This window comes from Pistacia vera, unplaced genomic scaffold, assembly GCF_008641045.1.
Source record: "Pistacia vera cultivar Batoury unplaced genomic scaffold, PisVer_v2 Contig2, whole genome shotgun sequence".
Lineage (NCBI taxonomy): Eukaryota > Viridiplantae > Streptophyta > Magnoliopsida > Sapindales > Anacardiaceae > Pistacia > Pistacia vera.
This window is the reverse complement of record NW_022196001.1, coordinates 43,589-187,767: the sequence shown is the minus strand read 5'-3', so window position 1 is coordinate 187,767 and position 144,179 is coordinate 43,589. Positions and strand designations below refer to the sequence as shown.

At 36.4% G+C, this 144,179-nt stretch overlaps 8 protein-coding genes, 1 long non-coding RNA gene and 1 pseudogene across 10 annotated transcripts; 5 read left to right on the top strand and 5 right to left on the bottom strand.

The window, feature by feature from the left end:
- Positions 1-30,817: 30,817 nt before the first annotated feature.
- LOC116128352 (BURP domain-containing protein BNM2C-like) lies at positions 30,818-31,352 on the bottom strand. The gene is made up of 2 exons (XM_031414065.1): positions 31,279-31,352; positions 30,818-31,135 (listed from the first exon to the last, which is right to left on the bottom strand). Exons 1-2 carry the CDS (start codon positions 31,336-31,338, stop codon positions 30,818-30,820), a joined length of 378 nt encoding a protein of 125 aa, XP_031269925.1. The 5' UTR covers positions 31,339-31,352.
- A 10,774-nt stretch (positions 31,353-42,126) lies between these two features.
- Positions 42,127-43,644, top strand: LOC116128377 (organ-specific protein P4-like). The gene is made up of 3 exons (XM_031414085.1): positions 42,127-42,230; positions 42,414-42,480; positions 42,568-43,644. Exons 1-3 carry the CDS (start codon positions 42,177-42,179, stop codon positions 42,762-42,764), a joined length of 318 nt encoding a protein of 105 aa, XP_031269945.1. The 5' UTR covers positions 42,127-42,176; the 3' UTR covers positions 42,765-43,644.
- A 15,150-nt stretch (positions 43,645-58,794) lies between these two features.
- Positions 58,795-61,338, top strand: LOC116128335. Its single transcript, XR_004127742.1, has 3 exons — positions 58,795-58,942; positions 61,045-61,120; positions 61,215-61,338. It is a non-coding gene; the product is annotated as an uncharacterized LOC116128335 (long non-coding RNA).
- Positions 61,339-63,456: 2,118 nt separating this feature from the next.
- Positions 63,457-71,178, top strand: LOC116128351 (NADH dehydrogenase [ubiquinone] flavoprotein 2, mitochondrial). Its single transcript, XM_031414064.1, has 11 exons — positions 63,457-63,547; positions 66,442-66,588; positions 66,675-66,697; positions 66,783-66,848; positions 68,700-68,816; positions 69,419-69,496; positions 69,601-69,706; positions 69,820-69,866; positions 70,151-70,228; positions 70,335-70,400; positions 70,509-71,178. The coding sequence occupies exons 1-11, from the start codon at positions 63,457-63,459 to the stop codon at positions 70,614-70,616; spliced, it is 927 nt and encodes a 308-aa protein (XP_031269924.1). The 3' UTR covers positions 70,617-71,178.
- Positions 71,179-71,793: 615 nt separating this feature from the next.
- On the bottom strand, positions 71,794-77,173 carry LOC116128378 (transcription factor UNE12). Its single transcript, XM_031414086.1, has 6 exons — positions 76,699-77,173; positions 75,040-75,159; positions 74,707-74,772; positions 73,487-73,552; positions 72,665-72,742; positions 71,794-72,576 (listed from the first exon to the last, which is right to left on the bottom strand). The coding sequence occupies exons 1-6, from the start codon at positions 77,044-77,046 to the stop codon at positions 72,346-72,348; spliced, it is 909 nt and encodes a 302-aa protein (XP_031269946.1). The 5' UTR covers positions 77,047-77,173; the 3' UTR covers positions 71,794-72,345.
- Positions 77,174-81,531: 4,358 nt separating this feature from the next.
- Positions 81,532-85,528, top strand: LOC116128384 (tryptophan synthase alpha chain-like). The gene is made up of 9 exons (XM_031414091.1): positions 81,532-81,777; positions 82,660-82,806; positions 82,886-82,951; positions 83,299-83,407; positions 83,985-84,061; positions 84,501-84,578; positions 84,719-84,796; positions 85,121-85,180; positions 85,271-85,528. The coding sequence occupies exons 1-9, from the start codon at positions 81,589-81,591 to the stop codon at positions 85,403-85,405; spliced, it is 939 nt and encodes a 312-aa protein (XP_031269951.1). The 5' UTR covers positions 81,532-81,588; the 3' UTR covers positions 85,406-85,528.
- A 2,349-nt stretch (positions 85,529-87,877) lies between these two features.
- On the bottom strand, positions 87,878-90,673 carry LOC116128350 (annotated as a pseudogene).
- Positions 90,674-115,270: 24,597 nt separating this feature from the next.
- LOC116128347 (V-type proton ATPase subunit F-like) lies at positions 115,271-117,072 on the bottom strand. Its single transcript, XM_031414061.1, has 3 exons — positions 116,955-117,072; positions 115,554-115,636; positions 115,271-115,435 (listed from the first exon to the last, which is right to left on the bottom strand). The coding sequence occupies exons 1-3, from the start codon at positions 117,070-117,072 to the stop codon at positions 115,271-115,273; spliced, it is 366 nt and encodes a 121-aa protein (XP_031269921.1).
- A 4,145-nt stretch (positions 117,073-121,217) lies between these two features.
- Positions 121,218-125,272, top strand: LOC116128337 (basic leucine zipper 25). Of its 2 annotated transcripts, none has more exons than XM_031414043.1 (6): positions 121,218-121,814; positions 121,910-121,994; positions 122,745-122,925; positions 123,156-123,231; positions 123,321-123,446; positions 124,655-125,272. In XM_031414043.1, the coding sequence occupies exons 1-6, from the start codon at positions 121,302-121,304 to the stop codon at positions 125,084-125,086; spliced, it is 1,413 nt and encodes a 470-aa protein (XP_031269903.1). In that variant the 5' UTR covers positions 121,218-121,301; the 3' UTR covers positions 125,087-125,272. The 2 variants fall into 2 exon arrangements, with proteins under 2 accessions (XP_031269903.1, XP_031269904.1); XM_031414044.1 differs by having other exon boundaries at positions 124,590-124,796.
- Positions 125,273-125,328: 56 nt separating this feature from the next.
- LOC116128336 (histone acetyltransferase GCN5) lies at positions 125,329-132,160 on the bottom strand. Its single transcript, XM_031414042.1, has 13 exons — positions 131,359-132,160; positions 131,183-131,247; positions 130,968-131,048; positions 130,168-130,239; positions 129,574-129,742; positions 128,739-128,782; positions 128,335-128,434; positions 127,928-127,996; positions 127,707-127,761; positions 126,802-126,920; positions 126,031-126,124; positions 125,701-125,842; positions 125,329-125,613 (listed from the first exon to the last, which is right to left on the bottom strand). Exons 1-13 carry the CDS (start codon positions 131,959-131,961, stop codon positions 125,550-125,552), a joined length of 1,677 nt encoding a protein of 558 aa, XP_031269902.1. The 5' UTR covers positions 131,962-132,160; the 3' UTR covers positions 125,329-125,549.
- Positions 132,161-144,179: the final 12,019 nt, after the last annotated feature.

Here is a 144,179-nt window from a genome sequence, read left to right as displayed (position 1 = left end):
TGGACTTTTATTTTTATTTCATTTCGGACTTTTATTTGTATCAATTTTTAATTTATTGTTAGTAGTGGTCAATGGATATGTATAAATGTTTAATTTTTATTTGGATATGTATTGTCTATATTTACTTATTTACAATTTAATTTAGGATAAAATTAAAAAAAAAAAGTTTTATAAAAAAATGGAAAACCGGTTCACAAACGGTTAACCGCTTTTTTTTAAAACGGTTAACCAGTTCGGTTTCGGTTCAGAAATTTTTCTGAACCGAAAATCTGGTTCGATTCAGAAATGCGGTTAACCGCTTTTGAACACCCCTAGCTGGTTGTTGAGGAAGAAACTCGAGAAGAATGTAGACGCGAAGAACATACGAGAATGATGAAACAGAAGGCATCAATAGGTATAAAATGAAGTTTTTTCTTTTGCTTGAAGAATTTTGGCACTTGTTTTTGGAGAAGCTGTATTGGAGAAGCTAATGTTTTTTGCAGATAAAAAAAAAGTAAATTAAAAAAACATTTTATTATATTATGGACGATCGTACCATCCTTTCTATATGGACTCCCGTCCACAACATATGGACGGGCATCCACACATAATGGACGGGTGTCCATTATATGTGGACGCTAGTCCACACGTTAGGGACGCCCGTCCAGAATTTTGTTTTATTTTTTTTACATTTACATTATGGACGGTCGTCCCTTATTTGTGGACGCTCGTCCAGAATTCTGTATATTTACATTAACATATGAACACTGATCCATTAATTTTGTTTATAAAAATTTTATTATTTAAAGATTGGACGGGTGTCCATTATATGTGGACGCCCGTCCTTTATTTAGGGACGACCGTCCTTTATTTAGGGACGACCGTCCATAACCTATGAACAGACATCCATTGTTTTTGTTTATATTGTTTTTTCCATTTACTGATGAACATGCGTCATTTAAATGTGGACTCTTGTTTATATAATATGGATGGGGGTCCATCGTAAGTGAACGACCGTCCATAGTTGATGAATGGTTGTTCACTAGCAAAATATTTATGAATGTGAAACGTGGTTAGTGTGGACGCTATATATATAGGCACATAATGGACCGGCGTCCATTATATGTGGACGCTAGTCCACATGTTAGGGACGCCCGTCCAGAATTTTGTTTTATTTTTTTTACATTTACATTATGGACGGTCACCCCTTATTTGAGAACACCCGTCCAGAATTCTGTATATTTACATTAACATATGAACGCCCGTCCATTAATTTTGTTTATAAAAATTTTATTATTTAAAGATTAGACGGGTCTCCATTATATATGGAGCCCGTCCTTTGTTTAGGGACGACTGTCCATAACCTATGAACAGACATCCATTATTTTTGTTTATATTGTTTTTTCTATTTACTGATGAACATGCGTCATTTAAATGTGGACTCATGTCTATATAATATGGATGAGGGTCCATCGTAAGTGAACGACCGTCCATAGTTGATGAATGGTTGTTCACTAGTAAAATATTTATGAATGTGAAACATGACTGGTGTGAGTCACGGGACACGTAATTCGGTGTAGAGTCCCGTAGCATTAACCCCACCNAAAAAAATGGAAAACCGGTTCACAAACGGTTAACCGTTTTTTTTAAAACGGTTAACCGGTTTTGTGGTTAACCGAAAAACCGGTTTTCTTTAAAACCGGTTCGGTTTCGGTTTGGAAATTTTTCCGAACCGAAAATTCAGTTCGGTTCAGCAAAGCGGTTAACCGGTTCGGTTAACCGCTTTTGAACACCCCTACTGCAAACTTCACAAAGCCCTATATGGGCTAAAGCAAGCACCCCGGGCATGGTTTGACAAGCTTAAGTCAGCCTTGATTAGTCACGGTTTTATTAATTCTACATCAGACTCCAGCCTGTTCAACTATCATCAAGATACTACAGTTGTCTACATACTTGTTTATGTAGATGACATCTTGTTAACTGGTAATAATGCTTCTCATATTCAACATGTTGTCACCTATTTGGATGAAACCTTTGGCCTTCAGATTCTTGGTCTTGTCCACTACTTCCTTGGCATTTCTGTCATTCATACACCTTATGGTCTTCAACTAAATCAGTAAAAGTATGCTGAAGAAGTTCTCCAGCGTTTTGGTATGCAACATTGCAACCCGTGTTCTACTCCGATGGTGCTTGGTTCCAAGTTGCAGTTTGATGATGGACCTCTTTTTTATCAGCCCTCCTTGTATCATAGTCTTATTGGTGCTCTCCAATATCTTACAATGACTAGACCAGACATATCCTTTGTTGTTAATAAGCTGAGCCAATTCCTAAAAGCTCCAACAACTAATCATTGGCAAGCTTGTAAGCATGTTCTTCGTTATCTTTAGGGCACTCTGAGTCATGGCCTTACATTTCAAAAAAGTTCCACCTTGCACCTTGAAGGATATACGGATGTCGACTGGGCAAGTAATTTGTTTGATTGAAAATCTACCAGCGACTATTGTCTCTTTCTTGGGTCCAACTTAATCCAATGGAGTTCCAAAAAACAGCATGTGGTAGCTTTTCTTCCACTGAAGCTGAGTATCGTGCCTTGGCTCAAGCCTCAACTGAAGTGGCCTGGCTCCAAAATCTTTTTCGTGAGCTTCATATTACCATCCCCGGTGTTCCTGTTCTCTAGTGTGATAACACTAGTGCAGGTGCTCTTGCCGTCAATCCTGTGTTCCACGCACGCACCAAATACATTGAAATCGACGTTCACTTTGTTCGTGAGATGGTTCAGTCTAAACGTTTGATGGTTCAATATGTTGCTTCTCAGTTTCAGGTTGCTGACATCTTGACCAAGCCGTTGTCTGGTTCTCAGTTTAAAACTCTTCGTGATGATTTGCGTCTTGGTGCTGCCTCCTTCCCATTTGAGCTTGAGGGATGATCCTTTGCATGTCAAGCCTCAAATTCTGAGGATTCAGCAGCAGAAATAAACAATCCCTGAAAAATAAAATCAGTCCAGTTTTTTTCTCAACCTCTCCCTACAGTTTCAATTTTTTTTTTTTTTACTTAAGTTCAGCTTGAGCGACGATGTTAACCAAAAGATCAAGCTTCACTGAAGCAAAAGATCCAAACCGTAGAAAACATATGCAGTGTCAAAATTGTGCCAACTTCAGTTCACACTTATCATCTACTAACGGCATGCAACTGGGAAAACAACTTGCACTACAAGTTGCAAAACAGATACAAGTTGGCCTTATCATCTACTAACGGCAAGCAAGTGGGAAATACAAGTTGCAAAACAGATACAAGTTGGCCTGCAAGTGGAGACGCAAGTTGCAGATCAAACGAACCGTATTTCTTGTATTTAATCAGTTTGTTAGTGATCAAATGGTGGAGAAGAATGATCTGCATGTATAAATTTTGTAATAGTTTACTGTTCACGTAATGAAATATGAAACTCTGTTTTTCCTTTCTTCATCCTCTCGCATTTTCCTTTACAGTCATCTTTCTCTGTCTACTGTGTTGAAATGAAACAAGAAAAAAGTTAATAAAAGATCGACCAAGATTATAAAGTAAAGACCCATAATTAATGAATCGATCTTTCATTAAGGACATGGTAAGAATGAAATTAATATGTTTAGTCGAGTCCTGACGTTAAACCAACATGTAGTGTGTTGTTTGTGGAAGCTAGCAGGGGCTCAGCGTGTATAAATTAGCTATATAAGAATAATTGGGCTCACTTTACTGTATTCTGTATGAACTGCAGGAAGTTACCATGTGAGCATTCTAAGACATCATCATGAAATAAAGTCTTGCCAAGTTAATTCTTCTTTCAGTTCCAATCAAATTATTATTATTATTTTGTTTTTTGGTTTCATCAATAAATATGGCTAACGCAGTACTGCTGGTATGTCATTAAGTTTTGTTAATTTTTTTTCTTGTGCGAAGTAAATTATTTATGTACATTAGTATAACAACAGCATAAATTTTAGGAATATCTAGAATCCAATTTTGTATTTGATTAACTTTGCCTCTGGTAATCAAAATGAATTTTTAAGGAAATTTCTCTTCTTCTTCTCAACTTTTATGTGTTTTCCTTTTTTGAATTTGAAGATTTCTAAACCATTTTCAAAACGCAGAGACCTTTCTGTCATGATGTTGGCCATAGTTATTCCATGTGTTGTATTACTCTAATGTGATTGGTCAATAAAGTTAGATACAAGGTCATTAGCATAAATTTTTTTATAAGGCGTTTGTGGTCATTTCACCACAACATAATGATTAGCACTCATTAATGCCATTGACTTCTTAAACAACCTTAAACAATTAAGCAATCTCATTAGGTAAATGACTTAATTTACCCTTGGTTGTACTTTGTGGATACTTATTTCATATGGATTTGTATGAAAGACCATTATACCCTTGGTTACCGTTTATGCCATTAACCATATCAATCAAACTTTATGACCATTCTACCCTTATTCTCTCAATGAAATCACCCTTACACTTTATAATGGCCACATCTCGAACTTACATGTAAATTGACCATTTTACCCTTACATTCAAAAAAAGAAATTACTGAAAAGTGTAAATTTCATAAACTTAGGACATCGGAATAATAACGCGGGCGGTTTACAAGGTAGCTCAATCTAAGGGATATTTGTGTCTTACACTTCTCCCCACCACCCACAATACTGTCCGCAACCTTGGAAACTTCTAGTTGATTTTTTCTTCTCTAAAACAATATGTGCCAGATTCTCTGATTACACATCCGCCGCTACATCTATTGCTCCTAATTATGTTACCTCCACAACACTGTCATCAGCACCCCCGCACCCCCCTCCTTTTAGCTGAGTGGTTACCTTCGGGGTTATCATACTACAGCACCTCACCTCATTTTCTTCATCTCATCATCCCACTCAAATGTCGCATCCATGATAACTAGACATAAAGCAAAGCCCTCATGTTCATCCCCAAAAAATCATACAGAACCTCCTTGTTGCAAAAGCGCTTTAGCGTCCTCTTGGCTCAAAGCCATGAAAGCCAGTTAATGCACTACAAGCCAGTCATACTGGACTTTAGTCCCATATAAGACAAGATGACCTAGTTGGGAGTAAATGGTCTTTAAGGTCAAGGTAAATGCTGATGGAAGTCTTCAATGGTATTAAGTGCGGCTTGTCGTGAAAGATTTCATCAGGCTCCTGGCATTGATTATTTTGAGACATTTCTCTTTTTATTAAGCTTCCACTATTCGAGTTATACTCTCCCTGTTGTCTATAATGGATGGGAAGTGCAACAGGTGATGTTAACAATGCCTTCCTTAATGGGCGACCCTCACCAGTTTGTATATGTCTCAACCAGAGGGGTTTGTGATTCTTCCAAACACCTTCGCTAAAACTAGGGGTGTCAAAAAAATGCAAAACCAAACCGAACCGAAAAAACCGGTTAGTTAACCGACGAAACATACAAAAACGTCGTTCTTAGTTCTCGGTTCATCCCAAAATTAAAAAAAACCGGAATTTTCGGTTCGGTTACCGGTTCGGGAAAAAAACTAAAAACGGTTTAAACCGGTTTATAAACCGTTTTAAATTTATATATATAATATATTGATATTATATATATTATATATAAATAATTAAAAATCTATCCCTAATTCACATTCACTTTCACTCAAATCTAACCCACCAATTTTTTTCGTACGCTCATGGTCTCTCCATTCTCATCCACAACTTGCCGCGTCGTTCTCCTTCTTCCAGCTCCAGCAAACTTGCGGCGTTGTTCCCTTCTCCAGCTCCAGCAAGCACCGAGGCCCTCTCAGTTCACATACCAGATTTTCTTTTCTTCATTTTCTTCCAGATCCAACAACTGCGTCATTCTTCTCCTTCTTCCACTCCAGCAAAGCCTGCTCATCCTTCTCTTCTTGCAGCTCCTTCTTCCAGCAACAGCAAGCACCCACGTTACTTCACAGTTTATTAAAAAGCTTTCTACTCATCCATTCTCAGAAACAAAGGGCAGCAACAATTCAACGGTAACAACTTTCCTTTTATCATTTATTAAATAATATTTATATTGCACCTTATCTTAAAGAGAAAAGAGTGAGAGATAACTAATATCATTTATGAAATTTTGTTTTATGTCTGCCACCTGAAACTCCTGCATTATTTGAAACAAGTAATATAAGAGTTGTTATTGCAGCATTCATATTTACTGCTGCTAGTTGCTTGCTAATCTTGGAACAAACTTTCTTGCAATGGTTATTTAACTTAATTTGATTTTGCCTTTTTCAAACAATATCAGAGACAATTAATTCTTAATCTAAACCTGTTCGAATTCATTCAGCCTTTGTTGTCCATTCGTGACAGCTCTTTGAGAAGTGGTGCCCATGAAACTGCATTAATTAACTTTAGTTGTAAGCAATTTTTATGAAATCAAGTCATTTTTAGAGGAGAAATATTTGGCACACTAAATTTTCAATCATTGAACCACTACACAAAAATCGTCAGGAAAATCGCTAATCACCCAAAGCAACTCCTGCTTATTTGAACACAAATGTAATTAAATAATTCTGTTATGTGTTAAATAAAAGAATATGTCCAAGTTTGATAAAATGTTAAGGTATATTACTTGGGAAGATCGAAAAATCAAAAGAAAAAAAGCATTAGATTGTTATAGTCTTGGTTGCGAGTCAAGTATGTAACCATTCAATGAAATTCTTCTTAGGCAAAATGCATCTGATTGCTTGTTATGAATTTGGTTCTTTTTTTAGTTGTAGGACTGCTAGCAAGGTCCTTTTACTTCATTAAGATCTTCGTGTTGATGTTGCAGATGTCCAATCTAACCCATGCTGTTGACCATTCTATACTGAGAAGTCTGGAGACACCAACTATGAGAATCCAACTCCAACTCATTGTACTCCCCACAGCCTTCTACGGATCCTGATCCACGACCACGACCACCACGTCCCCAAACGTGTAAGTTCTAATACTCGAAAAATACTTCTAACATGTGGGACTTTTACTGTAAATCCTTGTGAGAATATGGATGATAGGACACAACATGTGATTATTGTGGAATGTGCTTGCATGTCCAAGTAATGTATAGTTTCTACGGAATCACTTAAGTCATGTAAAAAGTACCATTTGAATGTGATGATAAGAAACAAAAGATCTTAGTTTTCAACATACACAATCAAGGACCAATCAAGTGGTACTGCTGCCACTCCACACAATCTTTACAACTTGGAAATTCAATCAGATAGCTTAGAGACGTTCCCTAGCTAGAATGATAACTGTGATGAGTTGCCCTTTAGGCATGTAGAACCGTGAGGGTTCCGCGATATATGAGGATGCAACCTTATTTCAAGTTCCCTCTCGTATAGCTGTGCTAGAGATTGTTTTAATATTTATGTTGAGGAGAGAAATAAGTTGAAGGCCTTTTTTAGTAATTTAGTAAGAGAGTAAGTCTTACCACGGATACATGGACATCTTGCCAAAACCTTAACTATATGTTGTGAGGCTCACTTCATTTGATGATGATTGAAATTACACAAAAAGATCTTATTTTTGTCCATGCAGTCACAAAGGTTATTTTGATTGGTAAGGCCATTGAGAGGTGTTTGCTTGATTGGGTATTTCTAAGGTTTTCCCCTTACGTGACAATGCAAGTTCTAATGATGTTGGAATAAAATATCTCCAGAACCGGTTAGAAAGTTGGAAGGGTAGTGTTTTGAGTGGTGATTTTCTGCACATGGGTGTTGTGCACATATATTGAGTCTCACTGTAAAAAGGGGTTTAAAGACAGAGGACTCCATTTTTAGAATCGCTCCGCAGTAGATAGTGAGGTCTTCTCCGCGAGATACAAAGGTTTAAGGAGTGTGTAGAGCAAGAAAAGATTGAACAAAAAATCTTTTGGTTCTTGATGTAGAAACAGGTGAACTCTACGTACTTAATGTTGGATGTGGCTTTAAAATTCAGAAAGCATTTGAGTTGTAGCATCCGAAGCGTTAGATAAAGATGACTTACTAGAGGGGAAAGTCAAGGGGGTTGTCTGCCTGTGATTGGGAGTATGCCGTTTACGTGTTACCTTTTTTGAAAGTTTTTATTAGCTACTCTACGTGTGTCAGGCTCACTTTTGTACCGTAATGCATCCATGCGCGAGATCTTTGCATTGGAATGCAGATTTCAACATGGTCTAGAATGTAATGATGGTTGGCTTAAGTACTATGCTAGGAGAATGAAGGAAAACACGAAAATTGGTCAAATATTGATATATCAACTTAAGTTATTCATTGCAGTGGTGTTGGATCTAGAGTCAAGTTAGGATATGTGAATTGGATTATTAGTAAATCTTATGATGATGCTAATGCTGACTTTTGAAGATAAAAGTACATACAACTTTGTATTCTTTTTGACCAATACAGCTCATTATAGTTCTCCAAGTGGGCAACTCTGTCAACAGTCTCACACAACAAGTCAGTTAATGTGGAAGATTTAAATGTTATCCCAAGAATTGATGTATTGTGATTACGTAGGCAATGGCTGGACCAGAGGTTTAGTAACCAATCGGAGATGGATAAATATTTAGAGGTAAATGTGAGCAGCGTCATAGGACGACATTTTTGATTCTGAGTTGTGTGAAAGTCAATTCAAATAATATCCGTCTCTCTTCTAAGACAGAGGTCTTAGCTATTGCCGGTTTCTACTGTTGCATCTGAGTCAGCATTTAGCACTGGGGTCATGTATTAGATCCTTTCGTAGCTCCCTCACTCTAAGACAGTGAGGCTCTTATTTGCACACAAGATTGGATTCGGGTTACACGTGAACCATTCATATTGAGGAGAGCTTGGAAGAGATAGCAGAGCTTGAGTCAGGTAAATTTTTTGCTTTAGTTTTCAATTATTGTTATTATGTTGTCTTTATTGATTTATTGACTGAATTTTAAATTTAACCATTATTATATGTACCTATTTTTTATAGATTGTGTCTTCGGCAATGGGAATACTACTCGCATTCATCTGATGTGAAGGTTTTGCAGCATTTAATGAGGTTTGATTTCTTTAATAGATTTTTTATCGTAGGCAATGAAAAATGATTTTAATTTTTTATAAACTTCTAACATTTAATTTTTATTTGGCAGATATTGGAGATCTCATTGTATTACTTAATGTTGGTTTCCCGCTTTCTACTTATGGAGTTGTATTTGCCCAATTTCTTTTGTTGTTTTCTATTGGGACTTATTTATTTATTTTGTTGTTTTATTTGACCTTTTATTTTATTACTTCGGACTTTTATTTGTATCAATTTTTAATTATTGTTAGGATGGTCAATGGATGTGTATATGTTTAATTTTTATTTGGATATGTATTTTCTATATTTAGTTATTACAATTTAATTTAGGATAAAATTAAAAAAATTTATAAAAAATGGAAAACCGTTCACAAACGTTTAACCGTTTTTTTTAAACGGTTAACCAGCTTTGTTGATTAAACTAAATAAGCTATATGCATTACCATTATGAATGCAAACATATGGACTAACATCTCCCATGCTCAATCATACTATATTCTCCTCCTAAACTTCTTAACTTAGTTCATTCAATTTCTCATACAATACAAGGAATTTCAGTGGTAGGATTATTCAGGGGTTTATTAGAATTAGAAACAAATGGGAATTTCCATTAAGAATGTGGATGCCATATAGTTCATCACTTTTCAAACAATTTTTCTCTTATCTTCCAATTCGAATTGATTTTTAGCTAAAACATAAAAGTTTTAGGTATGTTTCTCAAATTTTTAAAACTTCAAGAATCAACACAATCAGACTTCTATAACTTCAGTTATGACTGATTCAGTGAAGCATGTACACTATAAGTCTCAAAAAGCCAAATCCGAATTCTATTCATTTTAACCATGTCACCATCATTTGCACATTCATATCATTTGCCATGTCATTCTAAGTATAAAATGCCATAAAAACCTCCTTTTTACAGAACCAAAAAGTGCCAAAACATCGTCCAACTACAAATCTCTTAATTGGCATAATCATCCTCCATATGCACACATACACCAATCAATACACCCATTTAAACAGTCTATAACCAAAACATAGCCTCACACTCATATTAACATAAATAAATGTAAGTGTCATAAACCCTAGGTGTTATCAATTGTAGTCATAACGGAGATTTTTTCCTTACCTTAGTATTCAAAGCACAAGGACACTCCCCCTTAGCTCCAAAAGTTTACCCTTTCTACCTTACACACATAATCACTTATGAATTTCTCTTTTAACTAAAAGATCAGAAAAAATAGGGTTTTGAAACTCACCTTAAACCCTGAAATTGAAGTTCTTTAAGTGTGGATGGTGATCTCCTTTGAAAAACAACTTGAAATCCTGAGAAAATTTGAGAATAAAATGCTTGGATTAGTGGCTTTTATGGTGGATTTGAGAGATGAAGAAGAAGATAATATATTTGGGGTGTACAAGGCCGACTACTCTCTCTTAAAACCATGCAAAAACACATGCTTAATTATTTTACAGCCGAATCACCTGCATGAAACAGAACTGGAATGTTTCATGCAGTCAAGAAAAATTAAGTTACCTCACGCTAATATCCATATATATTAGGTTGGTGTCGGCATTAATTTCACTATATTAACCAAAGACAAATTAAAAAAGAAATATGTGCAAATGGTAATTAATGTAGAGACAGAGAAGAAGGGGTGAATGAGTTTAATATACGCTAGAATATTTTATTTTCCAAATCTTTAAATTATTTATATATTAGAAATGGTAGCTGCATGGTTTGGTGTTCTTTATGATCTTTAATTTGCATTATTGATGTCTGCCACTAACAGTTTTTTTCAGCCTCAATAATGAAGAGATCACCAATCAAACTGTTTTTATCATGCATGTTTCAATTAATGTTTACATGTTTTATTGACATATAGTATTTGAATCCATTTGGTATTTGAGATGAGAAAACTTTCATGCAAATTCTGAAGGTAAAATCTCTACTTTCTTAATTCATTCATGGTTAGCTAGATGAGAGACAGAGAGAGAGACCATTAAGTTCATCACACAGTTGATCCAAAGTTCTTTAACTGTAGCAATTTATTTATTATTATTGTTTTGGGGCTTAGAAAGTTGAATGGGGTTTAAAACCACACTCATAATTAAAAGACAAGTTTTGATGATTATCACAACCTTCTAGTTGGGTTTGATAATACTAGGATTGATCTTTTTTTTTTTTTTTTGTTAATAATTAAAGTGTCTGGGTAGTTTGCGTGCAACTCAACTATCCTCACGGTTCATTGAATACCCTACAAGATAAAAGACTAGGTAAGCTACAATGTGATGACACCAAGTTTTAACTTTAAACCCAGAAACCCAAGGAAGGGAGCAAACCTCTTTGACCGCCAGACCACTCCCTTGGGGTTAGGATCCGTAGTTCTAGTGCCCAATGCTATCCTTACATGAGAGAGTGTACGACATCTTAATTTGTTCTGCATTTTAAGTTTGTGGAAGGCCAAAATACTGTAACGACGTACATGATACAAAGAGTACTATCCTATAACTAAACATGAAGATATTTCATCAACACCACATATTATATTTTACATCGACATCAGAAGGGGTGGATGAACACACTTAAAATGAAACTTCATCTAAGGATCTTAAGAATCTTCATAAAATATTTATATACCTAAAGTGGAAATGGTAGAGAATCTTTTTTTTAATATGAATTTATCTAGTAGCTTGCTTCAACGTGCCCTGATTTCTGTGACCTTAAGGAATAGATAGGCTCAAATGTGGGTATGAATATCTTATATACCTAAAAAACAAAATGTGCCCCTTGACAATTGTTAAGCAGAGGTACTGTGAGAAATTAGTGAAAAACAGAGGAGTTTAAAGAAGCCTGGGTCTTGTTTGTAATGATTGTATAAGCTGCATGTACTAAGTGTAATTTCAGAATCTAAAGCATGCCGTTTCAATTGGCTATAAGTGCTAATGTACTGTAACAGAAATTAATTAATAAAAATTCTGATTCAGTCTTTCTTCGTTCTCCAGTAGCTTCCTCTGCACTTTTTCTTCTGCATTTTTTGTTTCTTAGTTTTCTTGACCTCTTCAAATCTTTCATGGTATCAGAGCCCTAGACCAACATCCAAGGGAAAAATCATCCTCGATCTTGAATAATCTTGGCAATTTTAAACATGGAGGCTCATAGCTCCAGTTCAAATCTCACTCCTTCAGGAGGTACCACTACCCTACCTGTGTCTTGTAAAACTGCTAGAGAAGAACTATTGTTCTAGAGATCACAGATTCTGCCGGCCCTGATTCATGGTTCGAAGGCTTTGTTACTGGTGAAAAAAGGTGTCCACCGATGATCTGTTGAGAAATCTAGACTCAGGACAGACAGAGAAGAAACAAAAAAACCTAGCTACCCACTGGGAAAGAGATGACCAATTCTTGGTAAGCTGGCTTTACTTCAATCTCTAAATCCATGTTTAGGCATGTAGCAAAATGCACTACTTCATATGAAATATGGAGTTTTAGAGCTTATTTCCCATCGATATCCAAAGCTAGGACCTTACATCTGAGAAAACTATACAAATTACTAAAAAAGAGGTTGTAATGTGAGTGATATGTGTTGAAAATGAAAGAAAGTGGAATGATATCACAGATGAAGAACTTTTGCTGTATATATTAGACGGTTAGGGCTAGAGTATGAGCTGTTGTGGCAAATCTGACAGCTTGTAGTAGTCAAACGACACTACAAGAAGTCCAATTCTTACTTCACAAACATGAGATTAGGTTGGAGAGACAACAAAGTTCTTTGTCAAATTTTCATGAACACATGGCTTCAGTTTTGGTTCCAAACAGTCTCAGATAAAGTCCTCTTTAGGTTCTCAGAATGTTTCTGGTGAGTAATGGGAATTTTCGTGCTCATAATTTCACTACTCCCAGTTTCAATCAATGCCCAATTTTCAACCTCAGATCAGAATTTCCTTCAACACCAATGCCTAGTAACAACCATCTAGAGGAAACAGTTTAAACAGTGCAGTTCACTCGGATTTTATCCCTCACATCCTCCCAATACTCACAGACTGGATATGGTTTTAACCTTGGAAACTAGTCTACATGTTCATCTTGGAATGATGAGAAGTAGAGGCCGAGGAAAAGGATATTTTAGGCTAAACTAATCTGTCAAGTATGTGGTAAGGGAGGACACACAGCACTGCAGTGTATCGAGTTGATCATGAATATCTAAGTTTCTCAGTCCCTGGATCAGTACTGGATCTACTAGTTTTAATGGTTTCTTGTACCTGGATCTACTGGTTTAATGGAACTACTAGTTTAATGGTTCACAAAGTTCTACTCCAGTTAACTCTACTGAGTCAGCATAAGCTCTTCTTACTACAGTCAGCCAAGACATTATTCCAGGACTGCTGCTGGAAATCCTAACCTGGAAATTTTATTTCATCCATAACAATGCTCCTACTACACAGAATATACACCACAGAACTACCTTGGTTATCCTGTACAACATTCTGTTCCTCAGCTATCTCAGAATTCTGTTTATCAGTAGCTGTCAGCATATACCAGTGCTCTCCTCAACTGTGCAAGACCAAACGTGGTATGTGGACTCTGGTGCACAAACCACATGATAGCTGATGTCAACAATCTGATCATTAAAGACAAACTATCAAGGTGGCTCAAATGTGCAGGTTGGAAATGGCTAGACAGTACTGTCTCACACACAGGTGAGTCTTTTCTAACTTCTGGCTCTGCTTCTAGATTGTTGCATCTTAGAAATATGCTATGTGTACCATATAGCAAAGAATTTACTAAGTATTTCACAGATTACAAAGGATAATGGTGTAATAGTTGAATTTCATGTTGATCGTTGTCTTATTAAGGATAAGAACACCAGAGATGTACTCCTTCAAGGTGTCCTAAAGGATGGCTTATATCAACTGGAAACCTCTCTTCCTGTGTGTGTTTAATCTTCTGGTGTATCTGCTCCAATGCTTCCTGTAATGTGGATCCTCTACTACTCTCATAATAGGTGTAGTCATAATAATAATACTACTGATGTATTACAGGGGCAATCTGATGTAATTGATAATTCGATGTAGTGATAAGTCAATAATGGTGTGGCATGCTAGATTGGGACATCCCCAGAAAGAAACTTTAAGCATGTATTAAATAAATTGCGTTACCTGGATTGTCTACCTATAATAAAAGTTTTTGTGAAGCCTGCCAATTTGGCAAATTGGCTCGACTTCTTTTCCTTTGTCAAATTCTAAGACTTTAGGCCACTTGAACTGGTTTATTCATATTTATGGGGCCCTACACCAGATGCTCTACAGAAGGTTTCAAATATTATATGTTGTTGTTGATGATTACAGTAGATACATGTGGATATACCCTTTGAAAACTCAAGTTTGAAGCCTTTAAGGTGTTTACTAGTTTTCAGTGTTTGTTGAAAAACAATTAGATGCTACACTGAAGAATCTTCAAACTGATTGGGGAGGGGAGTTCAGGTCTTTTACTCTTTATCTGGAAATCATGGCATAGGTTTTAGACACCCCTACCCTATTTACAACAACAGAGGGAAGGTGGAAAGAAGACACATAACAATTACAGAGTTTGGTTTAACTTGTAGCACATGCAGGAATGCCTTTATGTTTTGGTGGCAATCCTTTAGCACAGCAGTGTTCATTGTTAACAAACTGCCCTCTGTTGCTCTTGAAGAGTCTCACCATATCAGAAACTGTTTGGTAAAGAACCCACATATACTGATATTAGGGTCTTCGGCTGTTGTTGCTACCCATACATACGACCTATCAAAAACAAAGTTTTCTTATCACACTGAGCAATGTGTGTTTATTGGGTATAGTCCAGCTCATAAGGGGTTTAAATGCTTGTCTTCCATAGGAAAGATTTATATTGTAAACAAGCCAAGTTCAATGAGACATGTTTCCTTTTAAACATGATTTCAAGTGTATGCAACTGAAAAATCTGGATCTTATAGGGGTATCTACAAACACTAGTTCTGAAGAGTTTTGTTCATCCTGGAACCTTGCTCATTGTTTAGATCAAATTATGTTTTTGTCACTAATAACAATGTGTCTTCTACTACAGAAGTAAATACAACTTCACTGGCTGCTGATGCTACTAATTCACAATTGCCTACTGAAAAACCAGGTGGAGATTCATTATATGGAAAGGGTCTCTCAGCACAAGACTTAACAGAAGTTATAAACCTACCTGCTACAACAACATCAAGGGGTTCAGGAGACCTGTTACTGATACTATCCCAGTTTCAGAATGAGTTTTCTAATTTTTTAGGACTCTTTCTTAAATACAGCAGGCACTTACATGCTTCTGATCAACCTTCAGCTCCCGATACACCTGGAGGTTGTCTTACCCATCTCTCAGAAAAATGCATCAATGCAGTACCTCTAGCACACACCAATGCTACTACAATGTCATACAATGACACAGATCAAAAACCAAGAATAACCAGATTATAAGTCAAGTTTTTCTGGCCACAACCTCCATCCTATTTGAACCAAAAAGTGTGTCTGAAGCCTTAAGCATTTCAAAATGGAAACAAGCTATGAATGAAGAATTTGAAGCATTAAAAAGGAACAACACATGGGAGTTAGTTCCTCCCACCTCGATATGAATATAGTAGGTTGCAAGTGGGTTTTCAAGACTAAATTAAAAGCAGATGCACCACTTCAAAAATACAAAGCTCGGTTGGTGGCAAAAGGATTTCAACAAACCAAGAGTTGATTACTTTGACACATTTTCTCCTGTGATCAAACCAGCTACCATCAGGATTATGTTCTCCTTGGCAGTCCATAACAGTTGGTAGATACAGCAAATCGACATTAACAATGCGTTCTTGAATGGAGACCTGTCGGAGAATGTTTTCATGATGCAACCTGAGGGTTTTGGTGATAAGACTCATCCCAAACATGTGTGCAAACTCAACAAAGCTCTGTGGATTAAAACAGGCACCTTGGGCCTGGTTTGATAAGTGAAATCTGCCCTTTTAACTGGGGTTTTCAGTGTTCCACTTCAGATACAAGTCTATTCTTTTTCAAGAAAGATACTCAGGTAATATACTTACTTGTGTATGTTGACGATATTTTAATACTGGAAATGATTCAGAGTTGATTGATCAGATTGTTACTGATTTGAATGGCTATTTTGCACTCAAAACTTTAGGAGAGATAAGCTATTTTCTTGGGTTTGAAGTGTGTAGAAATGAGACAGGTTTACTCCTTACCCAAACCAAATATGCACAAGAATTACTGAGCAAAGCTGGTTTAGCTGAGTGTAAGCCAGTAATACCCCAATGGTACAGGTACGAAATTGCGAAAAGAGGATAGTTTCCTCTTTGATCAACCTAGCTGTATAGAAGTTTAGTGGGGAGCCTTCAGTACTTAACCTCTCATGACCTAACTTGGCTTTTGCAGTCAAAAGGTTAAGTCAGTTTCTTCAGTACCCACAATCAATCAATGGAGCATGCAAGAGAGTGCTCCGGTATATTAAGGGAGTTCAACATGGACTATTTTTCCAGAAAAATGAAAAATTTCTGCTAGAAGGGATGCTGATGCAGTTGGGCCAGCGATGTAAGTGATAGAAGATCCACCTCTGGTACAGTATTTTTCTTGGAGGGAATCTAGTTCAATGGGGTTCTAGGAAGCAAAAAGTGGTTTCTCTTCTTCAACAGAGGCTGAATATAGAGCCTTGAGTCAAGCTTCCACAGAATTAGTCTGGATTCAACATCTGTTTCAAGAGCTTGGAATCCAGATAAATGTGTCCCTTACTGTGGTGTGATAATATGAGTGCGGGTACATTGTCATCAAATCTAGTTTTTCCACGCCAGGACTAAACACATTGAGATCGAGTTTCACTATGTAAGAGAGTTGGCATGGATAAGAAGTTAGCTGTGCAATATGTTGCATCAGAATATCAACTTGCTGATATTCTCACTAAAGCTCTCCCTGCACAAAGATTCTCATGCTAAAGATAAACTGAATGTTGTTGCTTACTTCCAAATCCGGACTCAATATACCTCAACTGTATAATCATTTTTCTGTTACTAAAGATCTTCTTTTGTCTGCTAAACTGACTGATAATCAGTTTGAAGATTTCTTGTTTGATGATATAAGAAGTGGTCTGCCTAGACTGGTGTTATGATGTAGTTTGATAGACAAATGTTTTTGGTTTGATATGGGGTTATGACTGGGTTATTTGATATAGTTGAGCTTTTGAATTTTCTGTGATGGTTTGAGCAGCAGTGGTATAAGAAGTGGTCTGTCTAGACTGGTGTTATGATATGGTTTGATAGGAAAATGTTTTTTTTTTAGTTTAAGGGGAATTGTTTGGCCAAAGCACTGAGAATAGAATGAATTTTTAGTTTAAGGGGAAATATTAAGCAAAGGCGCTGAGAGGAATTAGTGGAAACTAGAGCAGTTATTTAGAAGAAACTGGATGTTTAGTTTAAGGGGAAATGTTAAGCAGAGGTACTGTGAGAAATTAGTAAAAACAGAGGAGTTTAAAGAAGCCGGGGTCTTGTTTGTAATGATTGTATAAGCTGCATGTACTAAGGGTAATTTCAGAATCTAAAAGCATGTCGTTCAATTGGCTATATAAGTGCTAATGTACTGTAACAGAAATTAATAATAAAATTCTGATTCAGTCTTTCTCGTTCTCCAATAGCTTCCTCTGAACTTTTTCTTCTGCATTTTTGTTTCTTAGTTTTCTTGACCTCTTCAAATTTCAATGAACCAAGATTAAAGATGTGAAAGTTAATACAAGATCGACCAATAAGATATAAAACAAAGACCCATAATTAATGAACAATCTTTCATTATGGACAGGGGCAGATCAGCTCTTTCGGCCCCACCTCAAATTTTGTTTTTTAAATGCTAATATGTAAATTTTAGATTTGACCCACCTAATAAAAATATTAATGGACAAAAATATCAATTATAATTAATTTTTATTTTGCCCCCCCTAACAAAAATTCTGGATTATAGACATGGTAAGAATGAAATTAATATGCTAGAAACAGAGATACCCCATTAAACATAAAACAAAGTCTAATATAATATTGAATAACAAAATATATAATAATATCAAGATAAAATAAGTGGCATCATGAGTTTCTATGCCTTCACAGCCCGACCCTATTGCAGTAAGTAGGGGTGTTCGGTTCCGGGTACCCTGCACTTTTTGAAGGAACTGGAACGGAACCAGGGGTCCTGAAATTTGGAACCAGAACCGGAACGACGGTTCGGTTCCTAGGTACCCAAAACCAGAACCTGTAACAATGGTTCCGGTTCGGTTCCGGTTTTGGGTACCTGTAAAATTTATGACCCCCAAAAGTTTTTAAAATAGCAAAAAAATCTTAAAAACTTACAAAACCCCCCACTGCACTGTTAACAAAAATAAAATACAAATTATAAATTCAAATTACAACTCCATTATTTTGAAAGGTAGATTCTTAAAAGTCAACCAACTTACTTTAATGTTATGAAATATAAATATAAAGTATTAACATTACTTTTTCTACAAAGTTTTTTTAACCCCATATATTTAATTATATTTATATAGTCTCGGTTCTGGTTCCTGGTTTCGGTTTCGGTTTCTAACTAAGGAACCGAAACCGGAACCGCATAGTAATTGTTCAAAATTTGGAATCGGAACCACCCATTGATAATTGGTTTTGGGTAGGAACAGGAACCAAACCTAGGGTACCCATGGTTCGATTCCAACAGGTTCTTTTGAAAACCCCTAGCAGTAAGGTATCCAGAGAAAAGTAGAAATGAACAAATAATTCACTCTTCATATAGGGTAAGTTGTCTCAGTCGATGTTCTTTTTTAAAAGATCAATATGGTCCACTGCGTTGAAATTATTGGATTTCAAATTGAATTATAACAATGCTTTCATATCATCTTTAACACGTGCTTAATTTTTTACAGCTCTAATCACCTGCAAGAGATTCGAGAATTTTTTCTTTATAAATAGCGAGAAAAATAAGGCTTCCGCAAAATCATACAAGTTTATATAGACACTTGGTTTAATGAGAAACATGAAAGCTTCATATGCTCTCTGCATACTCTCCTTATCTCTTGGTAAGCATTCTTTTACGAAGAGCAAGATTAACACAGGGTTCAATACGATCCTTTTTTCATATATATTATTGAAGCTTACATATAGCTTAAGTAGAACATTTTTATTTTGGAAATAAATTAAGAATTTTCAATCAATAATTTCAGTTTTTTATGGGAATAATTTTCTTTTCTTGTGCAGTTTGCCAGCTCTATTGATGGAAGGAAAGATATGGGAGATACTGGAGAGATGTCATGAAAGATCAAGGTAAGCCAGAATCAATCGAGATTAATCTGTCCGTGCAGATACTTCCAACTCATCTCTAATGACAAAGTTGATTATCTATATCAGGAAAATCAGCAGAAGGGAGAGAAGTCTTTTGTCAGTGACTTCGAGCCACCGAAGATGTTACAATTTACCACAAAGATATCAAACTAACGGGGAGAAATCCTTTGTAAGGACTTGAACAAGACTGATGTCACAATTTATCACAACGATATCAAACCAGCAGAAGAAGAATCCTTTTTAAGGATTTTGAGCCGAGTGGATGTCACAATTTATGTCAACGATGTCAAATCAACCCAAGACAAATCCTTTTCTAAGGATTTTGAGCCGAGACCCGATGTCACCATTTACCAACATTATCAAACCAACCCAAGAAAAATCCTTTTCCAAGGATTTTGAACCGAGACCCGAGTCACCATTTACCCCAACGATATCAAGCCAACCCAGGGAAACCCCTTTTTAAGGATTTTGAGCCAAGACCTGATATCACAATTTACCACAACGATATTAACCAACCCACGACAAGTCCTTTTTAAAATATTTCGAGTCGAGACCCGATGTCACCATTTACCGCAATGATATCAAGCCAACCGAGACAAATCCTTTTTTGAGGATTTTGAGCCGAGCCCTGATGTCACCATTTATCACAATGATATCAAACCTACTGAACAGAAATCTCTTTTGAAGGATTTCGAACCTAGACCCGATGTTACAATTTATCATAATGATGTTAAACCAAAACAAAAAACTCTTTGGCAAGGACTTCGAACCAAGACCTGATGTTACAATTTACCTTGATGACGTTAAACCAAACGGAAAGAAATCCTTGGCTATGGATGTTTAGTCTAGTCCTGACGTTAAACCAACCAGGTCGACCCCCTTACCATATCTAATGCTCAGAATTCTAGAAGACCAGATCAGTTACGTTTTCTGGCGTTTGGATAATCGAGCATGTAGTGTGTTGTTGTGGGAGCTAGCAGGGGCTCAGGTGTATAAATTAGCTATGTAAGAATAATGTGGCTCACTTTGCTGTATTCTAAAGAAATGCAGGAAGTACCATGTGAGCATTGTAAGATATGATCATGAAATAAAGTCCTGCCAAGTTAATTCTTCTTTGAATTCGAATCAAATTTATTAATTTCTAACCAGTTTTTTTTTTTTCTTTTTCATATATAAATATGGCTAACGCAATTACTGCTGGTAATTAAGTTTTGTTAAAAAAAATCTTTGTGCGAAGGAAATTATGTATGTACATTAGTATAACCACAGCATAAATTTTAGGAATATCTAGAATCCAATTTTGTATTTGATTAATTTTGCCTTTGGTAATCAAAATGGGTTTTAAGGAATTATTCTACTAGTATCACGTTTGTAACATTGTCTTTGTAAACCATCATGGTAATCGATAGTGGTCAACTAAGACTCTTAAGTATATTATTGGTCTTGAGTTCGATTCATCTTGTCTACTAAGAGGGTGGCCTAGCCACTGGGGCTTTTGCCCGGCTGATAGTTCCAAGGTCCACTAAGATTGTGTCAGTGGCTGGTAGTTTCAGGGTCCTGAGGATTAGTGTCCGTGTACATAAGTTGGCCCAGCCCACCCGGTCATAGAAAAAAAAAAACAGTGAAAATAAAAATAACACCCTCATCTAACCCCTTATGACCAACAAATCCATTAAATACAAAAATGCCCGTGTCTGTAACCTCCCAACGTTTAAACAATAACACACCGTTAAATACAGTGTATAATTCCAGTTACGCTGTACATGAAATTAAACGTAAAAATTTTGTTTCTCTTCTTCTTCTCAACTCTTATGTGTTTCTTTTTTTGAATTGAAGCTTCTTAAGCCATTTTCAAAACGCAAAGACCTTTCTGTCATGATGTTGGTGGTATCAGACCGATTATGTTCTCTGTCATTAAAAGGAGTTCACCGTTAAAGGACATAGCCCAATTTCAGTACAGAATATAAAAATCATGCAATAGTATTTTGATGATTGCTGAGCATGATCTGTGATAAGATTAATTACTGTTAAATAGAAATCAAAGAAATTAAAATAGAAAAGCATACATAATTCTGCCGCTTCGTTATGAAATTGAACAGGGTTCTTAACAGTAAGTACTATTTATTAGATTTCAAGGTCGACCCATAGACAGCGACATTATTCCATTCCACACGGAGAAACACAACAGTATATCATTTTCAGAAATCTATTTAAAATATTTAATATTAGATAGTGGTAGCTAGCATGGTTTGGTGTTCTTTATGATCTTTAATTTGCGTTATTGATGTCTGCCACTTAGCTTTTTTCAGCCTCAATAATGAAGAGATCACCAGTCAAATTCGTTTTATCAGCGTAAGTTACTTAGGTGCACGTTTCAATTAATGTTTACATGTCTTTTATTGACCATATGGTATTTGAATCCATTTGGTATTGAGCTGAGAAAACTTTCACGCAAATTCTGAAGGTAAAATCTCTACGTTCTTTGATTCATTCATGGCTAGCTAGAGAGAGACAGAGAGAGAAACCATTAGGGTCATCACACAGTATGATCCAAAGTTCTTAACTGTAGCAATTTATTTATTTAATTGAATTGGGGCGTAGAAAGTTTGAATGGGGTTTAAATAACACCACTCATAATTAAAACAACAAGTTTTGATGATTATCACAACCTTCCAATTAGGGTTTGAATACTAGGATCCTTTTTTTTTTTTTTTTTTTTGTAATTAGGGTGTCCAAATCAGCTTGCGTGCACTCAACTAACTCCCACGGTCCATTGAACACCCATAAGTACAAAGGACCAGGTAAGCTAGTGATGACACCAAGGTTTTAACTTTAACCTAGAAACTAAGGAATTGAGCAAATCTCCTTGATGGTCAGACCACTCCCTTGGGGTTAGGATCCGTAGTTCTATGTGCCCAATTGCTACCCTACATGAGAGAGCATGCGACATCTTAATTTTTTTTGCATATTTAAGTTTTTAAAGCAAAAGTTTACTGCAATGAGTACATGAGATACAAAGAGTACTATCTGATAACTAACCATGAGATTTTCATTAACATACATGATTATTTTACATCGCCATCATCATGAGGTGGATAAACACTCGTTTAAAATGAAACTTGTCTAAGGATCTTAAGAATCTTTGTAAAACTATTCACTTAAAGTCGAAATGGTAGAAGAATTCTTTTTGTTTTAATATGAATTTAGTCTCGTTGCTTGCTTTCAACGTGTCCCTTGGTTTCCAGACCTTGAGGAATAGGCAAACTCCAACGTGGTGTTGGATATCTTAGATACCTAAAAAAAGAAAGAAAGAAAATAAAAAAAGGTGCCCTTGACTTTTAACCAAAAGATCAATCTTCACTTAGCAAAAGATCCAAACCATAGAAAACACATGCAGGGTCAAAATGTGCCAACTTCAGTTCACACTTCTTATCATACAACAGCATGCAAGGAGGAAAACAACTTGCACTACAAGTTGCAAAGCAGATACAAGTTGGATTATGATCTACTAACGGCATGCAAGTGGGAAATACAAGTTGCAAAACAATACAAGTTGGCGTGCAAGTGGAGATGCAAGTTACAGATCAAATGAACCATATTTCTTGTATTATTAGTTTGTTAGTAATCAAACAGTGGGAGAAGATGTCTGCATGTATAAATTTGAATAGTTACTATTCACGTAATGAAATATGAAAAGAGTTTAGTGCTCTGTTTTCCTTTCTTCATCCTCGCATTTTCTTTACAGTCATCTTTTCTCTCTACTATGTTGAAAGTTTTCACATGGTATTAGAGCTATACTTGACACACATCAATGGCATATCCAAGAACGCCTTCACCTTCTGGTGTTTCTTCGATTGAGAAGATGACAAACTCCTTCCATCCACAACTCTGAACAACACTTTGCCCATTACACTGAGCTAGGAGAGAGGAACTACGCATATGGAAGTCCCAAGTCTTCCAATCTTTGAAAGCTTATGAGTTGGGAAGTTTTGTCACAGGTGAGAAACCATGTCCCTCTGCTTTTATTCTGTCCTCAACCGATGAATCTAAGAAAGTAATCAACTCTGATCATATCATGTGGAGGAAAATAGATTGATTTCTATTTAGTTGGTTAATCTCATCCATATCCGAAACTATGTTTAGGCACGTAGCAAATTGTGAGACAGTTATGATTAGGCACACCTTATAGATGTATTTCTTGACTGTTCGTGAGCTAGACGTTGCACTTAAGAAATCAGTTACAAACCACTAGAAAGAAAACTCTAGCATAAACGAATGGTACAAAGATGAAGGAGATTGCTGGTTTCTTATGCTAGTGGAGTAACCATAAATGATGAATAAAATGTTATTATATATCCTTGATGGCTTGGCTTGAATATGATGCCATGGTAGTAACCTAATGTCAAGGAGTAGTGAAGATCTCTATAGGAAGCACAATTCCTACTGCATAAACATGAGATGAGGTTGGAAAAACAACATGCAGCTTTATAGGTTTTCATGAAGCTGCTGCATTCCTAGCAACTAAACAGTCCATTTCTTTAGCTCAAAACATGCCACTGAAAATAGTTTGGAACAACCAACACAACATCTCACTAATCTCTACCTCAAACCAAAATGAAAACAGAAACTTCTATAAGCCAAGATTATTTTGTCAATTGTGTGAGAAAAGTGGTCAAATGGCCCCTCAATGTTACCATGGTTTGACACTAACTTCAAGGGAATCAAAATCTAAACTCACTTTGAAATGGACTATAATATGACACAAACACTGCACAAATGACAACTCCTGCTAAGCCTAGTTGTAAGCACATAGCAACCAAACTTCTGCCATGGTCCAAATCAGTTTCCTTCTATCTCCTCACCATAAAGTAACAATCTAGTACAGCTTCAAAACTTAGCACTAGCAAATTAGTCTCAGTACACCTATTCAACCTTTCATGCAGATCAAACACTGTCATCTTGAGCCTTCAGGAGAAATGCAGATGAAAAACCACTCAGTTGGAAAATGGTCCACATCTCAACAGCCACTCCACTCACTGTAGCAAATCCCACTTGGTAATTGATTCAAGAGCGACTCACTATCACTCCAAATTTAAAGAATCTTTCCTTCACAATCAATACAAGGTTCAGAGTCTCTTCAAGTGGGCAATGGTCAATCTCTTGACATTTCTACACAGGTTTGACTCTATTCCTTTTTGCATAAACAAGTCCTTACAACTTAAAAATATTCTCTAATACCTCAAGTAACAAAAAATCTTCCAAGTAATCAAAGATTACACGTGACACAATGTGGTTGTTGAATTTTCTGCGGATGAATGGTGTGTTAAGGACAAGACATCACAGGTGATTCTACTTAAAGGCTATGTACATAATGGACTTTATCAGCTTGACATTCCAACTGTTCACAATCAACAGGCGAGTCTCTACAGGAATATCTCCATAACTGCAGGTTCCTCAAGTGTTTCTTAATATGAGACCCTCCATTATTTCCTCCATCAATTCAAAGCCTGCTGCATCTGTCACTACAAATTTGAATAACTCGTCTGTCTTGGTCTTTCCTGTCAGTTATTACTATAGAAATAAAGAATCTTTACTTTCAACTATTGATAAGTGGGGACGTTATGGCATGAAGACTGGTCATCCTCATTCCTTCTGTACACACTCTTGTTACAAATTGAATATAAAAGTCATAGCTTAAATAGAATTTGTTTTGTGAAGCATGTCAGTATGGGAAACTTTCAAAGTCATTTTCCTTCTTCCAATTCACAAACATATACGCATTTGAGCTTGTTTTTGCAGATGTTTGGGGACCTGCCCCTGTTAGTCAGCTACTAGTTATAGATATTATCTACTATTGGTTGATGACTACACTTAGTACTCCTGGATCTATCAACGAAGCTCAAATAGATTAACAATATAATGCAACAGTTTGTAAACTGGTTACTCAGCAGTTGATAAGAAACTAAAGACCTTCAATCGGATTGGGGTGGAGAGTTTCGCCCTTTAGCTGTATATTTTGCTCAACAAGGAATACATTTTTGGCATTCATGCCCCACACCACCAACAAAATGGTAAATGGACGCAAACATCGGCATGTGACTGAGACAGGATTAAAATTTTGGCCCAAGCTTCCATGCCACTTGAATATTGGTGGTTGCATTCCACACAGTTGTACCTAATTAACAGGTTACTACAATGGTTTTACTTAATCAAGCTCCTTTAAAAGCTCCTCCACAAGTCGTGACTATGATGCTCTTTGGATCTTGGGTGCCAATGCTTTCTTTCATCAGACCCTGCCAGAAACATAAGTTTTCCATTTCGAGCAATGTGTCTCTTAGGGTATGTTAAACCCCTCTCAGCTGGGTATTTCCTAAGTACCTTTGGCCATTGAGAATCTAGAAAACGCACGCCTAGGAAAGAAGTTTATTTTAAAATCCTATTTAAAGAATAAACTTGTGTTTATATATATATATATATATATATAAATATATATATAATATATATATATAATTAATAGAGGGAGAATGTCACACCAATTCAACTTGTGATCAAAACAACATGCGTAACATATCCTCCAATATTGATTCGTCTTTTCTGTTGTCATCCATCTGAGGATGATAGGCTGTGCTGAAATTAAGCCTAGTACCCAATGCCTTTGCATGCTACTCCAGAATACTGACATAAATTTCACATCCCTGTCTGAGACATACTATTAGGTACTCCATGTAATCTTCTATTTTCTTACATATAATCGACCTAGCTGATCAAAGGAGATCTTGTCTGTAATGGGAATGCAATAACCAGATTTAGTCAATCTATCTACACACTCAAATGGCATTATACCCCCTGCACTCTAGGAAGACCTAGAATAAAATCCATAGAAATACTTCCCATTTCATAAAGGAATACTAAGGGCTGCAACAATCCTTAAGGGCGCTGAGTTCTGCTTTAAACCTGCTGGCACACCAAGCATCTCGTAACATACTCAGTTACATCTTTCTTTAACCCTGGCCACCAATAGCCTCCTCAAATCGATTAATCTTACACTCCCTGGATGAGCAGTGTAAAGAGTTCTATGTGCTTCCTCTAAAATCTTCTTTCTTAACCAATATCCTGAGGAACATACACTCTATCTTAAATTTCAGGATTCCATTCACCCATTTGAATCTGATTCTCTGCCATCTTCATGCTGCTCAATTCCTTACTAAACCCATCATTCGCGTTGTTTCTCTAATTTCCTCCAAAACTTAGACTGAACTTCAATTTTGGACCATTTCCTAATCTCCAACTCTATCCCCTCTTCATTATCTCTGTGTACAGGTGCTTTTGAAAAATTAATTGAGTAAGGAGACTTCCTATTGAGGGCATCTGCAACTACATTAGTTCCTGGCTGATACATAATATCACATTCATAGTCCTTCACCAGCTCAAGCCTATTCTCTGCCTCATATTCAATCTTTCTGGGTGAAAAAGTATTTTAGAATTTTGTGATCTGTGTAAATTACATTTCACCCCAAAGAGAATGTCTCCAAATCTTCAAAGCAAAAACGACAACGCTAATTCAAGATCATGAGGGGATACCTCTTTTCATAGTCTTTCAGCTGACGAGAGGCATAAGCATCACCTTGCCTTTTTGCATCAATGTGCCCCCAAACCATTATGAGAGGCATCAGTGTAATATCATAAGCTACTCCATCCTCTAGAAGGGTTAAAACAGGAGCAGTAGATATCTTCTTTTCAATTCTTGGAAACTCTTCACAGGCTTTAGTCCACTAAACGAGGCTTTTTTTTGTCAGAGCTGTGAGTGGAGAAGCTAATTTAGCAAAGCCTTCCACAAATTTCCTATAATATCCTGCTAAACCAAGAAAACTCTAACTTTTTATAGTATTTGGTCTTGGCCATTCAATCATGCTTCAATCTTACTGGGGTCCACGAAATACCCTTTTGTGAAACAATATGTCCCGAAGTTACTTGATCCAACCAAAACTCACATTTGGAGAACTTAGCATATAACTTTTTCTCTTAGTCTTTGTAACACAATCTCAAATGCTCTCATCTTCCTTTGTTTGGAATAGACCAGGATATGATCTATAAAAAAATACTAGAAATTATCCAAAAAATCATGGAAAATCCTATCATAAAATCCATGAACACGCTGGGGCATTAGTCAATCCAAATGGCATCACTATAAGTATTAATGCCATATCTGGTTCGAAATGCAGTCTTGGGAATAACCTTGTCAGCGCTCTCACTTGATGGTAGCTGACCGAAGATCAATCTGGAAAACATCGAAGCTCACTTTAACTGATTAAACAAGTCATCAATCTTGGCAATAGATACTCGTTTTTCACCGTCACCTTATTGAACTCCCTATAATCAATACACATTCTCATCGAACCATCTTTTTTTGACAAATAAAATAGGAGCTCCCATGGAGAATGACTGGGTCGAATGAAACCTTTATCTAACAACTCCTGAAGCTGTTCTTAAATCTTGTAACTCTGCTGGAGTCATTATATACGGGGCTTTAGATATTGGTGCTATATTAAGAGCTAATTCTATACAAAACTCAATTCCCTTTCTGGAGGAAGTCTGGCAAATCTTCTGGAAATACATCTTGAATTCGTACTATGGGTACATCCCAAACACTAAAGTCTGGAAACTTTTCTTATTCACCACATAGTATAGTACCCTGTACAAACCTTCCTATTCATCTTCATTGCCTCTTCATACACTTATCATCAGGCTGTGCAGATGACCTTCCAAAGGTGAAACTATCTCCAGCATCTAAGTTAAACCGGCCTTCTTTTTCCGACATCTATCAATACTCCATATTTGCTCAGGAAGTCCATTCCCAAAATCATATCAAAATTAGGCATATCAAAAACAATCAAATCAACATTCAACTCATGCCCACAATCACTATAGTTTCCCCTATTAACAAACTTATCAGCAAAATAATTCTCCTCATTAGGCATCTCAATTTTAACAAAGCATGTTTACTTACTAGGCGCTCAACCTAATCTTTTATAAATACCATATGAGATAAAAGAATGGGTAGCCCAGAATCAATCAGTACATATAAAGAGGTAGAGTGGAATTGTAACTGACCAGTAATGCAGAGGATTGGCTTCGGCTTCTTTCTAAGCCACTGAGTAAACTCTGGCAATCGAACCTCCAACAGTGTGAAGGGAAGTAGTGCTTGAGTAACTTACAGTCCTTTGCCATGTGTCCCAATTGTTTACATTTGAAACCCAAATTGGTCCCTAATAGACAATTCCCTTTATGCTGCCTACACATTTTTATAAGGGGAAGATTACTTTTTTGTGTTGTTGTGGAGTCCTTTATTCTTGCCACCCCTCTTTGAAATCCTTGTTGAAACTTTCTTTACCTTTGTCTCTGGGGGCTTGAGTGGAATCCCCACTTCAACTTTCTAAATGCTATATGGCCTGAACTAGAACAACCAATCACCAACTTGAGGTTCTCCATCCGCCTCTCCTTGTTCACATAAATCTCTGCTCTAATGCCCGTTCCAGGGCCTCAAGTCTGGGGAGGCTGACCACTCGCTATAACAATTTGGGCAATTTTTGGGTGTAGTCCATTAATAAATCTCTCTAATCGGCACCATTGATACTCACCATAGTAGGAGCAAAAGGGCTAAGGAGTTGAACATTGTAGCATTCTCTAATAGTATGTTACCTTACTTCAATTCGTGAACTCTTGAATCTTACGGATAAAATGTCGCCGACTGGTATTTGCTTCAAATAGCCTTTTAAATTCATTCCAAGAAAGAGCACTCGTCACATAGGTATGCTCCCATTAGCTTCCACCAAACCCGGGCATCTCTCTCAACAAATAGAAACCATGGCGGAATTTTTCCTAGTCACTCATGGGAAACAAGGCCATTGCCCGTTCGACAGTCTCAACCACTCTTCTGTCACCGCCGGATCATTTGAACCAATGAACTCTGGAGGGTGGTGCTTTTGAGAATGATTATAGATTGGTTCTACTTGTCTAGAAGTTGTAGCACCCATCAGCAAACTGATGATATAGAGGTGGAACTGGTATTTGGAACTAAGGCTGAACTATGGAGCTGAGAGATTAGCATTCACTTGGTTACTTATACTCGCCGGGATAACCCTCCTAAAGGCTCAGTAATGGCTGCCTGAATCATCTTGTTGATGTAGCCTCATCCAAAATAGAAGCATTTGGGTAGACGTAGTGGTCCACTATTAAGGGGCGCGCTGGTAGTTGGTGCTACTGGTCACTAGTGCCTACTCATTAACATTCTCTTGCCCCTCTATTAACTTTTCGTGGACGCCTGTAGCCATACCCTTTACTCACACAAATTTCAATCAACATTAGTAATTCTATTCACTAAACAAGTAAAGAAAAATATACAGCAATCGGTGGTGAGAGTATTTGGGGACGCATGAGGATGACACTTCATTACTTACAAACACCCCTTTCCATCATCAGTTAAATAAAAATAACATAAAAATTCAATCAAAAACTCATTTCAAATGCCAAAACCGTGTCTGATACCCACTGTAAAAACCTCCCTAGTCGGGTATTTCCTAAGTATCCCTGGCCATTGAGAACGTAGAAAATGCAGCCTAGGAAAGAAGTTATTTTAAATCCTATTTAAAGAAAAAACTTGTAGTTTTTATATATATTATTATAATATATATATATATATATATATAATATATATAAATTTAATTCTAAACTATAATAAGTTCATGTATAAGTCAAAAAATATAGTTTCCTTCTGGAGTAAATTATGAAATCCATAGAATACTACTAGAACATACACACTTTACAAAATTACATAGCAATTTGATTCTTTATTAATACAACAATTTACTCTATTATAGAACATGGACATATTTACTGCATTCTGAAATATGAACATAATTACTACACTAAATATTAGCAAAACATTCAAAGTCATCATTAAAACACTCTCTGCTCAAGCATCCCTCGAATCCTCCCCCAACTTCATGTTAATCCTTACCTGCGCAAACATTTTAAAACATTTCGTGGGGTGAGCGCCAATCACCAGTAAGGAATATGACCATTTATAAACTATAAGGTTCATTATACAAGTATATTACTTAGGACCTTACCTACTACAAACATGACTTCATTCTTTGACATAACAAGTTCATAAAACATATCATACACTTTGGGCTTTTCTCATAACATAAGTCATAACATAACCATACATAATATAACTATGAAAATATATACTATGAAATATCATGTACATGGCATGCTTATTTCTTTGTCTTATACTTGATGGTTTCATTAGTCTTGTTATCCGACGGATTCATTTGAACCATTACCTTGTCTTGTCGTCACCTCAGGACTCATGGTTTCCATAAGAATTCATTTCTCTGATATTGGTTTATACTCAAGAGTTAACATTTCATAAATTTTCATAATGAGTTGAGTCTTTTGAAAAGGAGAAGTGTTTTAGAAGGAATGGAAGCTGTTCCAGTGAAAATGGAATTGAATCAGCTTCTTCTCTAGGCAACAAATGAGGGAAAACATTTGAAAGCTCATTCACGCGGAAATAGATGGGCATAGTGATCCCTTTTTTGAGATCTTTCATGGTGAAGAACACCATAGATGAAGGATCCATGTGGGATGACTGATGAGCATGAACATGATGAAGGGCATCATGGTTATGGCCTATTTGCGAGAGTATATCAGTCATCTCCTTGGCACCACTTCTGTAAGCACTCTGTGAAACAGTTTTCCCATTCTTAGCATAAACTTGGATGAATGATCAATAAAACAATTTCTAATATTTAAAAAAAAAAATCAAGATTTTGAGTTTCATGTCTTAATAACAAGCCAATTCCATGCAGTTTGAAGATTAATTACCATAAAAAGAAGAAGACACAGGAAGACGTTCCAAGCTGCAAATCCTAAACCCATCTTCATCGTATTCCTTGCTTTAGTTAACAAGTAAATCAGAAATAGATGAGATTGTATATATATGGAGCAAAGAACTGAAGTGTTTTATGCAGTCAAGAAAAAGTTACCTTCACGCTAATATCCATATATTTTAGGTTGTTGTCGGCATTAATTTCACTATTATTAACCAAAGACAAATTAGAAAAGAAAAATGTGCGAATGGATAATTAATGTAGAGACAAAGAAGAAGGTGTGAATGAGTTTCAATTAATGTTTACATGTTCTTTTTATTGTAGTCTAATTTTAACCATATAGTATTTGAATCCATTTGGTATTTGAGCTGAGAAAACTTTCATGCAAATTCTGAAGGTAAAATCTCTATGTTCAACCATCACTGGGTGACTTGATGGTAAAAGAGTAAAAGAGGATCTAACATGATCTATCAAATTCGAGTTCCCTTGATAGTAAAAAAGCAAGAGGAGGATGTATCATGGTCTCCCAAGTTCAAGTCCTCGGGATGGTAAAAGAGCAAGGAGAGGATCTAATATATGGTCTTCCAAGTTCGATTCCCCATGACCCCTAATAGGGGTGGCATTGGAGCTCTTACTTGGCCGATAGTTCTAGGGTTCTGGGGGATTAGTTGAGGTGCATGCAAGCATGGTTCAGACACCCCCGATCATTAAAAAAAAAAAAAAATCTATATTCTTTAATTCATTCATGGCTAGCTAGATGAGAAACAGAGAGATAGAGAGAGACCATTAAGTTCAATTCATCACATAGTATGATCCAAAGTTGATTATCCAAAGTTCTTAACTGTAGCAATTTATTTATTTATTATTGATTTGGGGCTTAAAAAGAGTTTGGATGGGGTTTAAATAACACCACTCATAATTAAAACAACAAGTTTTTATGATTATCACAACCTTCTCGTTAGGGTTTGATAACCTTAGGATTCGTAGGTTTTTTTTTTTTTTTTTTTTTGATAACTAGGGTGTCCGGATCAGCTTGCGTACACTTTAACTAATCCTCCCAGTCCATTAAACACTCTACAAACCCAAAAGACTAAGTCACAGTATGATAGGTGGCGCCAAAATTTGAACCCAAAAACCCAAGGAAATGAGCAAACCTCTTTGACCGTCAAGCCAATCCCTTGGGTTTATGATCTGTAATTCTATGTGCCTAATTGCTATCCCTACGTGAGAGAGCTTAAGACATCTTAATTTGTTTACCATCCTGTAACTAAACATGAGGATATTTCATCAACACCACATAATGTATTTTACATCGGCATCATCATGAGGTGGATGAACACTCATTTAAAATGAAACTTTGTCTAAGGATCTTAAAAATCCTCGTAAAATATTTATTTACTTAAAGTCAAAATGGTAGAATAATTCTTTTTGTTTTAATATGAATTTAGTCTCGTATGCTTGCTTTCAACATGCCCCTTGACTTCCGTGACCTTGAGATATAGACAGGCTCTAATGTGGGCTTGGATGTCTCAAATAACTGAAAAAAGAAAAAAAGAAATGTGCCCCTTGACAATGAACCAAGAATTAAAGATGTAAAAGTTAATAAAAGATGGACCAAGATTATAAAGTAAAGACCCATAATTAATGAATCGATCTTTCAAGGACATGGTAAGAATGAAATTAATATGCTAGAAAACAAAAGAATTAATTAACTATATATTCATCTCTCAAAAGATACCCCGTTAAACATAAAACAAAGTTCATAAATATAATATTTGAATAACAAAATATATAATAATATCAAGAAAAAATAAGTGGAAGCATGAGTTTCATATGCCTTCACAGCCCTGACCCTATTGCGGTAAGATATTCAGGGAAAAATAGAAATAAACAAATAATTAACACATGCTTTCATATCATAATAAACAAATATTTAGGGTAAGTTGTCTCGGTCGATGATCTTCTTTACAAGATCATGTATGGTCCATGGAGTTAAAATTATTGGATTTCAAATTGAATTAATTAACATGCTTTCATATCATCTTTAACACATGCTTAATTATTTTTACAGCTCGAATCACCTGCATGAAACAGAACTGGAATGTTTCATGCAGTCAAGAAAAATTAAGTTACCTTCACGCTAATATCCATATATATTAGGTTGGTGTCGGCATTAATTTCACTATTATTAACCAAAGACAAATTAAAAAAGAAATATGTGCAAATGGATAATTAATGTAGAGACAGAGAAGAAGGGGTGAATGAGTTTAATATACGCTAGAATATTTTATTTTTCCAAATCTTTAAAATTATTTATATATTAGATAATGGTAGCTAGCATGGTTTGGTGTTCTTTATGATCTTTAATTTGCATTATTGATGTCTGCCACTAACAGTTTTTTTCAGCCTCAATAATGAAGAGATCACCAATCAAACTCGTTTTTATCATGCATGTTTCAATTAATGTTTACATGTTTTATTGACCATATAGTATTTGAATCCATTTGGTATTTGAAATGAGAAAACTTTCATGCAAATTCTGAAGGTAAAATCTCTACGTTCTTTAATTCATTCATGGTTAGCTAGATGAGAGACAGAGAGAGAGACCATTAAGTTCATCACACAGTATGATCCAAAGTTCTTTAACTGTAGCAATTTATTTATTTATTATTGCTTTTGGGGCTTAGAAAGTTTGAATGGGGTTTAAATAACACCACTCATAATTAAAAGAACAAGTTTTGATGATTATCACAACCTTCTAGTTAGGGTTTGATAATACTAGGATTCGTATTCTTTTTTTTTTTTTTTTGTTAATAATTAAAGTGTCTGGGCTAGTTTGCGTGCAACTCAACTAATCCTCACGGTTCATTGAATACCCTACAAGTATAAAAGACTAGGTAAGCTACAATGTGATGACACCAATGTTTTAACTTTAAACCCAGAAACCCAAGGAAGGGAGCAAACCTCTTTGACCGCCAGACCACTCCCTTGGGGTTAGGATCCGTAGTTCTATGTGCCCAATTGCTATCCTTACATGAGAGAGTGTACGACATCTTAATTTGTTCTGCATATTTAAGTTTGTGGAAGGCCAAAATACTGTAACGAGCTACATGAGATACAAAGAGTACTATCCTATAACTAAACATGAAGATATTTCATCAACACCACATATTATATTTTACATCGACATCAGAAGGGGTGGATGAACACTCATTTAAAATGAAACTTCATCTAAGGATCTTAAGAATCTTCATAAAATATTTATATACCTAAAGTGGAAATGGTAGAAGAATTCTTTTTGTTTTAATATGAATTTATCTAGTATGCTTGCTTTCAACGTGCCCCTTGATTTCTGTGACCTTAAGGAATAGATAGGCTCAAATGTGGGTATGAATATCTTATATACCTAAAAAAACAAAATGTGCCCCTTGACAATTGTTAAGCAGAGGTACTGTGAGAAATTAGTGAAAAACAGAGGAGTTTAAAGAAGCCTGGGTCTTGTTTGTAATGATTGTATAAGCTGCATGTACTAAGTGTAATTTCAGAATCTAAAAGCACTGCCGTTTCAATTGGCTATATAAGTGCTAATGTACTGTAACAGAAATTAATTAATAAAAATTCTGATTCAGTCTTTCTTCGTTCTCCAGTAGCTTCCTCTGCACTTTTTTCTTCTGCATTTTTTGTTTCTTAGTTTTCTTGACCTCTTCAAATCTTTCATGGTATCAGAGCCCTAGACCAACATCCAAGGGAAAAATTCATCCTCGATCTTGAATAATCTTGGCAATTTTAAACATGGAGGCTCATAGCTCCAGTTCAAATCTCACTCCTTCAGGAGTTCCACCTACCCTACCTGTCGTCTCTGTAAAACTGCTAGAGAAGAACTATTCGTTCTAGAGATCACAGATTCTGCCGGCCCTGACATCTCATGGTCTCGAAGGCTTTGTTACTGGTGAAAAAGAGTGTCCACCGATGATCTTGTTAGAGAAATCTACTGACTCAGGACAGACAGAGAAGAAACAAAACCCTAGCTACCTCACTGGGAAGAAGATTGACCAATTCTTGGTAAGCTGGCTTTACTCCTCAATCTCTAAATCCATGTTTAGGCATGTAGCAAAATGCACTACTTCATATGAAATATGGAATGTTTTAGAGCTTCATTTCCCATCGATATCCAAAGCTAGGACCTTACATCTGAGAAACCTATTACAAATTACTAAAAAAGAAGGTTGTAATGTGAGTGAATATGTGTTGAAAATGAAAGAAAGTGGAATGAATATCACAGATGAAGAACTTTTGCTGTATATATTAGACGGCTTAGGGCTAGAGTATGATGCTGTTGTGGCAAATCTGACAGCTTGTAGTAGTCAAACGACATTACAAGAAGCCCAATTCTTACTTCACAAACATGAGATTAGGTTGGAGAGACAACAAAGTTCTTTGTCAAATTTTCATGAACACATGGCTTCAGCTCTTTTGGCTTCCAAACAGTCTCAGATAAAGTCCTCTTTAGGTTCTCAGAATGTTTCTGGTGCTAGTAATGGGAATTTTCGTGCTCATAATTTCACTACTCCTCAGTTTCAATCAATGCCCAATTTTCAACCTTCAGATCAGAATTTCCTTCACCAACAAATGCCTAGTAACAACCATTCTAGAGGAAACAGTTTAAACAGTGCAGTTCACTCGGATTTTAATCCCTCACATTCCTCCCAATACTCACAGACTGGATATGGTTTTAACCTTGGAAACTAGTCTCACATGTTTCATCTTGGAATGATGAGAAGTAGAGGCCGAGGAAAAGGATATTTTAGGCCTAAACTAATCTGTCAAGTATGTGGTAAGGGAGGACACACAGCACTGCAGTGCTATCATAGATTTGATCATGAATATCTAAGTTTCTCAGTCCCTGGATCAGTATCTGGATCTACTAGTTTTAATGGTTTCTTAGTACCTGGATCTACTGGTTTTAATGGAACTACTAGTTTTAATGGTTCACAAAGTTCTACTCCAGTTAACTCTACTGAGTCAGCATAAGCTCTTCTTACTACAGTCATGCCAAGACAATTCATTCCCAGGACTGCTGCTGGAAATCCTAATCCTGGAAATTTTATTTCATCCATAACCAATGCTCCTACTACACAGAATAATACACCACAGAACTACCTTGGTTATCCTGTACAACATTCTGTTCCTCAGCTATCTCAGAATTCTGTTTCATCAGTAGCTGCTCAGCATATACCAGTTGCCTCTCCTCACACTGTGCAAGACCAAACGTGGTATGTGGACTCTGGTGCCACAAACCACATGATAGCTGATGTCAACAATCTGATCATTAAAGACAACTATCAAGGTGGCTCAAATGTGCAGGTTGGAAATGGCCAGACAGTACCTGTCTCACACACAGGTGAGTCTTTTCTAACTTCTGGCTCTGCTTCTAGATTGTTGCATCTTAGAAATATGCTGTGTGTACCTCATATAGCAAAGAATTTACTAAGTATTTCACAGATTACAAAGGATAATGGTGTAATAGTTGAATTTCATGTTGATCGTTGTCTTATTAAGGATAAGAACACCAGAGATGTACTCCTTCAAGGTGTCCTAAAGGATGGCTTATATCAACTGGAAACCTCTCTTCCTGCTGTGTTTTAATCTTCTGGTGTATCTGCTCCAACTGCTTCCTGTAATGTGGCTGCCTCTACTACTCTCAATAATAGGTGTAGTCATAATAATAATACTACTGATGTATTACATAGGGTGCAATCTGATGTAATTGATAATTCTGATGTAGCTGATAAGTCAATAATGGTGTGGCATGCTAGATTGGGACATCCCCAAGAAAGAACTCTTAAGCATGTATTAAATAAATTGCATGTACCTGGATTGTCTACCTATAATAAAAGTTTTTGTGAAGCCTGCCAATTTGGCAAATTGGCTCAGACTTCTTTTCCTTTGTCAAATTCTAAGACTTCTAGGCCACTTGAACTGGTTTATTCATATTTATGGGGCCCTACACCAGTATGCTCTACAGAAGGTTTCAAATATTATATGTTGTTTGTTGATGATTACAGTAGATACATGTGGATATACCCTTTGAAACTCAAGTTTGAAGCCTTTAAGGTGTTTACTAGTTTTCATGTGTTTGATGAAAAACAATTAGATGCTACACTGAAGAATCTTCAAACTGATTGGGGAGGGGAGTTCAGGTCTTTTACTTCTTATCTGGAAACTCATGGCATAGGTTTTAGACACCCCTACCCCTATTTACATCAACAGAATGGGAAGGTGGAAAGAAGACACATAACAATTACAGAGTTTGGTTTAACTTTGTTAGCACATGCAGGAATGCCTTTATGTTTTTGGTGGCAATCCTTTAGCACAGCAGTGTTCATTGTTAACAAACTGCCCTCTGTTGCTCTTGAAGATGTCTCACCATATCAGAAACTGTTTGGTAAAGAACCCACATATACTGATATTAGGGTCTTCGGCTGTTGTTGCTACCCATACATACGACCCTATCAAAAACATAAGTTTTCTTATCACACTGAGCAATGTGTGTTTATTGGGTATAGTCCAGCTCATAAGGGGTTTAAATGCTTGTCTTCCATAGGAAAGATTTATATTGTTAAACAAGCCAAGTTCAATGAGACAATGTTTCCTTTTAAACATGATTTCAAGTGTATGCAACTGAAAAATCTGGATCTTATAGGGGTATCTACAAACACTAGTTCTGAAGAGTTTTGTTCATCCTGGAACCTTGCTCATTGTTTAGATTCAAATTATGTTTTTGTCACTAATAACAATGTGTCTTCTACTACAGAAGTAAATACAACTTCACTGGCTGCTGATGCTACTAATTCACAATTGCCTACTGAAAAACCAGGTGGAGATTCATTATATGGAAAGGGTCTCTCAGCACAAGACTTAACAGAAGTTATAAACCTACCTGCTACAACAACATCAAGGGGTTCAGTGAGACCTGTTACTGATACTATCCCAGTTTCAGAATCTGATGTTTCTAATTTTTTTAGTGACTCTTTCTTAAATACAGCAGGCACTTACACTGCTTCTGATCAACCTTCAGCTCCCGGAATACACCTGGAGGTTGTCTTACCCATCTCTCAGAACAATGCATCAATGTCAGTACCTCTAGCACACACCAATGCTACTACAAACTGTCATACAATGCACACCAGATCAAAAACCAAGAATAACCAGATTATAAGTCAAGTTTTTCTGGCCACAACCTCCATCCTATTTGAACCAAAAAGTGTGTCTGAAGCCTTAAGCATTTCAAAATGGAAACAAGCTATGAATGAAGAATTTGAAGCATTAAAAAGGAACAACACATGGGAGTTAGTTCCTCCCACCTCCGATATGAATATAGTAGGTTGCAAGTGGGTTTTCAAGACTAAATTAAAAGCAGATGGCACACTTCAAAAATACAAAGCTCGGTTGGTGGCAAAAGGATTTCAACAAACACCAAGAGTTGATTACTTTGACACATTTTCTCCTGTGATCAAACCAGCTACCATCAGGATTATGTTCTCCTTGGCAGTCCATAACAGTTGGTAGATACAGCAAATCGACATTAACAATGCGTTCTTGAATGGAGACCTGTCGGAGAATGTTTTCATGATGCAACCTGAGGGTTTTGGTGATAAGACTCATCCCAAACATGTGTGCAAACTCAACAAAGCTCTGTATGGATTAAAACAGGCACCTTGGGCCTGGTTTGATAAGTTGAAATCTGCCCTTTTAACTTGGGGTTTTCAGTGTTCCACTTCAGATACAAGTCTATTCTTTTTCAAGAAAGATACTCAGGTAATATACTTACTTGTGTATGTTGACGATATTTTAATTACTGGAAATGATTCAGAGTTGATTGATCAGATTGTTACTGATTTGAATGGCTATTTTGCACTCAAAACTTTAGGAGAGATAAGCTATTTTCTTGGGTTTGAAGTGTGTAGAAATGAGACAGGTTTACTCCTTACCCAAACCAAATATGCACAAGAATTACTGAGCAAAGCTGGTTTAGCTGAGTGTAAGCCATGTAATACCCCAATGGCTACAGGTACGAAATTGCGAAAAGAGGATAGTTTCCTCTTTGATCAACCTACGCTGTATAGAAGTTTAGTGGGGAGCCTTCAGTACTTAACACTCTCATGACCTAACTTGGCTTTTGCAGTCAACAGGTTAAGTCAGTTTCTTCAGTACCCCACAATCAATCAATGGACTGCATGCAAGAGAGTGCTCCGGTATATTAAAGGGACTGTTCAACATGGACTATTTTTCCAGAAAAATGAAAAATTTCTGCTAGAAGGGTATGCTGATGCAGATTGGGCCAGCGATGTAAGTGATAGAAGATCCACCTCTGGCTACAGTATTTTTCTTGGAGGGAATCTAGTTCAATGGGGTTCTAGGAAGCAAAAAGTGGTTTCTCTTTCTTCAACAGAGGCTGAATATAGAGCCTTGAGTCAAGCTTCCACAGAATTAGTCTGGATTCAACATCTGTTTCAAGAGCTTGGAATCCAGATAAATGCTGTCCCTATACTGTGGTGTGATAATATGAGTGCGGGTACATTGTCATCAAATCTAGTTTTTCACGCCAGGACTAAACACATAGAAATCGATGTTCACTATGTAAGAGAGTTGGCCATGGATAAGAAGTTAGCTGTACAATATGTTGCATCAGAATATCAACTTGCTGATATTCTCACTAAAGCTCTCCCTGCACAAAGATTCTCAATGCTAAAAGATAAACTGAATGTTGTTGCTTTACTACCAAATCCGGAACATCAATATACAACAACTGAATAATCATTTTTCTGTTAATAAAAATCTTCTTTTGTCTGCTAAACTGACTGATAATTCAGTTTGAAGATTTCTTGCTTTGATGATATAAGAAGTGGTCTGCCTAGACTGGTGTTATGATGTAGTTTGATAGACAAATGTTTTTGGTTTGATATGGGGTTATGACTGGTGTTATGATATAGTTGAGCTTTTGAATTTTCTGGTGATGGTTTGAAGCAGCAGTGGTATAAGAAGTGGTCTGTCTAGACTGGTGTTATGATATGGTTTGATAGGAAAATGTTTTTTTTTTTTTAGTTTAAGGGGAATTGTTTGGCCAAAGCACTGAGAATAGAATGAATTTTTAGTTTAAGGGGAAATATTAAGCAAAGGCGCTGAGAGGAATTAGTGGAAACTAGAGCAGTTATTTAGAAGAAACTGGATGTTTAGTTTAAGGGGAAATGTTAAGCAGAGGTACTGTGAGAAATTAGTGAAAAACAGAGGAGTTTAAAGAAGCCGGGGTCTTGTTTGTAATGATTGTATAAGCTGCATGTACTAAGTGTAATTTCAGAATCTAAAAGCACTGTCGTTTCAATTGGCTATATAAGTGCTAATGTACTGTAACAGAAATTAATTAATAAAAATTCTGATTCAGTCTTTCTTCGTTCTCCAATAGCTTCCTCTGAACTTTTTTCTTCTGCATTTTTTGTTTCTTAGTTTTCTTGACCTCTTCAAATCTTTCAATGAACCAAGAATTAAAGATGTGAAAGTTAATACAAGATCGACCAATAAGATTATAAAACAAAGACCCATAATTAATGAATCAATCTTTCATTATGGACAGGGGCAGATCCAGCCTCTTTCGGCCCACCCTCAAATTTTGTTTTTTAAATGCTAATATGTATAATTTTTAGATTTTGACCCACCCTAATAAAAATATTAATGGACAAAAATATCAATTATAATTAATTTTTATTTTGCCCCACCCTAACAAAAATTTCTGGATTATAGACATGGTAAGAATGAAATTAATATGCTAGAAAACAGAAGATACCCCATTAAACATAAAACAAAGTTCATAAATATAATATTTGAATAACAAAATATATAATAATATCAAGATAAAATAAGTGGCATCATGAGTTTCATATGCCTTCACAGCCCCGACCCTATTGCAGTAAGTAGGGGTGTTCGGTTCCGGGTACCCTGCACTTTTTGAAGGAACTGGAACCGGAACCAGCGGGTCCTTGAAATTTGGAACCAGAACCGGAACCGACGGTTTCGGTTCCTAGGTACCCAAAACCAGAACCTGTAACAATGGTTCCGGTTCCGGTTCCGGTTTTGGGTACCCTGTAAAATTTATGACCCCCCAAAAGTTTTTAAAATAGCAAAAAAATCCTTAAAAACTTACAAATACCCCCCACCTTGCACTTGTTAACAAAAATAAAATTACAAATTATAAATTCAAATTTACAAACTCCATTATTTTGTAAAGGTAGATTCTTAAAAGTCAAACCAACTTACTTTAAATGTTATGAAATATAAATATAAATGTATTAACATTACTTTTTCTACAAAAGTTTTTATTAACCCCCATAATATTTAATTTAATTTTATATTAGTCTCGGTTCTTGGTTCCTGGTTTCGGTTTCGGTTTCTAACTATAGGAACCGAAACCGGAACCGCATAGTAATTGTTCCAAAAATTTGGAATCGGAACCTACCCATTGATAATTGGTTTTGGGTAGGAACAGGAACCAAACCTAGGGTACCCATCGGTTCCGATTCCAACAGGTTCTTTTGAAAACCCCTAGCAGTAAGGTATCCAGAGAAAAGTAGAAATGAACAAATAATTCACTCTTCATATAGGGTAAGTTGTCTCAGTCGATGTTCTTTTTTAAAAGATCATATATGGTCCACTGCGTTGAAATTATTGGATTTCAAATTGAATTATTTAACATGCTTTCATATCATCTTTAACACGTGCTTAATTATTTTACAGCTCTAATCACCTGCAAGAGATTCGAGAATTTTTTCTTTATAAATAGCGAGAAAAATAAGGCTTCCATGCAAAATCATACAAGTTTTATCTAAGACACTTGGTTTAATGAGAAACATGAAAGCTTCATATGCTCTCTGCATACTCTCCTTACTTCTCTTGGTAAGCATTTCTTTCTACGAAGAGCAAGATTAACACAGGGTTCAATATCGATCCTTTTTTCATATATATTATTGAAGCTTTACATATAGCTTACGTAGAACATTTTTATTTTGGAAATAAATTAAGAATTTTCAATCAATAATCTTCAGTTTTTTATGGGAATAATTTTCTTTTCTTGTGCAGTTTGCCAGCTCTATTGATGGAAGGAAAGATATGGGAGAATACTGGAGAGATGTCATGAAAGATCAAGGTAAGCCAGAATCAATCGAGATTAATCTTGTCCGTGCAGATACTTCCAACTCTATCTCTAATGACAAAGTTGATTATCTTATATCAGGAAACATCAAGCAGAAGGGAGAGAAGTCTTTTGTCAGTGACTTCGAGCCACCGCAAGATGTTACAATTTACCACAAAGATATCAAACTAACGGGGGAGAAATCCTTTGTTAAGGACTTTGAACCAAGACCTGATGTCACAATTTATCACAACGATATCAAACCAGCAGAAGAAAAATCCTTTTTTAAGGATTTTTAGCCGAGTGATGTCACAATTTATGTCAACGATGTCAAATCAACCCAAGACAAATCCTTTTCTAAGGATTTTGAGCCGAGACCCGATGTCACCATTTACCACAACATTATCAAACCAACCCAAGACAAATCCTTTTCCAAGGATTTTGAACCGAGACCCGATGTCACCATTTACCCCAACGATATCAAGCCAACCCAGGAGAAACCCCTTTTTAAGGATTTTGAGCCAAGACCTGATATCACAATTTACCACAACGATATTAAACCAACCCACGACAAGTCCTTTTTAAAATATTTCGAGTCGAGACCCGATGTCACCATTTACCGCAATGATATCAAGCCAACCCGAGACAAATCCTTTTTTGAGGATTTTGAGCCGAGCCCTGATGTCACAATTTATCACAATGATATCAAACCTACTGAACAGAAATCTCTTTTGAAGGATTTCGAACCTAGACCCGATGTTACAATTTATCATAATAATGTTAAACCAACCACAAATAAACTCTTTGTCAAGGACTTCGAACCAAGACCTGATGTTACAATTTACCTTGATGACGTTAAACCAAACAGAAAGAAATCCTTGGCTATGGATGTTTAGTCGAGTCCTAACGTTAAACCAACCAGGTCGACCGCCTTACCATATCTAATGCTCAGAATTCTAGAAGACCAGATCAGTTACGTTTTCTGGCGTTTGTAATAATCGAGCATGTAGTGTGTTGTTTGTGGGAGCTAGCAGGGGCTCAGCGTGTATAAATTAGCTATGTAAGAATAATGTGGCTCACTTTGCTGTATTCTATAAGAAATGCAGGAAGTTACCATGTGAGCATTGTAAGATATGATCATGAAATAAAGTCCTGCCAAGTTAATTCTTCTTTGAATTCGAATCAAATTTATTAATTTCTACCCAGTTTTTTTTTTTTTCTTTTTTCATATATAAATATGGCTAACGCAATTACTGCTGGTAATTAAGTTTTGTTAAAAAAAATTCTTGTGCGAAGGAAATTATGTATGTACATTAGTATAACAACAGCATAAATTTTAGGAATATCTAGAATCCAATTTTGTATTTGATTAATTTTGCCTTTGGTAATCAAAATGGGTTTTAAGGAAATTATTCTACTAGTATCACGTTTGTAACATTGTCTTTGTAAACCATCATTGAGTAATCGAGTGGTCAACTAAGACTCTTAAGTATATTATTGGTCTTGAGTTCGATTCATCTTGTCTACTAAGAGGGGTGGCCTAGCCACTGGGGCTTTTGCCCGGCTGATAGTTCCAAGGTCCACTAAGATTAGTGTCAGTGGCTGGTAGTTTCAGGGTCCTGCAGGATTAGTGTCCGTGTACATAAGTTGGCCCAGCCACCCCGGTCATAGAAAAAAAAAAAACAGTGAAAATAAACTAACACCCTCATCCCTAACCCCTTATGACCAACAAATCCCATTAAATACAAAAATGCCCGTGTCTGTAACCTCCCAACGTTTAAACAAATACACACACCGTTAAATACAGTGTATAATTCTCAGTTACGCTGTACATGAAATTAAACGTAAAAATTTTGTTTCTCTTCTTCTTCTCAACTCTTATGTGTTTTCTTTTTTTGAATTTGAAGCTTTCTAAGCCATTTTCAAAACGCAAAGACCTTTCTGTCATGATGTTGGTGGGTATCAGACCTGATTATTGTTCTCTGTCATTAAAAGGAGTTCACCGTTAAAGGACATAGCTCCAATTTCAGTACAGAATATAAAACTCATGCAATAGTATTTTGATGATTGCTGAGCATTGATCTTGTGATAAGATTAATTACTGTAAAATAGAAATCAAAGAAATTAAAATAGAAAAGCATACATAATTCTGCCGCTTCGTTATGAAATTGAACAGGGTTCTTAACAGTAAGTACTATTTATTAGATTTCAAGGTCGACCCATAGACAGCGACATTATTCCATTCCACACGGGAGAAACACAACAGTATATCATTTTCAGAATATCTTTAAAATTATTTATATATTAGATAGTGGTAGCTAGCATGGTTTGGTGTTCTTTATGATCTTTAATTTGCGTTATTGATGTCTGCCACTTAGCTTTTTTCAGCCTCAATAATGAAGAGATCACCAGTCAAATTCGTTTTCATCATGCGTAAGTTACTTAGGTGCACGTTTCAATTAATGTTTACATGTTCTTTTATTGACCATATGGTATTTGAATCCATTTGGTATTTGAGCTGAGAAAACTTTCACGCAAATTCTGAAGGTAAAATCTCTACGTTCTTTGATTCATTCATGGCTAGCTAGATGAGAGACAGAGAGAGAAACCATTAGGGTCATCACACAGTATGATCCAAAGTTCTTTAACTGTAGCAATTTATTTATTTATTATTGAATTTGGGGCGTAGAAAGTTTGAATGGGGTTTAAATAACACCACTCATAATTAAAACAACAAGTTTTGATGATTATCACAACCTTCCAATTAGGGTTTGATAATACTAGGATCCTTTTTTTTTTTTTTTTTTTTTTTTAATTAGGGTGTCCAAATCAGCTTGCGTGCACCTCAACTAACTCCCACGGTCCATTGAACACCCTATAAGTACAAAGGACCAGGTAAGCCATAATGTGATGACACCAAGGTTTTAACTTTAAACCTAGAAACTCAAGGAATTGAGCAAATCTCCTTGATGGTCAGACCACTCCCTTGGGGTTAGGATCCGTAGTTCTATGTGCCCAATTGCTATCCCTACATGAGAGAGCATGCGACATCTTAATTTTTTTTTGCATATTTAAGTTTGTGGAAAGCCAAAATGTTTACTGCAATGAGCTACATGAGATACAAAGAGTACTATCTGATAACTAACCATGAAGATATTTCATTAACAGTACATGATATATTTTACATCGCCATCATCATGAGGTGGATAAACACTCGTTTAAAATGAAACTTTGTCTAAGGATCTTAAGAATCTTTGTAAAACATTTATTCACTTAAAGTCGAAATGGTAGAAGAATTCTTTTTGTTTTAATATGAATTTAGTCTCGTATGCTTGCTTTCAACGTGTCCCTTGGTTTCCATGACCTTGAGGAATAGGCAAACTCCAACGTGGTGTTGGATATCTTAGATACCTAAAAAAAGAAAGAAAGAAAAATAAAAAAGGTGCCCCTTGACTTTTAACCAAAAGATCAATCTTCACTTAAGCAAAAGATCCAAACCATAGAAAACACATGCAGGGTCAAAATTGTGCCAACTTCAGTTCACACTTCTTATCATCTACTAACAGCATGCAAGTAGGAAAACAACTTGCACTACAAGTTGCAAAGCAGATACAAGTTGGACTTATGATCTACTAACGGCATGCAAGTGGGAAATACAAGTTGCAAAACAAATACAAGTTGGCGTGCAAGTGGAGATGCAAGTTACAGATCAAATGAACCATATTTCTTGTATCTAGTTAGTTTGTTAGTAATCAAACAGTGGAGAAGAATGATCTGCATGTATAAAGTTTGTAATAGTTTACTATTCACGCAGTGAAATATGAAAGGAGTTTAGTGCTCTGTTTTTCCTTTCTTCATCCTCTCGCATTTTCCTTTACAGTCATCTTTCTCTCTCTACTATGTTGAAAGTTTTCACATGGTATTAGAGCTATACTTGACACACATCAATGGCATATCCAAGAACGCCTTCACCTTCTGGTGTTTCTTCGATTGAGAAGATGACAAACTCCTTCTCATCCACAACTCTGAACAACACTTTGCCCATTATCACTGAAGCTAGGAGAGAGGAACTACGCATATTGGAAGTCCCAAGTCTTCCCAATCTTGAAAGCTTATGAGTTGGGAAGTTTTGTCACAGGTGAGAAACCATGTCCCTCTGCTTTTATTCTGTCCTCAACCGATGAATCTAAGAAAGTAATCAACTCTGATCATATCATGTGGAGGAAAATAGATTGATTTCTATTTAGTTGGTTAATCTCATCCATATCCGAAACTATGTTTAGGCACGTAGCAAATTGTGAGACAGCTTATGATATATGGCACACCTTATAGATGTATTTCTTGACTGATTCTGAGGCTAGAGCGTTGCACTTAAGAAATCAGTTACAAACCACTAAGAAAGAAAACTCTAGCATAAACGAATGTGTACTAAAGATGAAGGAGATTGCTGGTTTTCTTACTGCTAGTGGAGTAACCATAAATGATGAATAATAGTTATTATATATCCTTGATGGCCTTGGCTTTGAATATGATGCCATGGTAGTAACCTTAATGTCAAGGAGTAGTGAAGTATCTCTATAGGAAGCACAATTCCTACTGCATAAACATGAGATGAGGTTGGAAAAACAACATGCAGCTTATATAGGTTTTCATGAAGCTGCTGCATTCCTAGCAACTAAACAGTCCATTTCTTTAGCTCAAAACATGCCACTGCAAAATAGTTTGGAACAACCAACACAACATCTCACTCAATCTCTACCTCCAAACCAAAATGAACACAGAAACTTCTATAAGCCAAGATTATTTTGTCAATTGTGTGAGAAAAGTGGTCACATGGCCCCTCAATGTTACCATCGGTTTGACACTAACTTTCAAGGGAATCAAAATCATAAATCTCACTTTGAAATGGACTATAATATGACACAACAATCTGCACAAATGACAACTCCTGCTCAAGCCTAGTTTGTAAGCACATAGCAACCAAACTTCTGCCATGGTCCAAATCAGTTTCCTTCTATCTCCTCACCTATAAGTAACAATCTAGTACAGCTTCAAAACTTAGCACTAGCAAATTAGTCTCAGTACACCTATTCAACCTTTCATGCAGATCAAACACTGTCATCTTATGAGCCTTCAGGAGAAATGCAGATGAAAAACCACTCAGTTGGAAAATGGTCCACATCTTCAACAGCCACTCCACTCACTGTAGCAAATCCCACTTGGTATATTGATTCAAGAGCGACTCACTATATCACTCCAAATTTAAAGAATCTTTCCTTCACAAATCAATACAATGGTTCAGAGTCTCTTCAAGTGGGCAATGGTCAATCTCTTGACATTTCTCACACAGGTTTGACTCTTATTCCTTTTTGCATAAACAAGTCCTTACAACTTAAAAATATTCTCTATATACCTCAAGTAACAAAAAATCTTCCAAGTATATCAAAGATTACACGTGACAACAATGTGGTTGTTGAATTTTCTGCGGATGAATGTGTTGTTAAGGACAAGACATCACAGGTGATTCTACTTAAAGGCTATGTACATAATGGACTTTATCAGCTTGACATTCCAACTGGCTTTCACAATCAACAGGCCGAGTCCTCTACAGTAATATCTCCATAACTGCAGGTTCCTCAAGTGTTTCTTAATATGACAGACTCCTCCATTATTTCCTCCATCAATTCAAAGCCTGCTGCATCTGTCACTACAAATTTGAATAACTCGTCTAGTCTTGGTCTTTCATGTCCAGTTATTACTATAGCAAATAAAGAATCTTTACTTTCAACTATTGATAAAGTGGGGACGTTATGGCATAGAAGACTTGGTCATCCTCATTCCTCTGTACTTAACACTCTTGTTACAAATTTGAATATAAAAGATCATAGCTTAAATAGAATTTGTTTTTGTGAAGCATGTCAGTATGGGAAACTTCATCAAAGTCATTTTCCTTCTTCCAATTCACAAACATATACGCCATTTGAGCTTGTTTTTGCAGATGTTTGGGGACCTGCCCCTGTTAGTTCAGCTACTAGTTATAGATATTATCTACTATTGGTTGATGACTACACTTAGTACTCCTGGATCTATCCAACGAAGCTCAAATAGAGTTAACAATATAATGCAACAGTTTGTACAACTGGTTACTCAGCAGTTTGATAAGAAACTAAAGACCTTTCAATCGGATTGGGGTGGAGAGTTTCGCCCTTTAGCTGTATATTTTGCTCAACAAGGAATACATTTTTGGCATTCATGCCCTCACACACACCAACAAAATGGTAAAATGGGACGCAAACATCGGCATGTGACTGAGACAGGATTAACATTATTGGCCCAAGCTTCCATGCCACTTGAATATTGGTGGTTTGCATTCCACACAGTTGTTACCTAATTAACAGGTTACCTACAATGGTTTTACTTAATCAAGCTCCCTTTCAAAAGCTCCTCCACAAGTCCTTGGACTATGATGCTCTTTGGATCTTTGGGTGCCAATGCTTTCCTTTCATCAGACCCTGCCAGAAACATAAGTTTGTCTTCCATTTCGAGCAATGTGTTCTCTTAGGGTATGTAAAACCCCTCTCTAGCTGGGTATTTCCTAAGTATCCTTTGGCCATTGAGAATCTAGAAAACGCACGCCTAGGAAAGAAGTTTATTTTAAAATCCTATTTAAAGAATAAACTTGTAGTTTATATATATATATTATATTATATATATACCTAATATATATATCTTATATATATTAATTTAATATAGGGAGAATGTCACACCAATTCAACTTATGGTCAATACAACATGCCCGTAACATATCCTCCAATATTTGATTCGTTCTTTCTGTCTGTCCATCTGTCTGAGGATGATAGGCTGTGCTGAAATTAAGCCTAGTACCCAATGCCTTCTGCATGCTACTCCAGAATACTGACATAAATTTCACATCCCTGTCTGAGACAATACTATTAGGTACTCCATGTAATCTTACTATTTCTTTAACATATAATCGACCTAGCTGATCAAAGGAGATCTTGTCTGTAATTGGAATGCAATAACCAGATTTAGTCAATCTATCTACAATCACTCAAATGGCATTATAACCCCTTTGCACTCTAGGAAGACCTAAAATAAAATCCATAGAAATATCTTCCCATTTCCATAAAGGAATACTAAGGGGCTGCAACAATCCTAAAGGGCGCTGATGATATGCTTTAACCTGCTGGCACACCAAGCATCTCGTAACATACTCAGTTACATCTTTCTTTAACCCTGGCCACCAATAGCTCTTCCTCAAATCCTGATACATCTTTACACTCCCTGGATGAGCAGTGTAAAGAGTACTATGTGCTTCCTCTAAAATCTTCTTTCTTAACTCAATATCCTGAGGAACATACACTCTATCTCTAAATTTCAAGATTCCATTCACCCATTTGAATTCTGATTCTCTACCATCTTTCAACTGCTGCTCAATTCCTTTACTAAACCCATCATTCGCTTGTTTTTCTCTAATTTCCTCCAACAACTTAGACAGAACTTCAATTTTGGACAATTTCCTAATCTCCAACTCTATCCCCTCCTTCATTATCTCTTGTTACAGGTGCTTTTGAAAAATTAATTGAGCTAAGGAGACTTTCCTATTGAGGGCATCTGCAACTACATTAGCTTTCCCTGGCTGATACATAATATCACATTCATAGTCCTTCACCAGCTCAAGCCATATTCTCTGCCTCATATTCAATTCTTTCTGGGTGAAAAAGTATTTTAGAATTTTGTGATCTGTGTAAATATTACATTTCACCCCAAAGAGATAATGTCTCCAAATCTTCAAAGCAAAAACGACAACTGCTAATTCAAGATCATGAGCGGGATACCTCTTTTCATAGTCTTTCAGCTGACGAGAGGCATAAGCAATCACCTTGCCTTTTTGCATCAATGCTGCCCCCAAACCATTATGAGAGGCATCAGTGTAAATATCATAAGCTACTCCATCCTCTAGAAGGGTTAAAACAGGAGCAGTAGTTAATCTTCTTTTCAATTCTTGGAAACTCTTCTCACAGGCTTTAGTCCATCTAAACGAGGCTTTTTTTTTGTCAGAGCTGTGAGTGGAGAAGCTAATTTAGCAAAGCCTTCCACAAATTTCCTATAATATCCTGCTAAACCAAGAAAACTTCTAACTTTTTTTATAGTATTTGGTCTTGGCCATTCAATCACTGCTTCAATCTTACTGGGGTCCACTGAAATACCCTTTTGTGAAACAATATGTCCCAAGAATGTTACTTGATCCAACCAAAACTCACATTTGGAGAACTTAGCATATAACTTTTTCTCCCTTAGTCTTTGTAACACAAATCTCAAATGCTCTTCATCTTCCTTTGTTTTGGAATAGACCAGGATATGATCTATAAAAATTACTAGAAATTTATCCAAAAAATCATGGAAAATCCTATTCATAAAATCCATGAACACCGCTGGTGCATTAGTCAATCCAAATGGCATCACTATAAATTCATAATGCCCATATCTGGTTCGAAATGCAGTCTTGGGAATATCCTTGTCAGCGCTCTCACTTGATGGTAGCCTGACCGAAGATCAATCTTGGAAAACATCGAAGCTCACTTTAACTGATTAAACAAGTCATCAATTCTTGGCAATAGATACTCGTTTTTCACCGTCACCTTATTGAACTCCCTATAATCAATACACATTCTCATCGAACCATCTTTTTTCTTGACAAATAAAATAGGAGCTCCCCATGGAGAATGACTGGGTCGAATGAAACCTTTATCTAACAACTCATGAAGCTGCTTCTTTAACTCTTGTAACTCTGATGGAGACATTATATAAGGGGCTTTAGATATTGGTGCAATAAAAAGAGCTAATTCTATACAAAACTCCACTTCCCTTTCTGGAGGAAGTCATGGCAAATCTTCTGGAAAAACATCTTCGAATTCTCGTACTATGGGTACATCCCGAACACTAAAGTCTGGAAACTTTTCTTTATTCACCACATTAGCTATGTACCCTGAACAACCCTTCCTTATCATCTTCATTGCCTTCACTGCACTTATCATCAGGCTGTGTAGATGACCTTCCCCAAAGGTGAAACTGTCTCCAGCATCTAAGTTAAACCTGGCCTTCTTCTTCCGACAATCTATCAATACTCCATATTTGCTCAGGAAGTCCATTCCCAAAATCATATCAAAATTAGGCATATCAAAAACAATCAAATCAACATTCAACTCATGCCCATCAATCACTATAGTTTCCCCTATTAACAACTTATCAGCAAAATAATTCTCCTCATTAGGCATCTCAATTTTAACAGCATGTTTACTTTACTAGGCTCTAAACCTAATCTTTTTATAATACCATATGAGATAAAAGAATGGGTAGCCCCAGAATCAATCAGTACATATAAAGAGGTAGAGTGGAATTGTAACTGACCAGTAACTGCAGATGGATTGGCTTCAGCTTCTTTCTAAGCCACTGAGTAAACTCTGGCAATCGAACCTCCAACAGTGTGAAGGGAAGTAGCTTGAGTAACTTTACAGTCCTTTGCCATGTGTCCCAATTGTTTACATTTGAAACACACATTGGTCCCTAATAGACAATTCCCTTTATGCTGCCTACACATTTTTTATAATGGGGAAGATTATTCCTTTTTTGTTGTTGTTGTGGAGTCCTCTTATTCTTGCCACCCTTCTTTTGAAATCCTTGTTGAAACTTTCTTTTACCTTTGTCCTCTGGGGCTTGAGTGGAATTCCCCACTTCAACTTTCTAAACTGCTATATGGCCTGAACTAGAACAACCAATCACCAACTTGAGGTTCTCCATCCGCCTCTCCTTGTTCACATAAATCTCTGCTCTTAATGCCCGTTCCAGGGCCTCAAGTCTGGGGAGGCTGACCACTCGCTATAACAATTTGGGCAATTTTTGGGTGTAGTCCATTAATAAATCTCTCTAATCGGCACTATTGAGTACTCACCATAGTAGGAGCAAAACGGGCTAAGGAGTTGAACATTGTAGCATTCTCTAATAGTCATGTTACCTTACTTCAATTCCGTGAACTCTTGAATCTTTACGGATAACATGTCCGCCGACTGGTATTTTGCTTCAAATAGCCTTTTAAATTCATTCCAAGAAAGAGCACTCGTCACATAGGTATGCTCCATTAGCTTCCACCAAACCCGGGCATCTCCTCTCAACAAATAGAAACCATGGCGGACTTTTTCCTAGTCACTCATGGGAAACAAGGCCATTGCCCGTTCGACAGTCTCTAACCACTCTTCTGTCACCGCCGGATCATTTGAACCACTGAACTCTGGAGGTTGGTGCTTTTGAGAATGATTATAGATTGGTTCTACTTGTCTAGAAGTTGTAGCACCCATCAGCATAACTGATCCGATTACTAGAGGTGGAACTGGTATTTGGAACTAAGGCTGAACTACTGGAGCTGAGAGATTAGCATTCACTTGGTTACTTATACTCGCCGGGATAACCCTCCTAAAGGCCTCAGTAATGGCTGCCTGAATCATCTTGTTGATTGTAGCCTCATCCAAAATAGAAGCATTTTGGGTAGACGTAGCTGGTCCACTATTAAGGGGCGCGCTGGTAGTTGGTGCTACTGGCTCACTAGTGCCTACTTCATTAACATTCTCCTTGCCCCTCCTATTAACTTTTCGTGGACGCCTCGTAGCCATACCCTTTACTCACACAAATTTCAATCAACATTAGCTAATTCTATTCACTAAACAAGTAAAGAAAATACTTACAGCAATCGGCTGGTGAGAGTATCTTGGGGACGCATGAGGAATGATACTTCCATTACTTATAAACACCATTTCCAGCATCAATTAAATATAAAATCCTATAACAATTTAATCAAAACATCATTTCAAACGCCCAAAATCACGCTCTGATACCCACTGTAAAACCCCTCCCTAGCCGGGTATTTCCTAAGTATCCCTTGGCCATTGAGAACCTAGAAAACGCACGCCTAGGAAAGAAGTTTATTTTAAAATCCTATTTAAAGAATAAACTTGTAGTTTAAAACATATATATAGATATATGTGTTTAATTTTTTTCTTAACTATAATAAGTTCATTGTATAATCAAAAAATATAATTTCCTTTCTTGGAGTAAATTATGAAATCCATAGTAATACTTACTAGAACATACACACTTTTATAAAATTTACTAGCAATTTGATTTCCTTTATTAATACAACATATTTACTCCATTATAGAACATGGACATAATTACTACATTATGAGATATGAACATAATTACTACACTAAATATTAGCAAAACCATTCAATAGTCATCATTAAAGCATCCCCTCATGCTCATAGCGTCCCTTGGAATCCTCTCCCAGCTTCATGCCTTAATCCGTACCTGCAAAACATTTTAAAACATTTCGTGGGGTGAGCGCTAATCGCTCAGTAAGGAATATGGCCATTTATAAACTATTAAGGTTCATTATACATCATTTTACAAGTATATTACTTAGGACCTTACCTACCTACAAAATATGACCTTCATTCTTTAACATAACAAGTTCATAAAACATATCATACACTTTGGACTTTTCTCATGAACATAAGTCATAACATAATCATACATAATATAACATAGAACATATATTACTTATGAAATATTCATGTACATGGCATGCTTATTTCTTTTGTCTTTATACTTGATGGTTTCATTAGTCTTTGTTATCCGATCGGATTCATTTGAACCATTACCTTGTTCTTGGTCGTCACCTCAAAGGACTCATGGTTTCCATAAGAATTCCATTTCTCTGATATTGGTTTATACCTCAAGAGTTTAACATTTCATAAATTTTTCATAATACAACTAAATAAGCTATATGCATTACCATTATGAATGCAAACATATGGACTAACATCTCCCATGCTCAATCATACTATATTCTCCTCCTAAACTTCTTAACTTAGTTCATTCAATTTCTCATACAATACAAGGAATTTCAGTGGTAGGATTATTCAGGGGTTTATTAGAATTAGAAACAAATGGGAATTTCCATTAAGAATGTGGATGCCATATAGTTCATCACTTTTCAAACAATTTTTCTCTTATCTTCCAATTCGAATTGATTTTTAGCTAAAACATAAAAGTTTTAGGTATGTTTCTCAAATTTTTAAAACTTCAAGAATCAACACAATCAGACTTCTATAACTTCAGTTATGACTGATTCAGTGAAGCATGTACACTATAAGTCTCAAAAAGCCAAATCCGAATTCTATTCATTTTAACCATGTCACCATCATTTGCACATTCATATCATTTGCCATGTCATTCTAAGTATAAAATGCCATAAAAACCTCCTTTTTACAGAACCAAAAAGTGCCAAAACATCGTCCAACTACAAATCTCTTAATTGGCATAATCATCCTCCATATGCACACATACACCAATCAATACACCCATTTAAACAGTCTATAACCAAAACATAGCCTCACACTCATATTAACATAAATAAATGTAAGTGTCATAAACCCTAGGTGTTATCAATTGTAGTCATAACGGAGATTTTTTCCTTACCTTAGTATTCAAAGCACAAGGACACTCCCCCTTAGCTCCAAAAGTTTACCCTTTCTACCTTACACACATAATCACTTATGAATTTCTCTTTTAACTAAAAGATCAGAAAAAATAGGGTTTTGAAACTCACCTTAAACCCTGAAATTGAAGTTCTTTAAGTGTGGATGGTGATCTCCTTTGAAAAACAACTTGAAATCCTGAGAAAATTTGAGAATAAAATGCTTGGATTAGTGGCTTTTATGGTGGATTTGAGAGATGAAGAAGAAGATAATATATTTGGGGTGTACAAGGCCGACTACTCTCTCTTAAAACCATGCAAATATTTATTCCATTGTTACTCTAATGTGATTGGTCAATAAAAGTTAGATACAAGGGTCATTTAGCATAAATTTTTTATATAAGGGCGTTTTGGTCATTTCTACCACAACATAATGATTAGCACTCATTTAATGCCATTTGACTTCTTTAAAACACTTAACAATTAAGCAATCTCATTAGGTAAATGACTAATTTACCCTTGGTGTACTTTTGTGGATACTTATTTCATATGGATTTGTATGAAAAGACCATTATACCCTTGGTTACCGTTTATGCCATTTAACCATATCAATCAACTTTATGACCATTCTACCCTTATTTCTCTTCAATGAAATCACCCCTTACACTTTATAATGGCCACATCTCGAAATACATGTAAATTGACCATTTTACCCTTCCATTCAAAAAAAGAAAATTACTTGAAAAGGTAAATTTCATAACTTAGGACATCGGAATAATAACGCGGGGTTTACAAGGTATAGCTCACATCATAAGGGATATTTGTGTCTTACAACTTCTCCCACCACAGCCACCAACTGTCCGCAACCTTGGAAAATTCTAGTTGATTTTTCTTCTCTAAAACAATATGTGCCAGATTCCTCTTGATTATCACCATCCTCCGCTACATCTATTGCTCCTAATTATGTTACCTCCACAACACCTGTCATCAGCACCTCCCCGCACCCTCCCTCCTTTTAGCTAGAGGTTGACCTTCGGGGTTATCATACTACAGCACCTTCACCTTCATTTTCTTCATCTCATCATCCCACTCAAAATGTCCATCCCATGATAACTAGACATAAAGCAAAAGCCCTCATTAGTTCCATCCTTCCAAAAAATCATACAGAACCTTCCTTTGTTGCAAATGCGCTTTAGCGTCCTCTTTGGCTCAAAGCCATGAAAGCCGAGTTTAATGCACTACAAGCCAATCATACGTGGACTTTAGTCCCATATACAGACAAGATGACCTTAGTTGGGAGTAAATGGGTCTTTAAGGTCAAGTTAAATGCTGATGGAAGTCTTCAATGGTATTAAGTGCGGCTTGTCGTGAAAGATTTTCATCAGGCTCCTGGCATTGATTATTTTGAGACGTTTTCTCTTGTTATTAAAGCTTCCACTATTCGAGTTATACTCTCCCTTGTTGTCTATAATGGATGGGAAGTGCAACAAGTCGATGTTAACAATGCCTTCCTTAATGGCGACCTCACCAAGTATGTGTATATGTCTCAACCAGAGGGGTTTGTTGATTCTTCCAAACCATCCTTCGTCTACAAACTAGGGGTGTTCAAAAAAATGCAAAAACCAAACCGAACCGAAAAACCGGTTAACCGAAAAAACGGTTCGGTTACGGTTCGAAAAATTAAAAAAACCGAATTTTCGGTTCGGTTACCGGTTCGGGAAAANAGAGCCGACCCATCTAAGCATCGTAAGGGTTCCAAAAGGAAGGGTAATGATTTTTATTGAGCACAAATATCCACACATTCAGCTAATGTCCTTTGCTCGGCCCCACCACTAGGGGTGTTCAAAAAAATGAAAAAACTGAACCGAACCGGTAATCGAACCAAAAAACCGGTTAACCGAAAAAACGGTTTGGTTATGGTTCGGAAAATTAAAAAACCGAATTTTCGGTTTGGGAAAAACTAAAAATGGTTAACCGAAAACTGGTTTTCTGAATCGGGTTTCAAATTATATATATATATATTATATTATATTAAATAAATAAATAAATAAAAATCTATCCCTAATTCACATTCATTTTCACTCAAATCTAAAATCGCAACGCACCAATTTTTTTGTAGCTCTTTGCCTCTCCCTTCTCAATTCACAAATTCCCGATTATCTTCATTTTTCTTCCAGATCCAGCAAAGCTGCGACGTCCTTCTCCTTCTTCCAGCTCCAGCAAGCACCTGAGGCCCTTCTCAGTTCACAAATACCCGATTTTCTTCATTTTTCTTCTAGATCCAGCAAAGCTACGTCATCCTTCTCCTTCTTCCAGCTCCAGCAAAGCTGCATCATCCTTCTCCTTCTTCCAGCTCCAGCAAAGCTGCATCATCCTTCTCCTTCTTCCAACAAGCACCCATGTCACTTCACAGTTTATAAATAAGCTTTTCTACTCATCCATTCTCAAGAAACGAAGGCGTAGCAACAATTTCAAGGTAAGAACTTCCCAGTTTCCACTTTCCACCCACGTCACTTTCTGCCATGCTCTTGTTTTGACTAACATGCTGTTTCATATTACTTATGTCATGCGAGCAAAAAACTGAACTTTTTCATTTTTTTTTTTTTTACAGAAAGAGTTGTTTGTAAGAACTTTGTCAGTTATGCTATTGAATCTGGTTTCTTACTTCTTGGCTATTGCACTTTTAACAACATAAGCATTAATGATACAGAGATTTTGGTTAGTTTCTTGGGAAATTTGTTGACGGTAAAATTAGAATATGAATATTTGATTTCCAAATCCCGGGATTTTGGGTCAAGGGCCGCCCACTAACTTTAATGAGCATACCCAGCCCTTTTTTTATTTCATATCTGTTGTAAAATGAATAAAATAAAAGAGAAATTTAGGAAGGGAAGAAAGATTGTCTCATCATCATCTTTGTTTTATTTCAAGCGTTGTGGCTAGCCTTTTTTTACAACAAAACAACGCAATTGCTTTATGAATTCCGAAGGAGGAAGACGGTATTTATACTGGCTGTAAGAGGATATAATTAGGTGAAATGTGAAATTTTAGTTAGTAAAACCTTAATTTTCATCAAGTATCAATTCAATCTTTGTAGGTGAAGGGAATCCATGGAAAGACATAGGATACTGCAATCTGCAGCTGCAGCTAGTTTGCTAGAAAAGGCAGGATTGCGATTTCAAGTTGGTGTGTGGGCCAATAAGTTAAGATGCACACATGATAGCTTTGTATTCACTTGATCATATGTTCTGGGTAAAAATATTGAATTGCTTATTTCCAAAATGGTAGAACCTGACGTAAGATGTTCAACTTGCTCTACATCCTGCAAGAGAAATGAGTGGCATGTCGAGCCATATAACAGGAATTTTATTAATTATACACACATTAGTTTCAGGTTCCCATTTCGTGAATTTCTTTAGTCTTTCATCATATATTGGCTTATGTGTTATCAATTCACTTGTAAAGTCTTGATTTTAAGACTAGACAGAGGAAACATAATGGCAGTATTCCCATTTCACTGGATCTGGATACAGAAACACTAAGAAATTAGATTTTTTTTTGTGTGTATTTGTTCAAAAGCAATTAGATTGTTATAGTCTTGGTTTGAAGTCAAGTATGTAACCATTTAATGAAATTCTTCTTTAGGCGAAATGCATGTGTAATGCATCTTAATGTTGCTTGTTTTGAAATTTGGTTCTTTTTTCTAGTTGTATGGACTGCTAGGAAGGTCCTTTCACTTACATTAAGATCTTCGTGTTAATGTTGCAGATGTCCAAATCTAACCCCATGGCTGCTGACCATTCTAATACTGATGAGAGTCCGGAGACACCAACTAGTAGGAATCCAACTTCAAACTCATTGGTAGCCCCACAGCCTTCTACGGATCCTGATCCACGACCACGATCACCACGAGTCCCCAAACGTGTAAGTTCTAATACTCGAAAAAATACTTCTGACATGTGGGATCATTTTACTGTAAATCCTTGTGAGAATATGGATGATAGGATAGCAACATGTGATTATTGTGGGAATGTACTTGCATTCCAAGTAAAAGTGGTACTAGTTGTCTATGGAATCACTTAAGTCGATGTAAAAATTACCCTTTGAATGTGATGGATAAGAAACAAATGATCTTATTTTTTCAACAGACACAATCAAATGACCAATCAAGTGGTATTGCTACCACCTCCATACAATCTTCACTTACAACTTGGAAATTCAATCTAGATAGGCTTAGATGATCTCTAGCTAGAATGATAATTGTTGATGAGTTTCCCTTTAGGCATGTAGAACGTGAGGGGTTCCGCAATATGATGAAGGATGCACAACCTTTATTTCAAGTTCCCTCTCGTATTATTGTGGCTAGAGATTGTTTTAATATTTACGTTGAGGAGAGAAATAAGTTGAAGGCCTTTTTTAGTAAGTTTAGTAAGAGAGTAAGTCTTACCACAGATACATGGACATCTTGCCAAAACCTTAGCTATATGTGTTTGATGGCTCACTTCATTGATGATGATTGGAAATTATACAAAAAGATCTTAAATTTTTGTCCAATTGCTAGTCACAAATGTTTATTGATTGGTAAGGCAATTGAGAGGTGTTTTCTTGATTGGGGTATTTATAAGGTTTTCACCATTACCATTGACAATGCAAGTTCTAATGATGTTGGAATAAAATATCTCCAGAACCGGTTAGAAAGTTGGAAGGGTAGTGTTTTGAGTGGTGATTTTCTGCACATGAGGTGTTGTGCACATATATTGAGTCTCACTGTAAAAGAGGGGTTAAAAGACATGGAGGACTCCATTTTTAGAATTCGCTCTACAGTGAGATATGTGAGGTCTTCTTCGGCGAGATTACAAAGGTTTAAGGAGGGTGTAGAGCAAGAAAAGATTGAACAAAAAAATCTTTTGGTTCTTGACGTAGAAACAAGGTGGAACTCTACGTACTTAATGTTGGATGTGGCTTTAAAATTTCAGAAAGCATTTGAGTTGTTGGAAATCCAAGACATTAAGTATAAAGATGAACTTACTAGAGGGGAAAAGTCAAGGGGTTTGCCTATGCCTAGTGATTGGGAGTATGCCCGTTACTTGTTACCTTTTTTGAAAGTTTTTTATGATGCTACTCTACGCATGTCAGGCTCACTTTTTGTTACCAGTAATGCATACATGCGTGAGATCTTTGCCATTAGAATGCAGATTTCAACATGGTCTAGAAGTAATGATGTTGGTTTAAGTACTATGGCTAGGAGAATGAAGGGAAACCATGATAAATATTGGTCAAATATTGATAATATCAACTTAATGTTATTCATTGCAGTGGTGTTAGATCTTAGATTCAAGTTAGGATATGTGAATTGGGTTCTTAGTAAATCTTATGATGATGCTGATGCTGAACTTTTGAAGACAAAAGTGCATACAACTTTGTATTCTTTATTTGACCAATACAAGCTCATTTATAGTTCTCCAAGTGGGCAATCTAGTCAACAGTCTCAACAAGCAAGTCAAGTTAATGTGGAAGATGTAAATGTTGATCCCAAAGAATTGATGTATTGTATGTACAATGAGGCAATGGCTGGACAGGAGGTTACGGTAACCAAATCTGAGATGGATAAATATTTAGAGGATGAATATGAGTAGCGTCACAAGGACGACATGTTTGATATCTTGAGTTGGTGGAAAGTCAATTCAAATAGATATCCAGTTCTTTCTTCGATAGCACGAGAGGTGTTGGCTATGCCATTTTCTACAGTTACATCTGAGTCAGCGCTTAGCACTGGGGGTCGTGTATTAGATCCATTTCGTAGCTCCCTCACTCCTAAGACGGTGGAGGCTCTTATTTGCACACAAGATTGGGTTCGGCTACACGTGAACCATTCATGATTGAGGAGAGCTTGGAAGAGATAGTAGAGCTTGAGTCAGGCAAAGTTTTTGCTTTAGTTTCAATTATTAGTTATTATGTTGTCTTTATTGGATTTATTAACTGAATTTTAAATTTAACCATTATTTATATGACCTATTTTTTTATAGAATTTGTGTCTTCAGCAATGGGAAATACTATTCGTATTCATCTTGATGATTGAAGGTTTTGCAGCATTTAATTGAGGTTTGATTTCTTTAATAGTTTTTTATTGTAGGCAATGAAAAAAAATATGATTTAATTTTTATAAACTTCTAACATTTAATTTTTATTTGGGCAGATATTGGGAGATCTACTTGTATTAACTTAATGTTGGTTTCCGCTTTCTACTTGTGGAGTTGTATTTGCCCAATTTCTTTTGTTGTTTTCTATTGGGACTTATTTATTTATTTTGTTGTTTTATTATGGACTTTTATTTTTATTTCATTTCGGACTTTTATTTGTATCAATTTTTAATTTATTGCTAGTAGTGGTCAATGGATATGTATAAATGTTTAATTTTTATTTGGATATGTATTGTCTATATTTAGTTATTTACAATTTAATTTAGGATAAAATTTAAAAAAATTTTTTATAAAAAAATGGAAAACTGGTTCACAAACGGTTAACCACTTTTTTTAAAACGGTTAACCGGTTCGGTTCAGAAAAGCTGGTTAACCGCTTTTGAACACCCCTACCCACCATACGCTGTACGACTTAGAAAATATTGTTACTAAGACTCGACAGCCTCAAAAATTCCCTGTTGGATAGGGGGAACTCCTCATTGCACCAGTCAGCTCGGCNTTAATGTTGGTTTCCGCTTTCTACTTGTGGAGTTGTATTTGCCCAATTTCTTTTGTTGTTTTCTATTGGGACTTATTTATTTATTTTGTTGTTTTATTATGGACTTTTATTTTTATTTCATTTCGGACTTTTATTTGTATCAATTTTTAATTTATTGTTAGTAGTGGTCAATGGATATGTATAAATGTTTAATTTTTATTTGGATATGTATTTTTCTATATTTAGTTATTTACAATTTAATTTAGAATAAAATTAAAAAAAAAAGTTTTATAAAAAAATAGAAAACCGGTTCACAAACGGTTAACCGAAAAACCGGTTTTCTTTAAAACCGGTTCGGTTTCGGTTCGAAAATTTTTCCAAACCGGAAATTCGGTTCGGTTCAGAAAAGCGGTTAACCGGTTCGGTTAACCGCTTTTGAACATCCCTACCTCACATTGCTTGGTTACTTGGATTTTCCCCACTAATTTGATCCATCCTATGTTGTATGATGTCAGGTGTTTCCTTGTGCCCAACTGTAGCTTCTTGACAATGTCCTGAGAAACAGTATTTTTGCTATTGTCACTATTAATAATGACATCATAAATATTTTGCTTTATCTTGCATCATGTATGAAAGATGTTATGCCATTGAGAATCCTTGTCTGCCTTCGAAATGGTGAGTACTAAATGTCGCACTATGTACGAACAACCATCTGATTCGTTAACATCTTCGTTCAAGACATCGTCTGGTCCAGTAATGTATTGATCTTCTCCGAGTGTTTCACCTTCATCTTCCTTCTCAACTACATTGACTGGTCGCCTATTGGGGCATTGGTTGGACAGATGCCCAGTTAGCTAACATCGAAAGCATTTTTTTCTCTGTAGTTTCATTCATATGGGTTGCCAGTTTGGGCTCGCTTGGAAGCACTAGCTTGGTTGTCTGGTTGAGATGATCCAGCATGTGGTCATATAGTTCCTAATCCTCCCTCGGTTTGTTTTTGCTCGCCTGATAACCCACTTGTTTGACCAATTAAAAGAGGTTTTTTCCTCAAAAATTGGTTTCTTGAGTGTTCAATTGTCCCATGATAATTTTATTTCTATGGTTCAACTTTTTCAGTTGGGTTTTTGCTTTTATTGTCTTATTGACCGCTTCATCTTATGTCCACATGGTCTGTATTGCTACCTGATCTTGGATATTGGTTCTCAAGCCATTGATATATCTCGCTACTTGTTATGCATCGATCTCGATCAAGATGTTACGAGCTAAGAGTCTTTGAAACTCCTTGGTATACTCTCAGACAGAGCGAGATTGTTGCTGACAATTTTGATAAAGTTGATATAGGTACTGCTTATAGTCGAGTGGAAGGAATCGAGCATATAATAATTGTTTCATTCATTGCCAAGTTCGAATTAGGGATTTTCCCTATTGTCTGCAATTTGCTTTGACTTGTTCCACCATGCAGAGGCTCCTCCTTTAAGTTTGTATGCCATGTACTTAACTTGGGATTCTTCCTGGGTATTCATCAATTCAAAAATATTTCTCGACTTCTAAGATCTAATCAAGGAAGTCTTTGATATGTAGTATACTGGTAAAAATCAGAAAATCTACTCTGATTTTGAGGAATGGCGTGGCTCCTACATCTTTTTCATGGTCTGAATCAGATAAGTCATCCTTAGGTGGAGGGGACTGAGTTGTACCTGTAGGTTGTATGGGATTTGTTCTTGGTCTGGGTGGGTTGTCAACATACAGGTTGCACAACAATGTCATCATCTCATGATGGTTTTGTTGTTGTTGCTCTTACTACACTCGGTTTTGTTCTTGAATTGCTTGAAGGAGTTGGACAATTGTTGGGTTGGATTCAGCCATTAGACTAGCAAAGAAAAACATTGCTCTGATACCAAATGGCGTAGCGGAAGAGATTCGTTGGAGGAAAAATGCTACCAAACAAGATATTTGCAGTAGCAAAATAACCTAAAACTATTCCAAGCACTGAGTATAGGATAAAGAATAACAATTGTTTATTTAGATAAGGGATGCCCGATTACATAGCTCTTAGGGGCTATTTATTGTCATGACTCTAATTACTTGATAATAACAAAAAGTAAAATAGTCTACTGGATAGTGATTAAAAATGAAAATGATAACTTAGAATAAAACAAATTAAAATGAAAGAAAAGTCATCCCATGCTACATTGATGTTTACCTGTTGGTCTATGCTTACCCCATGCTATTCTGGTGTTACGTGTCTCCTACTATGCTATCCCATGCTACATCAATGACTAGAGGGTAAGGAGTTAGAACCAGCAACTACCTCTATCAACAGGCATAACCCAACATCTAGGCTTAATCATGAGGAGTGTTGGAGACCTACACTGACTAGGCACGCTCAAGCCCACTAGTTTATAAGATAAGGCAATCCTCCCATTCAACGTGGCCTTATTTGTGAGGAGTCATGCCTACCTTAAATTCTATCATTATTAAAACTCTTGTGTGTAGTTGGCATGGGTTTAAAAATACAGTGTTTATGGTTTTCTTTAGCTGTTGATATTTCCACTTCACATTTGCTTTGGTATTTGTGGAAATTTTTCAATGTCAGGAAGATGATATTATAGTGTGTGTGGAGTTGTGTTAGGTTTGTAGTGGCGGTAGGGTTTAAGTGGAATAGGATAGTGTGTCATTTTACGTTGATATATCACTAACTTTGTATTTCCTTGTCAACTTTTGGATGCAGTCATAAGTCATTGGAGCCGTGGAACATGGCTGAGAGTAAGAGCATGACAATTATTGCTCATGACAATATAATCTCAACATTGGCACAGTCACTTATGACATGAATGGTGGCGTTTACAAGTCATGACAACTCTATTAAGCTATGGAAGTATATCCTCCATGATGCAATGTTAAAAAAACCTTCCTTATGTAATGACATGATAGTTTGTATGGTTTCTTGGGGTGATGATGTTGAGAGTTAGAAAATTTGTTGTTTAAGTTTCTAGTTTCAGTTAAGTTTGTGAAAACCTTTTCTTTGGATGTTTCAAAAGTACAGGAAATTTTTGGTATGGGGTTTGGTGGACAAGGAACGAGAAAGGGAGTTTCTCCCGCGAGAATGAGGCGAGTAAAAGGATTTTTTCCCGTAGTGCGTGGACGGGGATGGGGACAGGGACAGGGGTCAGCCTCGCTATCAATCAAGTATATAAACAATTGTGCATATTGACATCACATTTGTTTTCTTTAAAAAGAAAAAAAGAATGAAAAACTTATAAATTATGTAAATATGCAAATCAGTTGAAAGTTAAAAACAATAAAATGTGATAAAATAAACCCAAAGAATTTAATGCATATATGTTATTGATCTAACTCATTTTATCTTTGATTATTTCAAAATAAAACTAGGGTTTATGATGTAGGAAAAAAAAAAAACTTAAATTTTAAATTAATAGCAAATGATTTATTCTAAATGAATTATGTATAAAATACTTTTGACTTTTATTTAGTAATATTTTATAAAGGATAAAATTGTAATTAAGTAGAAAATAATAATTGGGGTCAACTAAGATAAGAGGTGGGGGCTATTGCATCACTTAATTTAAAATATCTTTTCCAATTAAATTCAATTTTCATTTGAAGTTAAAGAAAAAAATATTGTTAAGAAGTGTAGTTTTGAAAAATCATAAAGTATATACAGAAATTAATTAAAATATTCCCCCAGATCTACTAATTTTAATTTTTAAAATGTTAAGGGTTTGTTTGAAGGACAAATTTAACCACAAAATTACATGATTTAACCTAATTCTCCTTAATAAAATATATCAAGGACAAAAGTAGTCATAATACGCTAGATTGTGTAGTTTAGCCTGGTCCAGTATGGGCGAGCATGCTTTAATTAAACTGTTAAAGTATATTGCTAAATGCTAGGCTCGGGTTAGACTATCGAGTCTAGCATTATATATTAGTGATATATTATTTGTTGTTTCATTAAGAGTACAATCGATAAGTTATTGGATTTTATGGTTGGAATTTTTACTTTAAATAAAACCTGCACATTTCAGGGAAGTATGATTATTGAATTGACTATATATATATATCCAAACCCTAAATTAATTGTTGGCTTAGGCTATTGTAACACAAATTTTTGACATAGATTTGTGACACATATTCATAGTTATTGATTCAATGTAATCCAACGGATTTGAATGAGAAGCTAGAGTTAGTTAATTTTTAATGTCAACTAAACAATTTTTAAGCTATTAGACTTGTGTCACAAACTATATCAAAAATTTGTATTACAATAACTTGACCCTTTTTTTTTTTTTTTGTTACGAGTAATACTATATTTACAAATAAATCTTACAAAGATTTCATACAAAGTGAGTGACAAAAATAAATAGAAGAGTAAATATAATAAGTTTTAACTTATTATATTACTCTTCATTTATTTTTTGTCACCTCACTTATATGAAAACCTTTGTAAGATTTTTAATAAATGAAACCTTATAAGATTTTTAATAAATGAAAACCTTTATAAGATTTTTTATAAGTATAATATTATTGTTTTTTTTAATATTTTATTTAAAATATAGCTACAAAAAAGAATTGCAACTCACAAAGAGGCTTAGGCCTCAACCAAGTGTAAAATGGGCTCATAATTTCAAAAAGCCCAAGTCTCACTGTTGTCATAAGAGCCCACGCCTACCACACGTCAGGTGCGCACTACGCATCCCTGACCATTGGAACATACTGATCAGATATTGAGTCGTTTCTCTCAGTTTTATGGTCTCAGTCCCAAATCTGTGGCCTCGCTCTTCAACTCTTCAAAAATGCTAGCTCGTGTCGTGCTCAGCGTCTTCACGAGATCCGTCAAGCTTTCCGTCTATCTCCTAGGTTTTCTCTCTATATCTTCCCCTTCTTCCCTCATTTTCTGGTCATCCAAACACGTCATTCGATCTTATTTCTCTTTTTGTTTGTGTAGGCATCTCGACCTTCTCCACTGCGTTGAACTACGTGAGTTTCGAATTATAAGTGAATTGATCATATCGAAATGGTTTAGCTCTCGTGTTTATTGATTTTTTTTTTTTTTTTGGTGAAGCACCTTGATTCTCCTGATAACAATCCCGACCTTCCATGGGGTTCTCTGATGCGAAAAAAAGAAAAGGTGAGGGAAAGCATTTCGATTTTTTAATATTTAAACTGTATTACATAAAATTATTAGCGCCACTCGCTTAAATTACCTTATTTTATGACATTGCGTAAACATTATTGATACTTTAAAATTCCAGAATAACGTGGTTATTTCCCACTTGTAACATTCCGAAAAATTATGGGGCCAGTCTATGTATCAACATGCTTATTCAAACTGTTTAAATGTTAATTCCATTTTACTTGAGGTATTGGCATTATATCCTTAGGGCTGAAAAATGTAGAGCCGAGTCAGGTATTAGAGCTTGGAATCTTGGCATGGTTTACTATGAAACCAGTTCATGCATTATGTGAAGCTCCTTATATTCGGTCTGTCTACGTGTCTGTCAAGCTTGGCTTTTTTCTTATAAAGTAATCAATTGTAAAGTAGCCTATTTATCCTACTTAGTGCATTGAAATTATTCACCTGTGCCTGACTCATCGAGTGGTAGTCATAATAGAAAAGAATATATGCTTGTTGGGTGAATCCCTCTTCCAAGAGAATAGCGAAAAAGGAAAGAGAAAAAAAAAAAAGGAAGAGAAGAAGGATAATAGATTCACTAATTGCGTGAAATTGCATTGTAAACTATTGAATACTTACCAACAATTTTTTTTTTTTTTTTTTTTTTTTGGGTGTTGTTGTGTTATAGAATATTCAAATTATATGATGAGTATGGCCTTTGAATTGGAAAATGGCTCTGAAATCCTGAATTGTAATTGAGGAAATATTTGTCATATAGTTAGCAAGACTAGAGATTTAGTTAGATCCTAAAATCCAGGAGTGTGTTTTCTTCGTGATGTTGTCTTGTATAGGTATTAATAGAAGATTTGATGTTTGTTAGAGCGGGAATTTCAACTGGGATGTTATCTACGAACCGCTATGATTTAGTTATTTTTTATTTATGAACTTCAAACCTTTTTTTTTTTCTTTGGCTTGGTTAATAATACCCACACATTTAATTGGTATTGGACGTGTGACCTATCCTTTTACCCTCACTTGTGGTAAGATCAGATGCCATTTTGACCATGTTTGATTGACTACCATGAACTTCAAAATTAATACAAGGCTTGCTGACTTTTAATCAATAAGTGTATTTCATTGTACATTGAAACTTCAAAGATCTCTGGACATTATCATAATTTTAGATTTTCCAGCTTCTAAAAGTCTAGTTTATGTAGTCATTAACTTGAGGTGTTTTAGGCATCTCATACTGTGTAAAATTGCAAGGCCATGTGCCAACTGAAGAAGAACTATGAATTTTCTTACACCCAACCAATGTTGAGGACCAAGTCTCTGATCTCTGCCTGACCTGACAGTGTCCAGCCTGTTGGATCACTTTTTAGCTGACTCTTCCTATCACTTAGATTTCTACCTTATAAGCAACTAATACTGTAGGAGTGTAGATACTTTCTCTTTTTTATCAGTCTGTAGGAGTATTGCTTATATGAAAAGAACTTCTTTCCCTTTGCCTATATGCTATGTTGTGTAAACTAGTTTGTCATTAGCTGATGTCTGTGTAAATAAACAGTTACTTTAAATGACCAGTTTTATCATTAATTTAGGACAAGCTGATTGATTAGCCTCTTTCATTCTTTGGTGGATAAAATTAATGATGCTTGAAGCCTTATTGATTTTCCTGTGATCCTGTAAAGGTTCTTCTAATATTCTTCATGTTGACTTCAACAATGGTTGAGATTTTCTTAATGATTTTTAACCCCATATAAGCTGTTACCTGTACCTTTTCTAACTAATGCATCATTGATTTACCTTGCAACATTTAATGACTTTTAATTTCTATGTTTCTAATGTTAACTTATGTTTTGATAGGTTAGGGAGATATTATCTCACTATCCATCCAATTACAAGCAATCTGCAGTTATTCCTCTGCTAGATCTTGCACAGCAGCAGCATGGAGGGTGGCTTCCTGTTTCTGCTATGAATGCGGTATGTTGGGCAGAAAAATATGGCAGTCTCATGATTTTTTTCGTATGAGAGTGTACATATATCAATATCATTGAGTTGGTGTCTGCAACCATTTGGTAATTTGGTGATAAATTTGATAACAAGAATTAGATTAATGATTTCATCATACATGTCAGATGAGTTGAAGTGAAAACACAATTAGCTTGTCCAAAGCTTCAAATATTTTCTTGTGGCCTTTTGTGCTAGTGTATTTTGTATTTACATATGATTTATCTTATATGTAGCTAGAAATATATATACTGTTTCAAAATGAATCATAAACTTGTAAGGGATTAGATTGGTTCGATTTGGGGTAAACTGCCCTCACTTAATTGGAAAATTCCATACTTCAGTATGCTCATTTTTTATCCACACACATATCATTTCTCGCCAGACTATAGTATACTTGTGTGCAGAGACATAATGCTAAACTGAAGAGATGAACAATTTCTGGAATTTGTATCAACGAGTTAATTAACAAAGATGAGGCACATAGTAGTAGACTACGTGAATGTCTTGTCTCTATCTCTCCCTTTTTTTTTTTTTTTTTTTTTTAATTAATGTTTTCTTAATGGATGATACAGGTGGCTAAGGTCATAGAAGTTGCTCCTATCCGTGTGTACGAGGTTGCTACATTTTATTCAATGTTCAACCGAACAAAGGTGAGAAAGGATCTTTATTTATTACATTTTGTTGCCATCTCATCAACCATAGCAATGAAAAAAGTTGCAGCTGACCTGCATGAATATGTGTAATGGGTTTTCAGGTGGGCAAGTACCACTTATTGGTTTGTGGTACAACACCTTGTATGATACGTGGTTCACGTGAAATTGAAGATGCATTATTGAAACACTTGGGAGTCAAGCGCAATGGTGGGTTTTGTGCAACGTACTTCTTTTGATGTTTTTCATCTTACCTCATGCTAAACCCATGTGGATTTTAATTTGCATGTGAAGAGTGAGCAAGTTTTATTTGTGATGTGCAGAAGTAACAAAAGATGGTTTGTTTTCCGTTGGAGAAATGGAATGCATGGTAAGTCTTCACCTGCATATTATTATGAACTTCTCTTGTTTTAGCAAAATTATGAAAAACTAGTTGTTAGCTAATGTTGTTATAGCTTACCTGGTTAGCTTGATACACTTACTGCTACTTGTTCTTGGTATAAAAGTATTTTCATGGGAACCCTTTTATCACCAATCACATGCATGTTATTCTACTAAAACTAGAGGGAAATATTAGGTCCCTTGTTGTAAGTTTAGCCAGTCAGATTTGTTTTGATTGAGTGGTACTTTTTTGATGGAGTTGGTTTTCTGCAGGGATGTTGTGTAAATGCTCCTATGATTACAGTGGCCGATTACTCCAATGGATCAGAAGGATATACTTACAATTATTATGTCAGTCCAATTAATATCCCCTTTGATCTTTCCAAGTTATTATGTACTTTTGCACAAGTAATCAGAAGTATTGGGAATTTTATGATGATCTTTTTGTGAAATGCAGGAAGATGTGACCCCAAAACGAGTTGTTGAGATAGTTGAGATGTTAAGAAGGGGGGAGAAGCTACCGGTAAGGAAACTTAGTGCAAACTATTTGTTTTTGTTTTCAAAAGTAAGTTTTCTGAGTTTGTTTATTGTTTTTAATGCTATATAGTATAATTTCCGTTCTATATTTCAGCCTGGCACTCAAAATCCGAATCGCATTAAGGGTGGACCAGAAGGAGGAAACACTACTTTGCTAAGTGAACCAAAACCTCCTCCATGCCGTGATCTTGATGCCTGCTAAAGTTGGGTACATGCGTCTCCAATAATGCAAAGCTTGGAAGTCGTCAGGCTTGTGTAGGTTGTATGCTCTTTGAATTTGTTCAGCTCAACCATTTTTTTATACCTGCCAGTTTGATTTCTGGTAGCTGTTCAGTTTTATACAACTCCCATCTTATTTCAAGTTATGAGATGACTTGTTTAACTTTAAGTTGGATTATCAATGTGGATGCCCCATTGTCCCTGTTATATTGCTGGATAGTGGTATAGTTGCCATTAAAACACCCATGTGCTTTTGCAATGATGAGAAGAGAACGGATTTTCGGAGTTGCCGCGGCTTTATGCTTCATGATACGTATTTTATAAGCACCACTAAAATGTGGATCAGCGGGATTGTCTCCTCTAATATGACTGTCATTGTCGAAGGGCTTAGGTTTTTCGTATAAATAAATTTAGGCTTTCTCAATTTGCAGTGATTATGTCTGTTGAATTTGCACATTGCCGCAGCATGTGAAAGTAACTCCCACTAGATGAACAAAGTCTGATGATAAATCATTTTGACCGATGAGGAACTCTTATCTGTATTATTATTATCTTAAATGTTTGGTCTCCCACTTTAGAAAAGAGATGGTGATGTATAATGTTCAAACACTAAAAAAGAGGCAGTCATCCTGAACTGCTTATCAACTGCGCGTTCCCATTGCTTTTCTCGTTCCCATTTTCCACTCCTCTCATTGCCATTCCCATTCCCACACCACGGGAAAAATTGACTCAAATTTTAGTCCAGCACTGAGGGTTTTAGGCAGTCTTGCTGGTCTAGTTTCAAAAAGTCCAAACACCAAGCAATTTGTAGGTTTGTATGGAATGAACCAGTGGGAGAATTCAGCAGCATGACCTCTTTTAGCTTTATTTAAGAGAGAATTATGTTGTATGAAGTAAAAGTAAACAAGTTTATCTTTTGGGTCATGCTGTTAATGATTTCGTAATTAAGAAAATCAATCAAAGTTCAATTAGGAGATGAATTATTGAACCTAAGCCCAGCCCACTAATGACTATTATTTTCTTATTCTCTCTCTAATGATTTATACTCCAATAATGATTCGGGAGAATTATATAAAGAAGTCAAATTTTACTTTTTGAAACACAACCCACGCCCTCTAAACCAAAGCAAGCACTATATAATTTTCTATTGGACTGCAACACTACACCCAGCAATTTTCAATTCTCAATTTTCAAACAGCCAACCATTATCCATTCTACCTCTTCTTCATTCCATTCATTCATTCCATCTAAATTACACTGATACAAATTTATATACTTTATCTATCCCTTTTAGAAGGTCCCATATTCCACTAACAAAATTTAGAGGCCCACTACAAAAGTGCTTGTGCTTCCATCATTTCCCACTATCATCCCCACCATTGATGCAAAAAAGCAGAGCATATCAACTGAGAACTTTGACAATTCCTCTTCTTTACTTGAACTTGGTAAAGACATCAAGGCCCTGCCCGTATTTTTTAAGGCATTGACATCAAAACCCTGTTTGACAAAAGCTGTAAAGAAAAGGAAGAACAAAAGAAAAGAAAAAAAAGCAAAGAGCTATGGCATCTGACTTTGATTGCAATTTGAAGCCAGTAAACAACTTATTTTGTGGGGTTGGTTGGAATGTGAATTGTGGGAGTGGGACCCTGGAGAAGTTAGTGAGCTTTTTTGGATGGGACCATAGAGGGAGGGAATACCCTTTTGCTTAAAATCTATGAAGGAGGATTAGTCTCTGGCTTGACAATAGGTGAGGTATCTGGAGGTTGAGTATGGTAAATCGCCGTCGCCAATGAGATTGGCATTATGCAGAGAGCTTTTGATTGAAGAAACTGCATTGCAGCTCCAACATTTTCTTCCATCAGCTTTGCTACCTGCTTTTCTGTTCCATCATTTGACCATTTCTCCCAGGCTGGTTGGTTTCTTCCACCTTCACCAGACTCATCCTAAAAAAAGAGAAACCTGTTTTAAATGACATGCGAAAAGAAACAATTGTTTATCCTCTGCATATATAATCAATCATTTGTTTAATACCTCAACTGATGATAGTGGGATATCTGTTACTAGTGGAGCCACTGCACCAGCTCCGCCCAATCTACTCATGCTCAAAACCTGTCAATTTGATAAATAAGACCAAGCAACAAAAGCTTTAAACAATCCAAAATTGCCATTGGTGCTCAGACGAGTCAGACTTAGTTTTCTCGGAAAGAGGGGGGGGGGCGGGGGGGCAGGGCATGTGGGGGCACACACCAACAAGAAGCCATTGACTAGTCTACTCAATATAAGCATGATTCACCTTTAAAGGAACGCTATAACGTGATACATGGAGTGGAGGTATTCTATTCTCAACGACTGATCCGTGTTCAAAGAGGTAATTATATAATTGTGACGGTAAACATAGTGTACCAATATTAGTGGCTCCTTAGGAATAGAATTTCAAACAAAAGATTTACTCAAAAAGTATCAAGTAGAATACATATAAAGCAATGACTATAATTCATGTGAAACACCACCATTAAAATATTACAAGCTACTAAATTGACATTAGGTATTTGTTTAGATGAGACGGAAATAGGAATCTTGGGTAAATGCAGATTGGTCAGGCAGGTAACAGATTTTTTTAAGAAACATATCAGAGATAATTCAACACACATTATTGCAAAAAGAAAGGAGTCTATAGTAAGATAGAACATAGTCACTAGAGCATACAGAGGAAGCCAAATCTTAACACTTGAAGCTTAAATTGTCTAAACTTAAGCTTTATGAGTAAAGATACAGACCCTTGATTTGTACACTAAACAACCAGGATTTAAATAATATATTATGGAACCCAAAAGGAAAATGGGATTACTTTACCTTAACTTGGAGCCTCAGAAACTTAACATAATCCACAATTTCATCAAGCATAGCAGCCCGGTCCGTCTACCAAGTGAAAAAAAATACGTTAGTATTAGAGGGGGGAAGAAATGATAATTATGCTCAGAAAAACTTAGACGTTAACTTCACCAAAGCCTCACCAAAAACTCTACCACAGAACACCAATTCTCCAACCATTCTCCAGACACAACAATTATATGGTTCTGGCTGGGTTAACAATTATGATCAATATTAAGTCAAAAGTTCAAAATCAAGATCTCAGAGATCCAATGCTTATACAGACCATAATAAGAAAATAACAGTTTCCCCCAACTACCTGTCTATCACTAGATGAAATATTTCTAAACCAACCAGATAAGCATTTGATCTCAATAACAGTAAGCAAATTGACGAGAGAAACAAGTAACAAAAGGATCCAGTATATAATAGAAAACAAGCCACAAAAATGCATGCGAAGTTTTCTGTATTTTATCAAACAGATGGTTGCAGTCCAAAGAGCATTTATGCATCAAAGGAAAGACTTGAGGCAAATGTTATTTCTAGGAGACAACCAACTAATTATTCTGAAAAAGCTAAGTTCCAAAACTGTTGCTAGATGCACACAAACAGTAGTCAAACCTACTTTTAAGGTTTGGAAGTGGGAAACTTGCACAAATCATTTAGAATGAGCTTCATACACACCTAATCAATGGGTATGAGTCTGTATCGTTGACCAGAGAAATGTGAACAATTAAAACACACAATTGAGCTGTGACATTACCATCTGATGGCTAAAACTCTTTCTGATATTTAGACTAACAAAAACCTACAGTACAGTAATGGAAAAGAATGTAGGGGAAAGGAACAAGATACAGAGAGAAAAAAATTATAAAACCTACAGTACAGTAATGGAAAAGAATGTAGGGGAAAGGAACAAGATACAGAGAGAAAAAACTTATAAGTGGATAGAGCTGATAATAACAGAAAGGAGCCAAATTCTTATAATGTTATAACATAAATTTCATAAACTCCTTTACTGTTTCAGGCAGGGTACCACAATTTGTTATTGGCCCTTTTCTCTTCTAGACCATAAACTAAGGGATAGAGTTCCAACATAAGAAATAAATATGAAATTGCAGAATGCTTGAACCAAAAGAGGAGGGAAACAAAACCTAGTTGGCAAAATGATTCATGAAATGACATAGAGAACACCCACTCACCTTGTTAACACTGGGAACTAACTCCTGCAGTGCCCTGATCCGTTCTGCTATTCTTTCTCTCCGCAGCTGAACCGAAAGGAGAAAGCATTGACAATTATCAAATTACTAGAGTGAGGAAAAAATGCATGGATAAGCGTAAATAAACCAGTCAAGTTGGAAACCAATTTGAGTGGATTATGTACAACTCATGGAGATACCTTAATCCATTGGATCTAATCCCATGCCCATAGTTACCACACATTCAATTATTTTACAATCTCAGAAACTGACAGCCACTTCAATGTTCTTGAGATATTCTGCAGTTGTTTTGTAGGTATACTAAAATAGTCTTACCCGTTCAGCAATGCTGTGTGGATCTGTGGCCTGTCCTCTCCTAGCTCGCACCCTAGGGCGCATTGCTGGAGGATGTGGAGCTGCAGGAACAGGTGTGGGCATTGGTTGGCCATGGTACACCTGCAAAAGGTTAGCAATTTTATTACAGAAGTCAAAATTTCATCCCTACCTAAAAACAATAAAAAAGGAAATTTTTATATGTATATATATACATATAAGAGCTTCTTATAGGAAGTAACAGACAAGAAGTAACAAGAACTGAAAATTAATCAATAAAATTGAAAACACTGCACACCAATGCAACATTCAACAATAACATAGCAATGATGCCAAGGGAAGAAGAGTGCACAGCTAAGATGTAACCTTTACATTTCTATGTTGAAACAACTATAGGCTCAAAAGAACCTCATCAATATCATTTGAAGAGTATAAGAAACTGGATGACACAATAGACAAAGCAATATTAACAATGCTTGTGAAACAAAAAACACAACAGCAAAAAAGCAGAATTCAAATCTTTCCAATAGCTGGAAAGTAACTCATCTCATGTGGTTTCTCTCCCTCGGGAAAATGGGAGAGCGATTCTGAAACCCCTCACTCCCACTGAATCATAGTTTTGCTAGAACAGTTTTAGTATAGTTCATGAGAGAACTGGAGAAACCTCAAAGAAATTCCGAATCTACAAATGGGATTAAAATCATCCCCAATCTGTTTACAGACATAAAATCACTCCTTTATTAGAATTTTAACAATATAACATATCCAGTTCCAGATATCTTTTTTCCCACATTATCTTTTTTCACTTTCTTTGCTAAAAAACATGGTGCATGAGAGATAGACTTCTCCTATACAATTCAAATGTTCAACTAGCATAATTTGGGGACAGGGAAACATCAAACCCTTTAAAAATGAAGTACTGCAGACAAACAGGCAAATCCACCCCAAATGACACACTCCAATGTGAAAAACCCTTGAATCAAGAAGAATGAAGAAATCAACTAGAAATCTCCCTGATGGCCTCCTAAATAATAAATTCGAGAGAAATTCAACATTTTCCATTACTAAAGCCCCATGTCTTACGAGAAAAGAGATATTCTGGTTAGCTACTTTTGCTACAGAAAAAGGAATAGGAGACACAACAAAGTTTTACTCTCAATCAAAAACCAAAAAATATAACAGTTTTTAGTTGTCCCTCCAAATGATTTATATCAATTCTCAATGATTCTACAGGTCTTTCTTGTATTGTTTTCCTTGTCTGATAGAGCCCCGGAATCTTAAAAGTCACAGCAGTAGCCTCCAAAACTAAACCTCCCGCAAGTTTCTAGCTGTTGTTTCTTTCCATGTCTTCTCAGCAATCAAACAAAACATCACTAAAATTGGAAGAAGAAAAAAATAGAAAAAACTCAACCAAACAAAAATAGTCTGACTGATCCCCTAAGCAACTCACTGCTCACAAGATGTAAACAATGCCCAAAATAAAATGAAAATACATTTAATTCATGAATAAATCACTACTAAAAAGCCTGAAAAAAAAAAAACTCCTCCCCTCAGCAATTCAACTGAGTGTCAGGTAAGTCAGCATACGCAAACACTAAAAAAACATTTTTTTACTAATTATTTAAAAAATAAAATAAAATAAAATTCAAAAACGAATCTTACATTTTTGACAGTAGAAGCTCTACCATCAACGAGTTCTTCACGAAAACGTTTTCCACTTCCCGAAGCTTCCTCAGGCTTTAAAAACCCTCCTTTACCCTGCTCCAAGCTCAGCGCTAAAGGAAACACCTGTCCGTGAAACCCACCGCTGACTCCGCCTCCAAGCGCCGAGAGGTGGCTGGAGCCGTCGCCGGAGCTCAGCTGCAACATCATCGGCGCGGCAGCTCCAGCCGTCGAACCCAAGCCGGCGTCGGGACCAGACAAGCCGGACTCAGCCGAAGCGAAATTCTGAAGGCCGAGGATTTGTTCAAGGAAATCATCGGTTGGAGGGTCGTTGGGGTTATTAGCCATGGAAGTTAGACTCAATTGAGTCAAGGATGAGTTAATTGAATGAGTTACCAAAGCATGTATATGCAAAAATGTAAGAGAAAGATGGATTTTTCAATCAAAGTTTTCAACTTTTTGCTGAGCTGAGCTGAGCTTTTTCCTCTCTACTGGTAAGTTACTCTGAGCAAATAGACAAAGGGACGCCAAAAGAGAATGGCTTTATCCTGCTTAAAAATGTTGTACTTTGTTTAAAAGGGGCTGTCTTTTATCTATATTACAAAGCTACCCTTTTCTTCTTTCTTTGGTTTTTATGTTTCTCTGAAAACGACGACGCTTTTAAGCTGATTACTTTACCCATTACCTATTGGTAGAAGTGGCGGTGACGTGCAGTGCCTTACAAATTCAAGGTCTATCGTGTCGTAAGCGGTGCCATATCAAGGCCCATAAAAATTTGTGTCTTGTCATATTGTGTCCATCCACCAAATTTGAAAACCCACGACACGGTTCATTATAATGAACCGTGTCATAAGTCAACCTACATGTTTTGTAAAAATATTTATAAATTATAGTAATTTTGATTTATTATTAATAATTATTATAAAAAAAATATTATATATTATATTTAATGATATTTTATATTTATATTAATTTAAAAAATATATAATCACTATAAAATATAATAAAATAACGAGACATTGAAATATTAACTAAATTTCAATACTTTTTATTACTTATAAGTTATAATTATAAATTATAAATACAAACTTATAAATTAAAATTAAAAATTATTATACATTTTCATTAATTTCTAAATTCTTATAATTTTATTTTTTTCATATTGTGACGTGTCAGCCTACGTACCTTTTTTAAGGCCTACGGCACGACTCGTATATTTTTATGTCATATCGTGCCGTGCCGTGGGCCGACATAGTCCATCGCTAACTCTAACTATGGGTCAGGGACTTAGGGGTGGGAAAAAAATCTGAAATGAAACCGTATCAAACGAATTCGGGTCTTGAGATGCTAAAATAGAAAATTGGATCAAATTAAACCAAGAAAAAAATTAAGTAGGGTTGGTTTGGGTTTACTCTTCAACTTGAAAAACCCGAACCAAATTAGATGACAATGGTATTTTGATAAATTTATTAAGATTTATAATCAAAATTAGATGAATTTTTAATTAAAAAAATTAATTGTATTGAAAATAAAATGTTTAAATGGTTTGTAATATAAGTTTGAAAACAAAATTATTACACTTAAGGCAATTAATCTAAATTGAACCAACTTGATTTAAATTGGTTTGGATTAGTTTCTAATAAATATATATTGGTCAACCCTAAAGGGTTAGTTTAATGGTTAAGAAGATTTGCTCGCTTTATTGATTTATTGGGTTTAAACCTTAGGATCATTAAACACAAATTAAATTTGTGGTTTATCTAATATATTGGGTTTATCGGGTATTCACTAGGCCCAGAAGATTAGTTAAGATGCGCGTAAGTTGGCCTGGATACCCCGGTAAAAAAAAAAAAAACATATATATGTATATATAACCAAATGGAACCATGTATAAACTTTATGTAATGTTTTTTTTTTTATTATTATTATTTTAATTAGAGTAACGTTATTTGAGCCCCATTTAAACTCTTAGCACGCCCCATTTCAAGTTAAATTTATAAAATATCTCCTTTCCTATTCCAAAATTATCCCTCATCTTCAAATTTTTATCACTTTTTTAAAAACTTGTTTTCAATCCTTCAAAAACATATGGATCAAGCACAAATTGATGCCACTAAATTCATATGCTTATTGTAAAAGTTAATAGAATGAATAATTATGGAATAAAATATGATATATATATAATTTTAAGTTTTTAACAAATTTTATTTAAAACGGGGCTCAAATAACACCACTCTAATTGTATATTTTAAGTATACAAGTATTTTGTACGATTGGAGTGGTTTCCCTTCCGGTGCAAGTTGATTTAGCATTTGTGAGAATAGAACGGTTTAATTCCACTTCCACTAACGAAACTAGTACTAGAATTTCCACGTTTGAACTTTACTACATTATAACGTAACATACTCAAATTTATACATAAACAACTTCATTACGTAATTGTTTTCTTCAAGTCAAAGTAGTAGCTAAAAAGGTTTAGAAATTATCCGTTTGGTTCACATTTTTACGTTTTTGGAAAAAGTTAAAAAAAAGTTGAATTGGGCGGGTATTACGATGTAAGATTTACAAACTAATAAAATACCTCCTGTGTTTGTTTTTTACAAAACACCCCTATAATAAAACATTAAAAGTTAACAAAAACACCTTCAACCCACCTATCAAATACGGATAGCCGGCCACCACCGCCGGAGAGTGGCCGAAGTCACCGTATCGGCGCATGACCGGCTAGATCTTGCCGGTCGTATGCCGATATGACCTTTTCCGGCTAGATCCACGATGGATCTGGCCAGCAAGGCCAGATCTGACCGTAGATCTTCGTCAACGACGACCAAAGATACGGTCGTCGTTGATGGTCAATGACGACCATATGTTGGTCGTCGTTGACGACTGGTTATGGTCAAAGATCTGGCCTTTTTCAGCCAGATCCACCGTGGATCTGGCCGGAAAAGGCTAGATCGGCGCACTACCGGCAAGATCCAGCCGGTAGTGTGCCATCCTACCAGATTCCGGCCAACTTCCGGCAGTGGTGGCCAGAATCTGGTATAATGTGGGTTTAGGGGTGTTTTTACAATTTCGAAAAAACATATTTAGAGGTATTTAATTAAATTAACAAATTTAAGGGATTTAAAAAAAGTTGAATAATATTGAATAATATTGTAAGTTTTTGGGCATTTTACTGCTTAACTTTATTGGGAAGACTAAAAGTAGTATTCCCAAACTTGAGCCAAACGAAGCCTATATTTTCTCAATATTCTAATTTAAAAAATATAAAATCCAAAGGGATTGGCTTGACGATCAAAGAGGTGTGTTCAATTTCTTGAGTTTCTGGGTTTAAATCTTGAGGTCACTTATCATAATAACATTGTGGCTTACATGATCATTTAGGCTTGTAGGGTGTTCAATAGACCCCAGAGACTAGTTGAGATGCAGGCAAACTAATCCGGACACCACTGATTACCAATATATATATATATAATAAAGTTTTCTAATTTGTGTGATTATAAAAGGAGCCACCTATAATATTAATATTGTGACTTACATGGTTCTTTGAGTTTGTAAGGTGTTCAATGGACCAATGACTAGTTGATATGCACGTAAGCTAACCCCGACACCCCGATTACCAAAAAATATATATATAAGTAATAAAATTTTATAATTTGTGTGATTATAAAAGGAGGACCTATATTATGAAATTGATCAAAAAACGAGCCAATTTATTTTTCTAAGAGTTCTAAATTTCTTTCATTTTTTCAGTGTCCAAACATTTTCAACTGAAAATTCTAGCAGATCATGAGTCTCGAATCACAAACCTGATTTTGTCTTTGGATTTGGGATTGTGTTTTGATTTAATGTTGTGTAGATAACATAGGATAGGATACTCAGCGTAACAAGTTAAGAAAAAATATATTCTTTTCAATAAAATACATTCATTAGCATACAAATTTAGCCTCAATAATTGACAATACGTGTAAATTTGTTCACAAATCATCATCAAGCCAGCTAATGCGAGATTTTAAATGGCCACCGTCACGGCCCATCTCAACTTAACCAAAGGCCCGCAGGTCCAGAAACCACTTGGATTTGGATTTGATTGCGGATTTCGGCCCGCTACAAAACCTCGCATCGATGCAGGTATCTCTTGGGCCTCCATGGGCTGATCTTTGGACCTACTCGTTCCAAGCCCATTACTAGTTAATTCCTTTGAGATGGGTCCATTTACTGGTTATTTCATTTCATAAAATGATTTACCAAACAAAATTTTGTTTATTTAAAAGAGCTTATGGTTATGAGGATGATCAACATATATTCCCAATTACTTGTTTTACCTAAGATAGAATTTTTAGTAACAGAAAAGGTGATGGATTTTGAGGTCACAATCGTTAAGGATTTGGATGGTCCGTTGCATGATTTTAGCCACTAAGGTCTGGTAAAAGTCTTAACTCCTCTTAATCCAAAACTTTTGGAATAGTGACATTTAACTCCGCATGTTACATTGAAAATGAAAACTAACCAATGAAAGGCAAAATTAATAATCCATGTATAAGTGTTATCTATCATCATTCATCTTCCTTATCTCACCAATTTATCAAAATATAATACCCTAACAAAAGGCATAAATTGGCAATTAATCTTTTTATTTTTTGTTTTATTGTAATGATAACAGGCAATAAAGAGGTAAATATCACTATTTTCAAAACTTCTGGACTAAAATGTTACCTGTCAGAATACGAGTAAACGATATTAACTCAAATGAAACAAGAAACGCAAATATACCAAAAATGTGCTATTTTTAAAACCTTTAAAATGGCAGCTTCTTAATGCGGGTGACTACTTAAACCCACAGCTTTCGCCCTTGATGTCACACCCAAATTCTCATCGCAAAACGCTCAAATGGCTGCTGCTCTAAAGGCACCTTCCACTTTCTTTCAATTAAAGACATCTGGTTCCCATTCTTTCCCCCGCTTTACCTCTCACACTGTTTCACTTTCCGCTAAAAGATTCGCTCCCATGGCTTCTCTCGCCGTTTCTTCCTCTGTTGGTCTTGCTGAAACTTTCTCTAGATTGAAACAACAAGGCAAAGTAAGTTCTATTTTTTGCTTCTACTTTTGGCTCTTTTAACTGGGTATTTTGTATTTTTTTATGGGTTGTTTCTGTAAGATCGATTGCCTGTAATGTAACTCCGGTGGGTTGACTTTAGTGTGTTTTGGATTTTTGTTTGATGTTATTTGAAATGGTTACTCTTTTGATGCTCTTCGTTTTATTTTTCAAAGCATTATTAGTAGTTGATAATGCATTTTACATTTTAAAAATGATGACTTTGTGACAATCTTCTGAATGTTGTGTTTGTGTTTTTGTTGTAATTTTACTGGTGCTAAACATTTTTTTTTTTTTTTTCTGATTAAATACACAATTTGAGTTGCAGGCCTGTGGTTAAATCATTATGCATGGCCTCTCATTGCACCGTTTTTTACCAGTAATGTTGTTGTCTAAGGCAACAAGTTGTGAGTTTGAGAAGGATTGTGTGAATTTGGCCAAGTTGCTGACAACTTTGTACTTCTTGTGTCTAGTGAGTTTTTGTATCACCAGCAGTTGAGACATTTAAAAAGACTCATTAAGACCAGAATTTAATAAGATTATTTCTCAAAAATAAAATGGGGTTGTAGAGTTTCTAGAATATGCTTAAACATAATTACTATGCTTTTGAAAATATTAACAAAAATGCCAATGTCCTTTAATGTGATTATCTTTCTAAATTCCAAGTAGTGAAAAGCGTTTTAATCCTATAATGGATCTATCAATATGTTTATTTTTACCTAAATTTATGTGTGAGTTCTATATGGATATGGCTTTTTATGGTTTTTCCCAAAGTTTCCTGTGACCTCATAAAAATTATATGATGATTATCTTGATTCTGTGTGAAGCTGCCGGTTTTTCCATAATATATCTTGATTCTATATGAAGGTGGCCCTTATTCCATACATCACAGCTGGTGATCCTGATCTTTCAACCACTGCGGAAGCATTGAAGGTGCTTGATTCCTGTGGATCAGACATAATTGAATTGGGTGTTCCATATTCTGATCCTTTGGCAGATGGTCCAGTCATCCAGGTTTGGGAACGCTACATTGTCTTTTCTTTTTGCTTTTCTTAATCACTTTTTTAATCATATTGTTAAAAAAATTGTTTAGGCTGCAGCAACACGTTCCTTGGCAAGAGGGACCAACTTCAATGCCATTATTTCTATGTTGAAGGAGGTAAGAGCATAATGTGATCCCAGACTACCTGCCTATCTCAGAATGTCAGGCTTATATTTTTCGTAATTCGGATGTACCATTTTGGCACATCTACTGTGTTTTATTAGATGCTGTATTTTGACTGCATTACATTCTTTTTAACAGGGTAAACTACTTCTTTGCTTGTGGTTTGAAAAGTTTATATTCCTTATAGTAGCATTATATTCAAATTTATATTCCTTATAGTAGCATTATATCTCTTGAACTTGAAGATGGACACTTTCTTATACTTGTTCCATTCTCTGTTGAGCATTTCTCATTTTTTGAGTAAAATGTTTTCATCCTTGAGTTAACTGTTAACTGGGCAGGTGGTTCCGCAATTATCTTGTCCAATTGCGTTGTTTACTTATTACAACCCAATTCTTAGGCGTGGAGTGGAGAAGGTTATGTCCACCATAAGCGATATTGGTGTGCACGGTAATGTATTGACTTTTCCACCAGCTTATAAATTTCAAGTCTGATGTTATCAGATCTATTTGTCAAACTTTTTGTATTAATCAACTCTTAGATATCATGAAGTGAGGCATGGGGTTTAACTACCAATACATTGACCAATTTCAGTCAAATTAGTTCGGAAATACTTATTAGAAATTCATTGATATTTTCTTTTTATAAAGAAAATCAACTCTGATTTTTGAATAATTCATATGGTTTATGTTTCTATTGTAATGAAACACTCTTTGTAATGCGGAAAAATGCATGTATGCCTGCATCTTGAAATTTGACTGCCACCACAACGCAAGAGAGTCCATCCATTCCTGTTTAATGGAAAAATTGTGCCCATATAATGGCTTCATAAAGATTTGGAATGAATAGACTTGTTCCAGGGAGTTTGTTCAGTCAGTTTGGTGGATCCTATAACTCTGACATCTTATCAGAATGGTTTTTGGCTCAATTATTGTTAATGTCGGTTATTGTTTCTCTCATCTACTTACACAAATAGGGGAAGTTGATTTAGTGGGACTAATGTCAATGATTCCAAACTTGTTTGCAGGGCTTGTGGTTCCAGATGTCCCTCTAGAGGAGACTGAATCTTTAAGGAAGGAAGCCATTAAACATAATATTGAGCTGGTATGTCTACTAATAGATATTATTTTTCTTGCGTTTTGATTTATGGATGAAGCATTTCCAGCATGATGCTTTCATAATAAGATGGATGCATAATAAGTTTTTTGAAATATAATTTATTTGTTTAATTTTGATTGGAGGGTACAGTGGATTATATTGGTTCATTAAGCTTATTTGTTGCTGGAATATCTGTCTCAATGCTTATGTTTACTGATTTCGGGCCATGGGACATTGTTTGTAATATTCTGTAAGCTGGTTTCAACACTTCTAAGGCATAATTATGGAACAAATTGAACTCTCACATGAATAACATCATAATAACTGGTATATGTGACGCCATGTTAATTCTTCTAAACCTTGTATTCTTGGCTAAACCATGCTTTACTCTATTCATCATAAATGTGCAGTGCATCATTTCTATTTTCTCTGATGCTGTCGTTAGGTTCTACTTACAACTCCCACTACTCCAAGAGATCGAATGAAATCCATTGTTGAAGTATCAGAGGGATTTATCTATCTTGTAAGATCTTTTCTTTCTGAAGTTCAATTTCTTTATCATGTTCTTTTAATTTCCACTGATCCATGTTGAATTTTGTTTCCAGGAAAGATAAACTTGTGATAATATTTTAACATCCTTATTATATTTTGCTGGAATGATAGGTAAGCTCAGTTGGAGTTACGGGGGCACGAGCATCTGTCAGTGACAGAGTTCAAAATCTTATCCAAGAAATCAAAGAGGTTTGTTTCTGTAAATGCGTTCTCTTGTTGGTTGTTGTATCACAGCCATGTCTAGCATTCCAAATAGTCGATTGATTGTCTACCCTGTTCCATTAATGTATATATGCTGTCACTCTCATCAAAACCAGAACTACATTTTGAATTCTCACAAAAAGCTCTCTTCTTTGTGATTGGTCACATGTTTCATGGGTCCAAGGACATTATGTTCGTTTGAATCAGGGTGCTTAATGATTTAAAAATGATTTTCATTTTCCAAGCAAAAATTTGCCTCCTGTAATCAGCTTATTGCTTAAGTTATATACTTGTTTTACTTCTCTATCATAGGCATCAACTATACCAGTAGCAGTTGGCTTCGGCATATCGAAGCCCGAGCATGTGAAACAAGTAAGTGTCGAAGCATAAACCTCAATGCTTAAATAATTGCTTGTTAATGCCTCCATGTATGTGTTATTCAAATATGAAATGTTGCTCCAGTTGGCGGCGTGGGGAGCTGACGGCGTGATCGTTGGGAGTGCAATGGTGAAGCTACTGGGCGAAGCGAAATCTCCAGAGGAAGGACTGAAAGAGCTTGAAAATTTCACAAAATCCTTAAAATCTGCACTGCCATGAGGACAATTTTATGGCATCAAATTAAGATTTTGGCTCTTGTTTTGAACTTCCAATATACATTTCGAATGGAATAAAGTAATTTGTATTGTCTAGTGTATGACATATTAAATTTCGTTTCTCTGAGCAAATGATTTTATTTACTTACACATAAAATGTTACCTATGAGGAACTTGAGAATTAGTGCAACTGCTTAAGTTTCCCGCACTGCACCTTGGTGATTTCAGTTTGTCTCTTTCATTACCTCTGGAAATTGTCCCAACTTCTTAAAAGATTTTAGTTCTTGAAGGAATCGGAGAACTACCAAAACTCGAAATGTTGACTACTAAGTGCAGCAACTTTTGCCATTAACTTCAAAAACATTATCATCATCACCAGATTGGTCTCAACTTCCAGATGATATTTTGCTTTTAATCCTACAGCGGTTGACTCACCTAGATTTACTCCGTTTAAGCACCGTCTGTTCTTATTGGCATCCCATCGTGAAACAACATATTATATCATCCCAGTATAGCTTGGCTCCTTGGCTCATACTCCCTTCAAAACCAGAAGAAGGTGCAGATATAGACGGTTGCCGTTTCTTTTGTGTCGATAAGAATGAGTTTTACGTACAAAAAAAATAGTGTGGCTGAGAACTTTGGCAAGCGGCGTCGCATTGGATCATCTCACCGATGGCTCATTCTCTTAGATCAAAAGGTCAATCCTTTTCTTTTCAATCCCTTCTCATGTATCCAGATTCCTCTTCCTCTTTTCGAAACTTTTAGGGAAGTTTTGGAGTATTCTGAAATTTGTACAGGTGATGGTTTTTATGAAATTCTCTTGGAAAACTCGGATTCTAATAATACAAAACGTCTGGTGGACATGAGTGAGGATGATTTGCTCTTCAATTTCATGGATGGACTCCAAAATTGAACTCAACAAGAAATACGAAGGCATAGGGCATGGGTTGTTTGGGTGTGTTAGATTTAATTTATTTTTATTTGCTTGTTTATTTTCCTTTCATTTATATATCTGGGTCCACTAAAGCCATTGAAAATGCTTATCGGAAATGTCCATTGATAAAATCTCTAATTGAGAATAACTCCGTTTTGGTTTATAATCAANGCATATCGAAGCCCGAGCATGTGAAACAAGTAAGTGTCGAAGCATAAACCTCAATGCTTAAATAATTGCTTGTTAATGCCTCCATGTATGTGTTATTCAAATATGAAATGTTGCTCCAGTTGGCGGCGTGGGGAGCTGACGGCGTGATCGTTGGGAGTGCAATGGTGAAGCTACTGGGAGAAGCGAAATCTCCAGAGGAAGGAATGAAAGAGCTTGAAAATTTCACAAAATCCTTAAAATCTGCACTGCCATGAGGACAATTTTATGGCATCAAATTAAGATTTTGGCTCTTGTTTTGAACTTCCAATATACATTTCGAATGGAATAAAGTAATTTGTATTGTCTAGTGTATGACATATTAAATTTCGTTTCTCTGAGCAAATGATTTTATTTACTTACACATAAAATGTTACCTATGAGGAACTTGAGAATTAGTGCAACTGCTTAAGTTTCCCGCACTGCACCTTGGTGATTTCAGTTTGTCTCTTTCATTACCTCTGGAAATTGTCCCAACTTCTTAAAAGATTTTAGTTCTTGAAGGAATCGGAGAACTACCAAAACTCGAAATGTTGACTACTAAGTGCAGCAACTTTTGCCATTAACTTCAAAAACATTATCATCATCACCAGATTGGTCTCAACTTCCAGATGATATTTTGCTTTTAATCCTACAGCGGTTGACTCACCTTGATTTACTCCGTTTAAGCACCGTCTGTTCTTATTGGCATCCCATCGTGAAACAACATATTATATCATCCCAGTATAGCTTGGCTCCTTGGCTCATACTCCCTTCAAAACCAGAAGAAGGTGCAGATATAGACGGTTGCCGTTTCTTTTGTGTCGATAAGAATGAGTTTTACGTACAAAAAAAATAGTGTGGCGGAGAACTTTGGCAAGCGGCGTCGCATTGGATCATCTCACCGATGACTCATTCTCTTAGATCAAAAGGTCAATCCTTTTCTTTTCAATCCCTTCTCATGTATCCAGATTCCTCTTCCTCTTTTCGAAACTTTTAGGGAAGTTTTGGAGTATTCTGAAATTTGTACAGGTGATGGTTTTTATGAAATTCTCTTGGAAAACTCGGATTCTAATAATACAAAACGTCTGGTGGACATGAGTGAGGATGATTTGCTCTTCAATTTCATGGATGGACTCCAAAATTGAACTCAACAAGAAATACGAAGGCATAGGGCGTGGGTTGTTTGGGTGTGTTAGATTTAATTTATTTTTATTTGCTTGTTTATTTTCCTTTCATTTATATATCTGGGTCCACTAAAGCCATTGAAAATGCTTATCGGAAATGTCCATTGATAAAATCTCTAATTGAGAATAACTCCGTTTTGGTTTATAATCAACACATATCGGAGCAGAGTGTAAAATTTAGACTCGAAATAACATAACAGACCAGAGTCGTGATACAGATAAACACAAAAAAATTCTCAATAATTATTTCTCCATCACTCACACTATCTAGGATATAGCTCGGTGATTGAAACATCATTATGTGATAGTGGGACAACTTGAATTCTATGTCGATCTAAGTTAGTTGACCCATTATGCTCTATAGATGATGATGTCAGTCTCTGGTTCTGTTACACTCTGCATACAGAATCCAGGCTTTGAAGGCGCTGGGAGATTGACAAAGTCGTTGTTAAGCATGAAAACTACTGAACCCATGCTTGGTCTGTCAGATACAGTTTCCTGAACACCTAATAACGCAATGTGGATGCATTTCATCATTTCTGTTGTTGAACCATCCCTTATAGTAGGATCTGTTAAATTAAAGATTGATCCTTCATTCCAACTTTTCCATGCCTGTAAAATGATAACAAAATTCACAAACTTCATATTTTGCACAGTTCTTGTTCAAAGTGAAATAGAGCAATAGTATTTTTTGACTTACATAGGTTACAAGGTCCTCTGATTCCTCATTGCTTCCAAAACCACTTCTCTTTTGACCAGTTACGATTTCTACAATTAAAACACCAAAGCTGTATACATCTGACTTAACTGAACACCTTCCATGCTTTACATACTCTGGAGCCATATATCCACTACATATAATCATCAGGAAAATAAAAAATTTGCAGTTATTAAATGATAGTGGTATTCATTTTTGTATCCTTGTTCTTATACTTACAAAGTCCCTACGGCTCGACTTGTATCACTTTGACTTTGATCCATTTCAAACAATTTTGCCATGCCAAAATCTGAAATTTTAGGATTCATGTCTGAATCTAATAAAATGTTACTTGCTTTTAGATCACGGTGGATAATCCGAAGTATAGAGTCTTCATGAAGATAAAGTGGTCCTCAGGAAATGCCTTCTATGATCTTGTAACGTCTTTTCTAGTCCATATGTTTACGGTTGACCGGATCTACAATTTGTAACATAATAGGATTTGAATTTGAAAAAAAGAATACCTAGAAAAAGCAGGTAAACGAAGCTAGAATAGCTAGTTCAAGCTTTCATCATAATCATATATACAATATGTTTATACATCCAGATGCATGAGATCGCTATAAACATTGAGATGTTTCAGTAAATTACAGAGTATTTTAAGGTAATCTTTGTTAGGCATGCTTCCTAAATGAGATCATGAGTGCAACCATACCGAATATGAAGTGATCGAGACTTGAATTAGGCACAAATTCGTAGACGAGAATCCTTTCTTTTCGTCCCAAGCAAAAGCCTAGTAACCTTACCAAATTTCTATGCTGAAGCTTGGCAACTAGTAGGACCTCATTCTTAAATTCTACTTCTCCTTGTTTAGAATTCGTAGATAGTCTCTTTACAGCCACTTGTTGTCCGTTGGATAGCATGCCCTGGCATATCGAGAGAATGTGAAAGCTTGCCTCCAAAGTTTTTGGCATATCTAAGGTTTGAATTTAACACCTTTTTACTTTGAAATTTCTTACCTTGTATACCGCACCAAATCCACCCTGTCCAAGCTTATTGTCATCAGAGAAGTTATTTGTGGCAGTCCTGATGGTGCCAAAATCGAACTCTAAGGACTCTGTTTCTTTAATTTCTTCCACATTTTTATGTGATCAAGAAGTAAGCAACAACAAAACAACAAGAGTTTAGTCTTAGAAAGTGACGTGAATGGCAACTCATGAGCTACTTATATTAGCCGAATACTTTATATTTACATGCTCAAACATCTGATCTGAAATCAGTATTCGGGAGTTACTCCCACCAGATTTTCGGAGGTATATTACTCAAGCTCAAGAAACTAACTTCCATTAAATCAGAAAAGAGCATAAGTCTTCTGAATAAATAGTAAAAAAGCAAAATTAACTTACTTTCATCTTCCTCCGATTTCCTCCATCTTAAAAAGATGACGATGCCTATGTGTAGTATCACAGAAGTAACAACCACAATAATGATGATAAGATAAATGTTCTTTCCTGCAGAATCCAAGATTTTTGTTGAGATTAAAACTTGTTGAGTAGCCAAAGTTAGATATCATTAACTACTGAAGACAGTGAAGTAACTTTATTGAAGCTTTAGAATCTTACAAATTGTTTAAGCCTACTCAGGGGAACTTTGATCTTGAAAACCTATTCAAAAAAATTTTAAGTTGTAAAGATAACTCATAAATATAGTTATATCTTTGTGAGTTGTGGTGTTGGTTGATGGTGGAGGAAAGGAGACTGGAGGTCCTTCAGTTGAAGATTTGTAGAATTTGTTTGTCCCGTATCTGAAACTAAAGCTTGGGGTAATAACTCTTCCTCCTTGACTTGTATTACAACAGTTTGGCATAAGTTTATTAGCGTGAAGGAGACAATCATTGCATTGAGATTCAGTCAAGTCAGGAGTGCACTGAACAAGTCCATATAATGTTACAATATCTGAAACTGCCACTTCTCCAGTGGCATATTTTTTAGAACCGGGAGCTACAGCTTCACTTATCATCCTCGTCAACAAGCTCTGCCGTATCTGATTGAAATCTTCCACTTTTTTTGAGATGTTACTTTCTGAGTACACAAAAAAATGAGGAGCAGTTTCCATTATGCCAATCATGTCATAGAACGCATAACGTAACATACAAGTACTGTAGTTTCCATCATCATATCCGCCGATCGCCATGAGAAAGTTGGGGCAGAGAGATAGCAGGTTCTTTGTTGCTGCATTTAGGCAATTGCGACAACTTACCGGCTCCATGTCTGGTCTGCAGGTTGCAATTGCATAAACTTTGTCAGGTCTCTCCCCATAAGAGGAATGGTAAAATCCATTGTATATGGGGGTAGCGTTGTTGATTAAAATTAGGAGTTCGTTGAGGTTTGCCTGGTAAGGACTATTGGTGGTATAAGTACCATTGTTGACATAACAGTCATGGTACAGAGTTTTTGGTTGCTGAGATCAAAATGGTAAATGAAATATAGAGAAAGAAAGCAACGCAGTCTAGAAGAAGCCATGATTTTAATTTCTGATCCGTGCTCAACAGGTTGAGTGCAGAGAGTTTTGATATTTGAATTCATTACACAGACTGAACATGAATGCTGACAAGACATCTTGTGAAGTTTCTATTTAGGAAAGTCAATTTAAAACATGTTATGTTGAAAGAATCAGACAGAAACATAATATTACGAGATAAAGAAAATTATACTGTATTTAATATTTGTTTGAGCTATTTGTCATAAGGACCAGTGTCAACTAGTATTTAGATATATATTTATTTTTGGGTCATGTTATTGTAATACAAAATTTTGACACTGATTTGTAATACAAATTCATGACCATTGATTTATGATAATCCAATGGTTTAAAAATTGCTTAGTTAGGATTGAAAAATAACTAATTATCACTTTTCATCTAAATCTGTTGGATTATAGTGAATCAAAGGCTATGAATTTGTGCTATAATAGGATAACCCTTTATTTTTTGTTTTTGTAGATAAAATTTCTTTACAAAGTTTAATACAAGACTAAGGTAGCAAGGAAAGAAACAAAAATTATAAACTACTTCCAAAAGATGAGGATGTTTTGAATGGGGCATTCATGTGAAGGAAATCACATATCTTAATTAAGTTATTCAGGGTGCATATTGACGTAATAAATCGTAATTAAGTTATGTAATAATTAATGTAAATATTATTAGGGCCCATTAATTATCATAATTAACATTACTTATTGTTAATTACTGCTGCTTATAATTCGTACACTGATCCTACTGGTACAAATCAAGCCAACGATCCATAAGGAGTAATTTCCGGCAGCCAATTTTGACTAGAATTCAATTGTTCATTATCAATCAAATTTCCACACTGATTAGGAGATAAAAGTCTGGTGAATATTAGTCGCGATGTGCAGACTTAACACTTCATCGTCAAGGGTACGTTTGACTATTCCGTGAAGATTAATTAAATAAAAGAATATATCAATTATGTTTTATGTTTGTTGATGCTGGTTTCTGGCACCAACCAATTCTCACGTGGATATTGCTATTTGATGAATTAACATACGTGATGATGGATGCATAAAGTGAAATAAATGCAAAGAAGACTTTTAAAGTGGTTCGGATGTTAAGGTAGCAAGTCCTACGTCCACTGATTTGTATTGATATTAGTGTGGGTCAGGTCGCGAGGCGGACTGACGTACAAAAGGTTAAGAAAAGTAAGTGTTTTCTTTTACAAAAGAGAGAGAGTCGTTTTCTGTAAAGAAATGGCCGAATCCCCTTAATGGAGGGGTCTTCTTCGTTTTATATCAAATTGAAGCGTGTAATCATCATTAAACCCATGGGTTGGTGTGATTGTCAGGATGTAATCTGGCTTTACGTCCCATTTTCCTTTTTCCAAGCTGACTTTGCACGACTCGCTGCAGAGGAATGGACGCGTGTGAGCTCCATATTATTTTGCAGGTCTGACGTGTGCGTGTTGCCCTGACGGGAGCAGGTCACCCGTAACGTGACTTTCCCACGTCAGCCCTTTATTTTCTCGGGTATAACAGAAGCCCCCTAGTTTTTAAGGTTTGAGGAACGAGCCTTGGAAACTAAGTCACACTGGAGGCTTTGGTCGCTCTGACCTGGATGGGGTGAGCTCGGCTCAAGACTCGCAGCGAACCGGTCTCGCGCATCCCTTGCCTAAGCGACCTGACAATCTTTATCCTAGCGACCTGGACTTGACGGACGCTCCTTTCTGTACCTTAGAGGTTCAATGAAACTGCTCTGCGCTGTCAAGCGCTCTGCATGCGTTACAGCGCTTGTCAGAGACATTAAATGTGTGGTATGATGACCCGACGCCGTTTTGACAGCATTGACTGTAACGCATTTGAAACGACAGCCCTTATACTGCATTTAATGCGACGTGGGTTTGAAATGGCGCCCCTTTTCACGGCATTTAATGCGACGTGGGGGCACATTTAATGCGAGGGGAGAGAGAACTGCCGTTTCGGTTCCGGGGTGGTAACCTTGATTCGCAATCCATATAAAAACTTTGTATTTTTCAGATGAGGTCACCGAAATTTCTTTCGCTTCGAGTGACAAACTTTGGCATCCAAGAATCATTTTCTCCGATCGGCGCTTTTCAGGCAACCAGAACGAGTTTCGGCCCCAGCTCCATATACCACAGAGTAAGGTTCTTTCCTTTTTTCATTTTGCATTGGTTTGGTTGAACCACGGCGTTGGGTCTTCCGGTGTTTCACCGGAGTCGCGACGCCGTTATTGGAGTCAAGCCGTGGATGGCGGCTTGAATCACCACTAGGTTTTAAGTATTTGTCCTTGCCGTCGCACGGGACAAACATGAAGGCCCAAATGACGTGTCTGTCGATGTTGCAGACTGGAATGGAACCGTCAACATCAAGGCCGAGGAAGGAGCCAGCTCGTCCTCGCGGGGAGCTCCCGAGGACGCAGCTCCCGATGTCTACTCGGTCCTCACCTCCGAGGAATATGCTAGAATAAAGCGGCAGCGATATCCGCGCGGAGGTGTTCTCGACCATACTAGGCCGTCACGGCGCCCACCGACGGCCTTGCCGCATCTCGAGGAGATTTCAAGGGTGGGGGAGGATTCCCTTCCATCATTTCATCAGGTCGGTCCTGGATCATTTCGGGATCGCACTAATGCAGCGACGCAAACGCGTAGTCATGCCGTCGCGATGTACATTGCGTGCTGCGAGAACGGCTTGGGAGAGCGTCGGCGGTGGAGCTCGGCGTCGCCTACTACCTGAAGAAGAGTAGGGACAAGGATTCGTACATTTGTTCGGCGACCTACGATTGCCGCGGGGATACACAGCTATCCTAGCAATGCGGGGGCCTACGAGACAAAATTTTTCTTTTTCTTTTATGACGGTCACCGCCATTTCAGGATCCAAGTAGGTTTCCTTTCGCTGGGTTTGTTATCTGCTCGCACGATCATTAGTAACGACCTGTTTTCTTATGAGTTAATAGAACGACCAGCCAAGAATTACTCGCCGACCCAAACAGGCTCGAATCTTTCGGGGTACTGGACGAGGAACAGCGGGACGCGAGGAAGCTTGTGACGACGCGCATCTGCGGAAGTACGGTTTTTTTCACCGACAAGGCGTCGTTAGAACCTCTGGACGGTAAGTTATACTGGTAACTTTCTGGTCGTGATATAAATTCCCTTACTGACGGTTTAAATACAGAGACCATGCCCCCAAAGGAGTCCGGGCAGTCCCGCCGAGCGCCATTTGTTTTCCTCTATCAAGGAGAGAGAGAGAGGAGAGAAGAGGGGAGAGCGCGGCCGAAGCTGCTGTGCTATCCCGCACAACCGCTGCGAACTTCTGCGCCTTCGCAGCCTGTCCTGCGCAAGGAGCGACCAGGACAGAACAGGTCGCTCCGACACCTGCTCACCCCAGATGGAAGGCTCCGGCCCAAAGGTCAGAAGAGAGGAAACAGGTCCAGGTCGAAGAGTCTGAGACCGAATCGAGGAGGAGCCTCTGAGGATGCGCCAAGAATCCAGGAGGTCGGGAAAAGAACCCGCGAGCGAGGCGATGACTGGCGACAAGGTGAAGGAGCGCCTGTTTGGACCGTGGGGAGTCTGCCCGAGTACCTGCAGCCAATTGTTTATGGCTGCTCGAGAGCGAGCTATCGGAGTCGTACGGCGAATTTGCAGACACGGGCGATGACCTGATGGCCACGTCGTTCCAGCATCTGAGCAAGGTAAACCAGCTGTGCTTGAATTTCCTTTTGATTATTTCTAACTCGTATACTGCTCGCAGGGGTTGCTTGCGATGAGGATGTCCATGGAGAAGACGCGGCTGGGGGCCGCAAAGGGAACGAGCGACCTGGAGGCGGAGGTCGCGAAACTGAAGCAGAACTTGGAGTCCGTTGAGGCGGAAGAAACTCAAGCGTTCGAAGCAGGAATAGGTATCTGAACCAAAAGGACGCTGCTCAGCGAACAGTGGACTTCCAGAGGGCGGAGCTCGATCGACGTGCGGAGGAAGTCAGAGAACTTCAAAGGACAACCGCCAGGCTCTTAGAGAGGTTGGAGAAAAGGACCAGGAGCTCCAGGCGACCTTCGCATGGGCTCAGCGAGCTGAAGAGGATAGGCAGGCCTCCGAGCAGGAAAGCTAGCTCTTGAGGCCGAGCTCCAGGAGAGTCGGGCGAGAGTCGCTTCTCTGTCTGAGAAATGCAGAACCAGTCGGAGGAGCTGGAAGAAAAGGCCGCGGACTGGGCGATTGGGTGTATATACCCGCGAGCAAGGAACCCGGATTTGGACGTGTCCGATCTCCCGGAGGGTTGGCAGGCGACCTTGCGGATCATGGCCGAAGAGGACGACCAGGCTACCGCGGCCGCCCAGGGACCCGACCAGGCAGGTGGCTCTGGCTCGAAGGATCTTCCCGACCAGCCTTAGGCGTAATGAGCTGTCCTGTGTAATGGGTTTGGACTTTTTGTTTGTAAATGAATGAAATCATCTTTTCAATTTGCAGTTCGCTCTTTTCATATATGTGTGTACAATTTACAATTTCGATTTACATAATTGCCTACAAATTTTACATGCGAACAGAACACATACGAACTGTTTTAAGCGAACAAGGTAACACTAAAAGAAATTAACAAAAATAATGAGAGTTGAGTTCAGGATTACTGATAGTACGGCCGGAGGTGCTCGGCATTCCAAGCTCGGGGTACTTTGGAACCGTTCAAATTTTGAGATGGTAGGTCCCCGGTCTGATTACTTTGTCGACCCGGTATGGACCTTCCCAGTTAGGTCCTAGTACCCCCGCGCTCGGCTCTCTGGTTCCGAGGAGAACTTCCTTTAGCACAAGGTCTCCGACCTGGAAGTCTTTCGCTTGACTTTGAGTCGAAGAATCTTTTTGCTCGCTGTTGGTAGGCCGCTATCCTTAGCGAAGCCTTGTTGCGGTGCTCTTCGACCAGATCCAAACTTGCTTATAGTGCTTCGTTCGTCCTCATTGTACAAGTCCCTCCGAAGAGACCCAGTTCTGACCTTTACAGGGATCATCGCTTCGCAGCCATAGGCTAGCGAAAATGGAGTTTCCGAGGTGGAGGTCCTTGGAGTTGTCCTGTACGCCCACAAGACTTCGGGAGGTCGTCTGCCCAATTTCCTTGGTGCTGCCCGAGCTTGGCTTTCAGAGTGTGCTTGATGGCTTGTTGACCGCTTCAACTTGGCCATTCGCCTGAGGTCTGGCGACCGAGGCAAATTTTTATGGATGCCCAGCTCGTCGCAGAACTGCTTGAACTCCTCATTGTCATAACGTGACTTTCCCACGTCAGCCCTTTATTTTCTGGGTATAACAATGTTATATGAGATGTTTATTAACCAGCATAATGTAAATGTATATTTTCGTTTTAAAAATTTATTTATTTAAGAATTAGTTATATCATAATAATTATTATTTTTGAAATTTCAAATGAATATATATGTGATAATATTTTATTAATGAATTATACATTTAATTTGTTTTTATGATTCATTGTTTTCGGTAAATATTTGGGTGCGTTTTTTTGTTATTTTGGATAAGATTTGGGAATAATATTGGGTAGTTGAATAGAGTGAGTATTACGAGGTAAAATTTTAAAATTAATAAAAAACCCCTAGGTTTGCTAATTTACTAAACACCCCAATATTAAGTAAAATGACAAAACACTCCCGTCCACCCACAGTGCCAGATTCCGGCCACCACTTGAATTGGCTGAAAAATGGTGTTACGAGCAGACGCAGATCTGCCGGTCGTGCACATATTGCCTTTTTGGCCAAATCTGGCCATCGACGCCGCAAAAGGCCAGATTTGGTCATTAGGATGGCCAAAGTATGCCGTCTTGTGGTCAACAATGGCCAAGATTTGGCATCGTTGACGTCAAGACGACCATTTCTTTGACATCGTTGACGGCAGATTGGCATTTTTCGTCAGATCCACTGTGATTAACCGAAAAATGCCAGATCGGCGAATTACCGACCAGTTCCTTCGTTTTTACCTTGTGAAGATTCGCAACTATGGGTGAGTGGGGGTGTTTTGTTAATTTTTAAACTTTTTTCTAGGGTGTTTATTAAATTAAAAATTTAAGGGGTTTTTTAAACAAATAATTAAAAAAGAATAATATTTCTCAAATAATAAAACAAACAAGTATTTTGAGAATATGGATAGGAATAACAAAACAAACACACCCTTAGTTTTTCAGTATCAATCAAATTTTCACATTGATTAGAAGAGAAAAAATAAAAAGTATTTATAGTCCTTGTTTGTTAGCCAAAGTCTACATGAAAGTTGATAGAGTCAACGAGAGAAATCAACCAAGCCCTTGTCTTTTCCAACAGTAATTCCACCTAGAAAGGATGTCAGTAGGGATGGCAAAATTACTTGCCACGACTTTGTGGGCCCATCCCGTTTTGGACACGATCATATTTTGAATATTTTTAGGAGTTAATGATTTTTTTTCCACCCATGAAATGGTTAAATGACACTTTCTCACTCACAGATTTTTAAGATACCACTTTATTATTAAAATTTATATTCTAATAGTAAACAAAGAGTAAAATCAATCCAAACTATTGAGGGTTTTGAAAAGGGGAGGCAAACAACATACAATGCAGTTTTATGCAGATCATTCCTTGATGACTTGAGAGCAGTCACTTTGATCCATTGCCAAACAATTAAATTCCCTACTCCAACAGGAGTTGGAATCGTTAGGAGGTGGCAAAAAGATTCTAAGGAGTATTAAAACTGAACAGTCACTCTTGTTGAGAGGGGAAAGTAACCTCAAACAACGGTGATCACAGCAATCAAGTTGCAACCTGGGCCGATCGAGGACACCATTGATCCTTGCATTCATAAGGAAGAACTTTCAAATGGCCTTGTGGAAGAATTGCGCGAGGTCCCTATCAACGAGCAAGAGCCAACTTGCATGCTAAAGATTGGGGCAACCTCGCCAAAGAACTATCCAAACAGTTAGTGGGGCTCTTGAAAGAAAATTTGGGTGTCTTTGCCTAGAAGCCCACTGATATGGTGGGTATAAGCCTTGAGATTATGTGCCACTGACTAGATATCAACCCAAAAGCTTGGTCTATCCGCCAAAAAAGAAGGTTAATGGATGCAAAACTCTTAAAAGGGCTAAAAGAAGAAGTTGACAAGCATCTCAATATTGAGTTCATTCGGGAGGTTAAAATCCAGACTGGCTCACCAATCTTGTGCTCGTTAAGAAATCAAATGGCAAGTAGCAAACTTGCATTGACCATACGAATATGAATAAGATGTGCCCGAAAGATAGCTTCTCGCTACCTTGGACCGACTAGCTGGTAGATGTAACAGTCGGGAATGTTCTACTTAGCTTTATGGATGCTTATTTGAGATATAATCAAATTCCGACGTACACGCCTGATAAGAAGCACACTACGTTTATCACTAACCCAGGGATCTATTGTTACAGAATTATGTCTTTTGGTCTAAAAAATGCTGGAGTGACCTATCAGCGTCTTGTTAATAAGATGTTCATAGAACGGGTCAACAAAACCATGGAGGTCTACATCGATGATATGCTCGTCAAGTCAAAAGAAGCATAAGACCATATTGAGCACCTTCGAGGAATGTTCAATATCCTCAGGCAGCATCAGATAAAGTTGAATCCTTTAAAGTGTGCATTTGGGGTTAGCTTGGGAAAGTTTTTGGGCTTTACGGTAAATTAGCAAGGTGTTGAGGCAAATCCAGAAAAGATTCAAGCGCTGTTGATTAGGGGTGTTCAAAATCGGGTACCCAACCTGAATGTGGCTTATGACTACCCGACCTAAATACTCGAGTCATGAATATACATACCTAGTAACCAAACCGGTTTATAGAATACCAGTTTTGCGGGTACCCGAAATGTTGGTTCTATTACCAGTTACTTGCATTATTACCCGGTTTTTAAATTAACAAATCTCTTCCAAACTTCTAGAATTTTTAATTAAAACATATAATATTTTTAAGCATAGTTTGAATACCAAATACAATAATTAAATTATCACACAACAAACATAAAATGTTTTACACAACAAACATAAATTGTTTGAAATTTGAATACCAAATATAATAAATAAATTGTCACACACAAAACATAAAATGTTTTACACACCAAACATAAATTGTTTGAATACCAAATACAATAAAATGTATTTTAATTCAACTTTGATTAATTGTCCAGCTAAGCAAATACAAATATCAAATAAGAAATAAGAACATTTTTCTTCATCCAAATCCAGTTGCAATCTGTGATAGCAATAACATAGGTAAGTGGCTGCAATTATTTAAAAAATTCAAAATAGAAAAAGGATAAAGACAATGAGATTGCATATTCTACCTTACAGGGGCCGCATCAATACAAAATGCCATAGATAAAGATGGTCCAAAACTCCGAATCATCATTCATGTAGATGACAACGAGTATTTTCCAACGCCATGGACGAAAATTCTACAAAAAGGTGGGAAAAAACTTAATATAAGTAAATATTAAATATTTAAAACTAAATGTTAAATAATTGAAACTAAAGCAAAAGTTTTACTTGACTGAATTTCTAATAATTCATCCAACCTCTCCTCAATAAGGAATGGTGCATGTGTAGCCCGAATCTAATCTTATGCACAAATAAGAGGCTCCACCGACTTAGTAGTAAGCGAGCTACGAAATGGATCTAATACACAACCCCCAACACTAAAAGCTAACTTGGATGCAACTATAAAAACAAGCATAGCCAAAACATCTTGTGCCATTAAAGAGAGAATTTGATATCTTGCTGAATTTATCTTCCACTAATCCAAGCTCTCCTCGATGAGGAATGGTGCACGTGTAGCCCGACGTCAATCTTGTGCACAAATAAGAGCCTCCACCGACTTAGGAGTAAGTGAGCTACGAAATGGATCTAATACATAACCCCCAACACTAAAAGCTAACTTGGACGCAACTATAGAAACAGGCATAGCCAAAACATCTTGTGCCATTAAAGAGAGAATTTGATATTTTGCTGAATTTATCTTCCACTAAGTCAAGATATCAAAATTCTCGTCTTCCTCATCTTCACAATCTTCCTGTAAATATTTATCTAACTTAGATTTGGGCTCTAACCACATCGTCCAGCTCTTAGCTGTTTATACTTAGCCTTCATACAAACTTGAGGAGCAACATTTGGATCAATAACATCAACATTTCTTGCAAGTTGAGATTGCTCACTTGACTACGAACTAGGAAAAGCCTTAACCAAACTGTAATACTCAAATAAAGCGACCAGAGTGTTATTCACTTTTGTTTTCAATTTGTCAGAATTAACATCATCATACTACTGATCAATAGTCCAAATAAATATTAATACCACTGCAATGAATAACATTATGTTGATATTATCAATATTTGCCTAATATTTTTCATGTTTTCCCCTTATCTTTGTTGCCGTTGAACGTAAGCCAAGATCATTACTTCGAGTCCATGTCAAAATCTGCAACCCAATAGCATATGTCTCTTCCATGTATGCATTAGCGGTAACATAAAGAGAGTCAGACACAGGTAGAGTTACATCATAAAAAACTTTAAGAAAAGGCAACAAGCATCGAGCATAATCCCAATTAGTAGACGTAGGCACACCTTATACCTTTCCCCACTACTAAGCTCATCCTTATACTTAGTATCTTGGATTTCCCAACAAGTCAAATGCTTTTGGAAAATTTAAAGCCACATCCAACATCAAATAAGTGGAGTTCCACCTTGTTTCTACATTAAACTAGAAGACTTTTGCTTATTATTTTTTCTTGCTCCACACAATCCTTAAAGCTTTGCATTCTCATTGGAGAAGACCTCACATACATCACTGCTAAACGAATTCTAAATACTGGGTCATCTATCTCTTTTAACCCCCCCTCTCACAATTAGACTCAATAAATGTGCACAACATCTTATATAAATAAAGTCATCATTCAAGACACTTTCATTCCAACGTTCTAATCGATGCTTAAGATAAACTATTCCAACATCATTAGAATTTAATTGTCAACAGTTATGGTGAACACTTTAGAAATACTCAAATCAATCAAACATCTCTCAATTGACTTGCCAATAACTAAACCTTTATGACTTGTAATTAGACAAAAGTTTAAAATCCTTTTGTTCTTTTTCCAATCATCATTAATAAAATGAGCTATAAGACACATATAATTAGGGTTCTAACAAAATGTCTGCATATCAATGGTGAGACAAACGCTATGAGAATACTTAGTAAAAAAATTCTTCAACTTCTATTTCTCATCAAAATAAATTTTCAAACAATCTCTAAACATAGTAATGCGAGAGGGAACTTGAAGCCTAGGTTGAAGTAGTGGAAACCCTCATGCTCTAAAATCATATAGGGCAACTCATCAAGAATTATCATTTTAGCTATAGTATCTCTAGTCACATCTTGATCAAATTTCCAAGCCAAAAGTGAAGAATGTGGGGAGGAGGAATTAGCTACAACACCACTCGAGTGCTCTTGAAAGACTAAGGTTCTTTGTTTTTTGTCCATCACATTGAAAGGGTATTTTTTGCATCTACATAAGTAATTGCGTAAGGAGGTAGTACCATTTTTAGTTGGACAAGCAAGAACAGACTCACAATAATTACATAATGCTATCATATTATCCTTATCCTCATAATCATTTTTAGCTATGGTCAAAAGTAAAGCGAGCCGGCAGTTATCCTCCAAACAGTGAATGACTTTTATCTCACGTAGGCATTATCCCCTAAAATCATGGAGAAGATCACAAGATTGACTCCCTACAATCTCAGTGTGATAACTACACCAATGATCATGAGATTAACTTCCCAAAATCAAGCCATCATCCTAAGAATCTCTCTTGTAACCGTTATCAATTCAACACTGTAGATGATAAAATCTACTGTTGATTTGGAAAGGACGAATCTTATGAGAAGTGAGTCACTGACAATCTGATAGACTTGCACAGAAGAAGAGAATGAACGTGAAGGCTCAGGTGACATTGATGTGGTGTCTGCCGTAGGCATTCCGACTCTCAAGTCAGCACAAGTGAAAGTATTTTAGTGGGGGCTGAGAGCAGAAAAGGGTTTACCATAAGGTGGCTAGGGCAAGACTAACACAAAGTGGCCAGAGCACAACTTTGTGATGGCTGAAGGTGGTAAAGTTAGTCAAAACTAAGCTTTATGGCTAGGAAAGGCTATGATTGAGAGTAAGATTTTAGGAAAGCTAAAGCTTTAGCTGTTTGTGAATGAATAATGAAAGGCTTGACCTTTGTTTATATATGAGCTCAAGGAAGCTTGAGTGCTAGTAGGACTCTGAGTCGTATAGGACTCAAGCTCTTACTTGGTATGGGAGTTCGAATTAGGAAAGAATTTTTGTTCCTTGCCTTTATCGGTTCAAGTATACTAACTCATGTAAGATACTGGATCTTGAATGAGTTAGGAAGGTGATAGGATTCTTATTCTTATTTTAGGACGCAAGTGGGCTAATGGACTAGAGCTTGATTTAGCTTAATCTTATAGAAAGGCCCAACTATTGGAGTGACCCAAAGAGTAAGTTGGCCTAGTTCATAGGGTGGCACTGCTTATAGAGAGGCCCAACTCGTAAAGTATCCTAGCTCGTAGAGAAGGCTGACTCGTGGTGTGGTCTAGCTCATAGAATGGGTTGGCCCATAGAATGATCCTTCTTAGAAATTGGGTCATCCCATAGGATGTTCAATACACTAGAGGGATCTAATCGTAGGCTCAATTAGAATCGGGCTAAGACATACAACTGTATTTAGTATGTGTTTCGTTATTGGGCCTCATAAGCCCAATACGATTTTTGACCGATACAATTTATCCCCCACTCTCAAAGTTAAGGGATACTTAGCTTAGAGAGTAGATTCAATTAATCATAGGTGTAATACGAATGAGTCAATGTCCTCTCGAGGAGGATTTGACTTGAAGCACTTGTTATTGCCATAGGGTCATAGGCCGTTCAGCTCGGTTCGTGTGGCCAAGTGAAGTCACTTGGATCCTTAATTAGTTCAAGGTGTTTGAGGTTTATACTGATCTCAGACCTAACAACGTAGGCCGGCACAATAGGGGCATAAGGAGAAGTAAAACATTTGTGAGCCCATCTGGCCCGGCTCATACTGTACCGTGGAAAGTATTGGCTGGATCGGAAATGTGGTTGAAAGGACTCATGGTCGAGTGAGCACATGAGGCCGAATGGAGCAAGGCTAATTGAAAACATAAGGTCGAATGGAGCTAAGGCCAGGTGATCACAATAAGGCTAAATGGAGGTGATGAGGCCAAATAGGGACAAGAACAAATGAAAACATAATGTCGAATAAAGCTAAGGCCGAATAAAGGTGAAGAGGCTGAATGGGAACATGGCCAAACAAAGGTGAGGAAGACAACATGAGAACTTAATAATATGATTACCTTTGATAAGAAGAGTCGAATGGAGGTGTTGATGAATAACACTTGATGTATTTTATTCATTACTTATTCCTACTCGATTGGCAATACGAAGTGGAGCCGAAGGTGAATGAGTGACGATATCATTGAGGATGTTTGAGGAGTCGGTCCAGTAAGATTCGCTTGATAGGGCTGACCCAAGTGGACTGGTTATATTTGTTTTCATTTGATAAAACGAAGTCGAGTAACATGAGTTGAATCTCTTGGAAGAAGGCATCTATAGTGAAGTTGGCTCGTTAGGCTATGCCATGGAGGGGCAAAGCTGAGCAGACTGTTGTATTCCATCCATCATTGTTCCTACTCAGATGGTCGAGTGGAAAAAGAGATGGGTGTTTCAACATCTCTCATGTCCTAAATGGGCATTTCAACTTAAAACGGCCATAATTTTTTATCGAGGGGAGCTACAAGACCCATAAGATATCAATGAAAAGCTCGTTTCAAACTTGACACAAAATGGCTAGAGCACAACTTTGTGATACTAAAGGTGGTAAAGTTAGTCAAAACTAAGCTTTGTGTGGGGAAAGACAATGGTTGAGAGCAAGAATTTAGGAGAGCGAAAGCTTTAGGCTGTTTGTGAATGAATAATGAGAGGCTTGGCCTTTATTTATATAGGAGCTCAAGGGAGCTTGAGTCCTAGTAGATCTCTAAGTCCTACTTGGTATGGAAGTTCAAATTAGGAAGGAACTCTTGTTCCTCACTTTTATCATTTCAAGAGCATTAATTCGTGTAAGATACTAGATCTTGAATGAATTAGGAAGGTGATAGAATTCTAAGTCTTATTTTGGGACACAAGTGGGCTAATGGGCTAGAGCCCGATTTAGCTTAATCTTATAGAAAGGCCCAACTCATGGAGTGACCGACAGAGTAAGTTGGCCCATTTTGTAGGGTGGCCTAACTTGTAAATTAGCCTAGCTCACGGAGAGGGCTGACTCATGGTGTGGTCCAGCTCGTAAAATGGGTCGGCCCATATAATGTTCCTTCTTACAAAGTGGGTCATCCCATAGGATGATCAATCCACAGAATGGATCTAAGCATAGGAGTTAGCTAATTGTGACGCCTCTCAAGCATTTCATCGAACACTTAGTGTGCATCACCTGGACATTCTAGAAGCTTCCGGAATACTCTTGTATATGCTAGAATATTGTAATTAATGTGGTAGTTGGTAGATAGTAGTTGGTAGGTGGTGGTNATTTTCTCGGGTATAACAATGTTTATATGAGATGTTTATTAACCAGCATAATGTTAAATGTATATTTTCGTTTTTAAAAATATTTATTTATTTTAAGAATTAGTTATATCATAATAATTATTATTTTTTGAAATTTCAAATGAATATATATGTGATAATATTTTATTAAATGAATATATACATTTAATTTGTTTTTATGCATTCATTGTTTTCGGTTAAATATTTAGGGTGCGTTTATTTTGTTATTTTGGATAAGATTTTGGGAATAATATTGGGTAGTTGAATAGAGTGAGTATTACGAGGTAAAATTTTAAAATTAATGAAAAAACCCCTAGGTTTGCTAATTTAGCTAAACACCCCAATATATAAAGTAAAATGACAAAACACTCCCGCCCACCCACAGTGCCAGATTCCGGCCACCACCGCTAGAATCTGGCTGAAAAATGGTGTTACGACGCAGACCGGTCAGATCTGGCCGGTCGTGCATCGATATTGCCTTTTCTGGCCAAATCTGGCCATCGACAGCCGCAAAAGGCCAGATTTGGTCATTAGCGATGGCCAAAGATATGGCCGTCATTGTTGGTCAACAATGGCCAAGATTTGGCCATCGTTGACCGTCAATGACGACCATTTCTTTGACCATCGTTGACGGCTAGATCTGGCTTTTTTCAGTCAGATCCACTGTGGATTTGACCGAAAAATGCCAGATCGGCGAATTACCGACCAGTTCCGGTTCTTTTTACGCCGTTGTGATAGATTCCAACAACTATGGGTGAGTGGGGGTGTTTTTGTTAATTTTTAAACTTTTTTCTAGGAGTGTTTATTAAATTAATAAATTTAAGGGGTTTAAAAATAATTAAAAAAGAATAATATTTCTCAAATAATAAAACAAACAAGTATTTTGAGAATATGGATAGGAATAACAAAACAAACACACCCTTAGTTTTTCAGTATCAATCAAATTTTCACATTGACTAGAAGAGAAAAAATAAAAAGTATTTATAGTCATTGTTTGTTAGCCAAAGTCTAAATGAAAGTTGATAGAGTCAACGAGAGAAATCAACCAAGCCCTTGTCTTTTCCAACAGTAATTCCACCTAGAAAGGATGTCAGTAGGGATGGCAAAATTACTTGCCATGANTCTTGTGAGTTTGTGTGAGTGTTTTCTTACTTGCAGGGCTAGGAGCGTGAGCAAGCAAGGCTGACTTAGGGCAATCATCGGGAGATTAGCACCAAAGGTCAAACGAGTCCGAAGGGAAGCAATCGGGTCATTACAAGTGGTATCAGAGCAGAACCAATCCGTCTTTCGATGTCCCACCAAGCACCCACGCAAGGGCGTCCATGTGTGATTGTGGGTCCACATAAGAGTGAGGTGGATGGGTAGGCAGAGGGGCCCCACCTGTGACGAGGGTGTCACAAGATTGGATGAGGGAGAATGTAACAAATCCCACATTGGAAGCGTATTGGGGAGGTATTGGGCTTATAAATGGGGGGAGTCCCTCCACCTAATAGGTTAGCCTTTTGAGTGTGAAACTCCCAGCCTATGACAAGTGGTATCAGAGCAGGAAGATTCTTGGTTCAAGATGTCGTCCGAAGTTTGCCATGAAAAGCAAAGAGGGAGGGAAGTCAATCCTAACCCCAACCCTTCCAAGAAGAACTCTCGAGGAGGGAAGGACAAGTCCGTGGATGTGATTGCCTCCATGGAAGCGCGGGTGATGCGCAACGAGGTGAATGTTGCCGAAGTGAAGGAACACCTCGACGTCCTTGATTAAAAGATGGACGATGTTGAAGGCATGGTCGAAACCATGGGAGAGTTTCGCCAACATGTTGACGAAAAGCATCAAGCTTTTGAGGAGTTCCAAGCGGTGGTGTTGGACTCTCTCAGGACATTACAAGCTCAAGTGGAAGAGCTTCGATCGGGTCTAGAGGAAAGCAAGGGCGATTGGGCATTTTGCAAGAGGGCGGTGGTAAACGGGGTCTTCACCAATTCCGCACCTCCTGCAAGGGTCGAAGTTCTAAGACCGTGGAAGTATGAGAGAAAGCGGGATGCCCAAGAGCTGGAGAACTTTCTATGGTCCATGGAGAGGTACTTCGAAGCTACTAATGTCCAAAGTGAGCAAGAGAGGTTGAACATTGCAACCGGGTATCTTGAGGACCATGCAATCACATGGTGGCAATGGAAGCATGCTGAGATTGTGCAAGGCACATGCATCATCAACACTTGGGAGTTGCTCAAGTGTGAAATCAAAAAGCAATTCTATCCGGGCAACGTAGCATACGAGGCACGAAAGAAGATGCGGGAACTCAAACACACGGGGCCTATTTCCAGGTATGTGGATGAATTCTCTAAACTTATGCTTCAAGTTGATAATATGAACTCGGAAGATTTGCTATTCAACTTTATGGAGGGGCTCCAACCCTGGGCACAAAGGGAGCTCCAAAAGCGTCAAGTAGCCAATATCTCCACAGCCCTTACCGAAGCCGACACCCTTGTTGAGTTCCACAAGGGAGAAACATCTAAGCCGAAGAAGGATGGCAAGTCTGATCATGGCAAAGGTGGGGAGGAAAGGGAGACAAATCATCCCACCGAGAAAATGGAGATAAGCCGCCTCACAAGAAAGAATGGCGGAAGGATGGCAAGAAGGAATACAAGTGTCGTGAGAATTGTTATCTTTGTGATGGGGACCACTGGATCCGTGACTGCCCCAAGCGCAAGGCCTTCAATGCCATGTTAGAAGAGAAACAACCTGAGACATCCGCATCCGAGACTGCCAACATGGGATGCCTCCAACTTCTCAATGCCTTGAAGGTAAAGCCCGCACAACTAAAAGTTCAAGATAAGTCTCTCATGCATGTCGAAGCCACCATCAACGGGAAGAAAGTTCAAGCCTTATTGGACACGGGTGCTTCCCACAACTTCATTAAAGATAGTGAGGCAAGACGGTTAGACCTCAAGGTGGAGAAATCAGACGGATGGCTCAAGACGGTGAATGCGGAAGCTAAACCACTTGGGGGTGTGGCTCGAAATGTTGAGCTACATCTTGGCACATGGAGCGGCAAGGTATCATTTTCTGTTGCACCTTTAGATGATTTTACCCTTGTTCTTGGCATGGAGTTTCTCAGACAATTCAATGTGGTACCCCTACCACGGTACCCCTTTAGATGATTTTATGGCCTTCTTAAGCAAATCCGTGAGTGGTGCGGCAATGGTGGAATAGCCTTTGATGAATCTCCGATAATAGTTGATGAGACCCAAGAAGGAATGTAACTCGATAACCTTTGTTGGAGCTTCCCACTCCGCAATAGCCTTCACCTTGGCTTTGTCCATGATGAGCTTCCTATCCGTGATCTTGTGGCCGAGAAACTCTACCTCTGGCTTGGCAAATGAACACTTCTCTCGCTTGACATATAGCTTATTTTCTTGCAACACTCGAAAAACTGTCTGTAGGTGCTCGGCATGTTCCTCAAGAGTGTTGCTGTACACCACAATGTCATCGAGATAAACCACCACAAACCGATCAAGATATGGATGGAAGATGTGGTTCATGAGGGTGCAAAATGTGGCAGGAGCATTGGTGAGGCCGAACGGCATGACTTTGAACTCAAAGGCTTCGTAACGCGTCACACATGCGGTCTTTGGCTCATCCCCTTCCGCAATCCGCACTTGGTAATACCTCGATCTCAAATCAAGCTTAGAAAAGTACTTGGCCTGTCCAAGTTGATCAAACAAATAGGCAATTAGTGGAATGGGATACTTGTTTTTTATGGTTACCTTATTGAAAGCCCGGTAGTCGATGCAAAGGTGAAGCGACCCATCATGCTTCTTTTGAAAGAGGACCGGAGCTCCGTATGGTGCTTTTGAATGCTTGATAAATCCGGCCTCTAAGAGTTCTTTGAGTTGTCTCCGCAACTCATCTAACTCTGGTGGCGACATCCGGTATGGAGCTTTGGCTGGTGGTTTGGCTCCCGGCTCTAGCTCGATCTTATGGTCCACCTCCCTCCTAGGTAGTAAGCATTTTGGCAACTCGGATGGCATGACATCCTTGTATTCTTCAAGGACTTGGGATATTTCCCCTGGTACCGGCTCCGTGTTGTCCACACCTCCCTCGTCCTCCAACTCATGCACCATGGCAAGAAAGGTCTTTTCCTTTCGCTTAAGTCCCTTCTCAATTTGCATTGCAGAGAGTTGGTTGCTTAGTGCGGCTTTGCTCACTGTTGGAACCATGCACGGGACTCCCTCAAGGATGCACATAGAGTTGTATCGCGATAGGGGTACCACATTGAATTGCCTGAGAAACTCCATGCCAAGAACAAGGTTAAAATCATCTAAAGGTGCAACAGAAAATGATACCTTGCCACTCCATGTGCTAAGATGTAGCTCAACATTCCGAGCCACGCCCCCAAGTGGTTTAGCTTTCGCATTCACCGTCTTGAGCCATCCGTCTGATTGATAGCCAGCAGGCCTTTGACACTTGAAAAGAGCCATCATGGAGGAGCCGGTGTTAGATTGCCTGACCATGCTCGACCATTTGAGGTATATACTGACGCATCCGATTTTGCTATTGGAGGTGTGTTAATGCAGGAAGAACATCCCATAGCCTTTGAGAGCCGAAAGCTCAATGATACGGAGTGGCGATACACGGTGCAAGAGAAAGAAATGACAGTCGTGGTGCATTGTCTACGCACTTGGCGGCATTACTTACTTGGGTCCAAATTCTTAGTGAAGACGGACAATGCACAGTGGCGAGAAAGCCATAAAATGGGAGTGGACGGTTGATCGCCAGCAGGCCTTTGACACTTTGAAAAGAGCCATTATGGAGGAGCTGGTGTTAGCATTGCCTGACCATGCTCGACCATTTGAGGTACATACTGACACATCCGATTTTTCTATTGGAGGTGTTTTAATGCAGGAAGAACATCCCATAGCCTTTGAGAGCCGAAAGCTCAATGATACGGAGCGGCGATACACAATGCAAGAGAAAGAGATGACAGCCGTGGTGCATTGTCTACGCACTTGGCGGCATTACTTACTTGGGTCCAAATTCTTAGTGAAGACGGACAATGTGGCAACAAGCTATTTCCAGAGTCAGAAGAAACTCAGCCCCAAGCAAGCTAGATGGCAAGATTTCTTGGCCGAGTTCGACTATGTGTTAGAGTACAAACCCGGAAAAGCCAACTTAGTAGCGGATGCATTGAGTCGGAAGGCTGAGTTTGCAGCCATAAGCAAGATACAAGGGGATCTTCTCAAGCTCATAAGGGAGGGTCTCGATCATGACGCATTGGCCAAGTAACTCATCGCCTTAGCTCGAGATGGCAAGACCAAGCGCTTTTGGGTAGAAGATGGCCTCTTGTACACCAAAGGGAGAAGGGTGTACGTTCCGAAGTGGGGAAATTTACGGAGGAACTTGATCAAGAAGTATTACGACACCAAATGGGCCAGACATTCCGGACAAAGGCACACCCGAGCACTATTAGAAGCAGCCTACTATTGGCCACAAATGCGGGATGATATGGAACAGTTTGTGAGAACTTGTCTTGTGTGTCAACAAGATAAGGTCGAACACCAACGCCCTGCTGGATTACTAGAACCGTTGCCCACACCGAGTCGACCATGGGAAAGCATCTCAATGGATTTCATAGTGTGCCTACCAAAATCCGAAGGGTTTACTACTATTATTGTTGTGGTGGACAGGTTATCAAAGTATGCTACCTTCATCCCTGCACCAAAGGAACGTACAGCGGAAGACACGGCCAAGCTCTTTTTCAAGCATGTGGTGAAGTATTGGGGTCTTCTGAAGTCTATCATCAGCGATCGGGACAGTCAGTTCATCGGGAGATTTTGGACCGAGTTGTTTAAACTGATGGGGTCGACATTACACTTTTCCACAAGTTTTCACCCTCAAACTGATGGGCAAACTGAGATAGTGAATGCTTTGCTAGAGATTTATCTACGGCACTTTGTGAGCACCAACCAACTTGATTGGGCAAAGTTGATCGATGTAGCCCAATTTTCATACAACTTGCAGAGGAGTGAAGCCACCAACAAGGGCCCATTTGAAATGGTGATGGGCCAACAGCCGCTTATGCCGCACACTTTGGGTGAAAATTATAAGGGGAGCAGCCCTGCGGCATTCAAAGTTGCTAAGTCATGGCACGAGCAAGCCGACATCACACGGGCATACCTTGACAAAGCAACCAAGAAAATGAAGAAGTGGGCGGATAAGAAACAAAGGCATGTGGAGTACAATGTGGGAGATCTAGTACTTGTCAAAATCCTCCCATCACCACACAAGTCCACCTGGCCGCTACATAAAGCCCTTGTCCAAAGATATGAAGGGCTATTTCCCATCATCAAGAGGGTCGGTAATGTATCCTACAAGCTTGAGTTACCCTCTTGGTTGAGACTTCATCCGGTCTTCCATGTGAGTTGTTTGAAACCATACCACGAAGACGCGGAAGATCCGAAAAAGGGAGAATCAAAACGAGCACCATTTGGCAACACCAAGTTCTATGACAAAGAGGTGGAGTGTGTGTTAGCCGATCGGGTCATTCGACAAAAGGGCCACTCTCCAAGTCGAGAATACTTTGTCAAGTGGAAGGGGCTACCAAAGAGTGAAGCTAGTTGGGAACCCGAAGATGCATTGTGGCAATTCAAAGACAAGGTCCAAGGATTCCACGAAGAGTCGACGAGGACGTCTCCGGATTAGGTGGGGGAGAATGTGACGCCTCTCAAGCATTTCATCGAACACTTGGTGTGCGTCACCCAGACATTCTAGAAGCTTCCGGAATACTCTTGTATATGCTAGAATATTGTAATTAATGTGGTAGTTGGTAGATAGTAGTTGGTAGGTGGTAGTTTGGAGTTAGCTAATCTCCACTGTTGATTTCGGGAGATCTAGACCGTCCATTGTAAACTCCAACTACTATAAAAGGGGGAGGCCTTCATTTGGCCAAACCATCCAAGAATTGCAAAGTTCTCTCAATTAGTAAAGAGTTCTCTTCTAGCATCTCTTGTGAGTTTGTGTGAGTGTTTTCTTACTTGCAGGGCTAGGAGTATGAGCAAGCAAGGCTGACTTAGGGCAATCGTCGAGAGATTAGCACCTAAGGCCGAACGAGTCCGAAGGGAAGCAATCGGGTCGTTACATAAGGCACTAGGCTGTATTTAGTATGTCTTTCGTTATTGGGCCTAACGAGGCCTAGTATGATTTTTGGCCCATACAAGCACTATATAAACTCCCTCAAAGTCATTGTAAAGGAGTTAGCAAAATTAGAAAGTGAGAGAGATTATTTTTATAATCAAGTACATTAATAAGAGAAATAATGGATGTAGGCATTAAGAGTTTAGCTCACCGAACCACTTTAGAAGTCTTTTTTGCATTTAGCTTTATTAGCTTAACTATCTTTTTTGTTGATTATTTATAATCATGCGGCCATCCTATTTGATTCTATCAAAGTCAATCGGGTATCTCTAGTTGTTTCAAGATTTTATAATAACTACATCGATATTTCATCTTATTTAAATAAATATTTTCTCTACTCTAACAATACAACACAACGTTCTGCATATAAGGTGTAAATGAATTGATATAGCTTTGTTTACTCCAAAAAAATTGCTGACGTAGATGACAAATATTGCAAAATCAACAATGGAACTGCACCGTCGACAACAGTTTGAGACAGGTTACTCTCCTTTCCTGCGAATACCCTTAATACAATTTTATTAGTAAAGGAATATTGAGTTCAAACAACTTTCTAATAGATAGATGAATGCATAGAAAATTATTTATGGCTTTGTCAAATCTCTATTTGCAACAAAACAAAATCTTTTGTTGTCATTATGTAAATTAAGAATATTTTCCGCTAGGCGTATTAATGCACAACAAGTTAAAACTTCTAAAGATCATTACATGTTGATATTACCTGTTTCAACTGCAAGTATTGAAAGAGTATTTTCTACGATGAAGATTGTGAAAAATCGATTACGGATTCGAATGGAAGATCAATTGTTAAGTGATTATCTTATTACATATATTGAGAGAGAGATATTTGATGGAATTGTCAATGAAGCAATTATGCAACATTTTCAGAATATGAAAAATCGTCGGGGATAATTGTAGAATTGATAATTTGGTATATATAATTTTTAAAAGTATATTGTTTATGCTTATTACTTCAGTATATATTTTATTGTAAATTTATCAACTTTGATGTTTTGAACCATTGACTTAGAATCGTGACTACGTCCTTGAATGGAACAGAAGATTAATAGCAATTTTGACGAAGCCATTGCTGTAGATACTTGTCTGGCCTTTAAATGCCAAACGTAACGACTGATTGTTGCTTGAAATGGGCAAAATATTTGTACACTATATATCTGTTATTCGCAAGCGTTCATGAATATATGATACTACTACAACCATTTACTTCTAAATTTTTAGTATTCCTTTAATTACGACGTCTTCTACTTCTTTTAGTTTGAGTTAATTTATTAGTGCAAAGAGTTTGGGTTGACTTGACTAGTCTATGCCCAAAGTGACCACTCAATTTCTATACTCTGTCCTTCCATTACCCTGTTTGATTACAAGACTTGACTGTATATTTAAAAATTTTGTGGAAACAATGGCAGACGGCTGTTATTAATAATGCAGAAATGTTGAAATATATGTCCTTGGAACTTTAATTGGAGAAAAGAGAATGCATAACCATGCCAGCTTGTGGAAGTCTTCTTTATTTATAAGCATCGTTCTTAGCTTCTGGCCAGGATTGACATTACAACAGAGGAAACTTTTAAAAACCATAACCCTAAGAATAAGATCTTCAAATTTTCATGCACTCATGTTTCGCTAGAGTCAGTTTAGCAGTAAAATGGCTAGAGTGAAGACAAGAAAGCTGTGGAGGGATAAAAATGGAACAAAAATTAGATGAAAGATTTTATCTACTAAACCAATTAAAAAAATGTCATATTGAAACTTGTCTAAAGCAAAGGAGTCTTTTTGAGTAGTTTTCTCTTCATAAATTATCATACTAAAAGTTATATAAATAGAAATTTTAATATATTTTCTTAAAATTAACCACCCCAAGTTTTAAATTATTAAAGATATAATGTACTCTTCATTTTGGACTCATTATTTTATATTTCATTATGGAAAAATTTTTATATCAATATGAAGCTGAAATGAATTAATTAAAAGATATTTAATTGAATATAAGCATTCAAATATACAGATATAAATTATAAGTATCAGAAAGTATTTTTCCTTTTCTTTCTCATAGTTTGTTAGAAACTTGGCTCCTTATATCATATCTTGATTTTATTTATTTTTTGTTAAAAAATAGATTTCAAGGTGCATGATACATAAAAACTATTTTATAGTATTTTTTTTTTTTTGTAATATATTACTAATATTTCATAACTGTTATTTCCTATTTCAATTTTTGGTTTACATTTTGCTTCGCAATCGACGAACCTTAATTTGAATATTTTGAAAATTTTCATCACATCTTGTTTAATTTTTTTTTTAAATCTTAAAATAATTTATTTAATCAATTAATTTTGTGTATAAAATTCTCATAAAAGGGTATATTTAAGATTTTACACCTACAAAATCAGTTTTAGAGACAATTTAATTTTTAAGAACCATCCCTGCCAGCTTTTAGAATCTTTTTTAATTAGTTTTATAATACTAATTAGAGTAAACAACTTTTTACCACACAAAAAGTTTCAAAAATACCACTTTCTCACCAAAAGTTTATATTCCGTTAATACCTAAAGCCAATTCCGACCGATTCTGATGGCAAAAATTCTCTCTTTAACAATCATTTGAACCTCCGGTCTCTTCTTTATAAAACCCCTTGCATTGCGACACCTGATTTCTTGCCAATTGTCGACCACCGCAAATCTAGGGTATCTTGTTCTTATCTTATTTGTGATTGATTCTGACAGCGAATATTCAATCGATCACCACCATTCGATCCACTGACCTCCACTCTACAAAACTCCTCTTATCTTGGCTCCTGGTAACTCACCGAACGCTGGCTAAGAAAGTGAAATATATTTTGAGTATTAACAGAATATAAACTTTGGGTGGAAAAGTGATAGTTTGCAACTTTTTGGGTGGGAAAGGTCATTAAGGCAAACCTTGGGTGGCAAAAAGTCGTTTACTCTACTAATTATGTTATAATAAGTGAAATTAATCACTTAATTCTTTTTTTTTTTTTTTTTGTTACCGAGGACATCCGAGCCAACTTTCGCGCACATCAACTAGTCTCCTAACCCCAAACAAGCCTTCCGAAATAGAGCAAGCCCTACATTTATTACCAACAATATTAACAACCCTTCTTGTGATCACTTAATTCTTAAGTCACAAAAAATCCTAAATGCACTCTTAATTAATTACCCATAAACAAAAAATATGAATGCCTACTTTCATATAAATCAATCTAACATTCTGTAATTGATTTTATTACCCACACACTCAAATTTGCTGCATCCCATCCAAGTATCTTTTACATTTACGAAATCACATTCAAATTCTTGCATATCCATAGGGTTGCGCCACTCTGTTTCTTTAATACCATTTAAAAGAGAAACCATTACAAGTTGTATTCCATTGCATTGAAAATTCCTGAATAGTAGAGAAATAAGGAACAATAGGGAAGGTGAATCAAATGCTGAAGCATCAAGTGAATATATACCTCTGCTTAGCGTCTCCCAGATGCCACAGATTCCGCAGAGAAAAGGTGTTTCACTCGTGAAAGAACTGAATCGTGCGCAGGATCATATGGATGATCCTTAGAAGGAATCTCCAAAATTGCAGGGATTGGTTTGTTGTAGCTATCAACCAAAAACCTTATCATATTCGCAACCTGAACATCAAGGGGCATCAGTTAAATCAGCATACCAAACAAGAGCGAAAAAGACTACAAGCTAATTTCATAGACAATTAATTGAAAAAGAACAATACAGAATAAAGTGAGAACTTACATACTGGCTAATCAGCACTATTGCAATATCCTCCCTGGATGAGAACTCTTTAAATGCATCTTTGATTTGCTTCACAGTTGTTTCTACAAAGCATAAGAAGGAAAAAAAAAATTAATTAAAGCATAATAATTTCAACAAAATCCACTTTAAAAGTTAGCATAAACATAAAATTTGCTCTGTTATGCGACTAAAGCATTGGAGGACAACACCTAGCTTCTGAAAACGACTAATGCATAGCGGTTTCAGTTTATGAACTACACGTGTTGTAATAACACTCTCTCAAACACAGATTATAACCAATAAAACAGACATCCACAAAAGATCAAGAACACCACAATTTTACCGTGGTTCACCTTTCCAAGATTGGGAAGGCTACGTCTACGTTGAGCTCCGGAAACGGACGAAGCTCACTGCACTAATTTATTAATCAGTTTACAGATTACAGACACAAGATCGAAAGATCCAAGAAAAACCCAAAATCACCCTATCTGGTAACTATCAGCCTAGGAAACTAACACTCAGAATCCCAGCCCATCGAGAGACAAAACCCCTCAATTAGAATGACTACCCAATCACTTAACCAGTTACACAGAATCAAGATTTCAGAACACAGGATGAACCCTAGCAAAGCAAACCTAACACAGTATCAATCGAATATAATACACAAGACTGAAGAGAAAAGTTTGCTTATATGTCGTTGATCAGGATGGACTGAACTCAGCCGTTGGATCTCTTGAAAACTGATGGTCCAGATTCATTCTTGAAATGACAGCGTATTGGTTTAAGTAACACGGCACCGTTTCAGTCTTCACACTTACAACATGAAATAATGCAGTAATATCATATTCCAAGTGTGTGGCATGAGCTTCTTCTTCTTGCTGAGATAAATCATGATGATGGTATTAACATCAGAATATCGACCAACTGTGGTGAAAGCTGACTACGAAGAAGTTCAATGAACATGGACCAAACATCCATCACATATGAGGAACACAGATATATTTACAAGCTACTTCTTCAGCTTAGTAAAACAAATAGAACAACCCTAGAGCAAGTTAAAGAATAGCACTAGAGCAAGCTGACAAACAAGCTCTGCTTTCTACCAAGATCCCTTGAAACCATAAAACAAATTGAATTTTACAAGGCAAAATCTTTAGTACAATAATAAAAAATTACATATATTTCAAGATATTCAAGTTGCCCATCAACCGTTTGTTGTTTTGTTGCTGTGGAACTCATAATGTCTATCTAATCCATTCATGTTATAGATGTTATCATCGTACCAGTATACCTCTACACTAAGCAAAAAAGCAACCCCAAAAATCATCAAAGACGGAAACAAAACGAGTCAACTAGTAATCAAGCATCAAAACACCCCAAAATTCATCAAAGTAAACCAACCTCCATAAAGGGAAACAAGAATTATCAGCAAAAGACTAAAGAGGGAAACATTGCTCAGGTAGTGTGAGAGAGGCAATGTCAACGACAAAAGTGACGATGTGAGAGAGGAGAGTTGCATCTGTGTGGGAGGGAGGACGGTCAGGGTGTGACGATGTGAGAGAGGAGATGGCGACAACAACGGCGACGATGTGAGAGAGGAGAGTTGTGTCTATATTGGAGCTTGGGAGGGAGGAGAGTCGAGATGAGTGTGAGTCTTTTAGGATTAGGAATTTCAATTTTCAAACTTTAATTCAGTTTTTTTTTTAATATATAAATAACAAATAGGCACCCGTGGGCTTACCTGTCTAACCCGCATGAAATATGGGTTGGGTTGGGTACGGGTCCAAAATACTAAGACTTCGTTTGGTTCAAAATTTGGGGGTTTTGGGAAAAGTTTTTTGATAAAAGTTAAAAAAAAAAGTTAAATTGGGCGGGTATTACGATGTAGGATTTATAAATTAATAAAATACCCCTTATGTTTGTTTTTTTTACAAAATACCCCATATAATAAAACATTAAAAGTTAACAAAAACACCCCCAACCCACCCTCAAACACCCCCAGCCGGCCACCACCACCGGAGGTGGCCGGAGTCGCCTTATCGGCGCATGACCGACTGGATCTTGCCGGTCATGCGCCGATATGGCCTTTTTCGACCAGATCCACGGTGGATCTGGCCGGCAAAGGCCAGATCTAGCCGTATTTGCTCTCAACGACGGCCAACAAACGGTCGTCGTTGATGGTCAACGACGACCGTTTGCCATCAACCGTTTGCCATCAACGACGACCGTTTGTTGGCCGTCGTGACCTACTGTTACGGCCAAAGATCTAGCCGTCAACGGCCAGATCTTTGGCCTTAGATCTGGCCTTTTCCGACCAGATCCACCGTGGATCTGGCCGGAAAAGGCCAGATTGGCACACTACTGGCCAGATTCAGCCGGTAGTGCGCCATCCTATCAGATTCCGGCCATTTTCCGACAGTGGTAGCCGGAATCTGGTAAATATGGATTGTTGGGGTGTTTTTGTAATTTTAAAAAAAATATTTAGGGGTATTTAATTGAATTAACAAATTTAGAGGGTTTAAAAAAAATTGAATAATATTGAAAATAGTATTCCCAAAAATGAGGGCTCCGTTTGGTTCACAATTTTGTGTTTTTGGGAAAAGTTTTTTGAAAAAAGTTAAAAAAAAAAGTTGAATTGGGCGGGTATTACGATGTAGGATTTACAAATTATAAAATACCCCCTATGTTTGTTTTTTTACAAAACACCCCTTATAATAAAACATTAAAAGTTAACAAAAACACCCCCACCAGAGTCGCCGACAAAACATTAAAAATTTAGGGGTATTAATTGAATTAACAAATTTAGGGGGTTTAAAAAATGTTGAATAAAGTTGAATAATTTATGAGTTTTTGGGTATTTTACTGTTTAACTTTTTTGGGAATACTAAAAGTAGTATTCCCAAAATCCAACCAAACAAGCCGAGAGTTTTTGGGTATTTACTGTTTAACTTTTTTGGGAATACTAAGAGTAGTATTCCCATCTTGAACCAACGAAGCCTAAACCTTTACCTTAATTTTTTACCTGATACAGGTCATCCACGGTCTAAACCCTTTTGCCAGGTCTACCTATCACCAGACCTGACAAAATTGGTGGGTGGGTTGGGTATGATCGGATCCACGGGTACGTTTAATAGGTACGGATCGGTTCTAAATAGGTCTAAAATATTGAACCCTACCCGACCCACGGTACCCATATTGTTTTCAATTTTGACACTTAAACCCCCATAATTCATGTCATTTTCATTTTTTACAAAAATTTTCTCAAATTTGCTAGTGTTTCTTCTTTGCCAGTGCTGCCTCTGATTCAGTGTATTGCGGCTTCCTTGCCCTTTTTCGCTTTCTTAGCAACCAACCATCTCGCTGCTGTCAATGTTGTGTGCCACCACCACCCTTTTTTTCTACGTCTAACCTAGTCGAATCGTTCGCAATTGTCGTGCGAATGAGCGCACCGCCCTCTGCCTCCCATTTCGTCCACGTCGCACAACACAGCTCTTTTTCTCTATCTCAGTCTTGGTTTAGCATCACATATATTATATGGAGACAATTGGGATTGATTTTAGTGCGGATTAAGAGTTTCTATTCCATGCTGTGGCTATAGGGGTAGGGTTGTCGCCTCTTGATAGAAGAAGCTGGGCCACCGAAGCATTCTACGTCGAGTTTGTCGATGGAAAGAGGAGAGAGACAACTCAATGCCAGTGCAAAAATAGAAAGAGTCGTGTTGTGCCGTTCAAAGTGGAATTCTTCTAAGATCCATGCTCGATTTTGCATGCTTGCCTGTCGAAGACCACTGCACCTCGCTTTTGTTGCAAGCCTGTTTGCTAATTTTTTTTTTTTTTTTTTTTTTTTTTTTGGGTTTCTTGGTTGCAATCTGAATGGTGATTGTTCGAGTTGATTGAACGGAGATTTGGAGTGTTTTGAGGTTGAGGATTGTTTTGAAGTGATTTTTGTTTGATTGATTAACCCCCTTGCCGTTTTCCCTACCGCGGCTACTCACGACCTTTCCCCTGCACCTTGCCCACCACATGTTCGAGAGATTGCCCCAACGAACCAACAGTTTAGCGAGAGGAAGTGATTTTGAAGGATTTCTGTAATTTAAAGTGAAATTTTTAATTTTTTTAATTTATTTATGGATGGGCATCCTTTAAATGGGGACGTCCGTCCCTTGTATATGGACGCCCGTCCATATAATATGGACGGACGTCTATGTGAGTGAATGGTAGTCCAAATTTGATGGACGGCCGTTCACTAGAAAAAAATTATAAAAAAAATGAGAGGCGTGTTACACGTAGGCCGGTACACGATTTCGGTACAATTTTTTTGGTGTCCGTAGCATTATTGTACCCAGCCCACTCACAAAATAAAGGGGAATGGGAATGGAGTGAATAATTCGGAAAAAGGGGTCAAATATGAGTCTAAAATCTAAAGTGGGATAGGGAATGGGAGAGACCTCCAGTCCACCCCAAATCGGCCGTTGCCATCCCTCATTTTGGGTGTGGCCTAATTGCTTTGTTGATTCTCTGGTTGACGAACACATATTTTTATATTTGAAGAAAAAATTGTTTTTGACAATATTTTAAGTGAAAATCGTAATAAACTCAAAAAGGTAATCTAGAGTGGAACGATAAAACGTTGTACGGTCATTCCAAAATATACCATTTGCCTTTCGATCTAAAAAAGAAGCCACCAACATGTACTTACTCAGACTTGTCGTTTCCTTGAAAAAGAAGCCATCGACACGGACTTACTCACACTTAAACGTCACAACCAGAAAGAAGCCGTTCGGCGTTCACGATAAACTATCTCATTAATCAATTCTTAACTGCCACGTTTCAAAATGCACCTAGGAACAAATTATATGCTTACGTGTCACTGCTTTATATTCCAACATGTGTGTTGCTAGAGAAGTGTAAGCTGTGAAAAACAACAAAAAGACTTGTTAAGAGTTAAAAGCTAACTATTATTTAATTTCAAATATTTTATATTAATTTTATGATTCGACAATGTATTTAATAATCAAATATTTTATATTAATTTTATAATTCGACAATGTATTTAATAATTTAAGAAGGATAATATTACCATCATTTTTTATAAATTTTCTCTCACACTCTTAATGTAATAGTTTCTAATTAATTAATTCATAATAAATTTCACATAAATTCCATATAAATCCTATTAATTAATTGTTAACTGATAATTGCAAACTGTTATACTTAAATTATCAACTCAAATTATAAAAGAAAGTTTGTAAATATGATTATTGATGTATTATTATTCTTTTAATAAATAATTATCGGGAAAAGACATAATTAAAAGTTGATATGTATTCGGACGAGACAAAACGCTGTATGATCATATCACCGCCGAGATTCGCCGGTATGAAAATTGACAATTTTGCCCCCGAAGGCCACCTACGTGGACTGACTTAGACTGGTCTTTTCATTCAATGAACTGTCTAAGTTAAATGTAAACTTTACAACGATCAAGAAATATCCCCTGCCCCACCATCCACCATAAACTATCTCACTATCACTGCCACGTGTCAAAAAACAACAATGACCATATTATTTGCGTGCGTGTCACTGTAACAGCTTGCGTGGACAAAGATTCACGAAACTACGTCGTCGAGGTCCCATTAACAAATAACAAAAGCAGGAGCCTCACGGCAGAGATACGCATTATCGCACAAACAAACAAACAAGTTTCCGCAGGAAAAAATAAAAAATAAAAAAAAGAAAAGGAAATTTCATGGGAAGTTCGATGAATAGTGTGTTCTCTGCGGACGACTTCTCTGACTCGTTCTGGTCCTCGCCGGGAGGGACTCCGCCTCGGTTTCCGGATCCGCTTAATGAGTTGCCGATGAACCGGAGCCTATCGGAGTGGGCTCTCCAGAGGTTTTTGGCTGAGGTGTCAGGTTCGCCTGGTTCGATTTCCGCGGCATCGGTTGTAGCTCCTTCCGTGGTGACGCAATCAACACCGTCGATAACTGAAGCTTCTGTGGTGACACAATCGACGGCGTCGAGAACTGATGCTTCTATGGTGACGCAATCGAGGGCGTCCAGAAATGATAATTCGGTGGTGACACAATCGACGGTGTTGACAACTGAGGAAGGCGGTGATGATGACTTGGTGGAGATCAAGACGCCCCCGTATCAAGATCAGGCTCTTCCTGGACCGTTGGATCGATGTGCTAATTATGATGATTACCAAGCTTATCTCAAAAGCAAACTCGATCTCGCTTGCGCTGCTGTTGCTCTTAGGGTAGAATTTAACTATCTCTCCTTCTCTCTTTTCACATTTGCATACATAACACAACGAAATGAAAGATAAATTTATAAAAAAATTGTGCTTTTTAGGGGTCGGTTGTGAAGCCAGAAGATAAACCTTCATCTTCTTTAATTGAGAATCAAAGACAGGCTCTGTTGGGATCTCAAGCTCCTGGTAATGTCAGAGAAAGTGATTTGATTGTCTAGTAAATATTGCAGTTTAAACTCCAATAAGGGACAAATTTATAAATATCTCCTTATTCTTTTTCCACTAGTTATTTTTCAAATTTAATCTCTGATGCTTTTATCTTCTGAGAATGCTTGAATTAGCGGAGGCAAATTTACTTACTGGTGAATGTAGTTGTAGCTTTTATAGGTTTTGAAATTATGTTAGACAAATTTTAATCAGAGCTCTTAGAAGCTAAATAGGGTAGGCCGGTATTCAAGCTTTGCTGAGTTGAGTTCAATTCACATTAGATATCTTTATATTAGGATGTTGTTGGGTCTGTCATGTATGACATGTAGCTAATTATTCGGATGTAGCTGGGTTGGACATTTCATGAATGCTCTCTTGAAGAAATGACACATTTATGATATGCTGACATAAAGCTTAGTTGTCATGTAATAGTTGTTGAAATCGTTCAGCATCTGTAAGTCGAGTCTATACACAATTGTCAGTCATGTTCATACCCTATGTTCCAATAAAAAATTATTTTTGCATCTTCAGTTTTAATGATTTGAGATAAAATGATATTTTCTTTTCAGGTATTGCTGGAAATAGCATCGCATATTGCAATTTCTTTCCAGTTAAATATTTTTATGATCAGCCATTGGTTTTATGTTGCATGGTGTAGTCCACTTTGTGTTTATGTAGTGTGTTGCATCTGATTTTTACTCAATGCAATTACCGGTCGTGATTTATCAGTGGCACAACACAAGACTGATGGTGGGCCACTTGGCACTACACCCTTACCTGCTATGCAAGGGAAATCAGGGGTACAAGTCGGGCAAGCAGTTAGTGCCTCATCAAGAGAAGATTCAGATGATGATGAGCTTGAAGGAGATACAGAGGGTTCTGATCCTCTGGATGACAAACGTGCTAGAAGGTTATAAAAATTTCATACTTGCTTCTCATATTTTCTTCCGGTTTTAGTGGTTATGAATGCTATCAGTGTTCTTAATGTGCTTTGATTATATGCATGTTTTTTTTCCTTTATTGGTTGATTTGTTTATCATTTCCCATGTCTACAAATTAGAAGTTGTGAAATGTGGAACTTCAAATGTTATTGCTAATCTCAAAGAAAAAAATGTCATTGATACATTGTTGTTGGCTCAGGATGCTGTCAAATCGGGAGTCAGCTAGACGCTCTAGGAGAAGAAAGCAAGCCCATTTAAGTGAACTGGAAGCACAGGTTTTGCCCCATGTTTTCTTTGATGCTTTGATGTGCACTCCTTTTTCTTTTTCGATGAAATGTAAAGTAATGTATATTGTCTCTTACAGGCTGGTCAATTGAGAGTTGATAATTCTTCTTTACTGAAAGGCCTGACCGATCTGAAACATAAATGTGAAGAAGCTACTGTCGACAATAGAATATTGAAAGCTGACATTGAGACATTGAGAGTAAAGGTAAGTTGCTGTGGTATTATAATCTTGCTAAATTTTCATTTTATACATAATGTGGTAAATTACTATATATATCTGGTTGATCTTTCAGACTTTCACACTGTTTTCTGCATTTACTTAAACATAAAATGCTTTTTGAATGTGAAGCCACACACTTTATGAAAGTGACATCCATATCTAATTTTAAAGTTATGAAGATTTGTAGGAGAACTCCATTAGTAGAGTGGAGCCTTTAAATGCAGTTATATTCATCTCAAATGCTTTTTACATGTTAAAATAACATTATTTCATGATTTTTTCAACAAATTAATCCTAGACATACTATGATAGACTTTTTCTGAATCCCATGAAAGCAAAATACTCTCTTTGAATGTACTTTAAATACAACATAGAGTTGCATTTCCATGGAATGTTAAAATTTTTCCTCTATGATGCTAGTTAGTGTTGTCATTTAGCTGGCTTTGTATAATATGAGCAATTTGTGTAATTACATCAAATGTCTGGACCAACATGATGCTAGTTAGTGTTGTGATTTAGCAGGTTCAGAATAATATGAGCAATTTGTGTATTTAAGTCAAATGTCTGGACCAACATTTTGGCTGTGATTACAGAATGAAGTATATGCTTTGAAAACTAATTTGGTTGTCAAATAAAAGAGAAAGGTTATGCTCATCCCTGTATTATTCATGTGCTCTATATTGTGTGGTACTGCATAATCTGCTAGCTGCATAAAGTATCAATAAACTAGATAATTATCTATAGTGTTTTGTTGTGCACTTTAATCATAATTGTCATTGCTCAGCTCATATAAGTTCACAAAATGGACACTGATGTGTTATTTTTCTCTTTTAATAATGAATTCAAATTCCACTTTGCATCGTGGTTACCTTGTTGACTTTTTTCCGGACCCAAAAGTTCAAATTGATAGAATATGGCTTAAAATTAATATATTATGGCAAAACTATGTCGAGTTACCATAATTCCATTACTTAAGTAGTAGGAAAGTGCTCAACAATAATATATATGCTTTATGCCAATGAAACCACCACAAATTGGTTGGCTGAGTGTGAAACTCATTTTTGCATTTTGTGCTCAAAGCTGCAGCAAATATTTAATCTAGTTTCTGATTATGTTACTTCTTGCTAGGTTCACTATTTTGATGCTATCCTCTTATTGGCCAAAGTTACATATATCTATACAAATTCTTTTAGGTGAAAATGGCTGAAGAAACAATGAAGAGATTGACAGGGGTGAACCCAATGCTTTTAGCCAAGCATGATGCCAAATTTGCATTGATCGACAGTCTAGTGGAAGCATCTACAAATGCAACCTTATCGATGCAACTAAACCCAAACCAGTTCTTTCACCAACCAGGTCCAAGTATTGCTACTAGCACCCCGAATCTCCATAATTTGGATCATGTTATCCCAGAAAACACCCAAGGTTCCGTTGGAAATCTGCAAAATGACAGCAGTGGAAAAAACAGTGCTGAAGCATCCACCTCGCCGCATATGGTTAACAGAGAGCTTGTGCACCAGCAGATTGTTCATATGGTCAATCCATCTGGGTCCAGGGCCATGCCTGGTTGGGACTCTGGACTTCCTCATGCAAGTGTTGGTAAGAACATTGAGAAGCAGAATTAGATTTAGTTTGGCCTAAATAAATCTGTCATCAATGAGGAATTGGCTTAAAATTAAAGGTAATCTTGTGGAACAGCGGTAGGTTTATATTTGTTATTGAAGTATGACATCTTTTTATTATTTTTCATTCCAAATCTGTTCTCAATTTTTGTCTTCATTCTACTTCATAAAGAGAAATATAGTTCTTTATCTGGGTCATAATGTCAGTACTCACAGTTTTGATGAAATGATATAATATCCAGATCTGTTGCAAACGCTAAACCCATCCATTTCACTTGTTTATTCAGTAAAATTTTACTCCATATCAAAATGGCCAGAAAAATTTATATTACAGATGAGGAAAGAGAAAAAAGAAGAAAAAAAGAGGGCTGACCTGGAAAATAATGCACATAAAAAATATTAAAATCACTAATGTTACACAATGTTGGTTATATGATAGCTGAAGCCAACCCTCAGTATTGGTCTACTACTGAATTTTGGTGCCGGATTGGAGACCTGATTGAACTTTGCTTTGAAAGTGTGCTTCAAGCCTGCATTTTCTTTTTCAAAGTTAAAGATTAGGGGAGAGAAGATAAACAAATAATAAGCACAATTTAAGATGAAACAATTAATCATGCCTTGTTGCACATTTGTAGTAAATGGTATCGGGAGAGTTATAAGTGCGTGCATTGGCAAACATCCTCTTGACATCAGCTACAAACATCTCAAATGTGACATAATATTGTTCTGATTCCACTCTCTTCGACATCGTCCTTAAATCTGCAGTACAGTGAGATCAGATGTAAGGCACAAAGACTAATAGCTTTGCAATTGAATGGCCTCCCATTCGGAGATAATATGCAATCATACATATATATCAGCTGTTGGTGAAGTATCGCCATAACTTCCTAGAATTTTTTTCATGGAGAATATGTTTAAGATGATATTGTTAAAATAAAACTTCTTACCCATGGGATCTTTGATGATTTCATAATAATCAGGGACATCGCGAGCATCAACTGGATCCTTGAATGGCCAAGCATCGACGTGATCATGCATTGACTGCACAAACCAAAATCTATTTGGTAAGAATCCAGGAAGGATAAGAGAAATCACACGCTCACATAGAAGTTAATAAACTAATAAAGTAACTAGCGAAAAACTGTAAAGAAGAATTGTGACATTTAGTCTTTAACCATTTACTCTATAATAATCGCAGGATCAGCAAATCTTCTGAGAATCTAAAATCAGAATAATAGTTTTATATGTCAGCCTATGATTCAATGCTCTAATGATATTACATATAATATCACCAGGATTTTGATAAGCATGCAAGGGTAAATTTGATTGCTTCAAGACCCATATAACTAATCAAAAAAGCAACATGGGTGAACCATGCCTCATTTCAAGGCTTTTGGGTGAATCATGCCTCATTTTAAGGCTTTTAGGTGCAGTAACGTGTAAACATATCATCTAAGACCCAATAGCCTTTCTAATGAGATGTAACAATCTAATAAAAACTAAGATTAGTTACTTGTAAGCAGAAACACAACTGTTAAGGACATGCATATGGGAAATACATTCATCGAAGAAAGCATTTCAACTTTTAATCTCATGACAGGTTTAAGTTGACTTGAGCAATTACACCCATAAGCAAATTCATTGTAACATGTCAAGGCCAAGCTTTTCTAATATCCTAACATTAGTTAAAGCTAATACTGAAAAATTTAGAAGCTTGCCTTCAAAAGTGAGCGCATGAATACAGTTAAAAATTTTTGATATGATGCAATGTCAGTGGAAGCACTTAAAGTTCTAAATCTTGAATGACCCCATTGATCAGGAGTCCACCCAGCTTCCCCTGTTATCAAATTAGCCACAGGCTTTCATTAGTAACCCAAAATTTCATCAAACACAGGTCAAAAAGATAAACAACTCAGACAGCAGATTAACTCTTAAATTGAAAATATTTATGTATTCCATAAATAATTTATGACATGCTTACTGCTCTACAGCATATCATACACCACAAAATTACAATTATGCAGAAAAATTACACCTTCAAGTTGGCAAATTACATGTGCAACCCTTGACTAAATTAACAAGGACATGGACACAATAATTAAAAACTATTTCCTGCCTATTTGCAGGATGCTGAATGACCATGATATGATAAAGAATTCCCTTTTCTAATGAGTAATGCTACTCATCCCAACACCCAACCCCAATTTCACATCCCAAGTGATGTGTCACCATACGTGGCATTGACATGTCATTTAAATGTCAGTGCCACATATGGTGAAATATCACTTGGGATGTGAAATTCCAGGATAAGTTTTGGGATGAGTAGCACTATTGTTTTCTAATATCTTAACTTCGAAACTGTCAAAAACACTTTTTAGAAAGGTAATAATAACAAAGTAAAACAACCAAAAGAGGTACAGCCCCAGTACAAGAGGCTGCATATGACCATGAGATCCATTCAATTCTCTATCAAACAAACGATATGGGAAACTTAGACACACAGCACATCCAATAAAAGGTCAAAAAGGAGTTGCTCTTAAAAAATTATCAAATGTGATTACATTCCATTAGGTTATATCATATATTCTAAGATTAAACATCTTTGGGGTGTCAAAGAACTTACTCAAACCCGGAATATCCTCAACTTTGATAATCTTTTTAGGGATACCAGCTTCTTTCTGAATGAAAGATATTCTTAATCAGAACAAAATACAAAGTAATCATAGATACATATTTTTGTATAATACCCAAAACTCCGAAGGAAAGGAGGAGCACCAATGAACTTTTAAATAAATTCACTGTCATCCATTAAATTAATAGCATATTCTTAAAGGTGCCACATACCTTCTGAAAATCAATTCCTTGGTAAACAATATGACAATTTGAGAGCTCTCTTATCTTCTCATCAATTGCCTATCATAATAAAAAGAAGAAAAGAAAAAGACAGATTATAGTGAATTCACAAAGATGGTACCCAAAAATGGAAAGGGATTCTTTTAAATATTAATTTTAAAATTGTGTAAAAATTCAATATGAAATTTCAAGATAAGAGTGCAGCAAATACATTGTCAAATATCTGAGGCTCATATGCTTTTCCAGCAAAATTATTTTGGAATAAAACATGTAGGGAGATACACTGATGTTTGGATTCTTTGACTTCCATAGCAAGTCTTTGTTTAAGACAAGAAAATGTTCAAATATTTTTTAATTAATAATAAAAATTTTATTAGTCAAGTATACTTTCACCTTACCTGCCTTTGACGGCGGACCATAGTTGATAAATCAGTGTATGGAAGCTTTGGATCAATTTTACATTCCATAAGGATTCCTCCATCATAATCCTTAATATACCTGGAAACAACAATGAAATTTTTATGTACAGTCTGAAAGCACATAAAATAAGAACAAATCAAATTCTATGAAACAGCTTAAAAGGGTCCTTATAATAAGAAAATAAAGAGATTTTGAAAGACACCTATGGTAGTCCTATGAAGGGCCATTATAACTCCTGTGAAGGACCATTAGCCTAAAACCTCAAACTTTATACATTTTATCTTTGCCTAATCTTTCCATCAGAGAAACAAAAAATGCGCTAAGTAGTAATAACATTCAATCAGAAAAGATAAAACTATGTATAGTTCCATATTAAGCATACCCTTGCCATCGGTCTTTCTCCAAGAAAATCTCTTTGGTAAAACCCTGCAAAAATTAACGGATCTCATGAGTTATTTAAACTACATCCATTCAGAACAGACTAATATGTAGGAGAATATAGAATGAAAGATCGGGAAAATTGATGGCAGAACAACTAATTCCAACATAACTCCACAATTTCCAGAGCCAGGTCTCCATCATAGCATGGTAAAATCCAACAATTAAAAGAGTCCATAAACTTGAATCTATTAGTAATGAAACCAAAAATTGTTCCTCAGTGGTTACATAAAACTGACTGTGCCTTTGTCATTTAAATATTTTTTGTAAGAAAAAGATGTTTTACAATGCTAACTTGCTCTACATATTAGGCTGGTCAAATTACAAAGATTCTTTTTTTTTTTTTTTTTTAAATTATTTAACTTAATTTGAGATACCAATTCATTGCCTCATTTTCAACCTCCAGTCTATATATTAACTCATTAGTAAGAGCCTTCTACATTAATGCACCAGAAAAAATATCCAAATGCAATTTAAGATGTTTAAGTCTCTCAAAAAACCAAAAAGAATAAAAAAATAAAAGAGTATTATCAAAACAAGTTTTTTACTTGATAATTTACACCACTACATAGATAGAACCTTTTCAAAGAAAAAAAAGATGTCACAGTTTTATACTTAATATTAGCCACCCACTAGAAATTTTCCTAGCAAAGAAACTATCATGATTTCACTAGAGTTGTGTAGTATATATAGAACTAATCATCCCACCATCAGTTTATGCTAAACCAAACAACAAAAACCCTTAATTTTACAACTACATCAAAAGTGAATAAACAGACCTGTTTAATAAAATAACCAACAGCATTATTATCAGCATATGTTAGAAAATGTGTTAGCCCATCAATATCACGTGCATGCTGCTTTAAATGGTTCATCAATCTGGTCCCATAACCTTTTACTTGTTCATCAGCTGTGATTGCACAAAAAGCTATCTCCCCAAACCTTTGGCTGTGTTTTTCCAGAACAAGGGTGTTAGTCAGAGGGCAAAGAAAGCACCATATGAATGAAACTGTGACCTCGCTCAATAAATATTATTCAATTCCTTCAAATGTCATCCTACACTATGAATTAAGGTGAAGCACCAGTTATTTAAAGTTAATTAAAAGTAGAAATGGCATCAGTAGGACAAAATGAAACAGTAGAGAAGTTTATTTAGCTGCTCTTGCTAAACCAAGACCAAAGTATTGACTCATGGTCACAAAACACACATGAAGTTGACAGAATGCTTCCAGCAGTTTAGGAAGGTAAAGTGATGACACATCAAACAGATTAAGTGGATTGGTTTACCTGGCTCTGAGTGAGAATACATAATGATACGACAGTTCATTCAATGATGTTTAAAAAAGGAACCAAAAAATATCATAAATACAAACCTGGAGTATGGGCGATATGTGATGCCACCAACAACCTGATTATGTCTGATAACCATAACCGACTTGTGGCTTCTGCATATAAAATATGAAAAGCACCTCTATTCAGAAAGCATATAAAAGAAGGAACAATAAAAGACAACAATGATATTACATTACTAGTGAGACCTTAGAGGTCATTTAATATAAAACAGCACCATCAGTATTTGACAATATATTGATCCTAGCTTCTGCAATGTGTGAAACAATATGAATCTAAATCTCAAATGTGCATGGATGCTTAAAATCAACATATAAAGTCCTCTCATATGAGGTTTTGCAATCAAACTTCGAGCAATCGAAGAGCAATATATATTCCATGCAATCTCAACTCACGGAAGTTAGGGATGAAGTCCTCTCATTAAAGAACAAAGACTGCTGAGAAAATTACTCCAAGCTGATATGACTCTGACATATGTGCTAAACCTCAATCAATGCATCAGAAAGTCTATTATGATTGAAAATAAGTGGTCTTTAGGTGCACTGATGTGTCGTCCAGTGTATTAACATGTACCACGGTGGAGATACTATTTTTCCTGTACTACATTTAACCATTCTAATCAACAGATCATAATATCTTAGGCTTGATTCAACGTCTACTACTATCAAACACTGTCTGACAGGGTCGAAAGGTTTCCTTTCCATATTTGAATAGTGAGCTTTCACTAAATTTGCTGCTACCAATTAGAGATTTCTTATTTTATTTTTTTAGAACTAAAACTGGGAACTAATTTCTTTTAGATTAGAAGTTTTCATGATATTACCTATCCATCACAAGACGGACAATGTACTCCTTAGGCATGTTGGGTAGCTGCCTCGCAAAGATATTCTTTAATCCTATCAACCTGAGAAAATTAAGCCTATTAATCACATAAACGAACAGAAAATGCACAATAGCAAAATTCAAATGACCACACATAAGAAAAAAGAAGTTCAGAAACATGAAGGTTCAGGATGAGAGAAAGAGAGAAAGAGATACCAAACCATATGATCATCAACACCATCGTTCCCGAGGCACACAAACTTGAGCCTTCCAGCTTCTTCCTGAAACATTCCCAATAACACAATTAAAAGCATGATCTCCAAGCTCCAGCACAATTATAATATAATCAATGTAAAAAAACAAATTATAATAATTAAATTGCAAAATTGTACCTCTCGCTTCAAGCTTTCTTCTCGAGCACTATAAGCACCACTAGCTTGTATATTCTCTGTAAATATCTTCACTGAATCTTCTTTAACCACAATTCCCGGCACCGAGCCACCGGTCCCACCAGTGGACCCCAAGACGGTACTCCCTATGGGACCAGTTTCCTTCCCGCCATCCGGATTCTCAAGTTTAACCGTCACGGGTTCCGTCTTCAGCTTTGTGTTCCGCACGGAGCCAACGGAATTATTGTTCTCGAGCCGAGCCGTGGTGAAGGTTCGCATGGAGGACTCGTTGTCGTTGTCGAACTCGTCCTCATCGTCGTCAACCACGGCGTCCTCCGAGTCGTCAGCGTCGGAGTCGGCCCCGCGGGCGGAGATGCTCTCGAGGTCGTCGTTAGACGTCAAGGCGCCGTCACGAGTGTCGGCAGAGAAGGAGGCAGGGAATGTCGGTGGTCCGTGGTCCTCAGACGCGGCCGCCGCCGCTGTCGCTGCTAATTTGCGCTTGTGAATCGACGACGTGGCGGATGCGGAGGCCGAGTGGGACGGGGACGGCGTTTGTGAGCTCCGCGAGCGGTTCTGCACAGTAAGGTGAGAGGAGTGCGTGTCCATTTGACTCAGATTGAGTTGACTCAATCAAATTAAGGTTTAATGTAAAAGGATTGGCGAATTAGGGTTTTGCAGGTAATTTGGAGGGTTAATTTCGGGTACAGAGTAGAGTCTTGAGAGAATGAAGACTGAAGAGAGAGGGAGGAATGAACAGTGTGGTCCTTGTTTTTCAGATTGAAACGACAACGTACAGGTTAACTAAACAATAAACAGAATTAACTGAAAAACACTCAACAGAGAAAAACGGAATTGTCTTTACTACAATAAAGCCCAAGCCATTCATAAGCTGGCACGGTTGGGCTGGAATATTCTGTGGGCCTTATAAAATATAAATAGGCTGGGCCTGATAAAGGTTGTCTTGCTTGGGCTATAAAAAGAAGAAAGCCCATACAAAAATAACCAAAAGTCCCACAGATTCCCCTGTCAGATAAGCATATTGGAAATTTTGATGATATCGCATATTGGAAAATCTATATCTATATTCTGTATATATTGATATAATCCTGAGACATACCCTATTTGTTTGCCAAGTAGGATTTTTAAAGCTCTAAAATTGGTGGATTTTGACATGTTGGATGATTGTTCGACAAATGGCTACATATGATNGGCTATAAAAAGAAGAAAGCCCATACAAAAATAACCAAAAGTCCCACAGATTCCCCTGTCAGATAAGCATATTGGAAATTTTGATGATATCGCATATTGGAAAATCTATATCTATATTCTGTATATATTGATATAATCCTGAGACATACCCTATTTGTTTGCCAAGTAGGATTTTTAAAGCTCTAAAATTGGTGGATTTTGACATGTTGGATGATTGTTCGACAAATGGCTACATATGATTGGTGATAATGTAGGATATGTACATTTGGTTGCATATGATTGGTGATGACGTGGGATATGTGGATGAGTATGATTTTTGGTTATATGTGGCTTAATGTAATTGGTGTTTCATATTTTTTAGTATTAATGACACATATTAATTAAACAGTCAATAATAAATTGGTCATAACTTGCTCAATAAAAATCAAATAGATGAACGGATTGAAGCACTAGAAACTAGACAAACATGACTTTAATTTGATATATTATATGTTGAATTTAAATAATTGTAGACCCTTCACATTCTGGTTGAAAATATATGATATCAAATAGTGACATTCCAAATGTCTACTTCAAATAAGAAGATATATAGATTGATGTTTGGTGGATGTGTTTAATCCCTTCACATTCACATTAAATATCTATATATATTTATGTGATATGATACAATTCCACCATTTATACTTTATTGGGCATCCCAAAGGTCTAATTAAATTATATATATATATATATTGTGTGTGTGTGTTCCAAAAGTTTTTCAAAGTTCAATTGAGGTTTAAATTATTGCACTCTTCTTTAATCCTACAACTTTATTTATTTATTTTTTGTCTTATGTATTTGCTTTGTGGGTTGGGTTTACACAATGTTTGTCTACAATTGGAGTTCATTTCTAATAGTTTCCTTTTTGTTGTATATCATCTTATATAATTTTTTTTTATTCGGGACAACTGCAATATGATGTCTTTGCAAAGAAAGCTTAATACCATTATGTCACATGCACTTTGTGATGGAGCAGCTCTACATGATCAAACATAAAGAAATCATGGAAACGAAAGGTTTAGTACTTAAGGATGGAGGAGGTTGTGTGTGGTTGTTCGCTTCGTTATTGACGGGACAAAGACCCCTTTTAGATATATAATATATAATATTATATATATCATTGGTATGCAAGCCATGGATGATTTGTAATGATATGTTATGTTTCTAACATACTCTCTTTTGATTTTGTTATTTTTGGTTATGTCATAAGTCTCTGTTGAACATATTTGGTAATTTACTTTTACGAATGGTATTATGATGATTATTGTTATGATATATGTTTTAAGTATTGTGTTGTTTTACCATCTCATTATCAGTTATGAAATTTGAATCGTATAATTGTATGCCGAACATTGACAATAACACCAACTATAAGGAAAATTATATGCCAAACCACTCATCATAATTCATTTAATGTTGTCAGATGCCGAACATCTTAATTTAGTTATGTTGTTCTTAAGTTTATCTTCAAACTGTGTATCTTTTTTTAATTTTGATTTAAGTTAGCTGCTGAACCAGATGGTTCGACATTTGATGAATGGTTCGACATCTGATTATCTCCTTTAGATGAATGTCGAACCATTCATCTTAATTTTGATTTAAGAGTGAACCCTATGTCTGAGTTTGCGGTGTTTGACATCTTTGGATGAACCAAAAAAAGCGAGAAAGCAACCCATTAGAGATAAAGTCGGATGTCGAACCATTTGGTTCGGCATCTGATGAATGGTTCGACATCTATCTATTATGTTTCTCGGTTTCCACTGAACAACTAGTAGTAAATTGACCATAACTTGCTTAATAAAAGTCCAATTGATAAACACATTTAAGCATTGAAAACTAGACAGACAAGACTTTAATTTGATATATTATATGTTGCCTTTAATATGGAATTTGTCTTGCTATCGAACCATCACATTCTGGTCGAAAAGATATGATATCAACTTGGTTTCTACTAGACAGTGAGTAGTAAATTGGTCATAACTTGTTTAATAAAAGTTCAATTGATAAATGAATTGAAGCATTGGAAACTAGACAAACAATAATTTAATTTGATATATTATATATTGAATTTGGATAACTGTAGACCCTTCACATTTTGGTTGAAAAGATATAATATCAAATTGTGACATCTCAAAGGTCTACTTTACGATCACAACACGGTGTCCTTCCATTGTAAACTGTATTGTTCAATAACACATCCCCAGTAATATAAGCCATTGGCGGAACCATTGGAATATGCTAAATCATTTGAAATATGTTGAACAATGACAAAAAATCTAATAATCACCAATACTATTACATATTCAAAAAACATACTAAACCATTTTTAATTGTAATAAGCCAAATGTCAAACCGTAACTTAAATTAAAGAAAAAATTGGGCTTACTACCAAAACTTAAATGAAAATAAAACTTCTAATAAAATCTAAAAAATCTAAATGGTAAGGTTTCTTGATGTCATAAACATCAAATTGTTCAGCAAACTATAACAGTCCTATCGCTGATGCATGAAATAGACAGATAGATATAGATATATAGATATGATATTGAATAGTAATTATAATTAATTGTTTGGGAATCCCAAAGTTTGTTAGATGTGTTTAATCCCTTAATTATCTATGTATATTTATAAACACACCGACTCCAATGTGTATTTTTAACTTTTTTATTTAATGACTAACTATTGTCATTTCCTTCCATTGTATTCGAAGAGTTTTTTACCTTCTTGAATGAGTGTGTTTACTTATTAAGAGATATCTGTTGGTTTTTCAACTATTTATTTTCTATTGTCATTTAAACCGTCCTTTGATGTTTATTTCTACATAAGGATAAGGAAGTTTGTATTTGTATTGCATTTATAAAGTTGTAGATTTTCATTGATTCTATTTGTTTCCCCTGTTGATTTCGCAATGACTGATAGAACATCACATTTAAACGACTCATAACCAAACAATGCCAGAGCAAACGATAATGAACATTTAACCCGTTATGTTATGTTTATTTTTATACATCTATAAGGAACTTTGTATTTGTAGAGCTTTCATAAATTAATAAAATTTCGTTGTTTGTTTTTCACAGTTGCTTCGGCAATACCTGACAGACAGTTGGAGTTGAAATATGTACATTCTACAAAATGTTAGCACCAACTTAGACGATCTAAATGCTACAAGACAAAAATTGAAGATATCATGAATTTCGTCATGGGTATTATTTATGTTCTAACTAGAGGAGAGTTTTTGGTTGTTGCAAAGGAAGTGGAACAGGAAATTCTTCAAGAGAATAAATAAATAACCTCCATGTAAACATCTCTTTTAAAGATTCAAGAAGTATATATTATTTATTTATTTTTTTTTTGTCTTATGTATTTGCTTTGTCTTGATCGGTTGGGTTTACACAATGTTTGTCTACAATTGGAGTTCATTTCTAATAGTTTCCTTTTTTTTGTATATCATCCTATGTATTTTTTTTATTAGGGGCAACTGCATGATGTCTCTGCAAAGCAAGCTTAATACCATTATGTCGCATGGACTTTGTAATGGAGCAGCTCTACATGATTAAACATAAAGAAATCATGGAAACGAAAGGTCGGAAGGGCTACTGCTTAAGGATGGAGGAGGTTGTGTGTGGTTGTTCGCTTGGTTATTGCCAGGACAAAGACCCCTTTCAAATATATAATATATAATACTTATATATATATCATTGGTATGCAAGCCATGGATGGTTTGTAATGATATGCTATGTTTCTAACATACTCTCTTTTGGTTTTGTTATTTTTGGTTATTTCAAAAGTCTCTGTTGAACATATTTGGTAATTTACTTTTATGAATGGTATTATGATGATTATTATTATGATATATGTCTTAAGTATTGTGTTGCTTTACCATGTCATTGTCAATTGTGAAATTTGAATCGTATAATTGAATGTCGAACATTGACAATAACCCCAACTATAAGGAAAATTATATGCCGAACCATTCATCATAATTCATTTAATGATGTCAGATGTCGAGCATCTTAATTTAGTTATGTTGTTCTTAAGTTTATCTTCAAATTGTGTATCTTCTTTAATTTTGATTTAAGTTAGCTGTCGAACTAGATGATTCAACATCTGATGAATGGTTCGACATCTGACTATCTCCTTTAGATGAATGTCGAACCATTCATCTTAATTTTGATTTAAGAGTGAACCCTATGTCTGAGTTTGCGGTGTTTGGCATCCTTGGATGAACCAAAAAAAGCGAGAAAGCAACCTATTAGAGATAAAGTCGGATGTTGAACCATTTGGTTTGGCATCTGATCAGTAGTTCGACATCTAACTATTCTGTTTCTCGATTTTCACTGAACAGTTAGTGGTAAATTAACCATAACTTACGCACTAAAAGTTCAATTGATGAAAACATTTAAGCATTGAAAACTAGACAGATATGACTTTAATTTGATATATTATATGTTGCCTCTAATATGGAATCTGTCTTGCTATCAAACCATCACATTCTGATTGAAAAGATATGATATCAACTTGGTTTTCACTAAACAGTCAGTAGTAAATTGGTCATAACTTGCTTAATAAAAGTTCAATTGATGAGTGAATTGAAGCATTGGAAACTAGACAGACAATACTTTAATTTGATTTATTAAATGCTGAATTCGGATAACTGTAGACCCTTCACATTTTGGTTGAAAAGATATAAAATCAAATTGTGGCATCCCAAAGGTCTACTTTACGATCACAGCATTGTGTCCTTCCATTGTAAACTGTATTGTTCAATAACACATCCCCAGTAATATAAGCCATTGGCCGAACCATTGGAATATGATAAATCATTTGAAATATATTGAACAATGACAAAAGATCTAACAATCACCAATACTATTACATATTCAAAAAACATGATGAACCATTTTTAATTGTAATAAGCCAAATGCCGAACCATAACTTAAATTAAAGAAAAAAAATGGGCCTTACAACCAAAACTTAAATGAATATAAAACTTCCAATAAAATCTAAAAAATCTAAATGGTAAGGTTTCTTGATGTCATAAACATCAAATTGTTCAGCAAACTATAACAATCATATCACTGATGCATGAAATCGACAGATATATATAGATATATAGATATGATATTAAACAGTGATTATAATTAATTGTTTGGGAATCCCAAAGTTTGTTGGATGTGTTTAATCCCTTAATATTCACATAAATACAACGCTTCACATTTACATTAAATATCTATATATATTTATAAACACACCGATTCCAATGTGCATTTTTAACTTTTTTATTTAATGAATAACTATTGTCATTTCCTTCCATGGTATCCGAAGAGTTTTTTATCTTCTTGAATGAGTGTTTATTTATTAAGAGATGTCTATTGGTTTTTCAACTATTCATTTTCTATTGTCATTTAAATCGCCCTTTGATGTTTATTTTTCTATATAAGGATAAGGAAGTTTGTATTTGTATTGCATTTATAAAGTTGTAGACTTTCATTGATTCTATTTGTTTCCCCTGATTTCGCAATGGCTGATAGAACATCACATTTAAACGACTCATAACCAAACAATGTCAGAGCAAATGGTAATAAACATTTAACCCGTTATGTTATGTTTACTTCTATACATCTATAAGGAACTTTGTATTTGTAGAGCTTTCATAAATTAATAAAATTTCGTAATTTGTTTTTCACAGTTGCTTCAGCAATAGCTGATAGACAGTTGGAGTTGAAATATGTACATTCTACAAAATGTTAGCACCAACTTAGACGATCTAAATGCTACAAGACAAAAATTGAAGATATCATGAATTTCGTCATGGGTATTATTTATGTTCTAACTAGAAAAGAGTTTTTGGTTGTTGCAAAGGAAGTGGAACAGGAAATTCTTCAAGAGAATAAATAAATAACCTCCATGTAAACATCTCTTTTAAAGATTCAAGAAGTATATATTATTGGGACTTCCTACAATCATATTTGCAATACATGAATAAGTATGAGCATGAAACGTTGACCAATTATCTCCTTTGTTTACCATAACAGATGAGATGATATTGTATAAATGTTTAAGGGAAAATGACATAGACATAACATTATCCTGACAGGATCAAAATGTCTGTCCTTTCTTTGCTTGACAATCACATCTTTCAAACTAGATATGACATTAATGCTAAAAAAAAAAAAAAAAAAAAAAAAAAAAAAAAAAAAATCAACAACAAAATACATAATTATTTCTCAATTTCCTTTTTCTGGGTTGATGAACATGTGGGTTTGTGACCACACTTCTTCCTATGTCTTGCTTAACATGGTATATTTAATGCTTTTTTAGCAGCTTTTGATACATTTGAGCACAATAACATATCCTTCCATTTGTCCATTAATTTTAAATATGTTTGAATATATTTCTCTCATTCATAATCAAAGAAAACATTTGTAAGTTATATGTTAACATATTACACATTAAATGAAAATAAACTACGTTTCTTTGAGTATGAAATTTGCAGGAGGGCAAAAAAACAGTTACAAATGCAGTACGCAGGAACACAAAAAAAAAACATTGTTTCAATATCCACCTCCAAAAGCTATGGGAAAGGGAATCATGGATACTTAATATGATACTAACATATCTCATTTTGGACAGGTAAATGCTTTTATATTCCTGAAACTTTCTACATATATCTTATATTAAATATATGTTGTGCAAACGGACATGTTTTGTTCACAGTTTGGAAACAAGAATACAAACACATGAATTCCTTATAAAGATAATTTAAAAAAATAATAATAAAAAGTGATAGAACAACATTTTTGATTAATAATTTCTAACGAGCATACTGCTTCAAGTTTCCCCGGCGCATTTTCTAGCTTCAAAGCTAGCCGATTATTTTCATATGTAAAAGTTTTAATTGTGGTTTTTAGAGAAAAAAAAAAAAACAAAAGACATAAATAATACTTAAGTCAATACGACACTTGAGATCATAAGCACACTGCTGATACTTGTTTTTGGGAGCCAAAATACAAGCTTATGTATGTGGCATGACACATACACGGTTCTATCAAGATTAAAGGTTTATTATAACAGAGAATAAAACAAAACAAACACACAACTGAAATGTATTAAGAACAAATATCAACAAAACAAACACTTGCCAAAAAAAAAAACCATGTTAGAAAAAACTAAACAAAAGATTAAAAAGAAAGATTAGTTACACAAAGACTATGTCGACAGTGGAAAAATGCTCGAAACAAACACTACAATCGTCTTCAAAATTATTGTCAACAACACAGAAGACAAAGCTTTACAAAGAAATGAAAAAAGGGAAAATAAGAGAACCCTAAATAAGTAGTAACCCCATTGTCAAACAGGAACGGTTGGACCGTTGGTTCAACAGTAAAACTTTGTCAAGGAACACCGATCCAAATAATATTAATCATACAATTTAATATGACTTATTTGGATTCAATTGGTATATATTGACATGTAATATTTATATCAAATTGTTACTCTTAATTTCTTTATTATTTATTATTTTAATTATTAATTGAACATTAAATTAAATACTATCACAAATATTTTCTAATCTATTATTTTTTTCAGTCTTAAGATACTATTTATATTGCATATTTCCTAATTATATCAGTATATTCTGTAATTTGTAACTAACATAATTAGGAGATTTAGTAGATTTTTTCGACCTATATAAATGTATGTACCTCTATAGTAGATATCAACCAATTGAAACATTCAATTATTCAAATAAGAGTAATGCTACATGTACAAACAACTCTTACAAAGATTTATGTACAAACTGATGTGGCAGAAAATAAATGGAAAAGTGGGTACAAAAAGTCAAACTCATCATATTCATTCTTCCATTCATTTTTTGTCACATCAATTTGTACACAAATTTTTATAAGATTTATTTGTATATTTAGCATTATTGTTCAAATAAACATGATATCAAAGCCACTTTCATAAACAACTCGCACAACACACGGGCCTTTCACCTAGTTTTTTTTTTTAAATTTCAGGGGCTGAGCCGTTGAGCCAATTAGGGCTAACGGTGGGCCCTCGACATCTCTGAGATTTTGAAAAAAAGTTGCTAGTTATTACATTTAGATCCCCAATACTTTAAATAATTTCAGTTATCCCCTCAAATAATTAAATTCAAAAACATGATATTAAGTTGAAAAACAAACAAAATGAAAATTTAGATTATAAATATATAAAAACACATTTTATATAAACTTAATAAATTAACATTTTGATATAGAACAAATTTTTTATTACCTTAAACCACATTTTTCTTTTTTATTGGACAATACTATATTTACAACCAAATCTCACAAATTTTCTCTCACAACTCCAACGTGATAGCTCGTAATGGGTCATGTTTGCCCAACAATAGGTCCTACATGCCCAATTATGAGTTTATCTATTGCAAGCTGCTATATCAGAGTTGTGAAAAAAACAGTTTATAAGATTGAGTTGTGAGTCAATCTTTATTGTTTTCAATTTTGCACCCTCATCTGAATTCTTAACTCTGTCACTGATAATCCTATAATAAATCGGGAAATCGGGTGGGGTTGGGTGTCCCACTCAAATAAATCGAGGTAATAGAGTGGGGGATAGAGGTCAAAATCCAAGGTTGCATGTTTAATGATAATTTTTAAAAATTGAAAATTAAACTTTATAATAACTAAATAAAATATGAAATAACCCTACCTATGCTATGTACAGAGGTTATTAGGCTTGCCACTAAGGTGGCGAATGGTGAAGACCTTCTTGCCCCGTTGTCATCCTTAGTTATCACTCTCTTTTAACTTAATCTAATGGTTTAAGAGTTCATGAGGTGATAATGAAAATAATCACCTTCCATTTTCATTTTATATCCGTTAGATTGCAATAAATCAATGGTCATTAATTTGTGTTTCAATTTAAGTTAAATTTAAAAGATCGTAACCCTAAACGAAAATGCTTAGTTACCCATACTAGGTCAAACCAATAAAACTTGCTAGAAAATAAGATGTAGGACCCATCACATCCCAGAAAATACCAATCACAAATAATCTGTTTGCATGAAAGAAAATCTGACGTTCAAGTCCACAATTCAAAACAAAGTGTTTCATGAGAAAATGAACCAAACATTGGCAACCATAGCTGGTTTCACCCTCTCCCACCCACTTCAATTACTCATCGTCCTTTTATTGAACTATGCTTGTAGCTTTTTGGTCCAACCTAGATATTTACAAAGAAAAAAAAAATTACCAGCAGCCATGAAACACACAAACCAACATAACTTAATATTATAAGCCGTAACTATATGAATCAGCAAGAAATATATATAAAACACTAACCAATTATTTGGAGATGATCTACTAGGCCATGACTAGTAGTACCAGATATAGGCATCTCTCTTGTTCTCTCTGATGGCCAATGGTATATAGGTAGATGGATTCTGGGCTGCTTTTCGAGTTCTCTTGCCTTTCACTTCTTCTTTGGCTTTTGGCTGGTTTGAGTTGATTGGTATACGTATTTTCAGACTTGATGTTTTTGTTGCTTTAGACGTTCCTTTCTTCTTCTTCTTCTCATTGCTCCTGAAATTGTACATGTTTTGCATACAAGCTGCCGAGTTCAGAGATGTATACATATATAAACTAACGTAAATGCATGGTAAAAGGATGAACAATACATAAATTCATGCACAAAATACTTTACATATATATGTAAATGCAACATTCTATATTCATTTTTAATGATTCATGTGTTCCCCCTCTTATTAATTTGTTGAACATACAAACCACAAGAAAAAGGTCTAATTCCAATGACATTTATACTGACACAGAAAAAAATGTCAAAGAACAGACTTTATTACTTCACAAATTGCATCGCAGTCTCACCATCATATTTTCCCCTTTCTCCTAGCTTCGACACTACATGCATGATCATTTCAAATTCCTACAGATTCAGATATAAATTATCTCCAATCTTTACCTGTTGAGCTCAACATGATCAAGATATTCACGAACCATCTGAGGGGGCGCTGCAAGTGAGAGTAGTTCATCTTCACAAACTTTCTCCCGTTTGTCATCTTCATAAACAATCTGTGTAAAAAAAAAATAAAAAAATATCATATACAACATGACCTATATTATAGCATTGAATTACAAATTAAGGAACTCTAATTAAGATGCAATAAATTAATTATATGCATTACTAATTATTGTTAAAATGTTAGCATATATATCGATCTCTTACGTACGTACACCTAACTTTAACCCTAATACGTAAATGACATTAATTTTATTTTAAGATCGATCTCTCGTGTGCGCGTATATATATATATATTGAAATCACGTAACTAGAAACTTGTGAACTAAATTAGTTTGTAACTATAAAGACACAAGATCATAAGAAAAATATTAGAGAGGAACTCAAACCTTGAACTTTCTGATTTCTTTGTCATAAGCAATAACTTCACCCATAACTGTATGACCATCAAATATTTTTGTTACAATTGTTCCTATCCATCTTCTTTCTTGGGTAGCCACCTGCTCCTCATTTTTGTTATCCTGAAAATATATAATTATAAGTGTTTCTTTTTTCATACTTCGCACTATTTAACTACTTAATCAACCCTAACATCAACAGTAATTAGACATGGTGAGATTAATGTTGATTAAATGAAAAAACTTACATGGTTCAGGGTGCTAACCACTTCATTTGATGAACCTGTGTCACTAAATTCTTCTGTTTCATCGAAAGCTTATTAGTAACAAACATAAATAACAAAAAAAAAAAAAAGAAAAAAAAAAATTAAAAAAATAATTAAAAAACTGATGAACTTGACTCTCAGAACCAATCTTTGATTAATTCTTCAGAAACTGGTACCTTAATTTTCCTTGCTCTTTCTTATAGATATACCAATCAATAAATCAAATTTTTTTTATATATAATCGATAGTTTTTTGTGATCAAATTAAGGAGCTCTCACAAAAATGTAATGAGACACTGTCTAAATTTACGTACAGAGATAATGAAAATACTCTTCTCTATATATGTCCCGGATAGATCTTGTTTTGTTTATTAATTATTTATGAATAATAAAAAAAATTAAGTCATTTTTTGAAAGATCTTTTCACCTACAATCAAAATTCTTATATATTGTATACATCGTATGTATAAAACAAAACCAATTATCTTTGGTTTCGAATTAGTCCCACATAAAATGATTTAAATTTTATAAACCAAATACACTTAACAACAAACTCTTACTCATGATTTGAACTTAATCAACCATGAGAAATACCATGTAAAAGAAACCTTGTAAATGAGTTCATCAAGATATATAAATATACCTGATCTAGGCAGGCTGATAACTTCTTGAGTGTCACTCATTTTCAGATTAAGATCTGTAAAATCTAGATAAAATTCCACTTATTTATCATCAGTACTATAAACCCAATCAAATAAATATCATAAAAACTGGAACACAGATTACAAAAACAAGCAAAGAAAAAGCTTTGTGGAAGACCATTGATCAGAAAACGAAACCAAACCCTAGAAGTACACGAATACCTGATG

Bases quoted from the DNA above. Each gene is read 5' to 3' on its own strand.
- LOC116128352 (XM_031414065.1), bottom strand. From the start codon at position 31,338: ATGAAGATGGGTTTAGGATTTGCAGCTTGGAACGTCTTCCTGTGTCTT. The intron at 31,136-31,278 runs GTAATTAATCTT...ACTGTTTCACAG, and splicing joins TGTGTCTTCTTCTTTTTATG to AGTGCTTACAGAAGTGGTGC.
- LOC116128377 (XM_031414085.1), top strand. From the start codon at position 42,177: ATGAGAAACATGAAAGCTTCATATGCTCTCTGCATACTCTCCTTACTT. The intron at 42,231-42,413 runs GTAAGCATTTCT...TTTCTTGTGCAG, and splicing joins TACTCTCCTTACTTCTCTTG to TTTGCCAGCTCTATTGATGG. The intron at 42,481-42,567 runs GTAAGCCAGAAT...ATCTTATATCAG, and splicing joins AGATGTCATGAAAGATCAAG to GAAACATCAAGCAGAAGGGA.
- LOC116128351 (XM_031414064.1), top strand. From the start codon at position 63,457: ATGTCATCATCTCATGATGGTTTTGTTGTTGTTGCTCTTACTACACTC. The intron at 66,849-68,699 runs GTGAGGGAAAGC...ATGTTTTGATAG, and splicing joins TGATGCGAAAAAAAGAAAAG to GTTAGGGAGATATTATCTCA. The intron at 69,867-70,150 runs GTAAGTCTTCAC...GGTTTTCTGCAG, and splicing joins TTGGAGAAATGGAATGCATG to GGATGTTGTGTAAATGCTCC.
- LOC116128378 (XM_031414086.1), bottom strand. From the start codon at position 77,046: ATGGCTAATAACCCCAACGACCCTCCAACCGATGATTTCCTTGAACAA. The intron at 73,553-74,706 runs GTGAGTGGGTGT...TTCACTTGGTAG, and splicing joins TAGTTCCCAGTGTTAACAAG to ACGGACCGGGCTGCTATGCT. The intron at 72,577-72,664 runs GTATTAAACAAA...CTCTTTTTTTAG, and splicing joins TCCCACTATCATCAGTTGAG to GATGAGTCTGGTGAAGGTGG.
- LOC116128384 (XM_031414091.1), top strand. From the start codon at position 81,589: ATGGCTGCTGCTCTAAAGGCACCTTCCACTTTCTTTCAATTAAAGACA. The intron at 82,807-82,885 runs GTTTGGGAACGC...AAAATTGTTTAG, and splicing joins CAGATGGTCCAGTCATCCAG to GCTGCAGCAACACGTTCCTT. The intron at 83,408-83,984 runs GTAATGTATTGA...ACTTGTTTGCAG, and splicing joins AAGCGATATTGGTGTGCACG to GGCTTGTGGTTCCAGATGTC.
- LOC116128347 (XM_031414061.1), bottom strand. From the start codon at position 117,072: ATGCAACTCTCCTCTCTCACATCGTCACTTTTGTCGTTGACATTGCCT. The intron at 115,637-116,954 runs GTTGGTTTACTT...TATGCTTTGTAG, and splicing joins TCTTGTTTCCCTTTATGGAG to AAACAACTGTGAAGCAAATC. The intron at 115,436-115,553 runs GTAAGTTCTCAC...CTTGATGTTCAG, and splicing joins TAGTGCTGATTAGCCAGTAT to GTTGCGAATATGATAAGGTT.
- LOC116128337 (XM_031414043.1), top strand. From the start codon at position 121,302: ATGGGAAGTTCGATGAATAGTGTGTTCTCTGCGGACGACTTCTCTGAC. The intron at 123,232-123,320 runs GTTTTGCCCCAT...TGTCTCTTACAG, and splicing joins TAAGTGAACTGGAAGCACAG to GCTGGTCAATTGAGAGTTGA. The intron at 123,447-124,654 runs GTAAGTTGCTGT...AAATTCTTTTAG, and splicing joins TTGAGACATTGAGAGTAAAG to GTGAAAATGGCTGAAGAAAC.
- LOC116128336 (XM_031414042.1), bottom strand. From the start codon at position 131,961: ATGGACACGCACTCCTCTCACCTTACTGTGCAGAACCGCTCGCGGAGC. The intron at 129,743-130,167 runs GTTTGTATTTAT...GGAAAAACACAG, and splicing joins ACATATCGCCCATACTCCAG to CCAAAGGTTTGGGGAGATAG. The intron at 126,921-127,706 runs GTAAGTTCTTTG...ATTTGATAACAG, and splicing joins TGAGGATATTCCGGGTTTGA to GGGAAGCTGGGTGGACTCCT.